Genomic DNA, 144,179 nt, shown 5'->3' with positions numbered 1-144,179 from the left:
TCCCTTTAAGCCTTGCATAAAAATTCATTTACCAAAATACCCTTTTATCGGCAAAACCGGCTCTTTAATTTATTAAAACCACTCCACTGGCCTTTTGGTTACGGGACTAATTTTATAAATTAGTACAACCTTTCAACCATTTAACCTCATTTTTGTATACATTTTTGAGGTCTCTTGCTATTTTAAATAATTACCTCAAATGGTATACTTTTTACCGGTAATAACCTCATAAATTCTATTGAAGCTACCTCAGGGGTACTTTCGTCTTTTCTCTTCACAAAAGAGCCTTAGAATATTATTTCTCATTTTTTAGGATTTTCTTGGAATTCTTTGTATACTCTTCCATTTTTATCCCTGTTGGTCATAACTTTCTGAATTTATGATTTAGTTCCTACTTGGACTTAGCTTCATATAATCCTCTCTTTGAGGTTTCTAACTTAACCCTTAGCCTGTATCTAGCCTCTTTTCTTTCTCTGGGCCTTCGAGACTTTATTGGAGCCTCTAACTTTGATTACACTTTAGCCCTTTAAAACTTTTGCTTTGCAGTTTAGTCCCTGAAACTGATTTGCCTTCCTTTCTCATCTTTGGGACTTCTGCTCAAAAGGGGTCTAGTAGCCTATTCAATCCAGGCTATTTCTGGTACTTCTAGGCTCAAAAGTTTAGATGTTACAATTCTCCCCCTCTCAAAAGAATTCGTCCTCGAAATTCCGAGCCAACCCTCTATTCTCACCTTTAATGAGAGTTAACTGAGGAGAATATCCTCACTTATACTTAACTTTGACCTCTTCAACTTTTTATTATACCTTATTTTCGGGTTTCAATCCTGGACTTCATACTTACATAACTTGTCATTCTATACTTTTCTGTCATTTATATGAGCATGGCCTTTGTTTTTAAGCATTTTGTCACCACTGCTCATATTCTTCCTATACTTTAGGCTCATTCTTTCATTATAATACCACGACAGTATACCTGTCTTCTTGGTATTTTACTATACCATGGCATTTTGGGTTCTCTTATTACAGCCTTTATCTATTCTTTGCTATATACCCTGCCATTCTTCTTTACTTTAAGGGCATATCTCCTTTCTTTTCTTCATTGACTAGAACAGAATTGAGCCTAGTCTAATCGACAATAGAGGTGTTTGGAACAAGTCAAGGGTACTCTCTCTATATTAGTACACCGCTGAAGGAGATTTCAATATCTTAAACTCATCTCTGGTCGTCGTCTTCCCAAAGAGGTACTGTACTCTTACCCTTATGGCTCAGCTATTTTCTCTTAGGCTTGGTCTACTATGACCTCGGGAGCTACTACGCTCTACCGTAAGCCTCTTCAGGATCTACTATGACCCTGGAATACTATCATCAATCTGAGCCATCTTAGGATCTCTAGAAGACTCTAGACCATAGAGTTGAGTAATAAAATAAGTCACCTCCACTCAGCTAGTAACTTGACTAATTATTCCCCAAGACTGATCACAGATATCAGTATTATCTTCTTAGGCCTTACTCAATCCTTTCTGTCAACTCCTGGAATTCTTAGCCTTTCCATATTTCTTTAGCCCTTAGTTTTAGCTTCCTTAAGTCACTTTCCTTTCTTTGTGCCTTTCGAATCCCTAGGCACTGGCTCATCTCTAGAGCCCACTAACTTGCTGTTGCATCAATGCCGGCCTGCCTTGTCTTAAGACTCTGTAGTCCTTACTGTCTCTTAATAATTCAAACAGCATCGGGAGAGGACTTATATCATCACATTCTCATTATACTTCAGTATTTCGTAGTACCCTGTTAAGCTCAAGGAGCATCTGTTTGCATATCACACTTCTGTTGTCTTAACCAGTTTCTCTCTCTCTCTCTGGAGTAAGATCCGTCCTGTGCCTTGTCTCGGCTACTTCTACTTTTCCTGTGGGAGGACAGATTGCTTTGACTGGAGCATCGTCAACTTAACCACTTGCTTTCTGTTTCATTCCTTCAGAGGATAGCTTACTCTTACTAGAGCAGCGTCACTCTGATCCGGAGAACCATTTCCCAATCTTAGAGAAGTACTTTATGGTCAAGACTTTCCTCATATTCAATCTCGGCCAGTGTACATTCCTCGAATACCATATCCCTATCAAAGGGAGCCTCTCTACTGGATTACTCAATCTTATAGGCAATGGCATCTATCTATAGGAATCTCATCCCTTAGATTCCTTAATGGCCTGGGTCATATGGTTGCACGCTCTTAGGTGGCTTAGGGACATAAAAGAGCACTATTTAGTCCCTACATTATCATGTATCTAAGCATTATCAAGCTCTAGGTATCACTAGGAACTTGCTTATCTCTCTCTGTGTATTAGTTCCCAATGCAACCATCCACTATCATGTTCTTATTCATTTCCTTTCATCTCTATCCTCAAGAGGATCTTACTTCACTTTACTCTCTCTAAATTTCTTTACCTCTTGACCAATTATTCGTATGATCAGGTATTGATCACCATACCCTCATCACATCACACAGCGAACATTTAATCGCCTTGTTGTGCGGTATCTAGGTCTGGCACCAATGTCATCATTGACCCTTCATTCATTGTCATCTAATCTCTGCCCCTCTTGGTTCACTATCCCTTAGGGATTTCTACCTTTATTCAGGGTTGCATCTTTTCAAAAAGTGGGTGAGATAGAATTTGCAGTTGTTTAACAAAACTACTAAAATTTTTGCCACTATCATCGCAAAGCATCTTAATAAACCATATAGTAGAGATAGAACTTGCAACCAATTGTGAAAAGGCAACAAATAGAAACCCCTGATGAGCAACATTTCCAAGCACAACACATGTATAACTTTTAAAAGGCCGGAGCACCACATTAAGGTAGTCATAATTAGCACCAATAGTTTTAAAACTTGTTGGAGAATTCCAATAGTGATCTAGTAGCTTACTAGTGAGAAGGAGTTGCTTGTTACACCCCAAATCACAAGCTCTAACACAATCAATGAGAATGAAGGAACCATGAAGACGATGCACATATAACAGGCTCACCCTTAAGTTATCATGAAAAATATAAAGCATGCCACCATAAGTATATGTGGAACCAAGAACCAAGTCATATTCTCCATCATAAAATGTTATCAAAGCACTGAGAAAGTCAACAAATGAGACAGAATCATGCAGACTCTTGATGCTAGGATCAAACACAAGAAGTTCTCCAATATCATGGTCGACCCCCACCTTTTGGAACAGGTTAATGGGCAAAATCCGATACTCCAGACTAATATGAAGATGAAATGGTCTGATGGACAAAGAAATTTGGGCTTCCTTACTCTTAATGGTGGTAAAAACCTCTTTATCCACTAACCTGCACACTGGTTTGAGGAGTTTTGCAGTCTTGACAACGGAGAGGTTATTGAGTTTTTGATTGAGTCCGACTTCGATGGCTGTACGTAGACTATCGACACCATCGGTCCCGTCCAATCCACTATTCAAAGAAGCTGACATGATGAAGGCAGTGTTGGGGAGAACAGAGCCTACAGTGGATATGGCGGTGAGAGTGTCTATCACCGTGGTGATCATCGGTGTGGATTCTGCCTCAAAAATAGGAGGTGATTCCTCTTTGATCCATTTGCCTGAACTCTCTGCACTTCTATTGAGGTTGTTTGCAGACTCAATCAATGTCTTCAATAATCCTTTGATACGATCAAAACAACTATCAACATTTTCAAAGAACTTGTTCATGTCTTTAAAGAACTCATTCACCCGCTTCATGTCTGATTACAATTCTTTGAGCTTGGTATCCTCTGCCACATCTTCTCTCAATGAGAGCACCATTTGTAACAGTCAAAACTCAGAAATTATGTATATATAATGACAGAACAAGTATCAAGCAAATGTTATACTGTTATTATCATAACATGGATACAATCATACTCAGAATTAGAAATACGCAGGAAGGGAAATGTCAGGAGGAGAGAAGAAGAATTCCAGAGGGAGGGAGGGAGCCACAGAGAGAGGAGAAATTCCAAAATCATTCCACACTCCTTCTGGTCTTCTTTGTGTCTATATGTATCTTCACTTTTTCCTACCCTAAGCCCAAAGTCATCAGTTGAATATTATTCCCCTGACAACCCACTTCTCTTAGCTTCTAGCCCTGCCCGTCTCCTTGATTCTTGGTTTGGGCTGTCTTTTAGATCACAAACTAGGCCCAGCTCCTCTAGGATTGTTACAACTGACTGTTTATTTAGTGCTAGAAGAACTAATAAATTACTTGTTCTTACCCATTGAATCTTCTTTATAGGATCACCAATCACAAAGGTTGGGTTGTCATTGCTGTTAATTTCTAATTGGCTTCAGTCCCATTCCGTTTGATGTTTCATAAATTTGTTTCCTACCCAAAGGTTTTGTTAACAGATTTGCTAGGTTCACTTCTGACCTCACATAATCGATTGAGATTACTCTATCTTTTAGCAGCTGCCTTATAATATTATGTCTCAATCAAATATGTCTACTTTTACCATTAAAGGTTTTATTTTTAGCCATAGCCATTGTCGATTGGCTATCACAGTGTAAACACTGATAGTATTGGTTTTTCACCCAGTGGAATGTTCGCTAAGAAGTTTTTCAACCACTCAGTCTCAGAACCAGCCAACTCCATTGTAATAAACTCAGAATCCCTCGAGGATTTTGTTAGTATGGTTTGTTTGGCTGACTTCCATGTTACTATACCACTACCAAGATTGAAAATATAGCCACTAGTAGATTTTATCTCATCTGAGTCTGAAACCCAACTAGCATCACTGTATCCTTCTAATATAGTGGAAAATTCATTATATAGTATACCATAGTTCATGGTACACCTCAAGTAACTCAATATCCTCAACAGAGCCTCCCAATGATCACTGCTTGGGCAATGAGTATATTTGCTGAACCTACACACAGCATAAGCTGTGTCTGGCCTAGTATAGTTCATTAAATGCAACAGACTTCCAATAATCTGTGCATACTTAGATTGAGCAACTGGATCTCCTTCATATTAGAATCATAAGGACTACTAACAGGAAAAACATTAGTGTTCAAGCTTTCTTAAGATTTTCTCAACGTAGTGTTCTTAAGAAAGTAAGATACCATGTTCATTCCTTATGATTTTAATACCCAATATAACCTTTGCTTCACCTAGATATTTCATGTCAAAATTTAAACCAAGAAAAAAGTTTGTCTCACGCACAACATTCATGCTAATATCAAAAATAAGCATCTCATCTACATATAAGCAAATAATCACACAATCACTATTTACAAGTTTTGTATAAACGCAACATTCTACCTTAACAGTAGAGAAGCCACCGCTCAACAAAACTTGGTCTAGCTTTTCACGCCATTGTTTAGGCGCTTGTTTTAAACCATACAAAGACTTACCAAGTTTGTAAACTTTATTTTCTTGCCCAGGAACTATACACCCCTCAGGCTGGGTCATATAAATTTCTTCTTCTAAATCACCATTTAAAAAGGCTGTTTTAACATCCATTTGGTGAATAAAAAGCTTGTAGATCGAAGCTAAAACAATCAGGATTCTAATAGAAGAAATTCTAGTCACAAGAGAAAATGTATCAATTAACCTATCTGGAAAATATTTTTTCTTAAAAACCCATTTGCACCCAATAGGTTTTGCTTCTAGAGGCAAGTCAACCAAAACCCATGTTTTTATTTTGATTTAAAGAATCTATTTCAACTTTAATAGCTTCTTTTCAAAATTGAGAATCTAAAGAAAAAAGGCTTCATGAAAAATTTTCAATTCATCTTGTACCATATAAGTATAAAAATCATCTTCGAAAAAAGTTTCTTTTCTCTACCTTTTACTTCTCCTTAAATATTGATTCAAACCATCATTTGAAGTTTTTTTTAAAAGAAGAGTTTTCAATTCTTTTAGGAACACGCTCAACTTTCAAAGGAAATATATTCTTAAAAAATTCTGCATTTTTTGTTTCAACAATTGTATTGTGATCTAAAAAGTCACTTTTCAAAACCAAAAAATGATAGGCAACACTTTGTTAAGCATAACCAATAAACATGCAATCAGAAGTTTTGGAACCTATTTTCCTCTTTTTAGAATCAGGTAATAAAACTTTTACAAGACACTCCCACACTTTTAAGTATTTGAGATTAGGCACAAATCCTTTCCACAACTCATAGGGTGTCTTTTTAGTTTTTTCATGAGGTGCTCTGTTTTGTAAAAAATAAGCAGACAACAAAGCCTCTCCCCACAAGTTATTAGGGGTAGCAGAACTCACAAGCATAACATTCATTATTTCTTTTAAAGTTCTATTTTTCTTTTTCTGCAACACTATTAGACTCAAGTGAATGAGGAAGAGTTACTTCATGGGTTATTCCCTTTTTTTCACAAAACTCATTTAAAGCTAAATATTTCCCTTCTCTATCTGACCTAACCCTTTTAATTCTTTTATTAAGTTGATTTTCTACTTCTACTTTATACAAAAGAAACTTTTCAAACACTTCATCTTTATTCCTCAACAAATATACGTTAGCATATCTCAAAAAATCATTTATAAAGGTAATATAGTATCTTTTACCTCCTTTGGTTTTAACTTGTTTTAAATCTCCTAAATCAGCGAGAATTAAGGACAATAGTTCAGTCTCTCTTTGTGTAGTAAAATGTGCCCTCTTGGTTAATTTAGTCTCTCCAAATACTTCACATTTGTTTTCAGTATCACTTTTCAGTTCAGAAATTAGACCAAGGTTCTTTTAATATGCGATTTATTAACATGTCCTAATCTAGCATGCCACATGTAACACCCTATCTAGAAACTTGCCATACTTAATACAATATAGGAATGTCAACACCATTACCATGGTAATTAAAGAAAACATGTTACAAACTTTATTTCAAAATTTTCATACTTATTATGACATAACCATGATATAAAAGAATAAGACATACAGTTAGCAATATAACATATCATGGCTATAAAAGGATTATACTTATCCATTATGCATAACCATGTTAAGAAATGATTATACCCCTAACATGGTTATAAAAAGCCTTTCATATACCCGATTAACACAATTTGTCACAATTAATCTAACAAAATTAAGTTTAACTCATTTCGAAGACATCCTCATAAACGTATAACCATAAATGTTTCAACATTGATAATATAAAAAGAGATGTATAATGATATCCTAGGTGGCAAATGACTACTGACTAAACATAACCAGAGTTCAGGGTGTGATCACTAATGAAGGTGACCTCACACCTCTGTTTCCTTCCTCACCACGGCTCTTCTGTTACGCTTACCTGAAAATTGTAGATGCAACAGAATGAGACTACCGTTTTAATAACAAAAACTCCTACCCACCTCACCTACCAGCACCCCTAAGAGGCACCAAGTAGGACTAACAATTAAGATAATCATTAAATATATTACTATCACATAACAGATACCGGATATCATAAAAATATAAGCTAAAGGAAAATATCAACATATGTGCTTGCTTTACTCATCATTCATTATTCATCATTCGATTCCTACCTTATATCCTCCTTATACCTACCGACTTGAACCTATGGGCTAAGTCTTAATTATGTGACTGATAACTCTCATGAGCTTCCCACGTGTGTGATGCGGACCGGCCAAAGTCGGCAGAGCACACACGGGCCATGGGTTCCTCTAGAAAAGAGGATTCTGCCCCAATGGGTTTACTGCCTAATATCTTGACTGGGATGCTGCCCTTAGGGTATACTATCCCAGGATACTCCTGGAGTGTCGCAAATGAGGGGATACTACCCTCTCTAATAGGCCAACCATATTGCGCACTATGGTGGCAAACCACGTGGTCATATGTGTATATCAAGCTCCATCACCACACCTTTCCTCGAATATTAAACGAATTAATCACAATCATGACAGTTCTAAATTCTCATCAGGTATCTCAAGAACATGTATCTTAAGAGATTCAAAAAATACATTAACCATATAAGATACTTAATATCATACCATACAATAGCATTCTTAGATAATCAAAGGCATAAACATATTATTCCAGAAGCTCATGCTAACATATAAAACACAATCAAATCAAATAGTAGCTTGGATAAATCGCCCTGGTAAACAAATAACCTTTCGCCACAACAAACTACATAGTACATCCCAAGTCCATAATTTCATCCAAAAATCACTTATCAGGCTCCTATCCAGTCCTAAAAGTGTAGCAGTTCATTCATTTTTCACAAATCACTCCCATCAAGCAACTTCCAAATATCTATAAAGTTTTCTGATAGTTTCAAAACAACTTTCCTATTCCATATTATTCAAGCCTATCCTAAATGGTTCAATTTAATTAAAAACTCCTCTTAGAGGAACCGATAGGAGAAAACAAGTAAAAATTCACGTTACCTGGTGTCCAGCAAGTGCTTACAAGTTAAAGATTAAGACCCTGAACTTGGGATCGTCAAACCAATTATCATATCTACAAATAGAAAATATACATTACTACAGTATCTTATGGGTAAGCTACGTATTAAATTTTAACCCATAACTCCCTCTTTAAGGTTTCTAAATTGTTACTCAGAATTCTAACTCGTACAATTTTTCTAAGATTTAGAGTAAAAACATGGATATTATGCTTTAGATTCAATTCTTAAGTTTCTTTAGCTTATATTATCTTTAAATTTCTAAGTCATGTCATTATAATTTATTCATAACCCAAGTACAAAACCTTCAACTTATAGCCTATGTTCTATTTTTGAAAACTTAGAAAAACATACTTAATACAAGTTAAATTATTTTCACTACAGAGGTTTAATTATTAATCTAACCGTTGAAATTAAAATACTATATGTCTTGAGTCTATTCGCTATAAGAATGGTTGATCACCCAAGAGGGGGTAAATTGGGTGTTAATTAAAAACAAAAATCTTTTTCGCAATATAAGAAAATTCATAAGAAATTCTGAGCATAAAAACAATGAATCATCATAAGCGTAATCACAGTGGTAAAATGGCTTAGCTGGAAATATAAAAAGGTAAAGGAAGAAAAGATGCAAACTACGATTTATCCTGGTTCGGTCCTCACTGACCTACGTCCAGTCCCTAGGCTCCCGCTGAGATTTTCGATCGACTATCTCCCTCAAGTTTAACACGGGTACTTGAGAACCACTACAACCACAAGTTTGATCCGGGCACTTGTGACACCACTTACAATCGTTAGACTAATCAGTCTATTCAACAGCAACCTCACACCGAGGTAAATACTCCTCCTTACTCACCGTAAGGATACAATCTGATAATGATAATGAAGATTGAATATTTCTTCTTTCAAAGAAGTGATAGATGAATCTTAAGCATGTTTGGAAAACTCTCCTCTCTATCTTACGAATACATATGTTTTAGTCTAATAGTCTATGAAGTACAGAGACAGGGAGTTTTCTTTCGGAGCTTCAAATGAGAATATGTTGATTCGGCATTTTAGCATTTGATGTTGTAAGCTCAGACTCTTCTCTTTTTCTTGTTTTGAATGCTCTTCTATTTATAGATGATGTTGGGTACTTGACCGTTGAGCATTTTCTTCCCGTTTGGCTTGAAGAATATGACCGTTGAAACTAGCCATTGGAAGCTTCTGACAAAAGTCGATTCTTCACATCATAAATTCATTGTGGCTCTTTACCTGAAATAATCTTCCTCAGATCAAGTGATAAGTATCTGATAATCTTAGAAATAATAAGTTGGAAAACATGGAATCAATCATCAGATACTCAGATATTCAGATATTCAGAAAGTAAGATGAACTTGCTTAATCGATGCCTTGATCGATAATCCTTTGATCGATCATATTATCGATTAATTATATGAAGAAAAGATATAGCAGATATATGCAATTATCGAATAGATTATGGATCATATGATGATCGAAAAAGTGATCGATAATTGATGAAACATGAATGCTGTGAGCTTTAAATGATTTATGCAAGAATAAACTTTTTCAAGTTACATTTGCCTTCGTATCCTTTTAATAGAGTGTTATGTGTAAAAGGAAGGCTGAGAAAAGTTTAAAGATAAAAAGATAAAATATTTCGAAATCATCATGAAATGCTGTTATGAAATGAACTTGTACAATGATCGAACAAGTGATCAAACACTTGTTGATTGATCAGGTTATCGATAAACAAAGTGTTATAGAACATAATTTAAAGCAATAATTTTCAAACACATTATCGATAAATAGATGATGGATAACCTTATTGATAAACAATAAGCAAAAGTATATTCAGTGAAAACACAGGTTAATCGAATAGGTGATCGATTAAGTATGATCGATCATGTTTTCGATAAAGAGGTTTATTCTTGTAAAATCAAAGAACTGATTTATCGATCACGTTATGTGAAAACAAGGTAAACATAAAGTGCGATGATCGATCATATTATCAATAATGAGATTATCGATCCCGTGATCGAAGAATCATGGTTTAAAAGTGATGTGCTAATTATCGATCATGTGATCGATAATTTGCTGATCGATAAGTTATTGAAATAATTACCTGCACGCAGAGTTATGAAGCAATGTTCGATCATATTATCGATAAATGACTGATCGATAAGGTGATCGATAAATGGAGACTAAAGCAAAACATAGAATGAGTAGAACGCATTACCATTTATCTGTTTTCTCATCGATAATCTATTTATCGATTATGTTATCGATAAATGCCTATTTATCCATAACGTTAACCTTGTTTATCGATCAAGTGATCGATAAATACATTTATCCATAACGTTATCCGAAAACTATTTATCCAACAGGTTATAAAACCTCAATAATGCATATGAAGATAAAAGAAAAGAATTGAAGAGATAGTACCAGGAACTCGATAAAGTGATCAAGTATGTAGTTGCTTGATCAGGCTCGAGTAACATCTGATAATAGCTTTTCATTTTCTCATTTCTTCTAGTGCTTTTACTCAATAACATGTTTGAGTAGCATGTTGCTCGAGAGCTTAATCAATCAATATAGAACTTCTAGTCTTTGCCTTAATAAATTCGAATTCTGATTCAAGCAGAATGAAGGTCAATTTTGAGTGATCATAACTCTTCCAATTCAACTCCAAATTTTACAAATGACCTATGCCTAGAAATCTCTTTGAGTCTACTTTCTAATGCTACAAGAATTACCCCAAAATTCATTGTAGTTACAAAGTTATCTTCATCAGAGTGACTGAAGGTTGGAATCAAGGTGTTAATCCTTACTTCAATGTTTCGAACAACATATCTCCCTCATATGAAACTCTTTAAAGTTGGTTTTGGTGTCCATGAACCGTGTTCTGAGTCTAGTTTCATATGAATCAAGTTTCACCTCAAACGGATTTGTGGTTTAAGAGATATTAGAGAAATACCGAACCTATATCAGAGCTGAACGAAGAACAGAGCATAACAGAGTATGTGTTTTATCGATAACTTGATTGATAAGTGGATGATTGATCAAGTGATCGATAAATGCCCATGAAAATCACCTCTGTAGCTTATTTTCCATGTTTATATGAAGGGTGACTCAATATATGATTATATAACTTTTGGTTTGTGCATTTTATCTTCTGATTGAGCCATTCAAACTTCTGATTGAGCATCGCAACCTTTAACATCAAATCTATAAACTTGAATCTTGATATTTCCATTTGGTCTTGCAAGTTCTTCTTTTCTCAATCTCTCTTCTTCTTCTTCCTCTTGATCATTCTCCACAACTTAAAGTTCAACATAATAACTCCTTTCTTTTTTTGAGGAAACTACACAGAATATTAAGTATGATAGTTAGTCAAAATATGAGGTAAATAATTTATACAAACTTTTTGCTCTATTATTTGACATCATCAAAACTAATCATATCTAACATTCTCTACATTTCGGTTTGATCTACCGGTGAACAAATTTAAAAATGATACTTTACTACTTAGTGTTCTATCCATAAAATCTGAAAATAAAGAGTTTAATGCATATCTAATAACTCACACCTCAGATATTGAACCACTAATCCAACCGTTGAAATTGACGAAATAGATGTCTCGGACTGAACCACTAATCCAACGGTTTACGGACTTACACATGGCACTTTACTGAGACAGTCTCAGTTTTGTGTGAAAATATTTAACTTATTCTTAATTCTTCCCTACTACCACCTATTTATAGGCTCATAGAGTCTCATCTTCATATCATTTAGTCGATATGGGACTTCTTAATCTTTTTGTTTTATTTATCGGTTCATATATAAATAATTATATATATACACACATATGATCATAAATATTTTAATTGTTTATATATATAATTAACCACTATTAAAGTGATGTCAATAAATATTTACTGACAAATTTACTTAAGTCTTAGAGATTAAAATTAGGACGTTACACCACAAATCAAGAGAGTCAACCAAGTAAGTAGAAGAAGATGCATTTTCATTAATTTCAGTAACACTTAAAACAAAAAGACCATGATTACAGTATTCCTTCCCAATGAGAATATTATTCTTAGTCATGACAACCTTGTCAAACTTAAAGGACACTTTAGCCCCAGCTTTTCCAAGCAGCGCCACAGAGACTAAGTTTACCCTAACGTCAAAGACATACAACACATTGTTCAGTGCCACGGTTTTTCCTGATTTGTGTTTCAGCACCACTTTCCCTTTTCCCTGAACTTTGGTAGTTTGGGAGTTAACAAGGTAGATGTGGTCTTCCCCTTCTTCAAAAGAGGTAAACATCTCTTTATTTGCATAGATGTGCTTAGTGGCTCTTGAATCCACTACCCATTTCTTCACATCAGTCATAATGAGGGCTTGAGAGACTACTGCAGCTATGACTTCATCATCACTGCCATTATCTCCTTTAACCAAATTCACATTTGGCTTAGGAGGATTATCACCCTTTTGAGTGGCCCTTTTTCTGCATTGCGCCACATAGTGCCCTAGCTTTCCACAGACAAAACAACTGCCTTTCTTTTTGAACTTAGAGTTAGAATCCTTAGATTTGTAATCAGATTTCTTATTTTTATTGTTTTTGTTTTTGGGATCATACCTCTTAGAGCGCGGTTTTGGTTCTACCAGGTTTGCTTTGGCAGCTATTTCATTTCCCTTTGCAGCTTGTATAACTTTTTTGTTTGTATCTTCAATTATTATGTGGGTAATAAGGTCTGACAGGGACAACTACTTCTGTTTGTGCTTTAATTGTTGTTTGTAGTCACTCCATGCTTCTGACAGCTTTTCGATCAATATGCCAGCCACGAATTCATGCATCTAGCAAGTTAATCTTCTCAGCACAAAGCTCCTCCAACAACTTGTGGTACTCGTTGATTTGAAGCTTAGTGTCTTTCTCTTCGATCATCTCTCATTTGTAGAAATTCCCTACCATAAATTGCTGCTTGCCAACATCCTCAGCAGTGTACTTGAGGATAAGAGATTCCCATATATTGTGTGCTTCCTTATAGATACAGTACACATCGAACAGATCGTTAGATAAAATGCTGATAAGAGTGTATATGCAAACCTTATTAACATGCATCCAAATATCTTTCTAGGGTTGGTTCGGACTAAGTAAGAGCAACAGCTACTCCATCCATGTCAGGGATGGAGTAGACTCGCTCCTGCCACTGCCTAAAGTTCCTTCCATCAAATGTCTCTATTTTTGAAGTGTCAGGGAATGGCCTAGGAATAAGAACTACTGTTGGAACAACAGTGACTGAGGCAACATCATTGTCATTATGACCAATAACATTACAAGGTTGTTCCATGATATGAATAGCGCTTAAGATTGTTGGCAGTAGCACCTGCGGAAAATGATTAGTCCAAGTCACGTCCTATGAACGCTGTCCTTAAGAGCTATTCCACGGCCCCTGGCAAACGAGGAAGCAACACTTCCCAGGATTAAATGGACTCCTCCTGCAAGAACAGGGTGAACAGAACAACAGAAGGTAAAAGATAGACTCAGCCAAGTAGCAAAAATTTCAGAAAAGGAAAGAGGTGCACAAAAGCTTAAGTGTGTGATGCCTAAGCCTCTGCCTCAAAGCATCTTATATAGGCTTCAACCCACTGCACTGTTGAACATAGATTAATCACGTTTAAATGTGATTAATATCACTATTTTAGACATTACAGGTGCTTAATGCAGTGGTTTCTGAACGTTGGGTGATTAAGGCACTTTAATATCAGTTTAAAAGAAAACCGTTACTGCAATTAAAGGATAATCTATTTAGGTAGCATTGAAGTCTTTATGTTTTTGAGGATTTCAAAAAATAAAGGCAATAAATCATGTTTTTAGGTAAGCTTTGAAATTATTACAAATGGCTAATGTTAGTGGCAGTCTCACCCAAGAGGGGGGTGAACGAGGTGAGTTATAAAAATTTTAACTAAATTGAAACAATGAAATTAATAAAACAGATAGCTTTAGAGTTAGAAGGATTTCACCATAGATCAAAGATATCAGATTTATACTAGTTCGGTCTTAACCACTTGACTTACATCCAATTCTCAGAACACCTCTGAGATTTCCACTATGATCCAAGATTAACCGGGCTCTTGGTGTCTCAGTATAGGAATTGATCTTCTCAATCACTCTCCCTTACTACCCGTAAGGTTACAAACCCACTCGAGAGTCCACACCCTTGAGTTACACTCAGAAAGTGATTAAAGATGGTATATTAGTATCTCTCACAGAGTAAATGAATGAGAAACACTTAAGCTCGTTAAAGACAAAAAAAGAGTATTGAATGCAACAGTAAAATATTTATAGAAGGTAGCTCGTGTATTCAATATCCACATTTAATGCTTCTTCGCGCCTTTTATAGTTGCAGAAGTTTAATAAATGTTAGACAGAAGAGCTTCTAGCCGTTGAGAGTTCGGTTGTGTGTTTTCCCAGTTGTAACGGTATTGGCCATTTAATGTCTGACATGGTAGGTTACAGGCTACTGAATAACCATTGAACTTTCTTCATAATCTATAACAATACTTCAATCTAATAAGTTTTTCCTTCAAAATGAAATTCAAGAAGATAAATGATAAAATCATAGTAATATTCATATGGTAGAAGTGAAGGAAATCAATCAAATATCAAATCCAATAACTATGAACTGATCATCCTTGATCGAAGACATGATCGATAACTGGTTTATCGATTATGTTATCGATTAATGAAGATGAAAGATTTTGAAACAAATAACTATATTTATAGATCAAGTTATGGATTAACTCATGATCGATCAAGTGATCGATAAATGAAAAGAATGACTTCAGAAAGAATATGTAGAGAAAAGGCTCAAGGTCACCTATGATTTTGAAACTCTTAAAATAGAGTATTAAGATAATCAGCAAGGCTGAGAAAAACTCAAAGAGAAATATTCAAAAGATTCTTAAATCTCACTGTAGCTTCTGGTATTAAAAGAGCTGGATCATTGATCGAATAAGTGATCAAAAAATGTTTGATCGATTAATTTATCAATAAAGAAAAGCAAGAGAGAATTTGATTTTCAAGGTATATTGATCGAATACTTTATCGATAAATGGATGACAGAAAATTTGATCAATAAAATGAAGTTGAACAAAGATTTTCATATAGAGCACAAATCTTAAAATGATCGAGTAAGTAGTCAGTCAAAGATTGATCGATCAAGTGATTGATAACAAAGTAGTCGAGAAGCTCAATTTTGAAATGCCAAGATCATGTTTGATCAATCACGTTATGTAAAAATAGAATATTCAGAAGGCTAGATGATTGATCATTTCATCGATAAATCAATGTTCGATCAAGCGATTGGAAAAAAAAGGCTTAACACAGTTTAGTGATCGATCATTTGATTGATAAATAGTTGATCGATCAAGTGATTGATAAAGTATTTTTCAAAACACTTAAACATAAGGAAAATATCGATAAACAAATAAGTTATTATGCAATGACAGAATAAGTTATCGATAAAGCTGTGATCGATAAATGGTGATTAAAACAAAATACAACGAGAGTAGGAAGCTTTACCATTTATCTGTCTTCTCATCGATAACTTATTTATCGATTAAGTGATTGATAAACACTTACCAAAAATTGTGTCTTATTATCTGTTAGTTGTTCGATCACTAGATTATCGATTAATTGATCGATAATTTTCTGCAAACTTCTATATAAAACAATGTTAACAATGAGCGATCAATTGATCGATCAACACATACAAATTGATTTATCTATCAAGTTATCGATTAACATGTCTGCTAAGTTATTTGTTTACACAGAAACTTTATCTATCATGTGATCGATAAATCCCTGATTGATCAGGTGATCGATCAACTAACTAAAACACAGATTCCTTAATTTGTTATCATCAAAATCTTAAATTTAACAACTAAAGTATTTACTTGGTCCTTTAATTTTATGCAAGTTTTCATTTTAGTCTTTTAACTTAAAAAAAATTTTAGTCTGAAACGATGATTTTTTGTAACAACCATGATTGTTTTGAAAATTAAACTTAATATGTTAGCATTTAGTAATATTTTATCAATATTTAAGAGCTTAATATCACATTTTTTTTGTTAACAGTTTTAGGGTTAAGGGACTAAAAATTTACTTTTTAAAGTTAAGGGACCAAATAGAACACTGTGTAAAGTTAAAGGATTAAAAATATACTTTAGCCTATTACAAATTAATTTCATATCTTTGTAAAAACGTCTAATTAAAAAGGTGCCTTGTCCTCCTTTAATTCACGTGCAGGGGGGAAATCGTCGAATTTCCACTGTGTTTGCCTTGTAACATCCTAAGTTTTATCGGGTTTTAATAGCCTCTTTTGGGTTGATTTTGAGGATAGATTAGTGATTTAATCTTGATCTTGGTGTTTGGGTTGGATTTGAGGTTGGTTGGAGGCATAGGTGAACGTACCCCTCTCAGGGTATGTTCGCCGCGGCGAAGTCTACTTCGCCGCGGCGCACCAGGAGTTTCAGAGGGGAGTGTCTTTTCGGGAAGGTTTGGCCGCGGCGAAGTCTAGGGGACGCCGCGGCGAAGTTGTTCAGGTGAGCGAGGCTTCCCTTTCGGGAAGGTTTCGCTGCGGCGAAGGTAAGGGCACGCCGCGGCGAAGTTCTTCTGGGCGAGCGAGAGTTTCCTCTCGGGAAGCTTTCGCCGCGGCGAAGTCAGGTTTTCAGGCGAGTAATCCCTCTCGGGATTAGTTCGCCGCGGCGAAGATGGAGTTCGCCACGGCGAAAGGTCGCGATTCTATATAGTCGCGGGAGGGTTCAGCGTGCGAAAATAAGAAAAATCTGAAGGAGGAGAGAGGAGCTCTGCTAGGGTTTCGAACTTTTGGCTTGGAGGAGACATTTCTAAGGATCCATTACCTCAAGTAAGTGATTTTAACCTCTAATCTATCTTCTTGATTGGAATTTATAAGGATTTATGGAGAAACCCTAGGATTTTCTAGGTTGTGTTGGAATTGAGGTTTTTGACCGATTGTTTTGAGTTTAATTGATTGCATTGGGTTAGTTTAAGTATTTAATCGGTGTAGTTTTCTTAGATTTAAAGAATCTTGATTTTTGGAGCTAGGGTTTATGGAATTGGATGATTTGGGATTGAGGATGATAATGTAGAGATTGATTTTGAGTTTTGTGAATTGGGTTATGTTAAGGAGGGTTAAATTGGAGGTTTAATCGGTTTAGAATTGTTGTTGGAACCTTAATTGCTCAAATGAGATGTTGGAGGTTGAATTCCTATAGTGGGTCCTTGAGGTTTGAACTCTAATTGATGCTTGGAAGGAGACTTGATGTTTTAATAGACTTTGAGGACTTTGGAGTGTTGTTTTGATAGTTATACCCTTTGAGTTGGGTAGAGTTTTGATGGAAGATAGGAATTTTGTGTCCCCAAGTGTTGTTTTGGCCACATTATTAGTTTGAGAGCTAATATATGTTGGTTGTGCGTTTGTGTGCTTGTGTAGACCGGTTGTGAGTCTTGGTGGTGCGCGGGGCCACTTTGTTGGTTGTTATTCCTTGCTCAGGCGAGAGGTAACCACTTTCCAATCCTTAGTACTTGCTTCTGTGGTATTGTGAGTAGATTTGTGTTTTATGCTCCAAGTAGTAATTGTGTTCAAACTATATGTTGTATATAGAAAGGGAAAACCGTCTTGTGGGGTTTTCGACTAATGATGAATGAATTTTGGAATTGTGAAATGAATTTTGGAATTGTGAAAGATATGCCACTGAATGAGGTTAATTGTGAAATGATTATTACTCTTGATTATGATTTGAGCATGATGCATAATTTGGGATTTGGTGAGAGTTTGATAGTTACTACCACGTGGTAAGGCCTCCATTAATGCATGATGGTTGGCTTAGTACGTCCCCCATAGTGAGGGATAGGCCTTTTGGCTCCCTACGTCCCCCAGAGTGAGGGATAGGCCTTTTATGGCTCCTTACGTCCCCCATAGTGAGGGATAGGCCGGGTTCGGCTCCTGAAAAATCCCCCAAAGCGAGGGATTTGATTGATGGGATTGCATCATTGCACTTGCATGAATTGTTGTGGCTATCAAATATATATATGATTTGTGAACTGCCCCACTTGACACCTCACGAGCACCTATTTAGTAGTACCTAGTATTGGAAAGGTTGGTTACTGGGACTTTGTCTCACCCCGTGGTTTACAATATTTTCAGGTGAAGGTTCTAGGCGTGCGCCTTCGGGAAGAGACGCAGAGGCTTGAGCTTGGTTAGCTTTAGGCCTCTAGCTTTATTTATGTATGGATAGTTGTATATTGCCACGTTTAGGGTCCTTTTAAACTATTTTGATTGCCCGGTTTATTCGTAAACTGGAGGAAGTGTATCTTCTTCTTATTTCAATTGGGCCGGAGGCCCCTTTTTATTGATTTTGTAAACTGGAGAATATATTATCTACTCATTTTGTTGGCCGGAGGCCATTCCTATTATTTTATGAAACTTTGTTATTCGTGGTTGAGATCTATTGGGATGGGCTGATTTTGATGTATGTCGTTACCCGGGCCGGAGGCTCGGAGGCCCAGTGATTGTGATTGAATGATGATAGTTGCACGCAACTGCATTTGAGATGGAACCAAGTTTTAAATGTTAATTTTCTAAAATTACGCAATTTCTTCTACTATGGTAGTTGTTGTAACATCTTTCTTTTTCTACCATAGTAGTGGTCTTATGACGAGTTATAATGTTTTTGAGGTTAAGGGTCTTACATGCCTCCCGTGGCCCATGATCATGCGCACGAGATCCTCCTTCTCCTCTAGGTCCATTCACTAGCCTAAGAACACAAGCTAGTATTTATGGACTTGTGCTTTTACTCTCTTGAGTAATGTGGGACTTGTTCTTTTTGACACACGCACACAATTTCCAACATGTTGGGCTATACAATGGAAGAGAATGAGATGTAAATTTAATGATAGAAGATGTTAGTTAGAGGAGGTTATAGTTAGTTTGAGGTGCACTTGTCAATAAATTTTGCAAAAATTGGTTGCTGTCAAAACACCTCTGGTTTTTTTGTTATATGGCTTACCAATGTTGTAATTTCACTCGATACTGTTATAATTGCAGACTTATTACTATGATAGCAACAACACGACATAACGATTTGGAAATGTTGGTTTTTTTGTTTATGGACAAAACAATGTTAACATTTTGTATTTATCAGTTCCAATAGTAACAATATAGATCTATTTAATGTTTTGAAGTTAATGAGGAACCTAGTCACAAACTTATAATTTTGTTTACCGAAATTGTTATTTAGCTTACAACTTTTGTCATTTGGCCTACTACTCTTGTTATTTGGCAGTGAAATGTGAAAATAATAGCAACTTTTCATAAAATTTGATTTCATGATAAATCTGATTATAGAATTATTATTTTACTTATTACTCTTATCATTTGATATCCCATTCTTTTCATTTGATAGTGAAATGTGAAAATCATAGCAAATTTTCATAAAATTTAATTTTATCAGAAACCCAATCACAAGCTTGTAATTTTGCTTACCAAACTTGTCATTTGACTTACCACTTTTGTCATTTGACAGTAAATGTAAAAATAATGACAACTTTTCATAAAACATAATCTCATGAGAAACCCAATCAAAGAATTGTTATTCCATTTACCACTTTTGTCATTTGGCTAATTGCTCTTGTCATTTGGTAATGAGATGTAAAAATAATGACAACTTTTCATGAAACTTAATTTCATCAAAGAAACCCAGTTACAAGCTTATAATTTCACTTGCCAAACTTATTATATCACTTACTAATCTTGTCATTTAACTTACCATTCTTGTCATTTAACAATGAAATGTAGTGATAATGGCAACTTTTAATGAAAATTAATTTCATCAAAAATCCAATCATATACTTGTAATTGTGTTTACCAAACTTGTTATTTAACTTACCATTCTTGTCAATCAACAATGAAATATAAAAATAATTATAATTCATAAAACTTAATCCCATGAGAAACCTAATCATAAAATTTTTATTTCATTTACTACTCTTGTCATTTGGCTTACTGTCATCGTCATTCGATAGTAAAATATTTTCATTACTGATCTTGTTAAATATCAACTTTCATCTTCTCATTTACAACCACACAAACACTTGCTTTTTCAACAACTTACTACTTTTCATGGCATCAAAAAGGGGATTGGACCAGACCAGACCAGACTGACCGGTTCAAACCGAAAATTGGTGAATCAACCACTTGTCTGGTTTGGTTCTCTTATTAAACCATGAAAAATCAGGCCCAGGATAAACCATTCTGGATCGATATGATTGAGACAAGACCGAGATAACCGACTAGGTTGGATGGGTTACTGGTTTAGAAGATAGAGAGGGAGGGAGAGAAGCATGATAATGAAGTGCAAACCAAGAAAAAAGAAGAAAGAAGTTACCTAGCATAGTATACTTGTCACTAGAGAGGAGAATGCAAAGTTATTGATGAGAGGAAAATAAAATGCTTGGTAGAGTTGCAAAATAGAAGAAAATGAAGTGAAACAGAAAGAGGAAGAAAAAGATGTGAAGGAATGAGGATGAAGGGTTGCGTGGAAAGATAGAGAAATGTCATTATTAACTCAGTGTGCATTGGGAGAAAACAAAGTTTTGAAAAGTTATATGAAAAAACACGCAAGTCTTATATTCCCGTGCACTTATTAGTTTAGCCATTTAGGTTAATGCATATGGCGAGGTTCAAGTCTAGAAAAAAACACAGAAAAAGACCGTTAAAATAGAAAAATTACACACAGAAACTTACTTATAAAAATTGTTGTCAAAACCCATATTATTATTGCCAAAATCCATACTAATATTGTTATAGGTCCCAATTTATAATTTTTTTATTTCACTGGTTTTTTTTACTATTTTCCCTTAGGTCTATTAGAAAAAAAATTATATATATTCTGATATTTTTTTCATCTAGTTCTTGACATTTTCATTTATTAAATATTATAATTTCCAATAGTTTCATAAGTAAACTAAAATCTACATATATTATAAATTATTTGAAATTAAAAGATTTTAATGATATTATTTTTTAAATGAAAAAGTTTAAAAATATGATTATATTAACATATCTTGTCACCAATTATTATTATTGTTTTTGCATTATGATTTTATTCTTATTATTTTATTAAGATATTTATCATGTAATTAAAGCTTATATTATTTTAGTTATAACTGGTCTAACTCCGAGTTAACTCCTATGTGATCTACTGACTCTTAACCCACAGTCTTGACTGGTTTTGTACCTTGCCATTTTCAAATAACAACTCCTTATTATCAAACAACAATTTTTTAATTTCAATTAACAACTTTTTAATTTAATTTACATTTTACCAGATTGTTATTCTGTAAACTAATCTTGTCATCTCCCAGATTAATCTTGTTATTCCCTTCCCACTCAAATATTATTCACCCAGGTTAACAGAAAAACATATATATTTCACTGCAAAACATTCTTAACTAGTCAATCACAATTGGATAAAACCCAAAAAAAAAAAGAAAATAAGAAGGAAAAAAAACCAGACTTGGAAGATAATGTTTTGATATACCCTCACATTTTCCTCTCTATCTCATCTCTTTTGTTAGCATAATAAGCTTTTATTCAAAGTAAATAAATTTTAATTTATATTCATGTTTGTCCATTATATATATTTAATTAATTATCTACAATGTGTTTTTAAATTTTTCTCCGTAACAAATATTTTTATTTTATAATTTCACAAATAAATTATTTATATTTTATCATAATAATTTTATGTATTTTTTTAAACTATTGTCACATTAAAAACATAAAATTTCAAACACTACTATTCAATAAAGTCCATACCCTTTTCAGTCATTTTACAACTAAACTAACTTTTTTATTAATCATCCAAATAACTTTTAATTTTTTTAACTGACTTTTTAAAAACACCTATCGAAAAAACATACCCTAACTAATTTTTATTCTAACTTCAGTTACAAAAGTTAGTTGGGTTAGAAGTTAGTTTTGCCCAACGCCAATCCAAACATACTTTTTAGCATCGCCAACGTTATCAAGTTGTTGGAACTTGTAGATATGCATTCATGGAAACTTCTTTATGGCATCGACAAGTTGGGGAGAAGCGTAAATATCTTGATTATTATTTGGGGTTGTAATGATAAGGAAGAAGCGTTGTAAGAAGAAAAAAAGAAGTGAGAATAAATAAATAGAGCACCATGTTTATAGATAGGAAGAGGAAGAGGAAGAGGAAGAGAAGCACAAAGAGAGGGAAAGGAAGAGGATAAAAAGAAGGAAAGAGAAAGACATAGGATGACAAAAGAAAGAGGAGAAGAATGGGGCATTTTGGTATTTTCTCAAATATTTCATAATTGTAATTTAATACCTGGTTTCTCTAAACAATTTAATTTATTTACGTGTGTTTCACTATTTTACTAATTTCCGTGTCTTTTATTGCTATTTTTCCAATTAAATCATTAATTTACAGAAATTGAGAAAATGAGTTAAGTTTTATCCTTAATAAAAAAAATTAACATATTAATATGAATAATTTAATAAAAAATTAAAATTTGAAGTATAAAATGAATTGAAATTTTATATTTAGGATTAAAATAAACTTCTTTATTAGTTGCTACTTATAGAATGTGGGGAAGTATAAACCAACACTATTTACTTTGTTTTATTGGTTAAACCGACACAGAAACCATGAAGCAAGAGAAGGATTATTGAATAGATGGGTGTGATTAGGCTTTGTACAAAGAATATATAGCGAAGGCTTGAACATGCAAAAGAGCTTGACTAAGTCCTTCCAGAAAGCTGCTTAAATTTGCAAAGCATCTTGCAAAATTTCCACTTCCAACTTCAACTCTCCAAAACAACCTGCTAATCTATTTTCCATCATACCAAAACTCTCTCCTAAAGGAATTTTTCACAACTTCAATGGTTAATGGTTTCATTGGCGAAGTTCTCCATGAGACAGGTTAAATCTGAGAATGAAAAAGAGCTGCTAAAATCAGAAATAGAAATAGTAAATGAAGAAAAAGGCCTGAGAATGTTAGCAACAACTATTACATTTGCACCCACAAAACATAGATTAGTGATTGAAATGAGTGGGCGAATTATGGCAGACCAGTTTCAGAGAGCCTAAGTTCAAAGAGTGATAATTTGCAAAGCTGGATATATTTAAAGAGCAGCATGTATGCATGGAAAAATCTTGGTAAAAGAGAGATATATTCTTGGTTTTCATTACCCATTCCAATTTCCAAGGTTTTTGTATATCGGTGAAGATTCCTACTGAATAATAGTAAAGCAGAACGAGGAGTTCTTTCTCTTGATTCTTTTGATTCTTCTGATTATGTCAATCTTGTTATTTAGCATCAGAATTGAAAAGGTTTCTTTCAGCCATTTAATGAAGCCTCCTTGACTAAAGACGATGTTATGCAGATTCCCAGAGATCCGAACTATTTAGCTAGCTCTAGTGAACTAGCATTCTGCAAAAATATGATTAAATGTCTCATTTTGTTAGACAACCCAAAAGACACAGAATGAAAGTCAATAGATGGTGATTTTGCAGAACAATTTCCAAGTGAAAATCAGATGTTTGCTGCGAAGCAATTGAAGCCTCCTTGGTGAAAGTTGGTAATGGGGGAGGAAACTTACCAGACAAAAGAAAATCCATCCCTGACCATATAGGCGCCTTTTGGTGTTTCCAATCCAGATTAGCTGATCCCTCTTTATTTGTATAGTCTGTATGAAATGACTTACAAGCATCTTTTTAACCATAATTTACAGAATACAAAGTGAATATGTGAAAAGAGTTTTATCTTAATTATTTATAATTTACTTCAAACATGATTGTAAATCTTTTTTTTCCTCGTAAATCTTATCAATATCAGGAATTCATGTTATTTGCTTGAATTGAAATGGATCATTGAGCATTGCTCAAGGTTTTAGAAATATACCTGTGGATCTGACTGAATGATTGAACTGTCCACAAGAAACCAAAATGCAATTCTGAACTCCGATTAAGCCACGCAACAAATAAGAAATATGTATGTGGTAGAGAAGAGAATTGCTTAAAAAGGGGAGGGAAAGAAACTGTCAGTGTGGTTGTTCCCCATATCCCCTCCTCCTTGAACCCACATAACAAAATGTGCGTAACCATTACCCACCAATTATTTTAAACAAGACAGGTATATCACCTAGGGATGTTTAATTTGTCCCGTCCCGATCCCGATGAGTTCAGGACGGGACAGGACGGGATGAAAAAATTTCGGACGGGACACAGGATGGGGTTGTCCCGTCCGTCCCGTCCCGGGGTATTTTTTTCAAAAAAATTATTTATTAATAATTATTATTAGATTATTTAATTTACTTATTAATAATTATTATTATTTTTATAGTAATTTTTAGCTCTTAAGTTGTAGTATTATCTTAACAAAATCTCATTTCTCAATAAAATAATTCATAAAGACATTATATAGTGTTTTTTTTCCTATATTTTTTTCAGTGTTATTTTTACATCTTTTTTATACTATATAATTGAGCTTTCTACATAATATTTTCTAATGTTTTATCTTTAGAAGCCCAATAAAAATTAGCATTATAACATAAAAAAATTCATATAAAAAATCATAGTATCTTTTTTTAAAAAAAAAAAAGAAGAAGAAGCGAGACATCCATGTCCCATCCCGGTCCTGTCAAGACCGGGACGGGACGGGACACAAGACAAAATCCCTGTCCCGTCCTTATTCACCAGGACGGGACTGGGACGGGCCTATCCTGATCCCGTCCCGTCCTGTGAATACCCCTAATATCACCAGACACCAGTCTTTTATCCATACTTTCTCTTATTTTCATTCATGCCCAATTGAGATGGGCTTAGGCCCTAATCCACTAAGGGTAAACTTGTTATAGCCCAAGGATTCATTTCGGAGTCACGTGAATTCAACAATTTTTTTTAAAAAAATTGGTCTGATAAAAAAAAACTAGTTCTTCACAACGAACCATTATTTAAATTTTTACTAAAAAAATGTGCTTACATTTATTCTCTAATAGTTTTTCAAATAAAATTACTTTCAATAAAAAAATACATATACCTAGCCAAAAACAATGTTGAAAATAAGAGGATTTATTTTGAGTGCTAGATGCACCTAGAAAAAATATTTTGAAATGCTAGATGTACCAACAAATGTTTCACAATGGTAGACACATCTAAAATAACATTTTAAGATGCTAGATGCACCACAAAATATTTTAGGATACTGAATGTAAATTAACCTTAAAAGTTATACACTACTTTTGATTTGGTTAACAGAAAACTTTAACTATGAAGATGCAAAAGAAAATACATCATTTTTTGTGAGAGAAAAATACATCATTTTTATTTGCTCTAAATGTTATTTTTTTTAAGAAAATAATTCTATAAAATGATTAAGATAATTAATATGAATCAATTGTGAGGGATTCTTTTTTAATTAGAGAGGCAACTAGCAATGGTATGAGGTAACAAATAAAACTGAACTCATAACCTTCTGCTATAAGAAAGTTTCCGTGCTTTTAAACTGTAAAGTCATTAGCCAACAAATGTTAATCGTACAACTTTTTGAATTCAAATTTTTCTATTAATATGAAAATTTTATTAGTAGAGGATCTGTAAATTCATTTATAAACATTCCCTGGGCCTTGAACGGGACACTAAAGAAGCAGCAAGTAATCAAAGACTTTTTTGGGGGGCGTGAGGTGTAATAATTTGATGCTAAAGTTTGAATTAGACAAAAAGCCAAAATATCAAAAGAAAGCGGATAAAAAGCAAAGATTTATGGGCCCCACGTAATTTATCTCCTGATTGGCTGATTGCTTTTGAATTGTCATGGTGCCTTAGGATCTTCCATGCCCTTCTACGCTCGTCCAACCCAGTAATGGTACCTTTGTTCCTAATTATTTTGCTGGTCCTATTTATAAAGTGTTTTTAAACATATTTTATATAGACTAAGAAAAAATTTTAAACTGTATTAACTCTTCATTAAAATATATCAACTTTTTAATTTTATTCCCATTTAATATATATATCTTTAAAAAAAATAACTATCTACACTGTAATAAATGAAGGATAAAATAGTACATTTATACTAAAAATTTAATGAATTGACTTATAAAAAAGACCAAAAAAAAAAACTTTTTCTCTTTCTCTTATGAATAGAACAGAAGAGTAATTACTAAGATTTTTGTGTAAATGAGTTCTTATAATTATAATTAGGACCAAACGTAACACTAATTATTTTTGGTTTTTGGGGTAGGGCTCATCAGTGTAATTAATGGTAATAAATTATTGGAGGCTGGTTACACGTGTCGGCCTGTGGTGGTGACACCAAAAAGACGGGTCCTTTTCCCGCGACAGAACATCATTCAGCCTTGTTCGTTGAGGTGTCATCGATTGAGTACAACTTCTGACCTACGCGCGCCCTTCTTCTCCCCTGCCCTACGTTTGGTATCGGGAAAATAGGGAGAGGAGAAGAGAGAAATTTTAATTAATTTAATTTAAAAAATTAAAAAAATTGAGATTTTAAAATTTTAATTAAAAAATTTATAAGATATAAGAGTAATAAAATTAAAAATTTTTAATCTCATCTTTTTAATTTTTTAACTAAGCTTATTAATTTTTTTTTAAATATTCTCCATTTCATTTCTCTCATGTGAGACGAAGCCTTAGATACGTCATGTGGTCCCCCCAACCCCAAGGGCCACGGGCACCCCACCCCCACCCCCACCCCACCCCGGCAAAAAAAAATCTTGGTTCTTTTGTTCATTCAGGCCCATTTCTTAAATTTCAGGGCTGGTTCACGAGCTTTCAGCTTGTTTTTTAAAAAATTATTTTTTATATTTCTTATATATTTTATCAAAAAATAAAAATAAAGCAATAAAATTACTAGTAAAAAAATATGAATAAAATTAACTCACAAATACAAAATATCATTATATCTAAATGTCCATCAACATACAAAAAATCTAAAATATCCATTAGACATAACAAGTTAATAATATTAACATCTAGAAATTTCATTAAAAGTAGACAAACGTTTTCACTAAAAAAAAAAGTGGACAAACACTATCATCACTATCATCAATTGTAAGAATATTTAATTATGCTTCACTAATAATAGGCTCTTTTTAACTTCTAAAAATATCACTGATTTTTTCTCAATACTATTTAGCTATTCTGGAGTTGAATATGTCTCCTTCCGTCTTTTTTAATTGAATTTTTTGCCCACCAGAAAGTTTATTTAAAAGTATCAATGTTAAGTTTGTTTTAGAAGTTTCAACTTAGCAGCTACTAGGGATTGATCCTACGTTGCCTACTTAGTAGTATTTTTTTTCCTCAAGCTTTAATTGTGAAAATCATTTTGTTGCACAGTCTCTTTACTTACTCTGAAATATCTTAGCAGTTAGCACTTTGGATTGATTCATAGTATGCTTTTAATGAGCTAACTATGTCATCACCTTTTTGCTTTTGTTCAAGATTGTCTTCTTTGGTTTTGTCTAGCTGGCTTGTCTAACTCTATTTAAATATAGAGTAAAAATTTTGATATAGTCATTCTAGAAAAAGTGTTAACTTATTTATTAAAATTTTATAACATATATACAAATTGATATGTATCTATTGGTTCAATTATTAAAATTTTTTTTTAATACAGGGAATATATTTTGTTTATTTTAATATATAACTGTTGGTTCAAATAAATACAAATTTGAAATTTGATTTAGGATATGGAGAATATATTTTTATTTAATTTAATATCATTAAAGACTGAGGTATGAGCTGAGAGTGAGTGAAAGACTGAAAGTGAAACTTAAGGAGGAAGAGTATATAAAATGTTAGGGATTTAGGTTAGGGTCAAGAAAAGAAATATAAATTAAGAAAAAAATTACTATTGACAAGCTTAAACGGGTTGGTCTGCAACTCTACAGGGCCGACTCATATATTTTTTAGCCCTACAGGGATGGTCTTTTTAAGTCTAAGTTCCCTTTGAAAACCCCAAATTACAAACCCGACTCTTAACTTAAACGAGTTTAAACGGGTTGGCCTGATAAGCTCGGCCTGTTTTACCGGCTCAACTGCAAGTTGAATATCTTGAGCAATTTTGTTAAAAAAATAGTTAATGTGCAAATATTTAATGTTTTATCTTATTTTTAATTATTGTTTATTATATTCTTAAAATTTTTAATTATAAATATTAGTCTCTAAACTCATCATTTAATCTATAAGAAAAATAATATTAGTAACTGGTAATGTAACTTTTCATCCGCAAGCATAATTAGATTAATTTTTTCACATGGATTAAAATAAAACTAAAATCAACTAAATTACATATTATGTATAAATACAATACAAGGAAACGTGCATGAGCATAGTAACTATTTATTTTGTGTTTTGTGGCAACTTACATATAACTTAATTAGTACTTGTACCGATCATAATCAATAGATCACGTGTATGAGCATTTCAACGAAAGAAAAGGAGCATGTGTATGAGTACTTATCCCCGTCGTTGAGAAAAAAATAATTTAAGTCAACTTCTTTATTTTTAAAATAGATGATTATATGTGATTGGAAAACTTGATATAATTGATATAAAAAACTTGATATAAGTATTTTCTTTCTTTTTATTACTACCTCCTGTCTTTAATATAAAAACTAACTGACTAATTTGAATATATTAACAAATTAGTTAAATTAATTATTTTTAATAAATAAATATTGTTTTTCTTAAAATATTCTTGCTAATCATGTGTATTACTACTTCTGGTCCTTAATAGAAGAGCTAGTTTGACTTTCAATTTGATCATAAATATAAGACTCCAGTCCACTCTGTCTCTCATATTTATCTATTTTTTTAAGATAGTTTTTATAGTAGTTGCACATGTCAAATTTCATCAAATAACACTTGATTAGTAATGGTATTTTAAAAAAAATAACATCATATTTATTACAAATAAATAACTTAACTAATTTTTTTAATTTGCTCAAATTAATCATCTAACTCTTATATTAAGAACTGAAGGTAGTAGCTATAAAACCTTCAATATGTGAAACTACTACAAGAACTATGTTAAAAAAATAGATAAATATGAAAGAGAAAGCAAATTAAGATCTCATATTTAAAATAAATTTAAATATCAAATTAATTTTTATATTAAAGACAACTGTAGTATTATAAATTGTTGTGAGGGCATGCAAAAACATAAGAAAAAGGTGGAATACGGATTCAAAATCTGTGCTTTAAGATGAATGACGTTTGAAACTAAAAGTCAATTTAGCAAAATATCTCCATTTAGGGAGTCACACGTGTTGTAATTTTGCCATAACTTATAAATATCAAATATCATAATTTGATACTATCTCGGATGGATTCTTAATATAATAACTAGTTTAATTTTTAATTTGATTTTAATTATAAGACCTATTTCATTTTATTTCTTATATTTATTTTTTCAAAATAGTTCCTATAATAGTTGTATGTATTAAATGTCTCATCAAATGATAATTTTAGTCGATACGCATTATAAGTAAGAATATTTTAGAAAAAAATAAAATATATTTATTATAAATAATTAACTTAATTAATTTTTTTTAATTTTCTTAAATTATTCAGTTAGATCCTATAATGAGTGTAAAACAAGTCAGGTAATCGCGAGAATTTGAACTACATTGTGTACGTAATGGGGTTAATTAAACGCCTGAGATGCTTCTTGAAGTGTTTGTCTACTTTAAATACTACGTTTCCTTCTAAATATAATAATTAAATAAAAGATTCATTTTAGTCTTAAACAAGAGACTTTAATCTTCTTCACTTCCAGAATTTATAATTTTTATTCAAGATATTTTTATTGATTGTGTATATTAAGGAGCATTAACTATTAACTATTCGAATAAAATCATAGGATTGAAAGCAGACTGCTAAATTTTCCTTAGGAGTTAGGACATTGCATTCTGAATAATATAATAAAAAATCAAGGGGTAGTCAGGATACCAAAACATATTTATTATAAATAATTAATTTAACTAATTTTTTAATATCTGTATATGAGTTATCTATTTTTAATATTAAGGATCGAAAATAATACATGCTTGTTATTGATGCAACTAATTACAAGAAAAATTTGTTTTTTTTTTTTGCAGAAGTTATATCCTTTGGTTGATTGATTGTATGATTAAAAAAATTATATGGGTGTGGTGATGACCTACTGCCTAGGATAAATACGAAGAAGCGCGGGTCGAATACTTGGAGTGGTATTAAACAGGTATGGAATAAAGTCAAGGAGGGTATACACGTCATAAATGACCATCACGGTGTGGAAAGAGCTCGATGGAAATGGGAAAAAAGTGGCGAGTTCTCCATTCGCTCCGCATATCGAAGCCTCAATGCCAATGATAACATTCCTGCTGGTAACTGGAAGGATTTGTGGAAACTCAACATCCCACAACGGTGCAAAACATTTGCCTGGCTGATGCTGCATGAACAGCTCCTCACGAATGAAGTAAAACACAAACGAGGTCTTCATGATAATGGAGCTTGTATCCGATGCAAGAACCACTTGAGAGATGCGCTCCACGCCCTCAGAGATTGCCCAAGGATTAGAACATTGTAGGAATCAGTGATTGAACAGAAATTTCAGCAACGCTTCTTCACTTCATCCATGCAAGACTAGGTCCAACTCAACTTGAAGTGCAACTTGAACGGAGGTAAGGGTTACTGGAAAGGTTTGTTCATTATTATCTGCTGGTTGATCTGGCGAAACCGAAATGAACTCCTGCACGCAAATAGCACAGCCGAAACAGATAAAATCTTAAACCATGCATGTGTGATCTTAGACTGTATCAACAAGACTTCTCACAAGCCTAACAACGTCAACTTGGACAAGAACCAGTGACCTCTTACCGCAGCCTCTGCTTCGGGCACGGAAAGTAGTACTGTCATAGAAGTGGATGGCGCTTTCTCCTACGCGAGCAACGCTGCAGCTTGCGGAGGAGTTCTAATGGACTATAATAGAAACATCTATGAAGGATTCATGTCTCGCTTACAAGCAGGCGACAATCTCACCGCGGAACTCTGGGGCTGCCTCCTTGGTATGAAACAGGCATGGGACTGCGGCTTCAGAGACGTGATACTCAAGACAGACTAGTATGATGTTTTCTAACTGCTGAACAACGCTACGCCGGAGCTGCATGAGGACTGGTCTCTCATTGAGGAGATAAAAGGGATGATCGCACGAAGTTGGAGGTGATTCAAGTTATCAAAGAAACCTCTACCGTTATGTGCTTTGCCAATCCGGTCATGAAGGTGTCACTGGTTCTTTTTATTTCTCGATGATCCCCTTTTGTATACATGGGTTTTCTTTTATAGCTGGAAAATGATAATTGGCAATAAAATAAATAAACTAAATAAATAAAAGCTTCAGTTGCGAGACTTGCGGCTGACTCTAAGAAATATCCACCAGAATCCTTATGACTCGTTCCCCACCAACGTTCAGCAACCTCCTGTTCTTTCAAATAGTATACCCACGTTGCCTAGTTACTGTTCACGTGCATGCGAGTTACTGTTCACGTGACTTGGTGTAGTAAAGATCCTCCTGGATAAGGAGGTTTGACTGCCAGCTTATTGCTAGAGATGATAACCTCATGACAGACACTCTAGCAAAGAGAGCCCTGAATGATAACCTAGGTTTCCTTATCCTGGGCCCCAACAGTGTTCGCAACTTCCTGGACCTCGAAGGAATAGGATAGTTCTGTTGCTTTTCTTTGTTGCTTTTGATTTCCCTCGTATAAAAAAAAAATTAAGTGGTTACCAAGCTCGCATAATTTGATGAATCAACTCATTGGTAACATCCTCACAAACGTAAGCACATGTATTTTTATGGATAATATAGACTAGACTATTGTCCGGTAGACTAAGATTTAAATGTCAACTCAACATATATTATCTCGAATCCTTAATATAAGGGTTAGTTTTACATTCAATTTAATCTTAAATATAAAAATTCAATTCATTTTGTCTCTCATATTTATCTTTTTTCCCCAAAAAAGTCACTGTAGTCACTGTAGCTACGCATGTTAAAAGTTTCATTAAATAATAGTTTTAGTTAGTAAATATCATTAGTAAGAGTATTCTAAAAAAAACAATATATATTTATTATAAATAACTAATTTAATTAATTTTTTTAATATTCTCAAACTAGTTATGTGACAGGTAGTATTATTTAAAAGTCTAATCCTGCAATGTTATTTTAGTCCAGATAATAATTACATGGTTAATATAAAGGCCAGGTTTGGGCCCAAAAAAAGGGGGCCGGATTAAAACTCTTGTGAACTACTTTTGATTAAAAAAACCACTTACAAAGTATTTCCAAAAAAAATGTAAAGCCAGACAAAAAAATTGTCATGTCTAAATCGCAATGACAAGAAATAACCACAAATAATTATAGCGAGACTTTTAAATTTATAAATCATTGTCAAGATTAGCTTATCTAACTCAATTAACCGCCCTGGCTTTTGAAAGATTTTCTTACTCTTGCATATTTAGAACTTAGAAAATAAAGTAAATATCTTAAAGTAGCGATATACTTATCATTAAAATTAGGATTAATACAATTTTTTAGTCATCAGGTTTGCTCATATTTTAGTTTTCGTCCATCAAGTTTCATATCATAAGTTTTAATTTCTCAATTTTTTTAATTTAAAATATTAATCCTTATAATTTGATAAAAAAATATAAATAATTTTATCTTTTACAGAATTAAAACTTATAATTTAAAATTTGATAGATTAAAATTATATAGACACTTAAAATTAAAATGTTTTGTTTCCAAAAGACGTCATCGTCGCAAATAAAAGTGCCAATCTGATTATGATATATCAGAATTCAAAAGCAGCAAAAGGATTGTGAGATGGTGTCCCTAGATAGCAGCACAGTGGGTTCCACTCTCTCAGCAAAGCCTCCCCATTTGATCACTGAAATTCCAGAACCTTCTGACAACTCATTTCCATAATCGGAATCACCAAGTCCCCTTCAAGCAAGGAAGCCTGTCAAAAATGGCAATGACATTGTTTTACATATTTTGTATGATATTAATACAATTTAAATATGATAATAAAAATAATTAAACACTATATAATAAGGTCAACTTCCCTAAACAATGCCAATATTTTAGTGAAAATTGCTGAAAATCTTCCATTACAAAATTTCTTGGAAAAAACACCTAAAGACTTGTACTTTTTAGTGTGTACAATTCATTTTAAACCGATGTAATTTTTATTTAATTATATGCAACATATATTTTATTATATTCAAATTTTTTCTATTTGACACGTAATTAATAATAAGTTGCACATAACTAAAAAGATTACACATGTTGAGGTGCTTAAAACAGATTGCATTCGAATCCTTAAACAAATTTAGATATTAGATGATAAATTTTAGAACAAAATTTTTATAGCAAGTTACTTTGGATTTCATTGCAAATTAATTGCCACACATTAAAAGATTAAGGAAGTGTTTGGATAAAAATCAAATCATAATTTTAAAAGTACTTTTACAGTATATAAAGTAAATATGAAGAGGAGTTTATCTTGTTTTATAAAGAAATGCTTTTTAAAAAGTATTTTTATACAATTCCAAACACCCTCTAAATAAGTAAACCACTGGATTTAAAAAAAAAAAAGTGGAAAAAAAAAAAAAAGTGGGAGCGTGGGTGTGGCCGTGTGGGACAATACACTTTCCCAAAGGAGAAAAAACATTGGAGTGAGAAAAATATCTGATTGTCCTATTGAAGTTGTATTGATTTTGTTGCCTTTTATAACCTTCCCCATTAAATAAAAATAAAATTGAGAACAAATAAATAAATGTTCTACATCACCTCTTTTTATTTATATATTGCACAAAACCCCATCCCCCACCTCCTCCTCTTTCACTCTCATCACCAAACCCTGGTAAAACTATCCTTCAATTCTCCATACTCCATTCACTAAGCTCAGTCTCTCTCTCTCTCTCTCTTCCCTCTCCCTCTCTCTCTCTCTGATATCTTCTTGTTTCTTACATTTATCACTCGGACCTTTTTCTTCTTTTTTTTCAGTTACAACTCAGACTTTTTATCAGTAATCTAATGTGAGTACTTTAAAATCATCTCATTCATGAATTGTAGGTTGGTGAACCGCCATAGCTCTTGACTTGTCTGCTCTTAGCTTCAATTAAGATCAAATCTGAGCCGAACCCATTTGTTGTTACTCAAAAAGAACCCGACCCAGATCTGAGTTACTGTGATTACGATGAATCAGGTGAAGGAGGAGATTATTATGGAGGCGACCACCACCATGGCTGCTCCACTGCCAATGGAGGGGCTTCACGAAGCTGGTCCACCGCCGTTTCTGACAAAAACATACGACATCGTCGACGATGTTTCCACCAACCACATAATTTCGTGGAGCCGAGGTAACAATAGTTTCGTTGTCTGGGATCCACAGTCTTTCTCCATGAGCCTCCTTCCCAGATTCTTCAAACACAACAATTTCTCCAGCTTCGTCAGACAGCTTAACACCTATGTGAGTTTTGCTTCTTCTTCTTCTTCATCTCCCCCCCCCTTCTGGGATTATTTCTTTTCTTAGATGCGATAATCAAATTGAAACCCTCCTGATCTCTTGTAATTTTCCTTGCACCTTCTGATCTGTTTTAATGGGTTTTGTTTGATTTTCTTTCTTCTGTAATATGTTTTTGATCTTTGGATCTCTTTTAGATACAATCAAAGTTTGTGAAACTGCAAAAAAAACCTTATCTTCAGTCACGTTCTTGAAGAAGCAGCTGGATGCATTGTATTTGTATTATTCCTTTTTATCTTTTTTTTTGCTGCCTGAAACTACTATTATTCTTTTATTATCTCTTATCTTCTACTTTTTTAAAATTAGGGATAGATATCGGTCCCATTATTAATATTTGTTTATTCAACCTTTTCTCCATACTGTTTACTTATTGCGTGTTTAATGTGTTTGAACAGAAGAAAAAGTGCACAATTTACAATTTAAAATGCTTTAATGCACTCTCATTACAATCATTTCTGCGATCTTAAGTCTTGATTAGATGTGTTTGTAAATTTCCCCAGGACGATTTTACTGGATGCGTCTGCAGGAATAGTGAGATTTTATGTGAATACTGAATACATCTTTGGTTCTAATACCCTTCATATATGACCTTTACACCTAAAGGTCTCAAATTGATCATATCAATGAAATTTAAAGAGAAGGAATAATTTTTTAACATTTTCTCTGATACAGATTTAACTTTTATTTTTCTACTACTCACCCATTTTTATTGCTTCTCTATGTTTAAAAGTCTTACATATCAAATTCAAATCAATTCAAATACCTAAGAAATTTCATCTTCGTTCATTTTGTTCAATCCAAATGCATCTCCTCACATGGGGTTCCATTAGGGAGTCCATGGTTCCCTCTTATATCATTGCCACTTAGATTCAGATGTACTTTCATCCGTGTAACTTGTACTTATGTATGTATGAGAGAATTCAGATACTCTCTACCGACGATCTGATCCATTAGTTTTAATTCAAATTCAACTATGAAATCATATATCACAGATAGGAATTGACTTCATGACTTTTTGAAATTATATAATAACAACGACAATAAGAATCTTTATCTTACTAAGTGAGGGTCACTTATATGATGATACGATGTTATTATGCTTTATTAACAATTAAAATGTATCTGAATCCATATATCGTATATATCGTTTACTCTATACGAGTACATCAAACACACATTGCTTAATTTATTTATTAGGATTTTATGGACTTGACACGGAAGAAGAGATTTCATACCTTGATATCTTGTTATAGGGATTCAGAAAGGTTGATCCAGATAGATGGGAATTTGCCAATGAAGGGTTTTTGAGAGGACAAAAGCATCTTCTGAAGAACATAAGGAGAAAGAAAACACCTCAACAACAACAACAGCAACATCATAATCATCATCATCAAGCTCTAGATCCATGCGTGGAAGTAGGGAGGTTCGGGCTCGACGGAGAGATCAACCGGCTCCGGCGAGACAAGCAGGTTCTCATGCTGGAACTGGTAAAACTCAGACAACAACAACAAAATGCTAGAACCCGCCTTCAACAAATGGAATGTAGGCTCAAGAAAACCGAACAGAAGCAGCAGCAAATGATGAATTTCTTAGCTAGAGCTATGCAAAACCCTAACTTTGTTCAGCAGTTAGTTCAGAAGAAAGAATGGAAGAAGGAACTTGAAGAAGCAATTTCACACAAAAGAAGAAGAACTATCGATCAAGGACCTAGTAATCGTGGTAATGTTGAGTTCATGGGCCAATTAGAATGCCCAGATTTCGTTGAACTTGAAGATAATATTATTGCTGCTGATGATCATGCTGCTCAGGATTTGGATTTGATTGGAAAGTTAGAGGAAGAACATCATAATGAGGTTGTCCAAGTTGGAAGTGAAAATATTAATAATAGAGAGAAAGAGATTGATGATCAAGTGTTTTGGCAAGACTTGTTGGACGAGGATATTGAAGAAGTTGTACGAGGCTTCGAGGAAGACGAAGAAGATGTTGATGTGTTGGCCGAACAACTTGGTTATTTAGCCTCTAATAATCGTCCTCCTCCGTAAATAATTGATTAATATTCTCATGATTTAATTTCTTCTTCCATATCAATCCATGGGCCAACTCTTCTTAATTACTGATGTGACTATTGACTTCTCCAGGCTTCTCTGTGTTTTGAAGATGCTATACAATCCCTTTTTTTTCAAAGCGATTTTTTCCCTTCTTGGGATGAGTTTTTTTTTTTTTTAAAAGTTTAAGCACAGTTTATTGAGAGACTAATAATAGATTTTAGTTTTAATTTTGATTACTGGATTCAACTTTGGTGCAGATCTCTGAGGAGGATTGTGCGTTTGGTACATTTCTCATCTCTCAACTCTTCAAATTTGATTTGATTGGAATGATTCAGGTTTTATTTTATGTTGAATTTAAATCAATATTTTTTTTTTGATAAATTATTGACTATTGAAAAATATTAGTATTTCATTATTTTGCATTTTTATTTTAAAATAATCATATTGAAAGTTATGTCATAAGGATATTTAAATTTTCAATTGAACCACTATTAAGATTTGTTCTCAGGGTTTCTTATGCTTCCTTTTCTTTTCCTAATTAGTTAATTTCATGATTTTAGATGGACGAAAATTAATAGTTCGTGTCTATTACTAAATTTTTTGAGTCAGAGATAGGATTATGAAAGATTATCTAATTAAGTATACAGTTATCGCACTTTAATTAAAAGTTTTGACACTAAAAGTATAACAAATTAAAATGAACTTAGTTTACTGTCTTCCATACGTTACTGGATAATACTTTCTCCCAGTAGTACTTGCTGCACATTTAATTTCAGTTTGCATAATGACATGCAAAACTCTTTTTAGATGGCTAGTTTCCTCTACAGCAAAATTTATTTTTTAAATTTCTAGCTGAATTATAATTTGAATTTTTAGAAGTTAATAAGTGCTTGTATCAAAATCTTTAGAAATGGGCTAATTAAGTTAGCAGTCCCTTTGACACAATAAACCTAATTGCATGGTTAATTGACTCCTTTAAACCTTAATATAGGACTATACTCTTTTGAACCTTATGGGGGTGTTTCAAAAACACAAAGTTTTTAAGAAAGACTTTCATATAAATCGAGATAAAATTTACTTCACATACTTATTTTATATACTATAAAATCATTTTTAAAACTATTGTCAGATTACCACTCAAACATCCCTTGCTATCGAACTATATTCATTCCTTTGACTTTCAGTAATAACGGGTATTTGTTTCAGCTTCTTCTGATAAACACTTTCAGGCAAATTAATACAAAATTCTTTTCATATACTCCCTTGCTTTGATCCTTATTATGAGTTTCAACTAAGTGATTTGTGTATAATGAACGATCAGCTAAAATTAGTTAAAAAAACAAAAACAAATCAGAAATATACTTTTATTTTAAATATATCCTTATGACAGATGAGAAAAATGATAAAAAAAATATATGAAGAAAAGTGATAAGAGAGAGTGGCAAATATGAGAGAATAAATAATCAAGGATAAAATTAGAAAAATGTATTAAAAGTTGAACTAAACTCAAATTAAAACTCATAAAATAGACTCTCTCTTTTTTTTCAAATTTAAAGTTATAAATACATTATATACCATAAAATCACGATAAAAGAGTTAGCCTCTAATTATCTTTCAAAAACATCTCTATGACAATTCGCCCTATTCTTGTCTATCATAAATTGTTGATGTATTAATTTAAAAACTAACGTCATTTCTTTTCTTAATTATTTCAAATTAGGTAAATAAATTCTATATTTAGGATGAACTAAAGGAATTTAAAAAATAAATTTTGTACGCAATTTTACTGGATCTATACATTCTCGAGTAAGATCCCACTAATCAATCGCTTTGTCCCTAATTGGCTGATTAATTCATTCTGTCTTTTAGTCTTGCAGGCACATCTGAGAAGCTGCTAGCATCTCATCATCAACGGACAGACTTTTACACCCATATCATTATCGTATCACATTCCTCCTATATTATATTACTATATATAATATGATATGATATATCATAGGTGGTGAAAATATTAATTATATTACAGAAAGCCAATTAATTATCCTTGAAATGTGTGATGTGAAAGAAATTAAATCATCTTTTGGCATGCACGATGATTCCCTCTTATCCGTTCTAGCACTTTTCTTCCTCTTTTGATTTAAATAATCAAATAATCCAGGAGTTTCCAGATATGAGACGTTTCGTTGATATTCTAGCCACGTCTGTTAATTTTCAATTAGTTAATCAGTTAAATATCGTAATAAATAAATAAATTATATGTGTTCTCTCGTAACAATCACTGTCGAGTGCTGTCAACTGTGGATGATCATTTACTTCTTTCATTGAAAAAATACTAACAAATAAGAGCTAAATAACTGGTTTAGCCATATATATTAAAAAAATTAATAAAATCAGTTATTTTATAACAAATATGAATTGATTTTTTTAGATTATTTTTTTAGTCGTGTGTATTGAAACTATTATTTAATGAGAAAACCTTAATATGTACAATTAATAAGGATATTTTGTAAAAAATTATAACTTTGAGGAACAAAATGGATTAATATCTTGTATTGCAAACTTTATCCAACTTCTAATTAACTTTTATTTTAAAAATAAAAGGCAGTATTAGATAACAAATTCAATTTATTATAATCGAAGTTTTATAATTAGTACAGGAGTTAGTATGAAAAAATAAAGGAAAAAAAAGCATATCACCCCATTGTCCCAACGTGGCAGAACAAGTATTTTTTATTTTTTATTTTTTGGGTCAGAGTCGTTTGGCTTAACTAATACTTGAGTTTCATTCGTCGAGTGGAAAAGTAGTTTTATCATTCAGAAACTTGTTAAAAACAAATTTTTTGCGGTTTCTAAGATAGGACCGCTCTCCCAATACTTTGTTCAAAATCATGTTTTGATTAACACCGCAAAATTTAAATATTTTCTTATGCATCTATTTATAAGTAATTTTTAATATTTTTCATGAGACCTAATAAAAACTATGTAACTCGTTAATTTTGTCTAAAACTAAGGAGGTTTTTCATTTTGCCCATATAAAATATAACCCTAAAATTTTTTTTTCTGAATTAATGCAGAAGGCAGAGAAAAACAAGAAAACAAAAAGGAATTGCTGAAGCAAAAAATCTACGGGCAGCTTGATGCATATGACTGCATTTAGAAGACCTCTAGTGCAAGAAATTCATAAATTTAAAACAAAATCGAAATTTAAACTCGTTGAGGGTTAAAACAAATAATTTTAGCTCACATTCAAACTTATATAAAGTAATAGAAATCATTAAAATGAAAGCAATATTGAAATATGACGATAGAGTCAGTGCAATTCATGTAGAAGAGGTAAAGAGGCAAATATTTTTTATAATGATTTGAGTAAAAGAAGGTCAAAATGGGATGGATTTGCAAATGCCTTTTTCGTTCTAAACTAATGCAGAAGGTAGAGAAAAACAAAGAAGACAGAAAAAGCTGAAATGTAATGCTCTTGCCTCTTGGTTTGAACGTAATGGGGGACAATGATGTCATATGAATTGAAATTGGATCAAATAATAATAATAATAATTACAAGTTTCTGCAAATTAAAATCGTCTGAGTAAAGTGATAAGATTGCACGTGCCGCCCATGGTCCCTACTCCCTACTGAAAAAGGCTGTAAGAGAGAGAGGGAGAGAGAGACCAAAGCCTTGTAAAAGACAATTTTATTTTAGGTATGATGGGATCTGGATGGTGGACAGTCTCCCAGCTTCTTGTTCTAGAGCGGTCCGTTGCTTCCTCTCCTAAACAAAAATTAATTTTTCCATATACAGTAAAAAGTTCTTGGAACTTGAAAGTGACATTTTTAGTTTATATACTGGGGTTAATTTTTGACTTCCCTAGTCAACCATTTGATTTTATGATAAAATTTGCACATTTTCCAATGATTCTTGTTCGTTTTATCTTTCTTTTTCGTCAGAACAAAAATTTTTTGGTGAAAAAAAGTTTAAATAAATTGAATTTTAAGGATTCATAAAGATTAAAGGCCAGATTATGCTCAGACATAAAAAAACACTTATAAGAATATTTACAAATTTCTCATCAATAAGATATTCATATCAGCAGTAAGATTCAAACTTACGTTTTTATGTTTGGTGAAGAAGTTTTGTTTACTTTTAGCGCAAATTACAAGATGTCCTTGGCTGTTTTCAGTGTTTTCTTTTCCCCTCTAGGGGAAGGCCTTATAGCAATTGAAACTTTGAAGTTTGAACTTTTGGCCCAGAAAAGAATCTACAAAAATCTCATTGGGCCTACTTTGGGTTTTAATTATAAAGATGGACACAAAGAAATGACCCAAACTAGTATATTGGGCAACCTCAGGTAAACTACACATTAACTATGCCTCAGTCATAATGTTAATAATATGTAAATTTTTCGTAAAATGTAACTTTACAAGCGCTCATAGTCATATGAGGATTGTAACATCGTAAGATTTTTAAAAAAAAAATAGATTTTACATTTAAGACTAAGATCAACTCAATAATTTTGTTGTACATTAAGGATTGGAAGAGTAATATATTTTACTTAAAAGCATTGATTTTTTTAGCTAAGAATAATACAAAACTTCCTAACTAATTAACTTGGAGTAAATGTAGAGTTTTACTTCTAATTTTATTTCTGATGCACACCCAATATTCCCATTTTTTTAATGGTACAATTTTATCTATGAGCTTTTTTTGCCCAATTTTACCCATGACCATTTTTTTAAATCTTAGCCATGATTTTAAGATTTTATTTGAAATTAACTTTTTAGGTAATGGTGCCCGGATTCGGTTTTGGGAAGACGCTTGGCTACCGAACCATGATCATCTTCGTTCTTATGCGATCAGAGACATTGTAGAACCAATGCGTGATGAAAAGGTTGCTGATTATGTTACTGCTTCAGGCTCATGGGATTGGGCTTGTTTTCCTCTGTTCCTTCCCCCAGTAGTGCTCACAGCTATAGAGCTTGTCCCACCTTCAGCTATTTGCGGCTCATCTGATAGTCCAAGATGGAAACTCACTAATGATGGAAGCTTTACGTTGAAGTCTGCATATAACATGCTTTGCAGCTAGAATGCGAACATTAATAGGAACTTATGGAGGATGATTTGGAAACTGCCAGTTTCTTAGAGGTGCAAAACCTTCCTCTAGATTTGTAAGAGGGGCAGGTTACATACAAATAATCTACAAACTGCACGAGGGATAGACAATCATTCGGGTTGCGATCTTTGTGGGGCTACATGTGAACATGCACTTCATGCGCTGCGTGATTATCAGATAGCACATGCTTGCTGGGAAGCACTTGCACCTAACCAACTTAAGCTCAAGTTTTTTGATAGAGGGGATTTCATAGAGTGGATTAGCTGGAATATTGGTCTAAAATGTAGAGTTTTGGAAGTTCCTTGGTGCACTTGGTTTGCTGTCTTAGCTCGGCAGATTTGGTTGAATAGGAATGATCGTGTCTTTAACCGGAAATCAAAGGGGTCTCTCTGTTATTGCCCAGTCAAAGGACATTATTGCATGTTCGTATGCGGGTGCTAATGGCTCTAGTACTCAAGCACAGTTGACTTGTAGTTGGCAACCATCTTTGGTGGGATGTGTCAAATACAATGTTGATGGAGCAGCTGGAGATGGAGTAGCTGGACATGAGGACTTGGTGGCAGCATGTGGTGGTGTGGCTAGGGATAATGAAGGGCATTGGCTTGATGGTTCTATGTTTCATATCGGCAAAAGGTAATAGTTTTCATGCGGAAGCTTGGGCTATGCTTTGGGGCCTTATAAGAGCCTTGGATATGAATTGGAAATGGGTTGTCATCGAAATTGATTGCCGAGAGCTTGTGGATATTCTAAACGTTGGTTGGCATGATGAACACTTGGAGAAGGATCTTCTTGTTGAGATTCAGGGATGGCTTGGAAAGGATTGGGATGCAAGCCTAGCTTGGTGTGGTCGGGATGCAAATGCGGTGGCCAACATGCTAGCTAAGAACTTGCTGAGTGTTGCTGAGGGAATAAGCTTTCTTTACTCTCCTCCTAATTTTATTGTTAATCTTGTGATATTTGATATAGCTTAGTACTTTTTTTGCTGATGGTCATTAAAAAAAAAATCTATATTATTTATATATCATAAATAATAATATGAATTTTTCTCAAATTTTATACGATACATTAAAAATTATAGCTATTAGTATATTATAACATGTTGAACAATACTTATATCGAGTTGTTCAATCACACATGTGATTGAAGAACTTGATATAAGTATTTTTCTAAGATTTTATAGCATCAATTCAACCTATTTCTTTTTATAAAAATAATAAAATCACAACAGTATATGAATTAAAAGTTGTAAATAAATGACATGATTTATTTAAAAGAAAAAAGAAAATATCTATAATTTAATTTCTATTGCAGGGAAGGGACAATGCGAGGGGCCCAACATTGCATCATCTCGGCTAAAACATTATCCATTGCCACCGACAGCACACCTTCTCTTTCCAGTTCTTCAATCTTCATGTCAATTTCAAATGTTTCATATTTATCGTTTCAATAAAAAGCAGGAAAAAACATGATGGCCACAGACAAATACTACCTCCGGTCCTTAATATAAAATCTTATTTGATTTTTATTTTGGTTCTAAATATAACACCCCAATTCACTTTGTCTCTTATATTTATACATTTTTTTTAAAATAATCATTCTAACAGTAACAGTTCTAGTCAAATACACTTGATTAGTAAGGATATTTTAGGAAAGATAATATATATTTGTTACAAATAATTAACTTAACTTTTTTTAATCTCTTCAAATTAATCAACTAGCTCTTATAATCAGGACCGGAGGTAATATTATTTTTAAAAAACAAAATCAATCATTAGAAAAGATATTATTGGGTTTTTGTCTTTAATGACATAATTTTAATCAGTGACAATAAAGTGTTGATTAATTAAACAATAAAATTAAACAAAAAAAATACTGAAAAATAATTATAAAATAATTTTACCAGTTCCACCCCACACACCTCAAATGAGCCAAATTTTATTTTGTTGCCTAAAACATTATTCGCAGTTTATCATCCATATATAAATTTAGAACTTTAATTATCAACATATACTATTTTTAAACTATAAAAAAAGTATGGATGATGAACTACAAAATTAACATCAACATCAACACTAATATTTTTAATTAATACTACATTAATAATATTTTATATAATAAAAGTTACAACAAGTTGAGCTTTGTAATAAGCTTTTTTAATTCAAAATAGTATGATTTGTTTGTTTTAAAAAAATTGTATAATGCACAGAAAAATTACATTTAATATCTAACAAATATATAAAAAATTATTGTATTATATAATAATCCATTTGATAAGAATTAAATAACTAATTTACAAAAATTAAAGTGATTACTTAGTTATTTATAAAAAAATGCATGTTATTTTTTTAAAAATACTTTTTAAATTATTTTATTGAAAATTGCTCTTATTACTCGGTAAAAAAATTACTCTTATTGATAAAATCTCATTTTAATGTGCACAATCGGTCTTCGGTCAAAAAAATATATACAATCGGTAAAAATAATTTAATAAATAAAATTATAAATTTGAAGGAGAAAGTAAATTAAAGTTTTATATTTAGAATTAAAATATTCTTTTTAATTAACTCTTAAATTTAAAATTACCCTTTGGTGTTGCAGCAAAACCTTTCATCTAAAGAGTCAAGTGCCAGCCAATTTAGGTCAATAAAACCATTTAATTTAATTAATCTATAAAAATTAATTGACTGAAGCACATAATCATAATTTAAAATTTTCTTAGATGTACTATAGTAGATTTAATCTAATATTCTAAAAAATCTTCAAAAATTTAAATATCCCCTAAATAATATCAATTTGATTTCTAATAGACTGCATTCTTATCTCGTCGTTTACTTTTTAAATAACACGTTAATTTCACTTTTCTTCGTTCTCATTATAATTTTTCTTAAAAAAATTAAATCATTCAATTATTAAAATTTTTCTTTTATGAAAAGAATGCTGAAAAAAATTCTAATTAATTATGTTTGCAATTTGAAATTCAATGACTAAAAAAGTAGCATTTAATTATTACTTTTTTCTCAATATAGAAACTACATTACTAATTTACATATATTAAAAAATTAGTTGAATTTGTTTTCTCTTTAACAGCACACCACAAATATATATTTGGTAAATAAATGGATGGAGACCTTATATGTAGAATCAAAACAAAAACACTAATTTTTTTTATAACCAGTTTCTATATTTAAGACAGAGAAGAATAATTTGTATCATTGGTGATTTGAAACTACTACTCCTCTGGTCTTTAATATAGGACCCAATTCTTGAGTTGGTTTTGGTCCTAAATATAAGACCCATTTATCATATTTATCAATTTTTTCTAAATTACCCCTATGAATACTCCCTCAATCATAATCAAGTAAAAGAGGGAGATGGGGTATTAAGAAAGATGATTATGGTGTTTTAGGAAACATTTGTCATTTTTCTTATAATTAACTAACTTACCTAACTTCTTTAATCTAATTAAATTAGTTAAATGGGTCTTATATTAAGGATCGGAAGAGTATAATGCAAACATTTCGTATTTTAAGTTGCATGTGTGCATGAGTTGGTAGCCATTGGTTCAATATTAATTTTTAATTTTTTTTGGATGCTATAACAGTTTAACTTTAGACTTTATATCATTATGTGTAGAGTTTTGGAAGCCAAACACGAGATGCTAGCTTTGCTTGACACACGCCTAGTTGAAGAATTTGCTCCCACATTTGTAAGAGCACATTGTTTCATCAAAGAATCTCAAATTTGTTTCATTAATCTTATGGAGAAACCTATTCAATGGCTTGGTATTAATCCATAACGAGATTTTTCTTGTCTCAATAATCTCATGAACTAGTGTAATTTCTTCTAATGATGGATGATAATATGGTCAGGTTAAGAACAATCCTTCTAGTAACCTCAAGAGTATGTATCACCTTTCTAAAGGGTCATAGACCTTCTCTGATCAAGACCAAGGAATTTCAGTTTCAGATTGCACAGCAGGAGCTTTGAAGGTAATTTAACTTGGTACTAGGATAGGCATTTGCATTGATGTGAAGTCGTGAACTACCAAAATTGAAGGACATAGACTGTTTGGGAAAGACATTGCAATCTAGAGTTCCTATCTATCTACTCATCTCATTGCTCTCCAAATGACAGAACTATTACTATTGTTTTTATAGTTGCTAATTGAACAAAACACTTTAGGTAGCATTTTTAAGGCTCTAATATCAACCTTCTTAAAGATAATCAACTTTTCTAAAGCATTTGATCTTATGGTTTGGCCAACATAGCACCTCTACATAAGTTTTCCCTCATTCATGAAGAGCTAAACCTCCAACAAAAATAGATAAATTCATATAATCAAGATCAGGCATAAATACAATAAAATAAAAACATGAGAAGAAATGCTCAAAAACTTTAGAATCAAACCATTGAACAGCTTAAATTTTGTTTCACTTGCTATAAAATCACATAATCTGAAAATTTTATTGTTTAAATCTGAATCAGAAACTTCACTTATGGCAAGCACATAACAGGAGAACCCCAACAAATTTCAGAAATAGAAAACTAGTAGCAATACTCATGGACTACTTTTTAACATCCCAAACCAAAAAGGAGAAAAAGCACAAAGCAAAAGAAAGAAACACACTTGAGCAAAGAAAACTCAATGACAAGACAAGATTTGGGTGCATATACTAGAGATGCAGCAAGAGAGAAACTCTGTTTTGATGAATGGAAGAACGATTTTGAGTGGAGTTGAGGAAGAGATGGAAGGCGCAGCTAGATTTGAGAGCTTACGCGTGCAAATATTCAGAACAAAAAAAGAAAAAAGAATGTGTGAAGGAGACAAGGACAAGTACGAAAAAATGAGTTTTCTTCTCATTTTCTCTCTACGTGTAGAAAGAAAAGTTGGGGAAAAAATAGGATAAGTCTCACACCTTATTTTCTTTCTAACTTTTATTTCCTTTCATTTTTCCTTTCCATCCAAGCAGGGGGGAAAACACACTTCTCTCCTTATTTTCTTTCTTTTTTTTTTTTTCTCCTCTCCATCCAAATGAGGGTTAGCACCAGAACTAGTAATGGTTTTGTGATGGCAATAAAAATATGAAATGATGAAGAGTCAAAGTTTACCGACTCATAAGTCTTCCAGGTCAACAACGATGGAGATCTAACAACCGCTGATCCATTAGGCGCGTGTCGGACAAGCAAGGCTCCCGGTGGTGTATTTGCCCCCGCCCCCATCTTTCCTTAGCTACTTCGAAGACAGTTTGCCTTTTGCCACGTACCCTCTTGTCTATTAATATGTGGATAAAATTACTATGTTACCCAAAAAAAAAATACTATAAAATTTCAGAAAATGACAAATCAAGACTATAGAAATTACAAAATTTCAAATCATTTTTAAGAGAATTTTTAATATGATAATTTGTAATTTTCATAGTCTTTTTTTGTCATTTTCCTTGAAATTTTCTCCCACAATGACAACAAACTCATTTATTATGGGGATTTTTTTGGGGTCCACATATTTGTTGCAAAAAGAGGTAACAAGACACACATGTATATAAAAGAGAAGAGTTGTATAACATTTCAAGAAGAGCATAATTTTTTTTTGGATTCAATTTGTGATTATTCTCCATTTTTATTCATTTATAATTATAACTTGAGGTAAGCCGTCCACAATCACAATATAAAATGTCCAAAAAATATATAATTAAAAAAACTAGAAATTTCAACGTTGCTCTCGCCACTTGTTTTGGATGAGAAGACTAAATCAGAAAATGGAGACAAACCTTACCGACTCAGAGAGGCAAAACCTTGTCTTTTCTGGAGACCTCAGATATTATAGAAATACTAGTAATATTTTATTTGTTGAAATTAATGTCAAATATTCATGATTTAAATTGTTAATAGCATTGGACCAAAGGCAAAAAGAAAAAAGAAATAAAATAGCTAGTCTTAACTAATTACCAAATGTTGTCTCAAAAGAAAAAACTTTAAGTTTTTGCCACAAATTTTTTTTTTATATTGTACTAATTCGAAAACTAATAATGCATCCCATGTTTAACATAAAATATACACAAAATTATATTATTCATAAAATATTGAAGAGGAATATCTGAGACTTCATGAACGGCATGAAACGCTAATTAAGTCGTTTCAAAAAAAATATTTTTATAATTAAATTAATTGATTTGTCACTAACATGAAATAATAAAATTATTATATTTTTATTAACTATTTATAATCAATATATCAGAAGAATTTTTTTTTCATGATCTAGTTGAAATTTATTAAGTTAATTGAAAATTTTGAAAATATAAATACATTTGACCAAAAAAATATAAATACAAGTAAATATGTTTTAGCATTTATAATAGCCTTTAAACATAAGTAATAGGTATGATAATCTTGAGTATAATTAACAATTGAAAATCATTATATATTAGAAAGATTTCAAAATAAAGTTCACAAATTTTCTTGCATTTTGCCAAAATCTTAAAGGTAACTTTTGCTTTTTATTTGTGGAAAATCAATAAAAATATATTTCTAAATTTTGTAAGAAATTACACATATCTTTCTTCATTTCTAAAATCCACGCCAACCTCTCTAAAGATTATACAGGATTCCTGTCCAGTTTCAAAATAAAAGCAACCCTCCCCTAAAAATAAAAGGGAGGTCTAAATAATTTTAAAAATAATTAGAGGATATTTATGTAGTTTAATTGTATTTTTAAGCGGGCTTCTTTATTTTCAAGAGAAGATTGTGTAAGTCTTAAAAAGATAAGAAAAATATGTGTAATTTGACAAAGGTTAAGGGACTTCTGTGCAATTTACTTTTTAGTTAGAAGTGTTAATTTTTCCGTTTAACCGCAAATTACTTGCCTTGACTTGATTTTTGATAAATGTCATCTTTGGTTGTAAAGTTGTCAATAATTGGGTTGAGAGTTATTTTTGTCTTAAAAATATTCGCGAAGGTGTTACGAATATTTGAAATTTTTTTTGAGCTCAATACCATACTTTTTATTAAAAATATTGATATTTAATATTTATTTTTAATGGTTAACATTAATTTTTTAATAGAAATGACAACGTCACTTTAATTTTAATATTTTCAAAGTGAAATTGAGAATACAAATTATCATCATTAATATTTTATATTATTTTGAAAATTACAGATATCCCATACCACATCATATTTTATATTTTACATTAACGTTTTTGTTTTGAAAAAATATTTTTTGCCAACTTTTTTTTAAAATATAAGCTTAGAACAATTGCCCTTGAGGACAATAAATGGTGCAAGAGTGTGAACAATGTGAGATTTCAGACTTAGCCAAAAAAAAAAAATCGTTTGCACTTTTTTTTTTAATGTGTGTATGATGATATCAATTTTGATCACGTCCATTAATCATATTTATTTTGTTAAATGGTTTTTTTATTATTTTGTATGCCCTCGGAAACAAAGAAAAGGGACTAAATTTTCAGTGGCAAAATATCCAGATTTTATAATTTTATTAATATTTGAAACATTTCTTTCTTTTAGTTTGAATATGGGGCTACCTATTTTTTCCCAAACACTTTAAAAAGAGTACTCAAACTGATGCCATGTTTATATTTGTATTCTCGTAAGCTTTTTAGAACACTTAAAACATCATAAAATAAAGGGAAAAATCCCAAAAAAGGTCCTTAGAATATGGGAAATGCCAGATTGGGTCTTTAAATTTCGAAAATGACAGAATGGGTCATTGACCCAATCTGTCATTTGTGAAATTCAGGCAAATTGACAATTTTGCCCTCATTTATTCATTTACTACAATGATTCAAAGAATCACTATAAGAGTTTAGGTGTTACCTAGATTCGTGTAGCGAATAACTACTCACTTTTTCATAGTTAGGTGTCTTGTTATTAACTACAACTAATTCTGTAATCACTACAACAATGTAAGCATTACCTAGATTTGTGTAGAGAATAATTATTCATTTTTTCATAGTCAGGTATCTTATTATTGTCAGGTACCTTATTATTAACTACAACGAATTTTATAATCACTAAAACAGTGTAAGCGTTACCTAGATTTGTTTAGAGAATAACTACTCACTTTTGCTCAGGAGCAAAAATATCAATTCGCCTGAATTTCACAAATGACAAATTGGGTCAATGACCCATTCTGTCATTTTCGAAATTTAAAGACCCAATCTGGGATTTGGTATATTCCAAAAGCTTTTTCTGGGATTTTCCCTAAAATAAATATATAAACATAAAAAATCAGGCTGTTTACAAGTTATAAATAATATAATTTATCTCAAGCTTTATGCAAACATAAATCGCTCACTTAGAGAGAGCATATTTTAAAGATACAAATCCAACTAGTTTACTCATCCGTAAGCAAAGAACTGGGGAGGTTCAACGAATTATCATCATCATCATCTTCTCCCCAACCCAGTTATAAAATCTGTCTTAATTAAGTATTTTTTTTATAATTTTTATTTAAATTTACTTCTCTAATAATTAATCTTTATAATTACAGAATCAATATTAGTCAGTTGTGAAATTAAAACAAGCATTCCTTTAAAAGTGAAACGATCGCAACATTATTATTCCCTGACCAAAAACTACTATAATATTTTTTTTGGACAAATAATAATATTTTTTACATTACTTCTTTGGCTCTAAATATAGAAAGCTAGATAACTAATTTATAAAAATTAAAATAATTAGTTATTTATAAAAAAATATATGTGATTTTGTTAAATAAACTTTTGTATTGAAAATTATATGATGAAAACTCTTTTAATAATTTTAATTAATAGAGAAAATTTAGACAACAAATAGTAAATTTAAACGGTAAAATGGAGTGGTGTTTCCCTTCAGCACGAACAGAAACTCCTTTTTACATTTATCACCGCAGCAGTGCTTATTCATAATAGGGGCCTCCCTTGAATTTCAGTCCATTAGAAGGGCAATATGGTCTATTGGGCAAGAGAATGACGTATTTCATCCAAACAGAAAACGCCCAAGCAAACGAGTCTTTCGTTTCTCTCTCTCAAAAGTCCTCCAAAAACCTTCGTTCTGAAGCTCCTCTTCCTTTTATCTCTCTCTCTCTCTGTTCCTCCTCGTGTGCTTCACGAACTTCTCAGATTTTCAATTCCTATCTCTCATTTCTTCTCGGGATCGAGTCCTCTTGATCTCTGTGTCAGTTTGTACAATGTCGTTTACGTGAATCTGCCAGCAGCACAAGGAGGATCGCTCACTGTATAGCTTAGATCAGAGTCGACGACCCAACAAACTACTGAGGAACCGAGTCAAGCACGTCAAACCCATTCAACATATGGGGTCGGTGCCTTCAACTCCGCGGAAGAGCGGTGCATTCTCACAGGACACGGCGGAGTATCTCATCGGAACCTTCGTCGGTGGCGAGTCTTTCCCGCTTTCCTCCGAGTTCTGGCAGAAATTGCTCGAGCTTCCTTTCGATCTTCGATGGCCCACCGACCGTGTTCACCAAGCGTGCGAGCTGCTGGGTGAGTGATATTACAATTACTACTCATAATCATTAACTAGGAAAATAATGGTTTTAAGGGGAAGCTTCAATTGCGTGCTATAGTTCTCAATTCGTGGCTAATTCCGTTATTTAAGAATCATGGTCTAATAGAATTAGTAGGAGTGTATACATCAGAGAATGCATTTTTATCTAAAAATGATTATATCATGGAGTTTAGCATACTTTTGTGATTTCTCCATTGAATTTTTGAGTTCAAAAATTGACTACACTAACGAATCAATCCATTGGATTAGAACTTTCAGCTTTTCTGTCCCTAACGTGCTGGATCGAAGTGCTCATTCAATTTTAGACCCCAAAAATTTTGGGTGAAATGCTTATTATGGTCTTAAAGAGAGCACCTTTTTTCTCATATAATAAACATTATTTCAGATCACTTGTAGCCAAATAGACTTGTTCCTGTTCACTCCATTGTTGTAATATTTGACTATCGCTTGTTTCCTTGCATCTTTCTTGCAGCAAAAAACAATCATCGCACCAAGCATCTTTCAAAAATTTTGTTCCATCTAGCATGCTACTTGCAGGAATCCATGTCATCATCTGGTGTACCACCAGTGGTTTATGAAAAGGCTGTTAATGCCGTGTACATTACTTCAATATTTTTGAAGCATTTGATTGAAAATGTCCAAGGTGATGATCTGGAGTTACATCTATTGCTAGATGAAAATGAATCAATACCAAAGGGTATTTTGGGAGGTATGTATCGTTCAGTGTTGTGTCAGTGCAACTTTATATTATGCTAATACTTTAGAATGCTTGATTTTCTCTGCTCTTACTGTTTTGGGTTAAATAATATATTGGGACACAGTTAACTTCAGTGATCTGGCTGTGGGCCTTCCACTTTGAGTTATATTCTTTAATCAAATTAAGATTTGGAAAATGAAAATCAATTTTAACATGGAACTTGGTATGAGATTTATTGCTTGTATGAATGTCAGATTACTGTCAAGATTGAAATTTTCTGACACCTAATTTGCCCCAAAAAAAAAAGAGGGTTTAGATTATAAATTCCTTTCCTCAAGTCTATTGTGATATGTTTAGGATTTTTGGCAGGTAATTTAAAATGGATCTTTATTCTTTGTCTTTGCTCTTTCTTTTTTGGAATGGCTTTTTTATGAAAATTTTCTGTCTCTCCAATGTATATGTTTCTGGCATTCTTTTTATATATATATATATATATATATATGTATATGTATGTATGTATGTATGTATGCATGCATACCCACGCGCACACATATAACTTTCATCTTAATGCAGATCAAACCATTGAAAATCTTGTCATGCGGAACGTGCTTACCTTTATAACATCAGTAGACGTGAGGTAATTAATAGTTGGAGCTGTTAAATGTTTTTGGGTCTCTGAACGTATTACGTTTCCTAATGTGACCTTTTTCTACTCTAGTCCCAACACATATCTCTTGCACCTGGAGCTGCTTAATTTCATGCTTATTGCAATGTCAACTCAGCTTCTGTGTGGGCCATCTCCCAGACCAAATGATGTGAACCCGTTTCTTGATGCAGCAATGGCTCAGGTGAGTGGATGAAATTGCAGCATGAAACTTGGTTTGATGAATTACTTCATGTTTGCAGATAGCAAATTTGCTCTTGACGTACTGTTATTTTTGCAGGACACCTCTCTAGTTAGTTCTTTTGTTCACAGACTGCTTCTGAATTATATAACCCGCCCCAATATCCCTTTTAATAGAGCATCTTATTCCATCTTTAATGAAGGAAGTGAGAGGGGCGTTTTACAGAGAGTTGGTTCTGCAGCTGGTATGATGACTAAATAACATTAATTATCTTACTTCTGCAAGATTCTAATTTAAAATATGGAGAGTAATTTAGTCTTTTGTCATTTCATTTTTTCTTTCCCCTGCAGCAAATTTTGTTTTATTGCCATTCAGTTATTTGATCAGTTCAAGCAGTGGGGAACCGAGAAGTCCTTTAGCAGATAGCAGTCTCCATGTGCTTCTTGTTCTCATTCATTATCACAAATGTGTTGCGAGCAAGGACTATGGTGCCAATGAGAATGACAAAACTGCTGTGTCAGATACGTTACAGAAAGAAGTAACTTATTTTTCTGACAACCCTTACTGCAAGGCCTTAGAACATGCAACTGATTTTGAATGTAATATATCTTCTATTTCTATTTATATTCTTTTGGTTGATTGTGAATACTAGCAATTTTGATCAATGCTCTGTCTGCAGTGGATCGTGTAGATGTTGAGGGTAATGCTAGCAGTGGTCCACATGTAAAGTTGCCTTTTGCGTCATTATTTGATACCCTTGGCACGTAAGTAGTTGACTACTAGTGTGCATCTTGAACCAATTGACTACTACATCTGGATCTTGCTTTCCTATTGTTTTTACTGAATTATACTCCAAAATATGTATTGAAATTCTTCTGCTGACTTCTACGCCCTTCTTACAGTATTTTTATAACTGGTTACTTCTGCGCAGGTGCTTGGCTGATGAGACTGCGGTACTTTTGCTTTATTCATTGTTGCAGGGGAATTCTGCATTCCTAGAATATGTCCTGGTGCGGACTGATCTAGATACATTGGTATGATGTCGTAACTTAACTCTATACGAAGAAAAAATTTGGAATCAATATAATTCGTGTGGAAGTCAGTGGAAGAATTTTCAGAGGAAGTTTGGTTTATGCTCTTTAACTTCAGAAACATGGATCTCTTTACTATCATATCAGTAACTGCCTGTTTCTGAAACCAACAGTTGATGCCCATTCTTGAAGCGTTATACAATGCGTCACATAAGACAGCCAATCAAATTTACATGTTGCTGATCATACTTCTCATACTCAGTCAGGATTCTTCTTTCAATGCAAGCATTCATAAACTGGTAAGAAAATTCTGTGTTGTGTTATTGGGCTTAATCCTAAAATTTCAAGGCTTATGCTAATGTGGCTTATGCCCGAACAGATATTGCCTGGTGTTCCCTGGTATAAAGAACGTCTCCTCCATCAGACATCTCTTGGTTCTCTCATGGTTATAATTCTTATCAGAACTGTACAATATAATTTGTCTAAATTACGGGTATGAGTCATAAACCTAGTCAAGCTTTTAATTTACTCGCTCTTGTTTATTCAAAATGACTCTTCTTGCTGATTGTTTATATAATTCAAACCATATGGGTTGTGTATACTGATCTTATGATTATTTAGCATTTTTTGACTATACAATTTTGGAGTTTCTCCTAGCCAGATATAATTTTGAAGTTTTAATGCCATTGATTGTGATAGATTTTAGCGTTGTGAAACTTTTTTGTTCTGAACCGACTCAATTTTCAACTAGAGGTATTCTTCAAAAAGCTCATAATTGCATTGGCTTCTAATGCTAAACTGCACCTCACGTTGTTTTTGACCTTCACTTATCTTCATAAACTTAACACTTCACATGTCATATGTTAGCAATATTGATAAAGAACAACAGCATCTCGAGTTAGAGGTATCCAAATACGGTTTCCAATGACGATCCTGTTTGATTTGTAAAGGATGGGGAAAAGGTAGATGCATTATATTTATATCAGATCTTGGGCTGGGAAAGATGAAAAACCGACAAAAAGGGGGATGGGAAGAATGAGTGCTGGAGAATTATAATGGAAATTTCTGCATAGCATTTCAATTTTATTTCTTCCGCTGACCTGAATCATGTTGCTAATTGTATAGTCATTACATTCATGCTCAAGAAAAAACAGTTTCCTATTTTGTGTGTATTTGACTGTAAAAATATTTTTTGCCCTGCTTTCTCCTCTTACCCCAGTGGTACAGGCAAAACAATAAAATCTCTATGAAATATATGGTTTAGTTTTGAATATGCATTCCCCTGCCAATTAATTTCATTAGTGGATGGCAATTAGATGGTCATATTGTAGAAAATAGTAATTATTTGCATAATATACCAATCGGTGTGTATTGATGCTTTTAGTCCTGGAAAAGTTGTTGGTACTTTTTTAAAATTATCTTTTTTATTATGATTAGGATGTGTATCTACATACAACGTGTTTAGCAACTTTGGCAAACATGGCGCCTCATGTTCACCGTCTGAGTGCATATGCATCACAGAGACTAGTTGGACTTTTTGATATGCTATCACGCAAGTACGTCACTTCTATTTCTTGTCCTTTACTATCTCCATGTTTATATCTATATATTTGTGAGTACCTTCTATTTTTTTCCGGCATAACTGTGATCATATCATTGCCTTCTCATTAGGTACAACAAATTAGCAGATCTCAGACATAATAAACTTCATATTGGAAATGGCAACTCGGTTGAAGGAAATGGCCTCAGAGAGGATGTGGTATAAGCTTTGGTCTTTGTGCTTTTTGTGGTTCTAATTATTATAAACTTAATATCCCTTTTGCTAAATCGTATTTCTTTCAATGCAGTCAACTGAATTGCAAATTTATACTGACTTCTTGAGGCTTGTACTTGAAATTATAAATGCTATCCTGAGTTATGCCCTGCCTCGGAACCCTGAGGTATGATTTGATTGATTGTTGATTTTATCCCATCTATTTTGATTTGGTTCCTTTATATTTACATGTAGATGCTTTTTTCATATTTGAATGGGGCAGGTAGTATATGCAATAATGCACAGGCAGGAAGTTTTTCAGCCATTTAAGAATCATCCACGCTTCAATGAGCTGCTTGATAACATTTATACTGTATGTTTCATATATTTTATTGAATCTTCATCGTACCTACCTCCTTTTTTAAAGCTTGGAACTCTTGCTGGAGAAAGATTCACTTCTCTTCTGTTGCGTTCGTGGTACTTCTCTTTGCATAATACACCACGGTTTCAGTGTTTGAATAATGTAATCAACATGAAAATTACAGGTGTTAGATTTTTTCAATAGTCGTATGGATGCTCAAAGAGGGGATGGTGACTGGTCAGTCAACGAAGTGCTTCAGGTGATAATTGTCAATTGTCGATCTTGGCGTGGCGAGGGGATGAAGGTACAATGAAAAAGATTTGTCTAATTTGTGCTTACATGTAATGAGAATTATCACAAGGAGCATTGCTTCCTCGGTTTACATGAAGCATGTCGTATGTGTTTGACAGATGTTTACTCAGCTGCGCTTCACATATGAACAAGAGAGTCATCCGGAGGAATTTTTTATGCCATACGTTTGGCAGCTAGTCTTATCCCGATGGTATGATTTGTTCCACTTCTTATCTGCATATTCTTGAGATATTTTGAATTTATTTACTTCTCCTGTAGTTTGAAAGTTGGTGTAATTGGATTTATACGCTTGCATGGGAACCTAACTTCTTTCTGCTTCTATGATCAATCTTCGTGAGGGGTTCACTGATCCTCCGATGAGGGATATAGATACTCACAAAGAGACTATGTTCCTGATTATAAGTTTTTCCATTTCCTTCCTACCCATCTGTTTAATTTTTATTATTATTTTTTTACCTTTTATGTACGTGTAACTGATTTGAGCAATTAATTGTGTCTTCAGTGGATTCACATTCAACGCAGCAGCCATCAATTTGTTTCCAGTTGATCTTCCTGCAGAAGTACGTATCCAAATTTCTATTAGATACACATGTCTAGTGAAAGAATGGCTTCTCTCTTTAGAATGTTCACATGGCTTCAGCATTTGATCTGGTTATTGATATATTATCTCTCAAAGCATTCTTTTTGTAACTATACCTGTGTGGCGTATAAAAGGGAAATTAGTAAGAGTTCCGTGCTTTTAGAGGGAAATCGAGAAAAAATTAGGATGGATGAAAAAGAGAATAAGCAGACTCTATACGCACCTCCTCTCTTCTATATTATCTTGTCTTTTGCATGCATATCACATTACTGTAGAGGATCATGATTCCTAAATATGGCATATGGTGGGGATGGGGAGTAGATGAGACCCACTTGATTGGTTTTCACTCCTCACTCTTTCTTCCCATGCACTGGGTTCAATATTTCCGAGGGTCGTGGTCCACGTTGCTCTCAGTTTATCTAGGAACCTGAATGTCTAATGCAACCTATCCAACGGTGTGATAATCAATTAGATTTTATGAATAGAGTAGAGATTTGATAATCAAATGGACAGTTAGGATGGATTATTTGAACGCTTTGACAAGTCATTTGTTTTTTGTTTTTGGTTGAAATCATATATGTTTTTATTTTACAAAATGCAACATCTAGACTTATAGATGCAACGTCTAGACTTGATCTAGAGATATAGCAAAAACATGCTAGACATTAAAATCGCGATCATCTCATGAACGACGCGACTGATCAGAGTTGAGTTCATAGCCAGATGTGATCATTGAGCTGAAATGGCAAAATTGACTTGTTTCAGGAACATGAGAATGGAGTGGAGGTAAGCACACTTCCAAACGGGGATGTTGAGAGGCCAGCATACCAGCCTGATCCATAGCCAGCTCGCCATAATATCACGAGTTAGTTTTTCTTGTGGATTATCTATCTGTACATAACAAGTAGTTGGGAAATCGTGAGGGTGATGTTCTCATTCTTTTCTGTTCATAAATTTGTGAGTGTAGAGGTTCTTTCATTTTATTAGACACGATATATTCATGTGATCAATAAGTGATGGTGATGCTTACGTTGCAGTCGTATCCAACGTGGCACATTTTTCAAATTGCATAATTTCAGGAATGTGGTCGTCCTGCGCTTTAGAAAGACGTTAAATTTTTTTTTTTTTTTCCGGTTGGGGTTGGGGAGGCCAGAATAATTAAGAAGTAATGGTACAAAAATCCCCACCCTCGGAGGAATAAGAAATAAAATTGCCACAAAGGCCCCTTCCCTCTCCAGGAAAAAAAAATGTATTCACAAAGAGGCCATGGAAGTAGAATAGCGTTTCCTCCCCTTCTGGGTGGTAAAAGGAGAAATATCATAAAATGCAAAATCGGGCCATCATGGATCCTTATGCGTGCACGAGTGTTTTGTTGGAAAGGGTTCTGCAATTTTTTTAAATTCTTTTTTAGGTAATAAATTTTTTTTTTATAGAAAAAACGTATGTTAAGTTCTTTAAGCACAATTTGTTATGTGCCTTATTTTTATATGTTTTAATCCTAAATTTATGTGAAAAATATAATGTGATTTGGAAACTTGATATAATAATTATAAAGAATTTGATCAATGTATTGTCTTCTATTTTGCTTTTGGTCAAATTTTTAATTTTGTAATTTTCTTCAATAAAAACAGATTTAAAGCATCAAAATGAACTATTTATCTTTTTCAGTGGTTTTACTTCTTCGGTAATGATTTGCTCACTTTCCTTTAATTTTTTTTTTGGTACAACAGCTATCTTTAATTTCTGACTAGTAACATATTTCGGACCTGCTTCTCTCTGCTGACAACGTCCCTCCTCTACCCAAAACACTGCCGTTTTGGGTGCAAAATGATGGGAGCTGATTGCCTTTTTTTTTTTTTTTTTTTTTGTATTTTGAAGTTTTTTTTAGCAGCATCTAAAATATTTTTTGGTAGCACCTAATGTTTCATAATAATTTGTGGTACACTTAATACTCTAAAATATTTTTTGATACATTTAGCATCTTAAAATATTTTTTTCATAAGCATCAAATATCCTAAAATAATTTTTTTGTTGCATTCAGTATTATAAAATATTCTTTTAGTGACCTGGCTTTAAAAAAACAAAAATACAAAAAAAAGGGAGCTACTAAAAAAAAACTTCAAAATACAAAAAAAAAAAAAAAAAAAGCAATCAGCTCCCCTCATTTTGCGTCCAAAACGGTAGTGTTTTGGGTAGAGGGCAGCGGAGGGACCTCGTCAGTGGAGAGAAGCCAGGTCCATTTCGTACCAGCAAATTTTGTGCAATAAAACAACTAGGCAGGCTCATACACCAAAAGAATATGACATCATGTTATAATATTTTTTTTTTATCATTATTTATCTGTCATAAATATTGATTTCATAGTTATTAAATAACCTTTAATTGCATATTGATGCTTTGAAAAAAGTCGACTGCTCACCGTCGCCATTTCGATCATGGTTGGTAAACTGAAAACTATTAAAATTTTTCTTTAGTGGGTAATTTCTGGAACGCGCTCTGGTATTTACAAAGATTATTGCTCTGAACAAATTGTTTTTCTGCTCCTCTTCCTTCATCCTCTCTCATCTTGCCTCCCTTCCCTACCTCTACGTCTTCGCCCTCCAACTCCTCCCACCGTCATTTCCCCCAGCCCTACCTCCTCCGATCCCCGCCGTCATTGACTCCCTGGAGTATGCTTCTCTTCACTTGGCAGATTCCGACCCTTCCTTCATTCGCTCATTCTTGTACATCAATGTCTTCCTCTTTCAACTTTTAACATCTTTTCCTCTCTTTCATGTTCTTAAATCTCGTTGGTTCCCATTTCAGAGCTAAACATGAGGGAAGAATTGATCTTCTTCAACCTAAATCTATAGCCTGAAGTTTATGCGTTGTTTGGTATTTTTATTTCTGTTGGGCAAAAGGAGGAAAGGACGCCACTCTGCATTTGGTCAGTAGGGATGCAGTTTGAGGAGGGAAAGAGATTAACAAGGAGAGAGGATTTCTAAAAAAATGAAGAGAAAAAAGTGGCGGAGGAGAGAGAGGTTGAAAAAATAACAGATAAGCTTCCACGTCAGATTAAATTTATTGATGTGGTAAATTCTGATTTGTCGCAGCATAAATGATGTGGTGCTCTTGAAGCATGTAAGAATTTCTCGGAGACGTAGACGTAGGGAAGGGAGGCAAGATGAGTGAAAATGAAAGAAGAGGAGCAGAAAAACACAGTAAAGAAGAAAAAGTGAGAGAGAGAGAGTTCGAGAAAAGAGACGAAGAGAAAGCTTACGGTCGAAAAGAGAGAAACAGGGAAGGATGGGCATTTGATTTTTTTTAAAAAAATAACAAATAAAAAAACATATCAGATTAAACTTCTTGAGGTGACATGTTTCGCCAGATTATTGATCTGAACAAATAGTTTCATTAAAGAAAACATTGTTCAACTGAAATTCTTACATTTTCCCCCCACGTATATTAATTGAGTAAAAATTGTACATATTTAATTTAACCAGTTCAAAAGCATGACTAATTATACTTTACAAACAGCAATTTTTTCCTTCATTTTTGTCGAGCAAATATGCAAAGGGTATGGTCAAAGAAGATTCTCACATCTTCAACATTTCATTTAATAGATACTTGGCGGGAAAAAAAAAAACATTAATTGTAATAATTGTTATAGTTACAAAGCAAGTAAACTAAAATCACACTAGGGTTCCTCCTTTGACAAATTCAGTGAGAGCTAGTGCGACTAATCCCAGCATCGCGAATCTGCCGTTCCAGAGCTCTGCATCAGAGACATGAATGATTGAGACTTTGATTCTACGCTCACTCCTTTGAACAATGGAATCAGCGATGCAAGCGATAAGATGATGCTTGTCCCCAAGAACCACGGGATTCCTCCGTCGGCGATCTGCGCGAACACGTCTTGCCCTTTCGCTACCTCCACCGCCATTGCCGCCACAAACCCTATCATCGCCAATCTCCCGTTGATCCTCTCCGGTGCTGGTCCGCTGAATGCCAAAACGTCCGAGAATTTTGTGCTCACCTGCTTCCGTTCACGGTGATAAGTTAACATCAATCTTCTTATATCAGAACTTAGTTATAAAGTACCAGTGACAGTCATTAAGGAAAAAATAAATTTCATATGCATCCGCCAGTTTCATCTTCTGTCTCTTCCGTTAATATCTATATGATGATTCACTCGGAAAAAAAATATCTATATGACTATATCCAAGTTTGTCGTTTTACGCATTTGTACTTCGTAATACAGAAAATTCATGAGCGATTTCAATGAATTTCTAGAACGAAATGCATATGGTTTGCTGAACCCTAAGGAAGATTTGGGGTTAAAATATATTTTCCCGCATATTTAATATTTAAGTTTATTCCTTTCGCCCTTCTCCGACAAGGATAGTAAAGTAACCGGGACAGAAAAAGTTTCTCAAGGATTAAAGAGTAAACTTATTTACACAGGGCTTGGTGGCTTACTTTCTTGGGTGAGGGAGAAGAAAATGGCTGAGGCTCTGACCTCGCTGATGTAGCAGGGCTTGTTTTCTCCCCTTTCGTCTCTTCCTGCAATTAACAGAAACAGTCAAAATGATATTACCCATTTTCACCAGCGTCTGCTTGGTTAATCACTTCAGCTAGAATATTATCCCATTAGATTCTCCTTGTTAATGCTAGGTCTTGCATCACACAAGTGTGTGTTCATGTTCATAAGGATATAAGAATTGATGCAAAGCAATTACCTCAGCCATAGATCTAACTCTGAGACTGACATTCCTGCGCAGGGTTGGCATGTATGCTGCTGGAACGCCAAGCTGGTTCACCCTGGACCTGTTTGAAAGGCGAGTCACAGGGCTCGCCAAGAGAGATTGAATAGCATATGAGGCAGCCATTCTAACTGGAATGTGATGAAAATTTTGCAGTTGAATATTTTTGCACTAACTGTATGGCTAGTTTCTTGCGTTATCAACCTATTGTAATTGAAGGAGGAAGTGAGCGTGCTTATATAGAAAAGAAGATGCAAGTATTGTGGTGGATATTTTGGTTCCACGTCATGAGGAATTGGGGTCCTAAAGTTAATTGGTTCACGTGGGTGCGCTTGTCCACACATGGCAAAAGCAAGAGACGTGGCTCTCTTATGGACCAGAAGGTGCCGCTCTGTGAATCTGAGGCTTATAATGGTTGCAGACCAAGTTGGCGCTTTGAGGACTTTTGAGTTACCTGAGTTTGGTGGAGACTAGGATGTTCCATAAGCTTCTAGATAATTGGAGGTATGATCCTTAATTGAAAGATTCATATTTTCTTAATTCATTTATGATTTATAATGCATTAATTATTAATATTCTCTCCTTGGAGTAAGTGGTACTACAGTTTTTTCCCCTTCGGTTTTAAATGTTTCTCACTTACATTTGGTACTCTTCATGAGACGCTATGGTTCTGACCCGTGAATTGATTGCACATAAAATTAGACAGGGTTCAAATTGAGAGCTGAACGAAATTATAAGGAGCGAAAATATGATATATTCTTTTTCATTTTAAAAATATTATCCAACTCTTAAAATCTCCTCTTTTCTTCAATTTAAATTTTGTAGGCGAAGCTAATTTGACACTATAAATTTCTCATGCCATGTTTTTTCTGCCTTGTTGGACGGTGCTGTTGCCCCGGAAAGTTGGAATCCGCATGCCCTCACATGGCCAAAACTGGCAACGTGGCTCTCCTATGGCTGCAGACTTTGGAGCGTCCTCAGGCGGTCCAATAGCCTCTAGATAAGTGGAGGCATTTTATTTACATTTACCACGATAATTGGAGTACGAGTGTCCGACGATGTTTTTAGGTGCTGGAAAAAAAAAAAGACGATGTTTTGATTATTTATATAATTGTATAATTTATAGCTTATATATATTCTTTTTGTTTTGAAAATGGATAATCTAATTTGCCTGAAAATCGATTATATTTGGTGAAAGGTTTCCCTCCGTACTATTTAACATCGAGGCCAACTCGCAGTTCAATGTGTGTGTGTGTTTTACTAGGAATAAATTGATGCAGCTGTATGTACTGCTACGTTAAGTCGTTAACCAAATCCTACTTTAAAGGGTGAAGATGTATTTAGCATCCTAAAATATATTTTTTTGAGTATATTAAGCATCTTAAATTATTTTGTAGTGTATCTAGTATTTTAAAATATTTTTCAGGTGCGTTTAGCATTATAAAATATTTTTTATCTTGGTGTTGCAAGTACCAAAAAAAATTTTAAAATGTTGGACAAACTTCAAAAAAAAATATTTTAAAGTGTTGGAAGCACTAAAAAACATTTTAAGGTGTTGGTTGCATTTGAAAAATTATTTTACAGTGTTGACTGTATTATAAAATATTTTAAGATATTGAATGTATCTGTAAAAATATTTGAGGATGCTAGTTGTACTTTAATTTTACTTTAAAACGAAACTGCTTTAATTGTTCAACGCAAAAAATGCATTCGGCCTAAACCATCTTTTACGGAAAGGAATGTCCAAGAATTGGATACATTGAACCTCTACAATTGAATTTTATTCAAATGGACTTCTCTTTTTGTCAAATGTCAATAAAAAAATGAGTGGCATAGTTTTTATTAATGGTCTATTAGCGCAATTAATCCAAATAAGTTGGGGCCTAATGGGAGTTTTGGAAACCGGTTGGTATTTAAAAGAAGGGCAAGAGATTTTAATTTTAAAGTTTAAAATGAATGCTCACATCACATGGAATGCCTAACAGTACAAGTAGAAGGAGTCCCAATTGAGTTTGATAAAATAGTCTTCATGTGTGATTGAGTATATCATGGTTATGGGCAAACAATCCCTGAACTCCATCTTTTTATCCTTTTCCTTTCTGAGTTCTTCTTCCCCACCAAAGTAACTCTTTAAAGTTTCAATCTTTCACGATTGACACACCCAAGCTATTTTATTGCTTCCTATAATAAAACGTGGCTTGAACACTAAAATCGAGAACAAACAATATCGTCCTTGTATCTTGTTGGATCAAGATTTCTAAATTCTTAATTCAATTGGCATATCCTCTACAGTCTAGCCCAAAATTTTTTTAAAATGTAGATTCGTGAGTTTATACGTCTAAATTGAAACATGAGAAATTGCAAAGAACAAAGGTCCCGTTTGGTATGAAGTATTGAAAATGAGAGATTGGGTTTGGGATTGCAATTAAAAAAAAATCATTAAAATAATACTTAGCATGAGTAATTGTTTGTTATATGGAATTAGGCAAATTCATAAAGGTGGGATTAGGGAATACCATTTCCTCCTATGGTATTATCCAATCCCACATACATGGCTTTGACTAATCCCATATATCAAATAATCTCTTATACTAAACACTCTTTTAATAAATTTTTTTAATTGTAATCCTAATCCCAATCCCTTATTTTTAATGCTTCCTACCAAACGTAACCAAAGTTCACGGCCTGCTTGACGCTTCTTTCTTCTGACTGTGCACCTGTCACCATTCTTACGCATTTGAAGGGGCAAAAAAAAAAGGAAAAAAGGTAGGCATATTTGCCCGAAGGAAGAAAGTTAGGCATAGCTTGAAAGATACATTTCAGTATTTCACGAAGCGTGAGTTGACAAGAAAGAACGGTGGGAAACTTAGATTGATGCTTTCATCAACTGTGAAATCCTCACAACAATTCTTTTAGTGCCTGGTTAACCGTACTATCTTCCTGAAATTTGAATTCCCAATGGACTGCACTTCCCCCCCCCAAAAAAAAAAAGGTTTGTGCTTGGATTACGTGCTTTTTTTCTTAATTTTGAAGGTATATATTATAATCATATTTGGAATTTTGACTAAAATATCTGAAAAATAAGGTTAAATCCAGAGTGTAGTATTCAAAATATTTACGGCTAAAATAAGATATGATGTAATTTTTATTTTAAAGGAAATTCGTGACTATATATACACACACAACAGAATTTAAAAAGAATTTAATAATTTACTATTAAATTTATTTAACTGAAGGGATGTGATGAGATGAATTCTAGACGTTAAATTGTACAGACCTTGATATTTGATACCATGTTAAAGATTATTTCGATTCAAAGCTTCAAAATTTCAAATTATAATCAATGGAGATTTCAGGTCTTCAGAATTTGATTGTTACATCAACACATGATTAAAAATTCATGTTTGGAACTGCTTCATCTCTTTCTTGCTTTCTTCCTCATGGAGTTCCAAATTCATTGTTGGTGTGCCTTCAAGCAGTGTATATCTTCAAAATAGTCTTCGAAGCAAACCAATCTGCCCTTTTTTCTTCAAGGCACATGAGATTAGTCCTACATCTTAAACCTTAAGGGTCTTCAACTGACAACAAGAAAAAACAAAAAACCTGTCCTAATCAAATGAGAAAGATTGTCAAACACAAGGAACAAAAAATCAGATTGAACCGCTCAGTTCAATCGGAAAGCAAATGGATGGGTTTGGTTTAGGCATTGGACCAGTCAATAGTTGAATCGGTATCAAATTAATCAAACTAGTGTGAACCAGTAAAAAATGATAACGAACCAATTTAAATGATTATGTTGTTATTGGTTCTCTTTTTTCTCATTCAACTCCTAATATCTTAGTCACTATAAATTTGAATGAATTTTAATGATGATTTTGGTATCAATAATTATTAATTTTATTTATCGATGAATTGTAAAGATCAAAATTCTCAATTTTATTATACTTTGTTATTGTTACAACTTACAATCAAACTATTGTTATATTTCCTTATATTTTGTTATTAATGATTATTAATGTTCTTGTATTTTATTATTTTTAATTAAATTATATTATTTTACTATGACCACTTTGACTCTAAGTTAACTCCGGTCCGAACAACTAACCCTTAAACCACTACCTCAACCAATTTAGTGTCTAGTTCGTTTTTTTGTTCTTTGGTCAAATTTTAGGCTTTACCCTTTAAATAGCCTCATCTTCGATTTATAACCACTGTCCCCAAATGTTTAAACTTAAAGTGTTTGCTTTATTAGAATTTTATATTATAAATACATCGACACAACTATATTAAGATATTCACATGCATAGGAAATTGAAGAGGTTAAAACTTAAAAGTGATCATCAAGATGTAACACTATAATATAATTATTATTCTATAATTTTCTGAAACCTTTATTTGGAAAACTGATTATAAATTAGTTCCAGATTTTGAATTGAAAGTATAGGTGTTCACTTCAGTGCACAATTTCTGATTTTCCAAAACTGCCTACCTCCTTGCTTCCGCTCAAGCTCCACCATTCATGAGAGCCTCATTCTCAGACACAGCATCCTTATTCCTTTTTTCTCTTTCGTTTGAATTAGAGAGGTAGAGATATTACCGACCTAAAATTCCTGCGACCCCCCACTTCTAAGGAAACATTTGTCATTAGACTACAAAGCCATTGCCATAACATCCTAATTCTAATAATGGAGGCTCCATAAAGACCACTACTTATGAACGACAAGTTCTTTTCTCACTATTGCTAACGAACACTTCATCTCTCAGTTTAAATCTGATAAGTCATCAGCCAAACAACGAAAACTCCCAGTTAAAGAAGACAAGCATGAGGGGCAATACTCACTTAAAGTAAGAATGATATAAAATGCTTATACACGCAATATATATCATTCAGGCATAAGTTATATTACAACCAGTTTACATGCGCATGCGCATGAGTGTACACAAATAGACATGCAAGGTTTCTCTTTGAAGAAGTGAAAAACTTCACCAAATATCAACTAGAACAGCCACAATTCATTTTCTTAGGATTTTACAAGGAAAAGAAAGGTTCGGTTCATCTTCTTGCAGTTACTTTGGAGGGGTAGTTGCAAACTTCCACATATATTTTGAGAACATGCCATATTCTCGTTCGCCAGCAAATTCATGAGCAGGAATCACATCAGAAATTTCCCTCACATCTTCATCTGTAAGCTTAACTGCCAGAGCTCCGATGTTGTTCTCAAGGTTCTTGACTTTAGTTGTCCCTATTGTTGTACCAAAGCAATATTTCATCATGTACCACTTAATCAACAGAAATGATACATCTCGGATTTACAAAAAACTCTATCATAAGGATTATTATATGTACTATACGTCCTGAAATTCTCATTAGGCCGCGTCCAGATAAGCCGATGAACTGATGAAAAAGAGGTCAAAATATCTAGGAATATGTGGAAATCAAACACTCCCTCCTCAACTAAATAATAACTGTAAAGATCATTGTCCCCCAAATGTATAGATTGAAGAGCATCATTGGTTCTATTGATGTGTTTAATATGCCCCACCAAGTGGATGCCTTTTCAGAAGGAAACATGGGCATAACACGAGCTCACTATATTTTGCATACAGAGTGGTGGTGGAAACTGGAAAGGATTAAATTGACTGCTTGGTTAGATACTCTGACACTGTATAAAATTCAAATACTACTTTACTCTTTAGGTGAAAACTCAGGTTGACCACCTAATCATAGAAATTCAGATACAGAGTACTTCATGATTAAGTGAGGTTTAGATCTAACCAATAATTAACCTCTTTTCTTTATTGGAAACAGTGATGTATTCTACTAAGTGTGCATGTGATACTACCTGGGATGGGAATTATATCATTCCCCTGATGAAGAAGCCATGCGAGAGCTAACTGAGCAGGAGTGCATGCATGTTTAGAAGCCAAGTCAGAAAGTCGCTTGTAATAGAGCTTGTTCTTTTCCAAATTTTCTCCACTGAACCTTGGATGAATTGCCTATTACAAAGAAGAAAAAAATGCCACATCTCAAAAGCCAACCCCCTGGAGGAATCCACGTATATAACTATAGTTATTCTTATAGGCATTTCCCACTTGTGGTATTGTCTTACAAGTGAAAATTCATGCAAATTTAAAACTGGGAGTGTACCAGTAAACTTTGACTAGGTAAACTTTCCTCCACTGCTTTCCCTGCAAAAAAGCCTCTACCAAGAGGGCTATATGCCACTATTCCAATTCCTAGTTCTCTGCAAGTTAAAAAAATTCAAGATAACTAAAGATTTGACTAGATGATATAATATTTCTGTAGCCTCTCTTATTTTAACTTTTCATAAGTATTAACTTGGCCTTTTGATGATTGGTGCTGGAATAGCCTAAGATTCCTCAATTTCTAGATCCATTTAGTCTTAGCCTAAAATAACAGAAGAGTGAAAGAGTTAGTCTCTGAAAAAAACAACTCATTCCATGTTAGTCCTTCTGGGATCCCTAGAATTAATAACTCGTGTTAGTCATTTCATGTTGAAAAAAGGCTCACAGAATTATGAATTTGTGATCTTAAATGACTGAGTTGTGCAATTATTAAGATAAAGGACCTAAAACTAAATAGCCATAACAGTCAACAGATCAGTTTATTAGTTTAACCATTTATGCCACACTGAATAAGGCTATTGGGAGGAGCATTCAAGGAGTTAAAGTGCATATAGAGTTAGCTCGACTAATGATTATCTTAATAGAAGGGAGGTCCCATATAAGCGAAAGTCGAATCTGGTATTCGTTACTGCCAAATCAATTTGAGCATTGTCATGTCCAAATAGGGGGCAACTCTTCCAATGTGATTTTTTCAATCCACAAGATTAGAACCCTGAACCTTGCTCAAGAGGTGTTGAGTTCCTTACCAGTTACCAGTCAGCCTATCCATTAGTACGATGTATGTTTATAAAACTTCGAAGGAGGTTAATGCAATTTACCGTAACTAGTTTCATTCAGATATTTGTAACTTCAAACAGTACCTATGAGAGTCAGATAAGAAACCAAGTAAGATAAAAGTAATAAATCTAAATTCTAAAAACCTGCAAAGTGGAATTATCTCGTCTTCAATGTCACGGGACCACAAAGAATACTCCATTTGTAAAGCAGTGATAGGATGAACAGCATGTGCTCTCCTTATAGTATCAGCATTAGCCTCTGACAACCCAATATATCTAATCTTTCCTTCATTTACCAGCTTTTTAAGCTCCCCTACCTTCCTTGTTCAGATCAGTGTACCACACAAACACCCACAGCTTAGAAATAGTGAAAAGGTTATGTATTACGCATAACAGAAGAAATGCATCTAAGACTCACAGTGTCCTCAATTGGCACAGAAGTGTCAATTCGATGCTGATAGTATAAATCAATATAACTGACATCAAGTCGCTTAAGACTAGCTTCACAGCACTCCCTTACATACTCAGGGGTACCTTTTACACTGAATTGCATCCCATCAGACATAATAATACCAAATTTAGTGGCCAATTGGACTTTTTCTCGAGGGAGTTCTTTTAAAGCCTGTTATATGATGAAAAAGCATCAGTAGTAGGACAAGAGAAATTTGCATTGACATCAGTGTAAATCATTCTCAGATATAACTGAAATTACATTCAAAGCTAGTTTTCGATTTCTATGCCACTTCTAAAATTATATTATGCACTGTAATCTTCCTTCCTATGTTGTTCTTGTGGTCATCAATGTTCCCAAGCTGTTCGCAAAATTAAATATTTTCTTTGGAGAGTCATATGGGCACATTCTCTCGTATCAATTCAGTGCATTTAAGATTGAAAACATGTAAAGAATAGTTAGGCAGAATGTGCAATACCTTGCCAACCATGATTTCGTTATCATGTCGATCTCCATAAAGATCAGATGTATCAAAAAAGGTTATACCCCTGTTGAATACTTCCTTGATAACAGAACATCCAGCTTCATGTGAGAGAGGGGCATTGTAAATTCCTGATAGTCCCCCACACCCAAAACCCAGCCTGGAGACCTGCATTTCATTACATGATACAAAAAAGAAGCACTTGATTTGTTATTGACTTTTTACAAGAGGTCATATAGCAGAAGACTAAGCCCCTTTTGGTTCCCATGTTTGGAACTGTTGGAGACGGACTTTTGCAACTTTCGAGCAAAATTACTCTCACATTACTTTGGTCAACCAAGACCAACGCAAACTTAAAGGGAGAGAGATTCCCTTTCTATTTAGACGAAGCAATGTGATAATATTGCCTTTGAATTTTACCATATAGTGGAGTTAACCAGTTAGCGATTTTTTTTTTTTTTTTTCCGGTGATCAAAAGGGTGGTTGATTAATGAACTTACTGGTCAGGTAACTTTATGATTATAGGTGTATTATCTTGCACTGTCATAGCTGTAATGCCATATGGTGTTCTGAGTGTTCTGAGAGGATTATATGACAAGAGAAACTTCACTAAAATTACAAAAACTCTGACAGAACTTACGGTTAGTCTATCTACTTGCGCAAGTGTTTTTGGATTTATATTTGTTTCCTCTACATAAACCTCTTTTGAGTTGAGATTACTTGTGGCAAGATCATATTCAGAATCTTTGGATAAGATAGAATTCTCTGTAATTGCTTGACATTATCAGACTCTGATGACCTCAATGCTACTGAAACAGAACTATTTCCTCTTATTAAACTGAAGCGAATAAGAAAAGAAAAGATGTGCGAAGCAATAAACCGATTCGACCAAAACAACAACACAATATGGACGATCGTGGATAAAGATAACAGAAGGGAACTTACCTCTAAGCCTTGACTACCTAGTTTCACTCGTGGGACTTGCACTCGAGTCTCGTCCATTTCCTATGCTTCAAAGCTGAGAAGAAGAAGAAGAAGAAGCTCCAACGAGTCAATGAGGCATGGAAAGGAAAAGGGTCATAGAATATGCCCAAAACTGAGACGCTGAGCTCTCATTTTCGTCCACCAACTTCCAACAGCATTTCCATTCGAGCATTCACATGAACTGTAACAAAATAGCCTCTCTTTTTTTAAACCAGCGCAAGAAAATAATTTGAGCCGGACATGTGGCGCTGCGCTGTCTCGATGATAAAATAATTCGATCCTAAAGTCAATTGTATTATTCAATCCAAATTTCACCTTAAATAATTTAAATTCCAATCATTCCATGGGATCCACACCCCACCAACTTTAGTGGCACGTGGGTTCAGGAATGGGTAAGCTACTTAAGACATGATATTAAAACCCAATTGGATTTAGCCGGTTTCACTAGTCCAATTAAAATTTTTGGACAAGTCAACCGAATTGAATTTTATTTTATTTTTTTATTATAATTTTTTCAATTAATAATATTTTGTCAAATTTGTGCTTGAATGATGATGTTTTAATAGGTTATGTGTGATTTATGCATAAATATTTTATTTGCTTATGAATTAATGGATTTTAATTTAAAAATTATTTAAGGGGATGGAATAAAAATATAGAAAAAAAATTAAAAAAAGAGTTATCCAAAATAAAATAAAAATGATGCAAATAAAGTCTAAATAAAATAAGTATACGGTTTTGACTAAAAGTGAAAAAAATTTACCAAGGAATTGCCAAAAAAAGAAGAATTCTTTTCAAGGTTATATTTCAATATTTCATATATATTAAATAAATTATTTTATTTAATTAAGACCAGTTTGACTGCAAGTTAACTCTGATTGAACTACTCATCCTTAAACTACTATCTCAAATTCATTGGAGGATTTAGACTTTGTCTATTTGAGGAAAAAGAATAACAGTTAAGTTCTAAAACTTTAATTTAATTGTAACAATCAAGTTCTTGAATAAATTATAAATATGGAAATTTTAGTTGTAAATTATGAGGCTCAATTAACATTAATTTATAATATGTAGCTAAAACTCTCATATTTGCAAAGTGTTTGAATCGATGTTTTTAACTTATTTCATAATAAAATTTTTAAAAATATAATTGTCATATTGATTAAAAGTCGAGACCTAGCTAATCGTTGTTGGTTCTTATTACAAGGGCAGTAGTTGATATCTTTAAATTAGTAGAAAAACGTGTCCTTTTAATTTTATCCTTTGGTAAAATTAATTATTACAATAAAATATTTTTTAGGAATTAAAAGCATGCCAACAATTTGTTCCAAATTAATAAGTGCAACATAAGAAAAATTTGTTAACTATCACATCTTTGCCCCATAGTTAGGATTAAGTAACACTTTAAAACTTTTTCTCTATAACTAAGACGGTGGGAAGTATAATTTAAAATTTATTAGCTTTTCTTTTGTTTTAAGCTAGATTTTATTTTTAAAATATAATAGATAAAATGAATTAAAATTTTATATTTATGATCAAAATCAACCCTCAAACAAGTTCTTATATTTGCAGTAATAGCTATACTCACATTAGTCTCGTCATTAGTTGGAACAACTTGGATAACAAATGCCAAATGAAACAATAGTGGAGAACAATGCCCAATGTGCTATGAGATTTAATTCGTTAGAACAAAAGCTTTTAATTTATAATTTTTAAATGATAAATTGACGATTAGAACATTATTTTATATTTCACATCTATTAAAATAACATGCTATTAAACAAAAGTGAAGTATAATAGCATATCATTCCAATTTTAACGTGATTTGTCTAGCTAACTTGGGCATTCTAGATTTATGGAATGTATTCCTTGTGCTGCCTTTATTTTTATTTTATTTTTTGGTGAAAAAGCAGGGGCCCAGCCCATTACATTACACGACCATTACAAACAGAAAGCACTCTTCTGGGAAACTTAGTTCCAGCTAACTCTTCCTCGAGTATACTCCGTACTTCAGGCGGTGGAGTGTCCCAGATGATTCTTGGTGATTCAATCTGTAGACTAAGGTGAGCAAGCTTGTCCGCTACTCGATTTCCTTCTCTAAAGACATGATTGATTTTGATTTGCCAATCCCCTTGCATCATCTCATGAATTTCCTGGAAAATATGAATATATCGGCATCGCTCTTTGTTCTGCACTAACAGGTCCACCACTTGCTTCGCATCACTTTCCACTTCAATTTTCTCGAATCCCATGTCTCTGCATAGTTTCAGTCCTACCAAGACACCCCACGCCTCGGCCTCCATCACCCCACATCTTTCTAGTTGCACCGAGAAGCCCTTTAGCCATTCTCCACCATCTCCCCTTATTGCTCCACCGCATCCTACTTTTCCTTCCTCCGTGCACATTCCGTCCGTGTTCAGTTTACACCATCCTAGCTAAGGGGGTTTCCAAGAAATTCGTTCCTTTCTCATAACAATTTCCTCCATGGTTTCCTTTTCCCATCTGTGGTGATAATTAGCCAAATAGTTATAGATCTCCTTTTCCAGCTCACGCGGTAAGTTGAAGTCTTATTCGTGTAATTGTAGGTTTCGCCATCTCCATATAATACAGCAGCATGTTGCAAATTTCTCCGCCCAGCTGATGCCCTCTTCTTTTATGCTTTTGCCGCTAAGATTCCTTTGTATCCAATCATGCCATTCATCTCCCAGGAACTCCACCCTTTTGCCGAAAGGCAATAATCTTCTCCATGTGACTGTGGCATACGGACAGTCCCTCAATGCATGGAGCAGAGTTTCCATTTTCTGTTGACATAAGTCACAGAGCTGATTTCCTCCATTCCACTTACTTGTGATCTCCTTAGTGGCTAGCCTCCTATGAATCATCCTCCATATAAATATTCTAATTCTTTCGGGCACTCTGAGTTTCCAAATCTGTTTCCAGTTCCTTTGATCCGTAATATCAATGTCACTCCTTATTACCCCATAAGCACTGAGTGCTGCCTTTATTTTTGGCCAAGACTTGTGCACCTTTTTTATTATATATTTTTTCAATAGATATTATAGGTAAGAGCATCCATTTGATTTTTTAATTTTGTATAAAATATTAATTTGTTCTCTCAACTTTAAAAAACATATTTTTAGTTCTTTAATCTTAAAGTCATTAATCTTAAATAATATCTTTTGTGGCAATTATGATTATTTTAAAAATTAAAATTAATAGATTAGTATTTAAAAATATCTTATTGATATTCAAAATCTTAATATCATCAGGTTTTTTTTAACAATTTTAAAATTAAAAAATTAAAACATATAATCGAAACTTTATATAAATTTAAAGAACCACAATTATATTTTAACCAATATTTTATATCCAATAATACCAAGTCAGGTTTAAGCAATTGTTACATTACAAAGAGAAACAACTCTTCCAGGAGCACCTTTTATTTCTTTTATTAATATTTCTAAAAGATAGAGTTTATATTTTATATTTACTCCGACCGTTGGTGAGATATACTTTATTGCATGAAAACATATCTCTTAATGAAGATTGCAACATATTCAAACAAATGCAAATGAACTCTGTAAATAGAAAATTTCCACACAAAAAAAAAAGGGAATCTAAGCACCTTTTTTCCCTGAGTTGTAAATATAAATTACGTCGCAGTTAGAAGGAGGAAAATAATAATAATACTCACCAACGGTCATATTGTTACACAAAGGGGGAACAAGAGTAAACCTAAGCCTTGAGCTAAAAGAAGAGAGGAGATTCAAACACGGTTATAGGCCACTGACTTGCTGAAAAGCCGCCGGATGTATACAACTTGCAGTGCACTAACGAGAGCTAGAAGAAGGTACTCTCCTACAGTGTAGAATATGACGCGCTTCCTGGTGCTTTCATTCGCTGCATCATAGGTAAAATAGGAAGTTCAGTCATACAGTGTTCTTAAATATTTAACATTTTTTAATGACAATCAATGTAAGCACCACAAACACAAACGTTTCAATATCGGACTTGAGTCCATGACCTCAACTAAACACGGCAGCACACGCTGCCACTAGAGCAGCTTGCCATTGAATATTTAACATTTAAAAACCATCAAAACCAAAATTTTGGTAACCAAAGAATTCAGTGAGTTTTGACAGTATTATCCAAGCTGTCAAAGCTAGTTATCTAAAGCAGCAATATCAGGCAACTGATAAATCAATGCAGTAACTGGAACCCACACAGTACTCAACAGCTATCAATTGGAGAGATCTTACAAGATTTAAAAGGAACAAATTGCTTAAATAAACTCTAAAATGACGACATGAATTAGAGGCTTCTTTTGCTGCATATGGGTAGAGAATTTGAAGATTACTTCTGTTGGTTTTGTCTACAAGCCTCAACCCAGGTTGTGTGACGTTTGATATCACCAAAGCTACCTTTGACTTTGAGAGCATGTTACTAATTACTTAGGAGCCCACGCGCCTCTAGCCTTACCATATAGCACTATAGAACTTAAAAGGACTACCTATATAAACTTCTAATGCTACCACTTACCACCATTGTCAAGATGGGTCAAGCAACAAGGCTGATGTCTAGGAGCCATCACTATCATGAGATTGATGGATTGTATCAATGCATTTCAGATGGCAAGAAAAATGCTACAACTGCTGGGCAATAGCCAAACTTCTACATGAGCCAGTCACAGTTCATGAAAAAGAAAACCAACTTACTATGACGATGTCGTGCATCACGTGCTTTAAGGTATTTTTGCTCAGCTGTAACAGATTCTAGTGCCTCTCTGAGCTCAGCAATTTTAACATTTATTGGGTCCAAGTGCTCTGCAAATTTACCAACCAGAGTCAATAGGAAGCCCAAAAAAAAAAAAGGGAGGAAGAAACTCAACTAACATCAACCTTCACTAGGTCCAAAAAATAAATACATAAACATCAATCTTCACATACTTCAAGCAGTACCCCATATTAGTAGGAAAAATTCATTATATAGTTCATGCCATATGCACCTAAAGATGTCAATAAGATAGACTACAGTAATAAACGCTGCTTATGCAGAGAACATACCATTTTTAGCAAGATCATGCTCAGTGGGAATATGACCAACATGGATGTAGAAAGAAACAGTCTCAGGTGTGGAGTGAGGGTTATGAAAGCAGAATTTATACATTCCACTTCGTGGGGCTTTAAAATCAAACTTTTCGCCAGAGGTTCCTTTGATCGTGTGGACAATGTTACCTCCAGGAGATGTCACCTGCAGATCACTACAACATCAGGATAACTGAAAAGCACACCATATGTAGCAATAATAGGTTGTCATTCTAAATCCAACAATTTCTCCTGATCTACTATATAGCATTGTGAGCACACATCATTTTCTGAAAAACTTCTGTGCCGTGATTACCAAAAGGCATTAGCATGGTCTCAAAACCATACTCTACAGTGGATTGACGCTTAAAATGCACAGCACAGGAAAATAAATGTGAAGAAAACCCAAAGCCATCCATTCAAATATGAGCAATTCACATGAGATGTTAACAGCATATCCCTCCCTCGCCCCCCATCTATCATTACTTTCTACATTTTATTTTGCAGCTTGACGTTGCTCCAAGTCCTTCAGCATTTCTCATTTTTAAAAAATTTGGAGAACAAATAGTCCCAATTTAAAGTCAACAATAATACATTGAGAGAAAACCAATTTACAAATTTATTTCTCTTTTCTAAAGAATTGCTGAATAAAATTCATAATTATGCAAACATTAACAGAATTCTAATATATCTAAAAAATGAAATCTAGGAGAACATCAGCATATCAATATAATAAAAAGATATCCACAGTGAGACGTATTATTTACAAAGCATAAACAGTACAACTCATTCCCTATGCTCAGCAGTCAGTGCAATACACGGAAAAACATGTCTACTATCTAGTCAATGCTCCAAAACAACAGCGCATGATGAGGAAAAATTTAGCAAAAACAAATAATTAGAATTGGATATTGTTTAGAAATGAGTTGACAATAATTATAAACTCTTTAAAGCAAGCTCATATGAGCTCAATTTATTACTCGATTTATCAATCGGTAAACATCAACACTTTAAACCAGTGATCATAACATGATAAAATCTATTTAAAACAACCAATGATGACTTGGTCTGGGAAGTTTTTTCTTGCACTGGATGAGCTCACGATAAATTTCCCTCTTAAAAACATCCTGGTCTGGTGATCCTTTAGCGATTCAACAAGCATAAGTGATTTAACCCAGGAAAATCTGCCAAGTTCTTCTCTTGATTGTTTTTCATGCATCAAAATGAATTCACAATCACATTTTCTACTTCCAACCTAGCTCTGCCCATGTTTCATTACCAGTTCCAACTTCCAAGCCCAGATAAAAGAAGGGTTGTGTTAGACCTTCAATAACCCAAATGAAACTCTGTTGAATCCCCTGTGCCATGGATCAAAGATGTTATTGTGTTGTTTCTTTTCTACTTACAACCTCATTCTAAAAGTAGGAGGAACAGCCATAGATTCACTGATCACCATCTTAATTGAGACTGAAATATACGAACTTCATTTCATTAGAGATTTCCAATATCATCTGCAAATTTCCACTCATGACTTATGATGCAACCCAAACCATATTACCACGGCACATATGGGTTTCTACAGCTTAACAAACTCCCTACTGTTATTTTTGGCTGTTCTTTGCTCTTCAATTAACTAACTGCCACATATAAATAAAAAGATATCCACAGTGAGACGTATTATTTACAAAGCATCAACAGTACAACTCATTCCCTATGCTCAGCAGTCAGTGCAATACACGGAAAAACATGTCTACTATCTAGTCAATGCTCCAAAACAACAGCGCATGATGAGGAAAAATTTAGCAAAAACAAATATTAGAATTGGATATTGTTTAGAAATGAGTTGACAATAATTATAAACTCTTTAAAGCAAGCTCATATGAGCTCAATTTATTACTCGATTTATCAATCGGTAAACATCAACACTTTAAAACCAGTGATCATAACATGATAAAATCTATTTAAAACAACCAATGATGACTTGGTCTGGGAAGTTTTTTCTTGCACTGGATGAGCTCACGATAAATTTCCCTCTTAAAAACATCCTGGTCTGGTGATCCTTTAGCGATTCAACAAGCATAAGTGATTTAACCCAGGAAAATCTGCCAAGTTCTTCTCTTGATTGTTTTTCATGCATCAAAATGAATTCACAATCACATTTTCTACTTCCAACCTAGCTCTGCCCATGTTTCATTACCAGTTCCAACTTCCAAGCCCAGATAAAAGAGAAGGGTTGTGTTAGACCTTCAATAACCCAAATGAAACTCTGTTGAATCCCCTATGCCATGGATCAAAGATGTTATTGTGTTGTTTCTTTTCTACTTACAACCTCATTCTAAAAGTAGGAGGAACAGCCATAGATTCACTGATCACCATCTTAATTGAGACTGAAATATACGAACTTCATTTCATTAGAGATTTCCAATATCATCTGCAAATTTCCACTCATGACTCATGATGCAACCCAAACCATATTACCACGGCACATATGGGTTTCTACAGCTTAACAAACTCCCTACTGTTTTTTTGGCTGTTCTTTGCTCTTCAATTAACTAACTGCCACAGAGAAATCCTTTGCCTGATTTCAAACTTTTTCTTACCCAGAACGTAAGGACTTAAACTTTTTCTCATGCTTTCACAAAATGATTCATGTTACATCTAACAGAATAATAAAACATCCATACAATCAAACATTTATCTAAAAATAATCACGTTTATGATCCTCTCTTCTCTCTTTTCCGTTTTTTTTTTTTTTTTTTTTGGGTGGAATACCCCTTCTTTTAAATCTGTGATACGAATGATGGTAGAATTGACCACGATAAAATTTGCTGAAAGCAAGGTACTAGAAACACAACTGCAATCCGTTACGGCTAAAGCAAAGAAGGAGATAATTGAAAAATCTAAACAGAATGCCGAGGCAATTGCAAGGAAATTAGGAGTTTGGAGCAAATATTGGATTTGATGATCAATTAAGGAATCCATGGCTTTTTATTTTTTTAAAAAAAAAAAATTTACGTAGCTCGCCCTGCCCTTCTCAGACTTCTCTTCCTTCTCATCCGCTTGGGGTTCATTAGCAACTAAAAAGCCGTCTAGGCAACTGACGCAGAAAAGTGTAATTAGAGTCTCAGTAGGGTAAGTAGGATTTTCAAATGGGGGGATTTTTGATGGATCAAATGGTAATCTATTTGGATTCTATTTCAAGTTAGGTCTAAGTCCTTCAAATAAACATGACAACCCATCTGACAAAATTAAAAACCCTAATTCCCGGACTAAAACCATGATTTAACATGCCTTCATTATGCATCAGCAGCATACCCTAGTAATTAGAACCTTTGAACTGCTATTCTCAACAGCAATGTCAATTATTCCACGTAAGGTATCAAAACAAAAGCGTATGACTCGTGGCCCTGTGCGCAAATCATCTTCATAATTTTCAGTCGAGCAAAAATGAGGCCAAAACGTTTTGTTTCCAATTAAAATAGTATAAACCAACAACTTATTCAAAGATCAACAAATAATTCCATAAAAAAAGTACGGAAAACAAGCAAAAAAGCGAAGCGAACACCCAAAAAGTAAAACTTAACATCGAACTTACCGTCAAGTCGATGCCAGGGTGATCGGAGCTCCAGAAAATGTCGTGATCGACGACAACAAAGTTCCCAGTAACCGTATCACCCTCGTAGAGCACATACTCATAGACGCACTCAACGTCGTTTACGGTCACGGACAACGATTCAATCCGACCAAAAAAGCTCAGCAACAAACAGATCAAAAGCATACACACCCTCGCGCTTTTCTCTTCGTTCCTCCATCAATTCTTCTACCTATTGAAGATTATAGCACCCAAATTTTGGCGGCGGCGACCAGTTCAGCAGCTCTACTCTGCCTCCCAGATCTTAAAACTGCGGCTTCAAGTGTGTTGCTTCTTTCTTCGGCTCCGCAACGACGCCTCTGAGAACGATTTACGTGCCTTGGTGATGTCGTTTAGAAGACTTGCGTGTGAAACGCAAACAGCTCCACCTTGCATCAGCCAATCAGACCACGCGCTGTTCTGACCTGGACGTGAAGACAAATTTAAACATAATCTCAAAACTAATTTTCTTTGTTGGCCAGAAAATTAGGTATTGGTATTAATCGAGTAAAGGTATCAAGGTGAATTTTTTTTTTTTTGGTGATAAAATTCTTCTCTTTTTGTCTACTCCTTGTTGTTTTTTTTTAACACATTTCCTTTATTACAAGATACTACACAGGTTTATTAATATAAGAACTAAATAATTAATTAAAGAATAGTTAAGTTAGTTTTTTTTAATAAATAAATATTGTCTTTCTTAAAATATTCATATTAATCATGTGTATTATGAAGACAAATTTAACATAATCTCAAAACTAATTTTCTTTGTTGGCCAGAAAATTAGGTATTGGTTATTAATCGAGTAAAGGTATCAATGTGAATTTTTTTTTTTTTGGTGATAAAATTCTTCTCTTTTTGTCTACTCCTTGTTGTTTTTTTTTTAACACATTTCCTTTATTACAAGATACTACACAGGTTTATTAATATAAGAACTAAATAATTAATTAAAGAATAGTTAAGTTAGTTTTTTTTTAATAAATAAATATTGTCTTTCTTAAAATATTCATATTAATCATGGTATTAAACTACTTTTAATGAAAACTACTTAACATATACAATCATTATAGAAATTATTTGAGGATAAAATGGATAAATATTGAAGACAAAATAAATTATAATTTCATATTTAAAATCAAATTGAATTTTTAACTAACTCTTGGGAAGAGCATCTGGGTAATTTCATAACATTTTGAAAATACTAGTTCAAGCCTCACTTCCTTTAACCGTCTAAAATTGGAATTTCATATATTTCATATATTCAGACAATTTTGTTTTGGGGATTTTTTCTTTTCTTTTTTTCCAATGACTCTATGCTGCTGTTATGACTGTTACATTGCTGCAGCTCTCGAATATGGTGCTAAGAATTTAATAGACATGATTCTCTCAAATAGAGCTAAAACAGGAGGCGGTCTGGCATATTCAAAGCATGATGAAGTTGAGTGACCAATTGCAAGTGCATTGTATTTTCAGAGAGCAAAACAGAGCAGCGAAGATGGGATTAATAATTAATTTGTTCTCCCTTTTAGATAGTTTGTCCTTCTCAAGTTAGGACTCTTGTAGATGAAGGTCGCATGGGACTGCTGAATCCCCCTCTATTAGTTAGTTTTGTGCGGTGCTCTCTCAAGCTTTCATAGAGCCATCCTGGATCAAGTTTTTATATCCATCCAAATTGGAGGGGTCAGTGATGAAATAATTCATTAACCATCAATATCACACATACAACCAACAGGGGTTGGTTCAAGTGGTAAGCTGCTGATACCGTTTAAGCGAGGTCTCGAGTTCGAGCCTCAGCTTATAGAAATTCCCATTGAAGACTTACCCACCATGGCCTGGTACGCGATGCGACGGATTCAAATGTAGTCGGAACAAAACTCCGGTGAATTGTGGGTAGGCAACCAAAAAAAAAATATACATCCATAAAAAAACCTCTAATTAACCCATACAAACACATTTTTTCCTATCATATAGTGCCAAACTCTTCTTTCATTTTCTTTCACTATGTTAAACTTCCCTCATACTCTCCACTAAGCTGTCATTATTTAAAAAAATTATCCATAAATCTCAAATAAAAAATTAAATACAAAGGATCCTCAAAATTCATATTATCTGGACAACTCCATATTACTGGACAAATTATGTTATTTAACTCAAACTTGTAAAAAAAAAAATTGAATTCCTTCATATATCTTCGAATTCGAGTTTTCTTGTGGATTATTTTTCCCTTTATCATGTGGATTATTATTGTTATTGTTATTTTGGTTTTTTTTCTTTTTGGGTAGAGAAAGAGGACACGAAGAATGGGTGTGTGTTTGGTGCAGCGGTCCAACAAGCAAAGTTTAATTGTAAGTGGAAAAGTCAGTTTGTATATTGAAGGAGAAGTTTGATTGACTTTTTAGAAGGTTTGGATAAAACCAAATTATGGTTTTGAGAATAGCTTCTGGAGAATAGATTCCAGAGAGAATAGGTTTTGTGAAGAATAGATTCTGAGAAGTAAGGAGTGTTGGATAGTTATTATCAGAAGCACTTTTTATATGTATAAATTACTAAAAAGGGCATAAGTTAATATGATAATACATAAAATATAGATTTTTATAATTTATAATACTCCTCCGGTCCTTAATATAAGACCCATTTAACTAATTTGATTAGATTAAGGAAATAGGGGGTAAGTTAGTTAATTATAAGAAATGTGACATGTTTTTCCTAAAATACCATAATCATCTTTCTTAATACCCCATCTCTCTTTTTTACTTGATCATGGTTGAGGAGTATCCACAGGGGTAATTTAGAGAAAATTGATAAATATGAGAAAGGGGTCTTATATTTAGGACCAAAACCAACTCAAGAATTGGGTCCTATATTAAGGACCGGAGGAGATATTTAATTTGAAGGACAAAATTGTAAATAATATATTTTTTAACCAAAATAATTAATAGTATATAAGAAAATATAATTAATAAATAATTAACATATGTATATATATTTATAAAATATAAGATTAAAAATTTTCTGGAAAAAATAAATATTTTTTACCAACATACAAATATTATTTTATTTAAAGATTATAAATATGAAAAATACCATAATATTTTTTGACAAAAATTAAATAAACACACACTAAAAAACATTTATTACTTATTATAGTAATTATCTTTTCCTCTTTATGATTCTTTCAGGCTCACTCTCTTGCTGTGTCTGGAACAAGTAACTGGAGACCATCCCTCCACACCAGCAACACGAGCAAGTCAAGGGGATTTTTTGTCCAGATAATTTTTGACAACCCAACATCAAAACTTCAACATCAAGCGAGAAAATTTTGCTTTCCCACGGAACCATGGTTTTAGAGGTTAAAACCATGATTTGCCCCTGAACCATGGTTTCAAAATATTGGAGGCTGTTTAGATAGCATTTTATCCAAACTATGGTTTTGTCTTTCAAATCATGGCTTTAGATGTCATCCAACAGACCCTTAGTCATTTTTCTTTTAGGCCAAAAGCCAGATTAAAAATACTTTTATAGTATATAAATAAACATAATAAAAGAATTTATCTTGTTTTATGAAAAAATATTTTTTAAAAGTATTATTAATGGTGTCAAACCACCGCCTGAGCATGTGAAAAGCAAAAGGTGGTAAAAAATGCTTATAGCTTATATATTCGGAGGAATTCTTGGGTACTCTGAGAGTACCAGCTAATCTAACTCTGTCCAGTGGGAATGAGCCAACTCATATAAGTTTAATCTACGTGTCATCCTATTCATTTCCATTATTTCTTGTTTTAAAAAAATAAAACTGCCTTAGTTATATTGGTTTCCATTACTGCCCCCTTCTCTCTAATCCCTCCCCCTTCCCCTTCGTTCCTTCTCAAACTCTCTTTCTTCCTCCTCTCATTTTCTCGTCAGACTACGCCGCCGCCGCCGATTCTCCACCAGGACTACGGCAAGTTACATATCTGAACCCATCGATAGATTTTTTTCCTGCTTCCATGTTCATTCTTCAATATTACAAGCAAGATATGGCGTCGAGCAAAACCCATCTCCTTCCATTCTTTACGAAACAGAACAAGTTCTCAGGCATGGTAGGAAGAAACAGTATATGAGTAGGATAGTAATAATACAAGAGGAATCACAGTCTCGGTTTCCCAAATTAAAACCATTTCAGCTATACAACTCCATCTTCGAGAAGTTCGTCGGCGGCGGCAACGGCACCGTCGACAAGGACAAGATCAAGTCGGAGATGAGGAAGATTTTGCTCGCCATCGCTAATGGTATATGCTCTTGTCCCATCCAGATGGATGATAGCCAAAGTTTCCCAGCTGCAGATCTCAAATCTTCCTAGACAAATCAAGCTCGAACTTGATGATTTTCTTCCTTGCTCTCCTCAGTTTCGAAATCTCCAACGGCAATATCTGCAAAAGAGAAAAAGTGGGGAAGCAGATGGGAGAAGGGACGGTTGAGGATGAACAAAGACAAGGAGAGGGATTGAGGAAGAGGGAGGAAGAGGGCAGTAGAGGAAATCACCATACCCAAGGCAGTTTATTTTTTTAAAACAATAAATTAATGAAAATGAGAAGATTGACACGTAGATTAAACTTTTATGAGCTGGAGCGTTTCTACTGGACAGTGTTAGATTAGGTGGTACTCTCAGAGTATCCAAGAATTCCTCTATATATCGTGCGTTTGTCTAATGTCAGGTCCACTAAACTGAATACCGAATTTGCCCTCTTCCTCTTCAGTCTTCTCCCTCACATTGGTTTTTTTCATTTTCAAAATTTTTAATGATACAATGTCTTTAAAACAATTATCATATTATAAAGGGAAAATTCCAGAAAAAGGTCCCTGAATATATGAAATCCCAGATTGGGTCCTGAAATTTTCAAAATGACAGAAAGGGTCAGTGACCCAATCTGTCATTTGGCAAATCAAGAGGAACTGATAATTTTACCCTCATTTGTATTCATTCACTACAATGATTTAAGGAATCATTAGAAGGGTTTAGACATTACCTAGATTCATATAGCAAATAACTACTCACTTTTTATATTCAGGTGTCTTGTTATTAACTACAACTAATTTTGTAATCACTAGAATAATGTAAGTATTACCTAGATTCGTGTAGAGAATAACTACTCACTTTTTCATAGTCAGGTACCTTATTATTAACTACAACTAATCTTGTAATCACTAGAACAATGTAAGCGTTACCTAGATTTGTGTAGAGAATAAGTACTCACTTTTACTTAACCAAGAGTAAAATTGTCAATTGGTTTTAATTTCACAAATGACAGATTGGGTCACTGACCTTTTCTGTCATTTTGGAAATTCCAGGACCCAATCTGGGATTTCATATATTCGAGAGACTTTTTTTGAAATTTTTCCTATTATAAATAACTTTATGTTCTCTTAAATGAAAAAAATTTTAACAACTTTTTATGATATTTTTAATTTTAAATATTATTTTTTTATTTTTTATTTACATAAATTGTGTAGAATATATCTCATTATATAATATTATTTGGTTTAAAAATGTTCACATAACTATAATTTCTTTTTTAAATATATTTGATTCATTAAATTTAACTTCCTATTAAAATAATTTAAAATTACTATATTCTGTAAATTCGTATTTTTCATTAGTTAATTAAAAACATACCCATTTTGAATATTTTATAAACTAAAATTACTTATTCAATCATAATCCACACAACTTTCATCTCTAAAAACTAACTTTTATAAAAATTAATCCGAATACAAACCACATTACCGAACTAATTTTTGTCTAATCCAACTTTTCTAAACGTTAAATTGAACATAAACTACCTTTTTTTTTTTTTTAAACCACCAATCCAAAGCGGCCCTAGGTCATGAACGCTGACGATCAAGATGAAGATAACAGGAACAGAACAACGACAGGGACCTTCCCAAATTATCCAGTAACCGGCAAAATATAACCAGCATCAATCAGGTATGTACATAATATCACATCCCAAGTGTCGCTCAAACACAGACAATAGGCATCTTTATTTAATGAGCTCACATTTTTTTCAGTCCTTATTTTTAACAGCAAAACCTCAGGTTTTTTCACACCCAATATTAATTATAATGATTATACTAACAGCAGACGTAGACCTTTAGGCCGTAGCATCAACAGCATGGTTGGCCACGTCCCTTTCCACGAAAGACTTCATATATTCCTTCCTGCAAATTTTGAAATCACATATAAGTCTCCTATGTGATTGTACTTCCCATCATTTGACTGGCATACGCAATCATACCTTGCAGGAAGATGATCATGTGGACGATTAAATGGAGTCCATACCGGCTCACCAACAAAGAATCGAAGAGCCTGCAAATTTACAATCACGTGAGAAAAACTTAACATAAACAAGAACATGTAAAGTGAAATATGTGTGTTTGTCATCTAAAACTTCAGTGTGATGCCTAAACAAATTACCAGAGAGAACTAATGAAGCTTTATGCAAGAACAAAATTGGCGTATTTTCGGACGATAAGAATAGTTTTACCATGTATAAGGTAGACAAGTTGTACCACAGTGATCTCTAAACACAAAAACAACCTCAAGCTAGGACTTTCTCTCCAAAAAATATCTACAAGAACCCAACTCATAAAAAGTTCAGCAACCGGATATTTGTTTCTTGAAAATTATTAATATACAAGACCCCATACCACACCAATAGAAATGTTTTCCAGAAGGCACAGGGTATATAAGTAAGCTACTCTGAACATTATTCTCAAACGCACATGATAGGATGGATAAACTAAAAGGGTTAAGGGGTACACATTATCATATTGATGACAAGCAAATTTGGTAAAACTATGTCCATATGAAACCGATACCTTGATATAGTTGCTTTCATCCAGAGTAAATCGATGATAAATCCCAGCAGGCAAGATAATCATCCCTCCTTTCTTTACCCATACACGAATCCAAGCATCATTACGATCCCTGACATCAAAATAACCTAAGGAATAGAGTAAATAATTAGCAACTGAATGAGATAGGTCCTTGGGAACTAAAAGGTCAGAATCAAGCATCAATATGGACATACCACTTCCAGCAACGCAATAGCGAATCTCCTCGTCAGTGTGGAGATGCTCCTCAAAAAAGCTTTTGATCTTCTCTTCATAATTAGGCAATTTTTCGGGGCAAACCTCACAGACATCCTGCAGGAAGTGAAAATAAAGAGAAAGATGATCATCAAACAGAAGATATTTGGCATCAGCAGCAGCAGATCATTTTCACGGTCAAAATAAACCAAAGAATAAAATGCTACGGCCTCCCAAACACAGTGTCATAATGGAATTAAGGTGTGCTCAGAGAATTTGCCGAAAAGGACGCTGAGGATTTTATATTCGTAGGAAAACCATCCACACCTCTATTTATGGCATAAATAGGGGTATCCAGATGCAAGGGTGTCAACTGAAATGAAATGTTTGTTTTCTTAGGGATTTTTTTTTTTTTGACATTTTCCACGTATCATGTAGTGCATACGGTTAGTAATACAGGGAAAAGGAATTCTCTGCTTTTGGTGCTTTAACCACAGCAATATTTTGTGGCTTTACTGCTATAATTCAAGCATTAATTAATGAAATACGCATAGCAAACCTGGTAGCTGTAACCACGAATAAAATGCTACGGCCTCCCAAACACAGTGTCATAATGGAATTAAGGTGTGCTCAGAGAATTTGCCGAAAAGGACGCTGAGGATTTTATATTCGTAGGAAAACCATCCACACCTCTATTTATGGCATAAATAGGGGTATCCAGATGCAAGGGTGTCAACTGAAATGAAATGTTGTTTTCTTAGGGATTTTTTTTTTTGACATTTTCCACGTATCATGTAGTGCATACGGTTAGTAATACAGGGAAAAGGAATTCTCTGCTTTTGGTGCTTTAACCACAGCAATATTTTGTGGCTTTACTGCTATAATTCAAGCATTAATTAATGAAATACGCATAGCAAACCTGGTAGCTGTAACCACGAATAAAATGCTACGGCCTCCCAAACACAGTGTCATAATGGAATTAAGGTGTGCTCAGAGAATTTGCCGAAAAGGACGCTGAGGATTTTATATTCGTAGGAAAACCATCCACACCTCTATTTATGGCATAAATAGGGGTATCCAGATGCAAGGGTGTCAACTGAAATGAAATGTTTGTTTTCTTAGGGATTTTTTTTTTTTGACATTTTCCACGTATCATGTAGTGCATACGGTTAGTAATACAGGGAAAAGGAATTCTCTGCTTTTGGTGCTTTAACCACAGCAATATTTTGTGGCTTTACTGCTATAATTCAAGCATTAATTAATGAAATACGCATAGCAAACCTGGTAGCTGTAACCACGATCTTCACGAATCTTTTTCAGCTCTGGGTCTGTCTCATGATTATCAGCATCTAACCGCCAGCTGAGAACTCCAAGTTCTGAAACATTAACGTGATTTAGGGGGAGTGTAAAACTCTCAATCAGCAGATAAATAAAACAAACACGTGCTCCAGAGATGCTTACCGGCAAGCTGGTCCAAGGATACAAACTCCTTGGGTTCTTTGTGATGTGGCAATCTCTGATCTGCATCATTATCATCCATATACCATGCTTGAATAACTTCCTCTCGAGGATCCTGTGAGAAATGAAATTTCAAAAATGGTTCCTCTTGTGTTTAGCAACCATGAAAGATGAAAACCCATACCAACCAGAAAATTGAACCCAAGCAGGAAGTGAAGAAGTTTCAACTCCTTTTTTGGGGGAAAAAAATGATTAACTAATCGCTGAATTAATAGAAATTCTGTTAACTGGCTTTGATGATATTAAGTTTCATACTCCCCACCCCCCAAAAAAAATGATTATGGACAATGCTACTATATTTCATTCTCATCCTTTCTGTGAACAAAATGGGCACAAGTATAAAATTGTATTTTCGGACGAAGTAAATATGTTTAAGATGTTGTTGGATAAGGATATAGTTCATTTCATGTCCTAGATTTGCATCAACTAAGAGAATAGGTGAAAGTTTCTTATAAATGAACTTTAGGCATAAGTTTTCTTATCCAACCAAACTAGTCAAGAGATTACCATTAAAATGTAATCAGAATATTGAGTAGTTGTAAATAGCTGTAAGAGACGAATAGCAAATTTTCTTCTAAAAATCCCATCACAGTAAGATGGCCTAGAATTATAAACAACGGTAACGAGGATAGGTTTTAGCATTTTTTTCCATCCAAAATAAGCTTGTTACCATTTCACCATTAAAAAATGCAGGCGGAGAATGTTTTATAACTTTTTCCCTTGAAAACTGCATGAGGAGGGACTTGTAATTTTTCATACAGAAATGACTAAAATTATACAGATATAGAATGTTGTACGGTAGTGAATGTTGGGCAATAAAAGTAAAACAAGAGCACAAAGTTGGGGTAGCAGAAATGAGGATGTTGAGATGGATGTGTAGCCATACAAGAAAAGACAGGATTCGAAATAAAAATATCAGAGCAAGAGTCAGTGTGACACCTATCCAAGAGAAAATGATTGAAAATCACTTAAGATGGTTTGGACATGTGCAGAGAAGGCCATTGGAAGCCCCGGTGAGGAGGATAAATTAGACAATACAGAGTCCCATAAAAGAAGGCAGAGAAAGACCGAGAAGAAAACTTAATGAGGTCATTGAACAAGACCTCCTGGTCAATAACATATCTAAAGACTGAGTTGTTGACAGAGCATGATGACGTCGTGTGATTCATGTAGCCGACCCCACCTAATAGGATAAGGCTTGTTGTTGTTGTATACAGATATAGAATGGTTGTAGCTGTAATTTTATTTGGGGAACGAAACGACAAATTTGTGTTTTTTAGCTAATGAATGTGCAAAAATTTCAGTTAGGTAGTCTCATGACCTGACTCTAGATCTTTGTACTTTTCAACAAAAACCCCGATTCTGCACTAGGGTGTTGGAAGATGATAGGTTGGGGGTAATCAAGCTTGGACATTTGTAACTCAACAGTTAATAGACTTATTAGACTTTATTTCCTACGAGAGAAAGGGTTGTCTTTCTCAACTCAATTTTGTGTCTGTTGTTCTACTTTTGAGTTCCCAAAATTCATTGATGCCCTTTTAATATTCCAAATATCCAACCGCGGCCAGAAATAAAAGAAAAGGCTATGGTCTATTTCTAGACAGGGATCTTCAATAGGATCAGAGGATGAAATCTGAGATGGAAAAATTGATCTTGAAGAACTCATTTCAAATACAGATATTAAGAGTACCCAAGCACAGATAGTCCTCTCGAGTTTTCACAGTTTTTTCTATCCAAAACCAAATATGCAGTATGAGCCAGAAAACACAGGAAACATATCAGTTAATCGCCAGGAACGCACGGTAAGCGTTTCTCAGTATGCTTCTCGTAATCAAACCTCACATATCCCTACTTAATCAAAGTTTAAAACAGCTAGAATAGGGCTCTCCCTAACCTAAGGTCAGCAAGCTATCACCGATATCGACAATACCTATCAAAAATCGAAGAGAAAACATTCGATTGCACGCTCAACAGAGAAAAATATTTCTCAATAAAAAGAATTAACTTTCCCAAGAAACAAACAAGCAAAAGCAAGAATACCTTATCAGTGACAACCATTCTGGTTTGGGTAATCCTATTGAGTCTCTCTCCAATCTTTCGCGATCAAAATCCCACGCAATGCTTCACAGTGCCGCGATATATACAGATATATATAAGACGGAAATGCCGAATTGACCAAAATACCATTAAGTGGGAACGTGATGACGTTCGGTTTGTGACTGACAGAGGGTCCAGGCTAGCAGAATCAGGCCGGTGATGGGGCAATTTGAAGGAGGGTACAATCGTAATTCTAAAAGAACACAAACGAGATCGAGACGACGATTTTTGTTAGAAGAGAACTGCCTGGGTTGGAGGACTCGTATCAGATACGGCTTCTTCGGCACCGTTTGGGTGTGACTAGAGGGGGAAAATAGTCAAGTTTCATCATCCAATGAGAATTCTACACGTGTCACTGAGAAGGTTGAAATTTGACAGTTCACGTCTTGAACCTCGTTTATTTCTTCTGGGAATTAAAGTCAACCATTGTCTCGGAGTCGAAGTTCGTATTTTCATTTGACTTTCTTGATTGGAATATTGATGTTATAAGAAAAATTATCACTTACATCGTTTTACATCATTCTCTCGCTAAATGCACGGATGCATAAATGTTCAAAAAAGTTAATCCAATAAAAACATGACGCACAACAGCAACAGTTTAAAAGCGATCTTTGCCTTCCAAAAACAAATATCTTCACTCAAAAGAAAACCACTTGCCCGACCATTGGAATGTCAATGTTTATCAATAATAAATTCCATTGAAGAGTTCATTTAAACATAAAAAACAGGATATGATGCTTAAATACCTCAAAAGCATTCACAAAAGAACACACAGCACTAGAATTTTTTTTTTTTTTTGGTTTTATATGCCCTGTAAGTTTATTTTTGCAGTAAAAATACTCTAGTTGTTATCTGCTACTTTGCTGCGAAATAAAACTTCTAGGAGATATAAGAATTAAAAAAAATTTTCAAGTACTAAATGCTCCTTTGCAGATACTTTCAGGCTATTTAAACACTTTCATCAAATTTTTCAAAAAGTACTTCATATCACAACTTATTTTGTGTGCGCGTCTCCCCCCGGGGGGGTGTCCCATAAAGACTACACCAAACAAACCTTAAAAGCTTAAACAATTTCCAGCATATTTTCATGTTATTAATTATTCAGCAAATTTCTATTACATGGGTGCAAGTTTAACAGGGTTCCGAAGGGATGGGAAGATAACATCGATGGATAAGATAAATGAACCTTGCATACATTTTGTAATCTATGTGAAATTAAGGGTAAGATATATTTGCCAGATAAATTGGTCATATTTGTGGTTGAGCCTTATCTATTGCTGAACGAAGAATAATGCTTCACTGTAAACAAGGTATGGATCTGAACTCTGAACTGAATGGATTTCCACCACCGCTATACATCTTCCAAACATTTTGTTTCTAATGCTATTGATATTTCCTGCAGCAAGATCAGAAAGAAAATGGTTAGAAAGAACATGCAAGTTGATGTGTTTATGTGTGTATTTAAATGAGCATAATGAATACAAAAATGGCAGCCCAATGCACGATACTCCCACCAGGTAGGACCTAGGGAGGGCCAGATACATGCAGCCCTGCCCCCGAATCAAAAAAGGCTGTTTCCAAGATTTGAAGCTTTACTTGAGAGAAATAGGTATTGGGCCACCTAAACCACTTTGGTATGCTTAAATTATTTAAAATCCTTTATATTGAAACTTGCCTTGGCTTTTGCAGTGCTTGAAAACAGGCAGGCTGATGTGATTGCCTGTCCATGATCTAGAAGCCATCCCACTTCACTAAGAGCTTCACCATCCTTGCTTCGCTTAAATGAACACCACAATTGTTTAGGAAGTAATATCTCGTTGCTTCCATCTCTGACACAGTTCAGAATGTTGTCACCCGAAAGCTCATGAAAGATCCCCTAAAATTATAAGAAAAGTGAAAGAGATCACAATAAAGCTGGGAACGAGCCTTAACAGCTAAAGCTTGGGTCAAATTGTCTCTGACATGACAGTAAAAGTGATAGACATTATCATAAAGCTAGTCAAGAGGTCTTCGACTGCACATTACATCCTCTACGTTCAAATAGTCTAGAGTTGCTTTGCTTGCCCAAATTCCTTAATTGAAATTAAGTTTCAACAGGAGTCAGATAAGCATGCCAGAGATTTCACCTGACAACTTTTTAGCCTGATTCACTTGACAACTTGGCCAGTTGAATGAAACGGCCTTTTTTTTTGGGGGGGGGGCCTTTTAGATGCAAATGGAGATTTTCCAGAAATAAAAGCGGAAAATCCGGGCACGGAAAAATAAAAGCAGAAGCGAAGACCCTTGCACTCACAGTATTTGAGGTGCCAATGGTAGCAACAGCTTTGGACCCATGCCAATTACCAGCAACTTGTGAGGCAGTCATGGGAGCGGTAGAAGCGAATGCAGAATCACGGATGGCGCAACCTCCTAGTTGTTCACCATTCCTAAATGGTCCATACCATTGCTCACAAAATACTTTGATGCTCTGTAGCACCATGTTTGTGTTATCCAACACACGGACAAACTGAATGATCCTCACTCGCGACTCAGGGTCTTGAGGATTGATCAAGCAGTATTCCAGCTCCAATAGTTTATCCTCCTTCTGCCAGACAGCAACATAACATCCACTTGATTGATAAGCAAAGGCACTAACCCCACCGTTTACTCCTCCCACTTGCCTTTCATCCACCTTGAATCTTGTGGCCGCATCAGCCTCACAACCAACAGTAGGAAGCAACAGGATGTTCTTGTATATAAGAATGTTCTCCTCTGATTCAGCAAGAGTGGGACACTGAGTTTGCCAGTCAAATAACTTAACCTCCCACTCGCGGAATGCTTCAGGGACTACCAATTCTGGTAATTCAATAGCCTTCCCTTCATTAGAGAAGTCAGCTCCAAATCCGTCCCATTCACCAGAGACTCTCTTCGCAAATTGAGACCATGCTACAATTTATCAGCCATATAACAATTTTGAGATTAATGACATAACTTGTAACCAAGAGAAATTCAAATCAAGGTACAGAAATGCCCTTCAACCTCTAATATATTTCCCAGGCCTAAAAAACCTCTAATGTATTTCATATAACCTGTAGGATATATATTAACTCGGATCAAAAGGAAAAAGCACTCACCTTCTTTTATACAACTACCGTTTTGCAGCAGAGATTCAAGCTCTGCCTTATCTTCAACTTCCTTAGCCTGCGCATTATACGCAAGATAGATTAATATTATTTAGTATTAAACGCACATTTTGCAATGTAGATGAAGCATCCAAAGGGAAAAGTTTATGCTTCATACAAAAAAGAATCAGGAAACCACACATAGCAGCATCTAAAAAGCATTGCTAGAGATATTATACTTGAACTGGAAATTCGTTAGAGTAAAAGCTCTACTTAGGAAAACAATAACCATAGAAGAAAAGAAAAAGATGCCAAAGAAGCTCCCCCTTCACTCTTTAAAAAATCTCCCTTGATGAAATCTAATCTGTTGAATGCCCAAATGAAGCCAGTTTGGAATTTCAAAATGTCTAATATTTCATGAAGCCGTGTCTTTATGTCATACAGTAATAATTTCCACAACACTACTCAACAGCGTAAGGTAATATGCATATTATACAATATATTCAGTGACTAATGGCATATAGTGAATTGAAATAAGCTGCGGATCACATGAAAATCAGTAAAACAGATTCAGTTGTCGCATTTGTGCATTGACTTCTTGAAGCAAATATTCACATACAGCTGCCCTATCTTTGACTATCTCCTAATAAAGAGAGTAAGAGTTTAGTAATTTGATAGGACTTAAGTAACAGCATATACATTCAAATACAATTTAATCAACCCATTGACGAGTGATATGTAGTGATTGAAATGAATGCTCCAAGTTCATTTATAAGAAAATAAAGCTTCAATACTATAAAAAAAACAATTCAATACTAGAAATAACCCACTGGTGCACTTTTTCCTTCATGGACGTTTATATGACACCAGATTCAATCAAATATACATATCAGGAAACTGCATATAGATTAAATCATGCAATCTTTAAAGTACTGAACAATTCTTCCCGCCAGATTTAATCATGCAATCTCTTTCCTCATTCCTTTTCCACAAAACCTGAACGTAGATCATAGACCCTCTAGACCATGCCATGCAAATTGCATGTCATAGTGAAGAGAAATTACAAGTCTAAAACTTATGACTCCTGCGCTGAGAAGATCCAAAATGGAACTGCTAAACAAACCATCGAGTCTACAACCAAATCTAATCTAAGGCCAAGAACAACATGAAAGTAAGGGTGAATAAAATTGAAATAACCACCATTCTTACCTTGTAATCTGCAGTGCTAAGAATATCAGTCAGACCATCTTGATCCAATGCAGAGACCAAATTTCTCCTGTATTGTGATCCAAAGTTAATATTGATATGAGAATCATACACGAAAACCCACTAAAATTCAAATCAGCCACACAAAAACAAATGAACGCATCCAAAAGTTGGCCCGAGTTAGCTAACTTAGCCTGCAAACTGCAATATTACCTCTCACTTCCATTGAAGGAAAATGCTCCAACCTTCCAATTTCGCATCACTGAAGCCTAAATTTCATTAAAAAAAACACATCAAGCAGAATCAGGAAAAAGCTACCAGTAAAAATTGCTAAGCATAAAACAGAAAATTACAAGATTAACCCATTGATTCCTTATAGAAGCTCTGCTCATATTTAAGGCCTCAACTCAACATTTGACACCAAATGACGGATGAAATTAGGGTTTAACATGCAGAAATACAAGAATTGATGAGAAATTACAGGATGGAAATGAAGCACCTGCAAATGGATGGGACTGAATGGAACAGAAGAACGAGAACGAAGAAGAAGACATAGAGATGGTGAAGTGAAGGAAGTGAGCAGGAAGGTAGTCATTGAAGTAGTTTGTGAGAGTAAGCGAAGGAAGAAGCTGGGAGAGAATCAGAGAAGCACGAGCCTCGATGGCGGGACACAGAGTCTTAGGACCGTTCAGCCTTCATGGAACCAAATCCCGACGATCACACATTTATAGGCTGAATTCTCCCATGTCTTGTCTGTTTATTAAAAAAATCAATGCGTGCTCAAAAAAATAATAATTAGCCTCTGATCTTTAATATAAAACTCATTTAATTGATTTAATTAAATTAAAAAAGTTAGGTAAGTTAGTTAATTATAAAAAATGTGACACGTTTTTTCTAAAATGCTATAATCATCTTTCTTAATACCCCTTCTCCCTCTTCTATTTGATTATTGTTGAAGGAGTATTTATAATAGTAATTTAGAGAAAATTGATAAATATGAAAAATAAGTCTTATATTTAAAATCAAAACCAATTCAATAATTAGGTCTTATATTAAGGACCGGAGAAGTATTAAACAATTTTATAACTAGTCAATGACTCAATAAAAAATTAGTAATAAGCTCATGTTGTCACTTGTTTGTTTTCAGCATGCAAATAAGACATAAGCATTTATCTCTCATTAAAGAAAATATATTTAATACTGCTCCTTTGATACTAATAACATCTAGAGTTATTGGTGGAGAAATGTCTCACAATCTCTCATTCATATTAAACAGGGTAAACTATAAACAGTCTCATTAATTAGATTTCATAACACTTTTTTAATGTAATTCCTTTGTAACATTTAGAATCCTTACTAGATAGGTGTCTACATTTACCCTATGTTTAAATGGAAGGAAATTAAGAGGAAAGGAATATTAGGAAAAAAAATTTCATCCAAACATAGTCTTAGCGCCTCACAATGTTCAAAATTATGTGTGAAATTTATGTCTAGTTATTATGGAGTATTTGCAATTATTTTTTTTTGTCTTGGATAATGTGATGCGTACATTAATTTTCTTAGATACAAAACAACCTAACAAGAAAGGGATTCTTCAAGCTAGATTCATGTACCCATTTATGGAGTGATGACAAATTATAAAAGAAGTTAAAGAGGTGGTAAGAGTGGTGCATGAAACAATTATAAAAATTAAAGGTTCAAATCTCATACCATATTAAGAAAAAGAGTTTAAATTCTTTTTCTCTAAAATTTTCTGCAACATTAATTTTATTAAGTAGTTAATTTCTGTTGAGTTTTAATGTTGTGTTCAAATAATATATCAATTTAAGCGTTGCTTTTCTGTTTTTTGCCCAAAAAAAAAAAGGTTGTGTTCATTTATGTGGAACCGGATTAGATTTTTATTTGATTCATTTTACCTTAAATTATATATTGACCAGATTTATTTTACATTAATCCATTTATCAAAGTTGGTGAAAAGAAGAATAGAACGCATTTCACTGGTCAACATTCAACATCATGTACTACCGCATCCGATCCTTAGTACTATCTCATGTTCTTAATATAAGATCCTGTTAGATTTTTATTTTGGTCTTAAATATAAGACTCTAATCCACTTTGTCTCTCATATTTATAAATTTTTTTCAAAGTGGCCTTTCTAATAATGATAGTTTAGTCAATACATTTGATTAGTAAGGATATTTTAGGAAAGGCAACACCTATTTAGGACAAATAACTAACTCAATTTACTTCGTTAATCTTCTCAAATTAGTCAACTGGCTCTTATAATTAGGACCGAAGGTAGTATATGATTTGATTGGCTAATTTGAGAAGACTGAGAAAGTTATTAAATTACTATATTTATTGTTTTTTTAAAACTAATTTGTGCCATGTATAAGTTGACATAATTTGATGATACGTACAAATATTTTAGAAATATCATGTAACATATGTTATAATTAAGTAATTTAGTAACTTCTTGAAATTTTTTAAATTAATCAATTAAATTTTCTATTAAACATCAAAAATGGTGCCAAAGAATTAGCCGAAGAAGATAATAGGCATATCCAGTCAAATTGGTCAACTATCAGAAATAGGAAGAGACAAATTTCTCAGCTAGTAATAGTCAACCTAATTACCTAGCTAATCAAAACAGAACGTTGGCCCAAAAAAGAAAAGCTAATCAAAATATTCCCTGCACAATATAAATTGCTTTTGCTCTAAAATATTTGGAGAGTAATTAATATTTATTTAGTAATTTTATTCATGCAATCAATTAATATTTAGGGGTATTTGGTTAGTCCTAAAAGTATTTTTAAAAATACTTTCACGTAAATTAAGATAAAACTCATCTTATATATTAATTTCATAAACCTTTTAAAATTATGGTTTGACTTCCATCCAAACACTTCCTTAAGCTAAATGTAACCCCTTTTATTTTTCTTTTAAAAAAAATCTAATTTGAGATAGATTTAATGAATTAAATATCATTTTTTGATTTTAATGAATTGGTTTAAGTAAGTTATATTGTGAAACAAAGAAAGTATTTATGGTTATCTTTAGCCAATTTTAATTAATTTTTTGACATGCATAATTTGATTATTTGAATAGTATAAAATCAACCATGAGAATAGTGATTAAGCTAATAAATATTCTAAACACAAGGCAAGTACACAAAAAAATCAAAATTACTAAGCAAACAAGGCATTCAATCAAATACAAGAACTATGACTAAGGGTGTGTTTTGAGTAGTAGTAAAAGTTTTTAAAAACAGTTTTTCAGTCATAATTTATGTAATATGAGGTAAGTATGTAAAGAGAGTTTTATCTCAACTTACATAAAAATGATTATAAGCACTTGAAAAAAGAAAATCCAAACAAACCCTAAAGTTTTTTCCCCCCACTTTAGCAATGGTTCTATAACCATGAGTCTATGAATAAACCAGACGTGGTTCAATGAATTGTTTGTGGTTGGGATTACACTAGTAACTCCCAAACTAACTTTTTCACTAGAAAGTTGAAAAAAAGTAATTTCATACTAGAAAGTTGGAAAAAAAAATAATCTCATACTTTTTTTTTGGCCAAAAAAAGATCTCATACTTGAAATATATGTTTGGATAGGCTGTGGCAGAAAATCGGCTTATACTCTAAGAGTAGCTTTTTTCTCCCAAGGCTCTATCTTGTTGCTTCTAGCTTCTACATAGTCTAGAAAGGTGAGGTCCATGCTTTATCCCTTCAGTTCGTTTTTTTTTTCCCTTGGCTCCTTGAGTTCGTCTTTAAGATTAGTGAAATCATTCTTTTTTTTCAGTTGAATAATGAAATTTTTTTAAGAAAAATAAATCTATTATTCCTTATTATTTAATATCATATTTATATTAAAAATTTAATTGGTAAGAAGTAATTGATAAATTTTTATATACTAAATGCAAATTTTATATATATACATATATGTAATACTTATACTATGATTTAGATCCTTCTCACTCATTATATTTTCAATAGGAGGACTTTTCCCCCATGGTTCGTAAAATTTAAATATATTATTTTCATTTTAATCATTCTCAATAATAACCATTTTTACTTTTATAATTTTAATTTTAAGTATTCTCTAACAATTATCACATTATAAATAGGAAAAATTCCAAAAAAATGATTGTTGAGTTTTAAAATTCCAAATCACTATTAGTTACTATACTCATAAAGAAAATGACTACATTGAAAAAGCAAATGACAATAAAGAGATTTTTTAAAAAGCCCAAAAATATTAAGAGTGAGATATATAACGAAACAATGGCTCTCTCTCTCTGGCGGATTTCCCTAAGCTCAGGGATGTAGGGAAGAAGACGATGGAGGAGACAGATCTACTCCAACGAAGTAGTAAGAAGATCAAAGCGAGTTCTCCAGATGATGGCAATGAAGAGATGAGGCAGAGATCTTTCGGCGAAATGATAAGGGGATTGGTTCGAGAGCCTCTGGTAATGATTGTGGAAGGGGAGATGAGGAGGATTTGGATTTTGGACCGATGAAGTCGCATATCAAGGTCCTGAAGCACTCGAGAGGTAGATTTCTAGTTCCTGAGTTTATCTTCTCCGATGCTGCTCTGTACAAAATCAAAAAACCATACAAGCTTACCCGCATTGTTATATTGTTGGGCAAGAGCTTGGGTCTTAGTAGAATGGAACAGAGAATTCAAAAGATGTGGACTAAATCCGAGGTGGTGACTATTGTGGACCTATCTTATGGTTTTTTTGTGGTTAATTTTACTGCAATTAAGGATTATGAACTAGCATTGTTAGGGGGCCCTTGGATGATTTTTGATTGCTATCTTACTGTGAGAGAATGGAGGCCTAATTTCGATCCTAAGATGGAGGCAGTTGAGGAAGTGTTAATATGGGTTAGATTTCCTAATCTACCTTTGGGATATTATGATGAAGATATCCTTGAAGCCATGGTTAATGAGATTGGCAGGGCTATTAAGGTAGATATGTCTGCTTCTACTTTGTCCAAAGGGGGACATGCGAGAGTTAGGGTCCAGATTGATTTAAGGAAGGCTTTATTACCTTTGTATATCATTGATGGGAAGGAGAGACCAATTGTTTATGAAGGTTTACACCTATTGTGTTTTTGCTATGGCATGTATGGACACACGAAGAAGGAGTGTAAAGAAAAGGCTGCAGATATGAATAAGGAAAAGGAAGCACAAGGGGCGGATAGAATAAAAGAGGATTATGTGTTTAGGGAATGGTCTAAGGTGCAGTATACCAGAGGTTTCTGTAGATCCTTCCAGGGTGGGTTTAAGGGTGATCAAAGGTCTTATGGGGGAAAGGAAAGACAAGGTCTCACTTTGCTAACTTACCAAATATGGTAGATGCTGAGAATAATGGGAAGCCTGTTGATGTTGAAAGGAAGGAGTCTATACAGGAGTATCATGAGAAAATATGGTATAAGAAAAAGAATGTGCCTAGATGTGAAGATAAAAACAATGTACTTTCTACCGCTCAAGCTTCTAGTGCACAAAATGGAGACTTGGTGCTTCTTAATAAAGATAGGAGAAGACTAAAGGAGGTCAAGGAAAGAAGTATGGAGGTTCACAATGTGGGAACATTAGTAGTGAACAATGAGGGAGAATGTTTAAGGGAATTGGATGTGAATATGGTGTATGAAACACCTAAAATAACAAAAGAGCTGCTTCATGTCAGAAAAGGCTCTGCCGGAAAGCCTCCTGATCAAGGGGGAGGTAGTATGGGGGAGTTTGAGGAGGATAATAAGAATTGGACAGAGGCCATTATGAGCATTGACTAGCTTTCATTTCTGGTTGGGATCTAATTATTCCTTTTCCTTTGTATGGATAGTGACCACAAATTTCTTGTCTGGAATTACAGAGGAGCGGGCAGTAAGAGATTTGAGAAATGTCTTATATTCCTGATTCAAGAAAGAAGACTTGTTCTGTTGGGGTTGCTAGAAACAAGAATTGACTATAGCAAAGCAAGTAAAATCTTTCGTAAAGTGGGCTATGTGAACTGGTGTGCCGTTCTGGGTGTGGGATTTTCTAGAGGTGTGTGGGTTGCTTGGAAGGATGATGTCTACGATTTTTCTATATTAAAAGAAAACTCTCAGTATATCCATTTGAAGGTCAAGAATAGTAATGAGGTGAAATGGGTTCTGGCTATTGCTTATGTCAGCCCGTGAGAGAGATAAGAAGGTGTTTTGGGAAGAAATGAAGCAATTTGCTTTTCGGTTAATATTTTACCTTAGATGGTTATTGGTGATTTAAATGATATTCGAGACATGGGAGAGAAAAAGGGGGGGTGCTCCTATTAACCACTACAAATGTAAGATTTTCAAAGAAAGAATAAATAGTTGCAATTTGATTGATATGGGGGCTTAGGGGAATAGGTTTACTTGGAAAGGGCGACTCATAACCGGCTATGAGAGGGTGTTTGAGAGGTTGGATATGGGACTATGTAATACTGGATGGAGGGTGTTGTTTCATAATGCAGTTGTCAAAAACCTCACTAGGCTGGGTTGTTCTTATCATAGCCCTCTTTTGCTTTGCCTAAATGAAGATGGGGGTAACAAAGGGAGAAGACCTTTTAGATTTGAAGCGGCTTGGATGCTTCATAGTGATTTTGAAGATTTTGTGAAGGGTATTTGGATGGATGAAAGGAATTTAACGCGTAGACTTGTGTCTCTTAAAGAGAATCTACTACTATGGAATCAGAATGTATTTCTAAATATTTAAAAGAAAAAGAAGGAGCTTCTGAGAAGAATTGACGGTATCTAGAAAACGATAAGCAACTTTAACAAGCCGTGTAGACATCTATGTAACCTAGAATGCGAGTTGCAGAAGGAGCTTGATAAGGTCTTATTGCAAGAGAAGGTCTAGTGGTACCAAAAGTCGAGGGGTGAGTGGATAAATGATGGTGATAGAAATACTAAATTCTATCATGTTTGTACTCTCTCTAGAAGGAGGAGGAATAAAGTAGCAATGCTAAAAAATGAGGAGGGGGATTGGGTGGAAGACCAAGGGAAGCTCCGGGACATGGCTAGAGATTTCTATATTTCCTTATTCTGTGAAGATAGATTGGGTGGTTTGATTCCTATTGATAATGATGATGTTCAGATCTCTTTCCCAGCTTTATCTAAAGAAGAGCTGGAGGGTTTGGATAGGAAGATTTCATATAATGTTAGAAAAGCTCTTTTCTCCATTGGAGCTTTCAAAGCTCCTGGAGCAGACAGGTTTCCCTACCATTTTCTTTCAGAAAGAGTGGAAGATTGTTGGAGGGGAGTTATGTTCATATGTTCAGAAGTTGGGGAAGGAAGATATGAAGGAGGTGAATGGAACTTTATTGGTTCTGATTCCCAAAGTGGATAGACCTGAATCTTTAAAGCAAATGAGACCAATTGGTCTATGTAATGTGGCCTATAAATATGTTACTAAGATTATTGTGAGGAGGTTTAAGTATATATTGGGGAAAGTAGTTGCTCCTAATCAGGTCAGCTTTGTTTCGAGTAGGCACATCCAAGAGAATATCATAGTAGCCTAGGAAGTGATAGACTCGATAAAGAATATGAAGGGGAAGGAGGGCTTTTTTGCCATTAAGATCAATTTAGAAAAAGCCTATGACAAATTGTATTGGAAGTTTATTAATGATATCCTCTTGGAAGCGGGGTTGGAAGAGGAATTTCGAGGGCTGATTATGAAATGCATTTCCTCTATTTTGATGCAGATCATTTGGAATGGTGAAAAATTAGAGGAATTTTGGCCGACCAAGGGAATAAGACAAGGGGACCTTGTGTCTCCTTATATCTTTGTGTTGGCAATGGAGAAACTGACCCACATCATCCAGGAAGCCAGGTAGAAGGGGGAATGGAAATCAACTAAGTTTGGTAAATATGGCCTAGAGGTGTCTCATCTCATGTTTGCGGACGATCAACTCTTATTTGGGATCACAACAAAGAAGCAAATGGATGTCACTATGAACTGTTTGAACCGTTTTTGTGCTCTTTCTGGGCAAAAGGTAAATGCTAACAAATCAGCTATTCTTTTTTTCTAAGAATGTCTTTGCTTAGACTAGGAAAAAGTTGAGTGATTGATCTAGGTTTCCGGCCACTGAGAATTTGGACACTTATTTAGGTATTCCTTTAACATATAATGGGGGAAGAAGCAAGAATTTCATATTTATGTAGATAAGGTAAAGAGAAGGTTGTCAGGGTGGAAAGCGAATGGTCTAAGTTTGGCAAGAAGAGTCACTTTGGCTAAATTTGTAATAGGAGCCATTCCTATTTACCCATGATGATAACTTTGTTGCCTAAAAATATCTCTAAGGAAGTAGAGAAAATTCAGAGGAATTTTATATGGGGCCATGAAGGGGATCAACATAAAGTTTATTTGGTAGGATGGGAGAAGGTACAAAGGCTAAGGAGTAGTAGGGGTTTGGGGTTATTGAAGTTAGAAGCTATGAACCAAGCTTGTTTGCTAAAACTTGCTTGGACCTTAAGGAATGGGGGAAGTGGATTGTGGGAAGAAGTGCTAAAAGCTAAGTAAAATAATGGAAAAGAGCTCTCTTCAATCCTTCCAGTTCCAAAAAATGCCTCGCCTTTATGGCTGGACTTGGGGGTGGTTTGAGAGATTCTAAATGATTTTTCTTGAAAAGGAATCGTTGGAGGAAAAGAGACTTCTTTCTGGCTTGAAGCATGGCTTGATAAGGATACCCTGCTTATCAATCATTGTGTGACAAGCATAGAAGAGAAGTGTTTGGCATGGTCTGTTTCTGATGTTGTCAGTGATGAAGGTGAATGGGAATGGGAAAAGTTTCAAAATTTGATTAATATAGAGGCTACGGACAAGCTGTGGTCTTTCCTCCCTCCTTTTGACAATGGACGTGATGTGATACTATGGAAAGGTGGAAATAGGGTTTATTCGGTCAAAGAGGGGTATAGGAGCATAACAAGAGATCGTTTGGGTGTGAAAGATAAGTTATGGGAAGCTATTTGGAAATAGAAGGGACTAGAGAGGATTCGTTATCCTCTCTGGCTTGTGGCTCAGGACAGTCTCCATACAAAGGCTCTACGACATTAGAGATAGGGAGCAACAGGTGGTTGTGATATGTGTGGCTGTTTAGAAACTACTTTTCATGTTGTGAGAGACTGTAGCTTTGCGATAAAGGTCTAGAAGAATCTTGAATTTGACATTTGTTTTCAAACTTTAGTTTCCTTTAAGACTATGTATGACTGGTTGCTTTTGAACTTGAAAGAAGAAAGGAAGGTTAGAAATATACCTTGGAGTATCGATTTTGGAGTTTCTTGCTGGTATTTGTGGAAGAACCGAAACCCTTGACTCTTCTCTGGGATATCTGGATCTTGTCATAACTTAGCTCGAAAAATCTAGTATTTTGCTTCTAAAATTGTGGAAGCTAAAAGATTGATAGACAGATTAAAGGCTTGCACTGGGGAGAAGCTAAAATGGTGGATGCCCCTGAATCCGGATGGGTCAAGCTGAATGTTGATGGAGCCTGTAATGGCAATTTGGATTCTATAGGTTGCGGTGGAGTTTTGCAAGGGGAAGAGGGAGAGTGGATATCTGGTTTTGCTCAAAATCTAGGTATTTGTAGAGTAGTTGAAACTGAAAGTTGGGGCCTTTTGTAAGGGTTGGATTTGGCTTGGCAAAAAGGCTATTGGAAGATTATTGTTGAATCTGATTCTGAGTTTTTAATCAGGAAATTAAAGGGGAAGGAGGTAGGAGATTTTGCTAATGGCATATAAAAGCACATCATGTCTCTACTTGATAAGAACTGGACTATTAAATTGTGCAAGTTTAATTGAACTCTGAACGGTTGTGCTGATATTTTGGCCAAGACGAGGTTGAAGTTGGAAGTTGGAGTTCATGTGTGGGACAAAGTCCCAAAAGCAGTGAAACACCAACTTGAGAAAGACAAGATTGAGATCCGAAGCAAGGATAGTTGGGGGGTTATGTGTGTTGAGGATATTGATCTTGGTGTGATCTCCTCAGATAGAGTTAGTATGGGTTAATTGTACCTTTTCTTGCTTTGGCCAAAGGCCTCTTTTTTTTTTTACAAAAAAAAAAACAAATGACAACACATTTTTAAAGTAATTCTTGATATAAAATTTTAAAATTCAACAGTCATTTTTTTAAAATTTTCCCTCATAAATATATGATGTAAATATGTACTATTCTTTTTTTTTATCAAAGTAAATATGTATTATTTAATAAAGTTCGTTTTTTTTTTAGTAATTTTATATTTAAACTTACTTTTCTATTAATCATCTAAATAAATTTCAACTTGGTAAAGTAACTTCTCTTTATAAGCATCAATGTAAATATAAATCACAGTATACTAATTGACTTTTATTCTAATTCATGTTTGCAAAAGTCAAATTAAAAAAGTTACTTAATCTAGACACACCATTCCTTACGTAATACTCCCTCCGTTCCTTATTATAAGAGACATTTGATGCTTATGGCATGTTCCTATATATAAGAGACACTTACAAGTTGTCTCTACTTTTTTGTGTTGATTTACTATTTTACCCATATTTATTATCTCCAACTCACACTCTCTCTCCCTCCCACTTCTCTTTCTTTGAATAATTTAATTGTTCTCTCTCATACTCTCTCTCCTTATTAATGAGGGCATTTTTGGAAAAAAATTATACTTTTTACACATTAATTGTTCTTAACTAATTTTAACTGTTTTTTTTATTAACGTATTTCAGTTATTTGTCTCTTATAATAAGGAACGGAGGGAGTAACATATAACAGCAATTATCAAAACATGTATTAAGGTTTTAGTTCATGTATTTATTGAATATAGATGCTACTCGGTCCAAAAAAAGAAAACATAACAATATAGATGCTACAATCAACCTAATTTTCAATATTTAGCATAACATCAAAACTTAAAAAATTAAACTAAAAATTAAGTAAAATTTGTTAAAATTTAATTCATTGAGCATTCCTTGAATGAAGGATCTTAATTTAATTATTATAAGCATTTATTATTTATTTAAATTTGAGGTGTGATAGGTTGAGCATAAAAATGAAGTGATATATCAATCAAGGGATTGAAATAAACGTGTTTCATTTGTATTTTGAGTTCAAGCCTACATAACCCAACCCGCGAGATCAACCTCTTTACGCGAGCATAAAAAAACACTAGTCTAAACGAGAGAACCTGTACTTTTCTGCACAGGACTTAGACCCCCAAAAAAATAAAAAACAAAAAACTCCTTTGAACTTTTATGCCCCTCTACTAGCCTTCATTATAATTTCAAATAACTAATTCATAAATAATAAATAATTAGTTAAAATTAATTTAAAACAATAAATAAATTAAAAATATTTTTTTGTTTTTAAATATGCCTTTATAATAAATAAGAAAAATAATGGAAAAGATGTGTGAATGAATGTAATAAGAGAAAGATAATGAAAAACAACATTGAAAAAATATATATATTAAATATTAAGACAAATTCAAATTGAATATTATAAAATATACACTTTCTAAAATTTGAAACCCGGAGGAAATATTTTATATTGATTGATGATAGATGGTGTATCAAATTTTATCAGTCAAGGCAGAAGGAAGCTCAATCTGTAAAAAGACTAAAAAAGGAATCAAGGATCAATCTCACTATAAATTATATAACATATTCTTTCTTTCTTTTCTTGGGAGGGTTGTAATAACACTCATCTAATAGTGGCTAGCATTGGCTCACTCACTCACTCCCCCCCCCCTTCCCCCTCACACTCTCACACACACACTTTTCCCGCATTCTATTCTGGTGACAAATGAAACAATTAAACCAAAGCTCATGCAATATTCCTACAGAATATGTAAATACTAATTTATCGAATTAGAGTTTCTGACTTCCACACAAGCACGTGGCAAACATAATTACTACAACCTAATAAAACAGAAACATAATATATGAGAGAAGAAAAGTTACTGGTTCTGCTTGTACAGAAGGCGTTACCACAAGGAGGAAGAAGAAGAATCATAATGATGCCTTTACATAATCATAATGGGGAAGGATGAAATTAGATGCCTCATGTTACAAAATTGATTAGGTGTGAGAGTGGCAGTACTTAACCATCCTAAAACAAACACAAATTCACCCTGCAGTTAAAAGCATATCCTAACATTCACTGACTCTAACTGAGCAAGCAGCTCAAAATTCTTGCATTAGGCCTCTAACGGCTATAAGGTGAGAGAGAGTTAAACTGCCCTGTTAAGTCATCTCAAACTCCCAGTTCTTCATTTATCTCAACAGTCCCTACGTTTTAGCACTCTTGAAAATCTGCAAATCCACTGAGAAATCACATATTCGTGCACAGACAAGTTTTGTAATCATAGATTTCCAAGCTTTTTATAAATGCATGTCATAACAAACACAATAGGCCTAAATACCATTTTGTCAGATTCTTGGGCCTTATATATATCATGGTTTCCAAGAATAAGAGACCAAGAAATGAGCGATAACAGTGCAACATACAGCTCCTTAGCTTTGGGTTCAATTATCAAGAAAATCACTAAATGCATCATCCGTAAAAGCTATCATTAACTATTACTTTCAAATGGTTAGTACCTACTTACGAGTCAAACGTGTTATAACCACTGTAAAGATACCGTCACCTCACAGCTTGCAAGTCGTTTTACATTTCAAGTATATGCTTTTCCCCACAACCATTACATTGCAAGCAGCACGCAGCATGATCTCATTAATTTCATTTATGATTACCATATTCATAGTACTCTAACTGACATGTCCCAGAAGAAGTAAGTATGATTCAACAGTGTTGTTGAGAAGAAATAATAATTTTTGTCCCCTAATCTTTGAAGAAAAGATTCGTAGCTTACCTTTGTGATTGAGATCAACAGGAAGGGCAATCTTTGGCTGGTTGTCAGCTGAGCCACCAGAAGCTTGAGGCAGCCTTGGCTGTGGCGGAGAGCTTGTGCTACTGCGGCTTGAATTCCCATTTGAGGCATGGGCCTTCACTTGATGACTGAAATACATTTCCATGTTAGAAGAAGTTACTCCCGTAAATTTCTTGCTCTTTAATCTTCCCCTAGAGAAAAATGGGCAAAAAGAGAGAATAATCATGCAGGTCATCAATAATAGTAAAATATGGGAGCTCAGGATAAAATTAAGGTCAATTAAAAAATAATAGCTAAGTTGTGGTAAAAAACCTGTCCTTTCGCTTTTCTAAATATCGCTGCAATGACACTTTCCTGCTTGCTTGACCATCTACATCTTTCAACAGCCAACAAACACTAGCAGTAATCAGTTTCTAGAATTTGAGATATAACTGCTTCAGATTGTTTGAATATCTAGAGGCCTTTACTTTCTCAGAATGCTTTAACAAACTCTGATTTGCATGGTTAAGAGATACTTGCAATCTCAATATAGAGATGAGTTTTAAAACATAGAACAAAAAAAAAGTCACTTCACATGGGTTGTAGATAAAAGAACTTCTATCGTGCCCTGATGCTTGTAGAAGTAAGAAGAATGAATCACTTTAAGCATGGCTTAAGACCTAGAACAGGATATTGCCCTGATATTTAAAGGACTAAAGATGGCAAAGTAGGCCTCCATTTCAACAATAGCAATTTTATAAACAGATATGGCAATGCTTAAAACTACAAGAGGTTGCTGCACTCCAAAGTGGAACTGACATCTAGAACCTACTGAGGTAGCAGAATAGCATTAAACACTACAGCTCATACATACACCAGATTTGAAAAATAGACTCAAGTTACCACTGACTCCTTATGTTAATACACTGATTTCACCACTCTTTAATATTTTAAAAGCAGACGCACATGTTTCCCCATCATATTATAGTAATTATCCCTTCAACTCACCAAGTAGTCAAGTAGAAGGACAAGGGAGGACAAATCCAAGGAAACAGCCTATGCTCTGATTTGAAACAAACCCCTCAGGTGGGTGTGCACATTTTAAAAAAAAAAAAAAGAAAAGAAAAACCAGGAAACGATGTGGAAGGCTGCATCCAGGGATTTAGTAGTCCTTACCAGAATCACGAGCTGTGCTCCCCTTCTCCCGGTAATGCAAAGGATACTCCACCGTCTTCTCTGTAAATTTAAAATTTGAAACAGTAATTATGAGGAACCCAGCGCAAAGTAGCTTGAGTGCAAGTTATCATGATTTTAAATTTGAAGAAGTGGAAGATGTTGATTCTGACCCGCAACAAGCCAGAAGAACTCATCAACTACAGCTATGAACTTGGCATTCAGGGTAAATTTTGCAATGCATGCAGTTCAGACAAAAAAGGAAAAAAGAAAAACAACAATAACAAGAAACTATATCCTAGATAACAATGTCTAGAGGTCCAATGTGTTCACAGGAGCTGTATAATGCATTGGTATGAAAGAGTTCAAATTCTTTCGGCATGAAAGGCAAACTACGATGGGAAATTGATTGTTCGTTTGAACCCCTTTTAATTAATGATTTTCTATTATTAACATAAAGCAGTTCTCTATCAAGGCCTTTTAGGGTTAGATTGAGGACGATGTCAAAAACAACGAAAATATTTACTGCATCTCCTTTTCTGATCATAAATGCGTTCATTGAAGAGATGTTAGAAGAGCACGCAACACACCATGAAGAAAATGTATGCCCTCAGGCTTTAGAGTACTTTTTTTCTTCTTTTTGGTGAACAGAGGATGGGAAAGCCCAACTTCAGAGTACTTTAAAGTAAAATATGACAGTTCTACCAAACAGTTACCCGCTTGAGAAAACTGAGAGATTGTGCCATCAATTGGGACAAGTATATCTTTGTCCATCTGTAAATGACAAGGCCAGACTGATGTACTTCTTTTGAATGGTTCATCTTGAGGTATATAGATGGGACTTGCTGCAAGCTGCATGATTGCCCGTGCCTGCAAATCCACATATGGCTGCATTGGAAGGTGAAATAGTATTGCATTTACCACCATGCATCCATGCAAGAGGAAGCGCCATTACCTACCTTATCAGGCGGCACCCCATCATACACATTCACCTTACCGCAATAGAAAATTGTCATTTGCCCAATAGGCCCACTAGTTGCACACTCTCTGTAACCACAATAAGTAACTCTGCTAAGAACAGGCATAAGAAATAGATGGAAGGAATATTACTCAGCCTTTGGTCATCCATGTCAAATGTAAATTTTAATGACTAAACTAGCAACATTTTTAAGGTGCCAAATCACTCTTTATTTGGAAAGCAACTGCTTCTTCTTGTTTGTTTATTTATTTATTTTTGGGGGGGGTGTTGTTGGAAAATAGCATATTTATATCAACAGGATATGATCTCAAGGATAAAACTCTTAAACACTATGACAGCATACTCGAGCTCAAGTTTTAAATAGAAACATAAATAAGCCAGGACGCTGCAGTAAGTTTGGAACACCTAAAAGCAACATTTGTGTAAGCTTTCTTTTCTTCTAGATGTAAATTGCTACTTACAAGCTTTTTCAATCTTTCTACGGAATTGTTATGAGAATTTGACTAATTTGCAGCCAGGGAATGGATACAGATGAAGAATGTCAAAGCATTGAGGTGAAACAGATGCACTAGTGTACATGCTATAGATGGACCGCACAAGCCTTTCCACGGATACCAACACATACTTATATCCCTCTCAATTGTCCTTGAATCTTGAAAATGTAAACTCTCACTTAAAGAATGTTTTCATCACTCCAGGGTATCGTCTTCTTGCAAACAATTCGTCCCAATGTAATATCCATGAACCCTCAAACATGATATCAAAGTAAAATCTAAATAAAAGACTATTTTACAAAAGCAGTGATGGGATTGTCCGAATTTTCATGGCAATGTCTTCTCCTAACTACAGATGAAATTCCACCATAAATACAAAGGGCTGATGAAGCATAATATAATAATATGCAAGCAAAAATATAGCATATTATCATTGACGGAGTTATCCTGATATCTTTATTCGGCTATAGCACATATTATGTTTAATATCTGCTTTAGATATCAGCACTCTCCAGAATATAACTTCACATATTTAACGTAGCTCTGAAAAAACCTGACAATTTAAATGACCTAGAGCCTGTCCTGACCTAGTAGACGGCAGGATCATTCATTTTTACTGGCTCTGACAAATATATAATAGGCTAAAGGACCATAGATAAGGATTGATTTTCAGATCTACATCACTGAGTCCTTTGCCTCCACTTTTCCCCACACACATCCAACATTGGATGCCAAAATCCACTTTCTGTATCCTCTCCATCTGCCAATTTATAACGGATCTGTTTTAACTCAATGCCTAAAGAAAACCCACACTCTTCATATCATTCTCCTCTTCGTTGAACATATACACCCCAGGAATAGTTTAATTTCAACCAAGCAAAATATTCAGAAGTAACCTCTACGATAATTCATAAACCGATTAACTTGGATAAGAACACATTTGTTCATTCAGAAGCTGCTTAAGGATCTCAGAAGCTAAGTAATGCCCCATTGAGCACAAGGGTTTTCAACACAATGAACAAAAACGAAAACGGACCTGGGACTGACGACCTTCTCATTTGTTTCAATGTTAGTTGGTTTCTCTCCAGATGACACAGATTTGGGAAGTTCTTCGGCAGGTTGGAAAGCCGGCTCCTCAGACGGCCCATTCGATGTCGCCTCAGCTCCGGCGACAATAGCGCCGCCGCCGCCGCCGCTGCCGCTACCAGTCACATCTAGATTATCCTACACAACCATTCCAGAATCCGTGAGACAGCCAAGCAAGGAGAGCTCACACCATTGAACGATTTATGCCATTCCCAGCATTTTCTTGCACTTTCTCAGCAACCAAACAAACTGTCAGTGCGAAGAAAAAGAACTCACAGGTGGGGTATTTTCTTGAGCGGGAACAAAAGGGAATCTCCGTATGGGTCCGGTGCCGGAATCGTCGTCAGCTGGGTCGAGCAAAGCTTTGAGGGAAATAACTTGCTGGATCGCCTGCGATTTGTTCCAAGAAGGCCGACGCATTCCTGTACGGACACGTGGTATCTTCCATCAATTTTCAGCATAATTTATTCCACAGCCCGTCACTATAATATTTGCTCAACCCAATGGTTAAAACAACCCATAAATCGTTATTTTTTCCCGAAGAAAAGGCCAATGGAGGAGGACCTCCGTTTTCAGGCGCCGGAAATTTTGGAAGGGAAGAAGGACAAAAGAGGAAATAAAAAAATGTAAGAGAGAGAGAGAGAAAGAAAGAGGGAGCGAGAGAAAAAAGGGAAAGAAAGAAAAAAAATAAAAGAGAAAGAACCTTTTTCTTTGAGGAACCTGCGACAATCTTCACGGGTGAGCTGGGAAATGTCATCCTCAGTGAGCTGACTGAGGGGTTTGTCGAGAATGGAGCGGAAGGTGGCGGTGCCGGCGTTCATGGCTTCCGATTCCGGCGAATGGTAGGACCATGTAATTTCGGGGGGATTGCGGGGTGAAATCAAACTTTGGAAAAAAAAAAAGAAAAAGCGAAGAAGAGAGGGAAGTGGGGGGAGAGAGAGAAAGGAAAAGAGAAAGCGAAGGAGGAAGCGGGGGTGTGTGAGAGTGTGGAGGGGACGAGGAAGTGAGTAGTGAGAGAGAGAGAGAGAGAAAGAGAGGGAGAGGGTTGTGTCTCCGACATCGGTGCACCCTAAGCTGCCACGTAGTACCTTGTCTGAATTACTGCGGGCTAATCCACGAAAATTATCACAATTCCCATTTTAGCCTTAGCTTACAACTGCCTAATCATTTTCTTATTCCCTCTCACGTGAATATGATTGCCGTAATAATAATATCAAAAACATAATATAATACCCTTCTAGTCTCAAAACATAATTTAAATGGTTTAAAAAATAAAATTGCAACTAAGAAAACAATACTTACATAATAATGTATTAAAAAATTTTTTATTAAATATTATATTTTAAAAAAACTAGAGTGGTTTTTTTTCACAAACAGTTTTAGTAAGTTAAATTCTAGGAGCTTATTAAGATTAAGGTTAAAGAATGCATCAAAGTTAAAAGAAAACTTAAAGATTTATTTACAAATTTATAGACAAGATTCAAACATCAATACTAGGATTCAAATCCACATTTTTAAGTGTAAATAACATTCTTACCATGTGAATTGATCTTTTTTGACAATTTTATTTTTTACATTTGATGTATTTGTGGATGAATGGCCTATTTATTATGAGGGATTATGATAGAAGTAAAAAAATCTAATAAGAATAGTCAAATTATTGTGTTGAGGTTTGATTAGAACTTGATTGAATCTAATAAGAATAGTAAAAAATCTCAAGTGAGGAGTTGGTGCGGCCAATACATGCTCGAGTGGTGAATGACATGCGGGAATATTTTTTAAGTTAGGAAAGGTGAAAGAAATTAATTTGGCAAGCAAGACTGGCAGTCTTTTCCGCCAACAACAAAAGATTCATTGCAATGGATTTAGAGATAAATTAAAAATTTTATCTTTTAAAATAAGTTTTGTTAAGGAGATCTATAATCGAGGTCAAAGTAGGCCTCTATAGGACTTTCGAGTATTGAGATACTTTTAGGTCACTCACAATATTTTTATTAGAATACCACAAACAATGAAGAAAACACTCAAATCTTAAGTGTTCATTAAAATACTACATTAAAATTTATTAAGGGCAAAAAAGATAGATTTTAAGTATTTTACTTTTATAAAAACTTGTTCAGACCAAAAATAATTTTACTTTAATGGTAATCTTTTCTTTGTCATATCTGAAAAAGAGATTTTTTTTTAAATCTTTATTGATATTTTTTAATTTTAGATTAATAATAAATTGACCATTGTTAAACTCAACTGTAAATAATTCTTTCCAACGTGGTTTTTATGCACTAACATTTCAAACTGTTTAAGTCAAATTTAAGCATTTGACAAAACCAATTGTGAATAACTTTTACAAACGTGATTTTTTCATCAACAATATTTCAACCTTGGGTCTTGTTTTCAAAATATTGAGTTCCTTCTATTCAACCCAACTGTCATTATATACTGTTATGTAGACTACAAATGAGATCTTATAATTAGGACCGAAGTAGTACTATATCTGTATTTAATATAAGTTCTAGTTGACTAATTTAGGAGATTAAGAAAGTCATATAAGTCAATTATTTGTAGTAAATAGATGTTGTTTTTCCTAGAAAACCCTTATTAATCATGTGTGCTTAAATTACCTTCTTAACATATACAATTACTATAGGGATTATTTAAGGACAAAATGAATAAATATTAGAAACAAAATGATTTGGGTGTTATATTGAAAAACCAAATTAAATGTCAAACTAGCTCTCTATATTAAAGAATAGAGTTAGTATAATTGGTAATACTATACTACCTATTATGCTTAATATAAGACACAATTGATTAATTTGTAAAGATTAAAAAAACTAACTAAATCACTTAATTATAGAATACATATGTTACATAATATCTCTAAAATATTTTATTAAGCTTATCATTAGATCTCGACAAATTAGTCTGGAGAAAAATGACAATATTAATACCTTAAAGTAATCTATTTATTTTTCTTAATCTCTCTAAATAGTCAATTAAATTTTATATTAAAAATTAAATTGTAGTATATAATTTAAAACTTCTTTTAGAGCAGTTTTGTGGGACACTAAACGTGAGAAACAAAAACATACTCATCCTTACTAATAGAGGTGGTAAAAGGGGCTGACCCACCAGTTACGGGTCAACCTGCTGTGGTTTGAAGACCATACGAACCGGTCCTAAAAAAACCATCTCCTGGTAGGCTCACATTGGACCAACCCGTCTCGCCAAAAAGTGAGTTAACAGGTTGGCAGTTTTTTTAAAAAAAAATTACACATATATTTAAAAATTTTAAATTAAATTATAAATTTTTATAGATCAAATTTTTCTTATTCGATTTTTTTACGCATATTCTTATATTTTCATATAATTATATAATAAAGTAATCTCAAAAGTTGAAATATAAAATATAATTCATTGTTAATAGTTTTTTTGGTATAAAAAATGGGTGAAACAATAAAGAAGAAGAATGAGAAATTAAATTTAAAATCAAGTTTCTAACAAAATAAAAAATTATTTGTAAATTAAGTGAAAATGATAAAACTTTTTCTCATTAAAATTAAAATAAAAATTGTAAAAAAAATTAGAAGAAAAAAGAGGCTAGTGGGCTAGCCCGTAGTAGCGGGTTGGTAAGTACGAGCTAAAAAGAACTGCATTAAAACAATTCATATTTTCTTCAAACTCAACTTTGCCGCCTTATAAGAGGTTGGCAAGTTGAACTCGCATGCTCAACCCATATTACCAATTCTAATTATTAAGTTAGCTCATATATAAAGCTAATAATCAATCTCCAGCCACTTGGTTCAGGACAAAGCTTCTACCACTCATGATAATAATAATAAAATGACACCATCAGAATTAGTTATATATATTTATATTAATATTCTTCTTAGTTTCAAATTGTTTATTGTCTTTTGTAATTTTTCAAATGACACTTTTTTTTTACAAACTTTTAGGTAATCAAGTATTTGACCAACCAACTGGTCTAAAGGGTTTTGGATGGAATCAAAATCATGATTTTAAAAGTGCTTTTACGGTATACAAAATAAATATGTAGACTAGTTTATCTTGATTTGTAAAAAAAACAAAATGCTTTTCAGAAACACTTCTGATGCTTTCCAAACACCTCCTAAATAGAGGTTTTGCGACCAATATAGCTTGTTCCAAGAATTTGTTTTAAGCAAGGGGATATTTGAATAAAGTTCACCCACTTTGTGATCTAGCTGGTCTATAGCTAAACTAAGCACTCTTGGATTCTAAAATATCAATCTAAATATTAAAAAAAAAAGAGAGCCAATTTAAATAAATTCGAATTACTTTATATCATCATTTTTATCAAGTCCAGCCCTAAAAACTTTTGAACTTATTTGAATTGGTCCATTAGGTCAATGCCAAATTTTCCAGCTCTAAAATAAATGGTATAATCCATCCCTCTAACTTTATGGCATAACACTTTGCATTTCTTTTTCTGCATGATAAAGTGGTTTCCAAAAATTGCCAAAGGTTATCCCCAGCTAACATTCTTGTGTTCGAATTAAAGAAGTATAACAGTTTGGAGGGACCAGCAAGGGGCCTGCAATCCACTTGTGAAATGATAATTCAATGCTTCAATTTATAGAATTCATTTCGCAAGTACTCTCTTAAGGCTTTTTAAATACAAAGTACGAGTTTAATCTTTCGTAAATATGATGAGCGGGCGAGTTCCTTCTTTTAAGTCTAAGACTATATAATAAAGATCAAATTTCTTAAACTGAGTAATATGACTAATTAAACTACTTACTAAAATTTAACACTATTAAATAATTTTAAACACATACATATATATTTTATAGTTAAATTAATGGAAAGTTTCAATGCATTGATAATGTGCTTAACGAGGAGAAAATTGGAGAGATTATCTTTCAAGTATAAATTACTCCCTCCAATCGCAAAAGCAAGAATTAGATAACTAATTTATAAAAATTAAAAAAATTAGTTAACTAGGTTATTTATTAAAAAAAACATTGTTATAGGTTATCTAATTTATTTACTTGCATTGAAAGCTATTCACATTCATGTGTAAATCCGACTGATATATACAATCAATAGTGGGAAAAAAATATAAGTTCAAAAAATAAAATAAAATAAAGTTCGTATAAACCTGTCAACTAATCCTTATATTTATAACTAGATGGAACAATTATAAGCATATCTTCAATTCAACATTGTTTTTCAAGAGGAAGACTTATGAAAATACTTGCAACTTAGTGGCCTGCAATAAAATTTATCCAAGACCAGCCCTTATAAATTCAACCAAGAAACTTGTTTATTATTATTTTATTGTTAATCATAACACATCAAACCTTTTTTTTTTTTTAAGTATTAAAGATTTCGAGTAATGAAAATGATGTTTGAGAGGACAATTAATTTTTTCCCCCAAAACCATTTATAATTTGAAATAATTTTTTCTGACTTCTAATATTTAAATTTAAATTTTGTAAAATTAACTTTCAATGAATAATTCAAACAAATTTGTGTTAAATTAACTTTTTTATGAAATTTTAGTCAAATATAAATTATATTATATTAATTAACTATGGTTTCAACTTTAGTTTACGAAAATTGATTGAGATAAAAGTCATTTTTGTCAATATTAATCTAAATAAGCCCGAAATTAGGCACCCCACGCCTTGACCTTTACCAGCTATGTTAACTTGATGTAGTTTTCAAACTTTTTTTTTTCATTTAGTTGAATGACAACAGCTCGTCTTTTATTTATGGTTTATGTTAGCTCAGAATAAATATTATATTGGATAAGACTGCATTATAGAGTTAGGCCCTAAAAAAAGTTTCAATTTCAGAAATAATAATTGACAATTGAGGCGATATTTTGGATGATTTCTAAAGTTGAGAAAGCTGCATAAATAATTCAACAAGCATACGTGTTTCCATATCATGCATTGCATATGCATCTATTGTTATGAGATCTGAATAGCCAAAACTTTATTTGGATGGTCTAAATAAGTTTTCAATAAGTAATTTTAAAATCATAATTCTATTTTTTATTGAAAATGGGAATTAAAAATATTTTTTATTTTTATTATGCATATATTAAAATTAAAAGTTAATAAAAATATAATAATAGAATGAAATTAAATTTCTATAGTTTAAATTTAATATGAACAATCAGATACATGATGGGTATCCATTCTAAAATTTAGATTGTTTAAATCTAATTTTGACGGTATATATTTTTTTATTTTCAGTTAAAATCACTACTTTTGGAATTTATTAATAAAAATATATGCATTGTTTTATGTGATATTCCCAAATAATTAAAGATAATAAGTAAATAAATAAAAAATATCTAAAATATCGACAGATCAATTTACCCATACACACAACATTTATATAAGAGTTTGAGAATTACAAATTATGAATATAGTTTGAAGTATTATTTATATTCCATGCAAATATAAAATACCTACAAGCCATATAAAAGAATTCAAATTAGATTATATAAAGTTTGAAAAAAAATGGAACGTATTGCTTATAACTGATGAATAATATAATACTAGTATCTTATAAAACTCATGTTTTAGATTATCTATCAATGCACTAATTTGTTTTTTGACCTGGTATCAATGTACTAATTAAAACATAGTACAACACTACAACTACAATGTTATTATCACATCATCAAAGCACCAATCTGAAGGGTCCCTTTCTCATAATTATACGTGTTGCATTTGGTAATGGCTACTTTCTCCCATGGTCGTCCTATTTTTGGTAGGTACAGTGGTAACATCAGTCCTTTGATCACATGATACTATAAGGCTTATTGGGCCCAAATGGTTTATTGTGGGCTGCCCGGCTTGGTTTATTGTGGGCCTTACATTTCTGTTTTACACTCCGGGGGTGGCTTTTCCGGAAAATTAACAAGAGAGCTATCAGTAGAAATTGAGTCTAGCAGAAAGGGCTAGTTCCTCACAACATGGTAAATTGAGATTTGAATCTCTGCTGAGAGATGTGATCACATTTAGTGCCTGACAATACCTCTAATAGAATTGTCTCCAATAGGAATATATCCATGCTTTAGCCAAAAAAAAAAAAGGGAGCTAAACAAGGCATATCATAATCAATCATCATAATAATAAGAGTTGATCTAGTTGGAAAGGAATCAGCTCATAACCTATAAGATCATGAGCTTGAATGACACTGCCGATATGAGGACCTTGTTGGTGGGCAATCTGTAAGTATCTTTGCAAGCACTCTTTGAGTCTAGAGGCATGTCCTGACCCTAGTGAGCCCCCGGGGCCCAACTAACCTGAATTTTTCTGTAAAAAAAAATCAATCATCGTCAATATATCTCACAACATGGTCAATTAAGATTCAAATCCCCATTAAAATAGGTATTTACATTTAGTACTTAAAAATATCTCGAATAAAATTATTTCTAATAGAATAATATACGTGCTTAGCAAAAAAACAAAAAATCATTATCAATATATACACATAAATAGTGAATTCAAATTTTGATACCGATATAAGGTTTTTGTTGATAGCTAATGGGTAAACATATTCGAAAATACTTTTTAATTTGAAAGCATGTTTTGGCCTTGATAAAATTTTGAAACCTCATTCATTTAAACTTTTTGCTATCAAAATACACACGCACATTACACAAGAGTGAGTCTCAGTGCATTTAAAAGAAGTTCTTTTATGACTTATGAATAACGTGAGTCTGTGCCATTTTTGCTAATGTATTAATATTGATTAGAGGAATCAATCTAGTACATGAACCCCAAAACAAACTATACTATTTATAATTCAAGAACAGTAAAAGTTCCTACACATTTAATTTGATAACAAAGCCATTTACTACCTACTATACTTGATGTAAGATTTACGTAAATAATTTGAGTACACCAAAAAAGATAAATAAATCAATCAATCATAACAAATGTAAAATGATTTCTTTTAGAATACCTATGTATAATTAAAATAATATATCAATTTGTAACTTGAATAAATTAATCTGAGAAAAATAATAAACATGAGAGGCAAAAGAGACTAAATTCTTATATTTAAGATCAATCAAACTCCTCCTATTAACTCTTATATTGAGTAATTAGAGCGCATATATTATAGCCAATTACCTTGTATCCCAATGGCATGTAAACTTTCCTTAGAAGCAGGAAGTTGCGAGTTTGATTCCGCTTGTAACCTCAAGTTGTTAATACCTATCTGTTAGTTAAAGTCAAGAGAGAATATATTATATGAAAAAAGAAAAGTATACAAGTATGATAAGTACACATAAGACCATAACACACGCTTGATATCAGATAGAAAAGTTAACAAGACAGAATACAACAACTCTATGTAACATCATGGTAACCACCCATGTTGATCTACAACCATTTTGCATTTTTCATAAATTACAAAGAGCCAGACTTGCTCATCAGGTTCAATGCAGTGTCATGGACCTAACTAAATTTTGGCTTGCATGTTAGTTACATCTTGACTTGTGCATTCTAAGAAAACTGGCTGCATTATTCTTGTTGTTTGCAACAGATACTTTATTTTCATAAATACTCTTTTCAGATGCCAGAGATCCGTGCAGGTTATTTTCTTAGATTTTCCTGCACTCTCTCAGTGACCAAACAGGCTATGTTATTATTATTATTGGATCTGAAATCTCATATAAACCTTTTATTGCAAAAGAAGAGCAGTAATTACTGAAACAGCCAAACCTAACACTGCCACTGACTCATCAGAATTTATGAAGAAGTCTTCAGTTATGATCAGTATGGTATGTGCTTTTAATAATTCTCAAAAAAATATAGACATTATTCGCATATCTTCTTTAGATAAATATCTGAATGATTTTTTTTCTATAAGAAATAAGGAATCCCACATTAAATACGAAATCATAGAATAACACAGAAAAATTGGAAAAGAGTCTTCCATTAAGGGCAGGAAGGATCTAAAATGGAGTATCTGTACTCTCTGTGTACAAAATTTGTACAAACTCTATTGTTAAAAAGTCAGTTTACAACACACTTTTCCGGATTTTGTGTTGCACATTATTTAATTCAGGCTACATATATGGTCCTGCTTAATAGTAGTATCAACAGAGCATGTTAATAAATTGTGTTATCAATAATTGATAGATGATAAGAAATACTAGCTGGTAATACAAGCCAACATGTAGGTTGTAAGTTGGTCTATGACGGGTTCAACCTATACAATGCAGGGCAAAAATGCTCATTTTTAATGAATTGACTTGTAGCCAACCTTAACCTATCTTAGCCATGTTTATTTACTCTTTTACTTTTTTTTTAATTTTTTTTCATATTTTTCTCTCATATAATATGCAAAAAGAAGATGTAATTAATGAATTTTTTAATATTTCAAATGCGGTATAACACTCAATAAAATGTAAGAATTTTGAAAAATACAAATGCAAGTTAACCCACAAATTACGAGCTTGTTGGTGTGGGTCAAAAAGTTTTGTTTCCAAAATTAACTTTTAATTAATTCTAACCCGTTATTTTTTACTGGTTGGACCCATGGATTCGACCTGTATCACTGGCTCTAGAAACACTTCACTATGAAATGTATCTGCACCCATATACAGTGACAGAAGAAGCATTTGAAAGTTGAGAGAAGGGAAGGGGGGAGTTTTGGGTCAGAGAGAGATGGCAAAGGCTTGTGGTGCATAAGTAGTTAGGGAAGAGGCGAGACACAAAGGATAGGGTTAACCCTAGGCCCTCACTTATACTAGTATATATACATTTATACATATGTGTGTGTGTGCCTTCATTATTAAGTGGCATTTATTTGTAATACTATTACATTATATTGCTGCCTTTCCTTCCTGGTTTTCGCCTTCAATAATAATGAATCGATACATATTCTTTACAAAAGAATATGAGTGATATAAGTAGGTGGTGGGTCCTGGTAGAATTTATGGTGTTTGTGAGGGACTTGGTGTTTGTACTCCCCCCCCCCCTCTCTCTGTTTCTCTGCGTTGTTTGAGATAAGAGGAAGAGCTAGGAGGCAATAATGGAGGGAGGGGTTTTAAAGATCCCACAATGGCCATTGGCACCTTGTGGCAGAAACCCTCATGCATGCCTGTCTCCTACGCCACACACACACACACCCTCTTCTAACCCCCCCCCCCCCCCAAAAAAAGAAAGAAAAAAAAAGCCATCCCATTCCCTTTTCTTTCCCAAAATCCCATCCTCATGTAATCATCGTCCTATATAAACTTGATGAGTAATGTAATTTCAAGTTGTTGAATTTATGATTATACATATAATATTTTCTTTAACCTAACTATAGCTTATGTATCTTTTTGTCACTTTACATGAAACATCTTTTTGACCTTTTGAGCAAGAGTTAAAAAAATCGTGTATCAACAAAATGTTCTCTGATTGGAGAAGCGACATGTTAAAAAAATTTTCAGGAATCATTCAATGACTTTGATTTTTTGACATATTAATTAACTTAGTTGTTGATTGTTGACCAGCTGATTACTCTCATGGAGGTCGAGTCGGGTTCTGTGCCCGCCACCCCAAAAAGCTGCTAAATTGTGATGTTGATGAAAGATTAGTTGGCAAAAAAAAAAAACGTAAATAAATAAATATCTCAATATTTATTTATTCACTGCTTAAATCCTATATCTTGATATTAAAAATTGATCAATATTTCATAAATAAATAGATGTTATAAATAGTATAGTTTGTATGTAGTGTGCCAGATTTGAATGTAATTCAATTATCAGTATATTGGGAGAATAAATTAACAAATTTATAAAATTTTCGGCTCAAAACAATATGGCTCGTGATTGTCAGAGAAATTATGCAGCCTCTTTTTCATAGTTGATGTAACCACCATGTTAGTACGAAGGAGACAAGGTTTTTCAGTGGGATTGTACACAGAAAGAAATTTTATTTTGTGTTCTATATTTACTTGTATAGAAGAATTTCATTGGGTGTTTTCCTCTCCAGTTTCTATATAGAATTTGACCCATTTGCATATTCTCTATAAGGATTCTAATTCAAATGTTATGATTTATTAAAAAAAAATTGCTCATAAATATCTGTGTGAAATTCGAATTTTCTAACAATCCCTGAAATTTGAAAAGCAGTGTATGAAGCCTTTAAGGATAGAATACTGATACTTTTTTTAATGGATAAAAACATAAAATACTAAATTAAAAAATTATTGGGTAATACATTTTCTAAATAGGTATTTGTTGGATAATTTTTTTATAATATATTAATAATGCCATTTACTGTAAATCTTATAAATGTACCTTTTTGTGCAAAAATGCACCTGGTTTCATCAGCCTCTCGCTTCATGCGTTGATGTCTAATAATAATAATAAAAAAATGCATCCTGCTCCAAAAGGACATGTTTCTTTTAACGTTAAGGGAAAAGTAATCTGCAGGTCGGTCCCTATAGTTTTGCTTAATTTTGAATTAGGTTCTTGAACTTTTTTTTTCAGTTTTTTTAATTGAATCCTTAAATTTTTCAAGGTTAGATCCGTTAATCCCCACAGGTAAATATCAATTAACAGTGTTGCAACTTTCCTGCCTCCTGCAAAGCCATTGAATTCCCTCTAAGCAAAGCTAAGTTTTATCCTCTTGCTCACACCAAAGCCCACCATTGCCATCCCCATCCATCCACACCCCTCTTGAAGATAGAATCTTGATGAGCTCCTGAGAAGTAGAACTTGAGATTTGATCATGTGTGTTCAAGTATATTGAGTGCTGCTGAATGCTGGTGGCAGCTCATGATCGATCCACCTAGAAGATTTATTCTGTACATTAGGATTGATCACTTGGAGTTTTAATATTGATGGGTTTTCTTTCTTTCGTTAATTTTAGATTTTAAACTTTTAGTTGTTGTCACTTTGATTAGACCATGTTTCTGGGCTTTCATCATATGCAAAAGAGAAAATAATTATTAATGGCGAAAAAAGAAATCAGAGTCAGAGGAAGGAAATGAATTCAATGGTGAGGAATGATTGAAGGAGAGAGAAGAGTTGGGTCGACTTGAGTTTATGGCAGAAGGAGAGAGAAGGAAATGTTTCAAGGTCAGTGACAGAAAATTATAACGGTGTTACTTCATATTTAACAGTAGGAAGACAGAAGAAAATTAAAAGATCTAATAGAAAGAAAAATAAGTTTAGAGACGTAGCTAATTCAAAATGGAGCAAAACACCAATGCCAATTGGATCTAACAAAAGAGACTAATCTCTCACAATGTAATGAAACAAAGTTTGAATTCCTGCTAGGAAAAATACTCACATTTAGTACTCGACAGTATCTCGAATATGATTGTCTTTAACCGGAGGATACCTATGTTTTAGCAAGAAAATGGAGCAAAACTATAAGAACTCTCAAATTAATTTTTCCTAATTTTAAATATAAGCATTAAATAATTGCTCATAGATATTAAGAAAACTAATTAAGTTAATTATTTATTAAAAATATGTGTTAATTTATTTAAAATACTCATTTGAAAATTATTCCATACGGAAATCCCTCTTTAATACACACACACATATATATACATATATAATCAATGGGGAATGGAGATAAGCCCCCAAAAAAAAAAATTACAAATCCCATATCTGAATGACAACAGTTGGTCAAATATCCAATTTTCAAATTCCTAGTCCGAGTTATGCATGGAACGGACATTGTAATGTAAACATTGGAGCCAACTCTTGGTCAAAGATCCTGAACTTGGTCAAAATTTATTCAAAACTAGTACAGTATGGAAGTCACCAATTCATTTTTATTTTATTGTATGTTATTTATTTGTTTTTGCTTGATCCGACGTAATTACGCAATTTGAAAACAGTGACCTAAGTCTTAATGCATAAAGTAACGGTTAATGGCCCTAACCCCTCAGCTCCTAACTGTAATTTCCTATAAATTAAAGGGTTTCGGTTTGGTTCTTATTTCTTAATGCAAAACTTTGTTTACCACGTTAATTTTTTTCCCCCGAACTAGCTATGCTTATTGTACCATTTCTTTTCAAATATAGATTAGGATGAAGATGTAAATTTGTCTCGAAAATTTTTGCTCATAAGAGGTGAGCATCCAAAAAATATTTTGGGTATAAAATTACCCCTAAAGGTTTAAAATTATAGTAATAGTACTTTTTACCGTTTAAAGTTTTAATAGTCAATGTTAAATATTTTAACGATTAATGTTAGTTTTTTATCATTACTATTTATCAAGATTTCAAAAAAAAAAGTCAAAGGGATAAATGGAACGCATAATCAGTTATTTGAGTTTAAAGGGATTTATTTGAACTTTCATCTCTTAACCAATTACCCAAATAGGCACTGAGTGTCGTCAATAAATAATATTCCTCCGGTCCTTATTATAAGATCCCATTTGACTTTTTATTTGGTCCTAATTATAAGACCCCAATCCATTTTGTCTCTTATATTTATGCATTTTTTCCCAAGATAATCCTTCTAATAATGATAGTTTTAGCCAATATACTTAATTAGCAAGGATATTTTAGGAATGACAACACTTATTTATTATAAATAACCAACTTAACTTACTTCCTTAATCTTCTCAAATAAGTCAATTGGGTCTTATAATTAGGACCGGAGGAGTATCTTCAATATTTAATATAAGAGCTATGTGGAAATTTAATTTGATTCTAAATATAAAATCTCAATTTATTTGTTTTTTATATTTATTCATTTTTTCAAATTAGTCTTTATTTTAATTTGCACATGTTAAAATTTTCTCATTCTAATATACATGATTAGTAAGACTATTTTAAGAAAGATAGCACCTATTTATTAACAAATAATTAATTTAACTATTTTTATTAATCTATTCAAATTAATTGTATGTAATTCTTATATCAATGAGTATAATGAGTATGAGTAAATACCAATCAGGGAGTATAATTAAATACCAAGCCGTTTAATCTTCAATCTTCACACTCATTGAACCTTGCTATGGATATTGATTAATTAAATTTTAATTAATTTCTTTTTCAGACGATTTTCTCATCATTTTGTCTTGTAGGTGAAGAATAGTCAATCTATTACACACCATGGCCCACAAAATTCAATCTCCTCCAAAATTAATATGCCCAGTGAGACCGATGATACATGTGCGAGATGAGAATAACAAGAAAAGCAAAATAAGGGACAAAAAACTAGGAAAAATAATTACGCATATTAAACAAATAATTTCAATAACACTGAAAAAAATTCAACGAATTTTTTTTTTGAAAAAAAAACACTACATGGGTTATCTCCTGTTGTTATTAATATCAGGGGAGGAAAAAAGGGCCAGCTAGGCGAACTAATGAGATACACTTATAATTATTGTAATATTTTTTATTTCATTAAAAAAAAACAAATGGGATTTTCAATTTTTAGACATGCGATGGATCAGTTTCAACACATGGATCCCCCTCAATAAAACCCTACCAATCAGTCACTGCATCGCAATCATTCAGGAATGTGGCCCCTTATAGTAGGGCCCACTCTCAATACCTTTTTAAGCCTTTTCAAAATTATTGTACATAATATATGTATATGTATATTTATGCATAAAGTATACATATAAATTAAATAATCACATTGATTATAACCTAAGGACAGCACAGTACAGACACACACACGCATGCAAATTCTTAGTAAAAGAGACTCTTACTATACATACTTGATTGGAGTGCAATATGGCCATATGGTTATGAAATTCTTCGAACAAAATATTCTTTTCGAACTTACAGAGTGTTTAGGTGAAAATAAAACTATGATTTTAAAAATGATTTTACAGCATATAAAATAAATATGTGAGAAGACTGAAAAGTTATACCTTAATTTAAGTGAAAACACTTTGCTCTTAGAAGATCCCAAACACTTCCTTAATATATGACTTAATTTAAGAGTTGATATTAATTCTATATGTAAGACTTATTTCATATATTTATTAATTTTTCTCAAATTAATTATATTGATATTCTCTCAATAAGAATTAAATAAGAAATAGAGGAAAGAAATTAAGAAAGATGATTAGAGTATTTCAAGAAAAACATATCATGCTAATTAATTTAATTAATATCATTAATTTACTCAAATTAATTAATTTGGTCTTACATTAAAAACTAAAAGGGTAACAATCATTTTTAAAAAAAAAAGAAAATGGAAAGGACAAATAATAAACTCACTCAAACAAATTTATTTTTTATGCAAATGTTAAGCGTCAGTTTATATATTTTAATTAATAAAAAATTTTATTCAACTTTAATTACTGTGATAATTATAGATATAGATAGATAAATATGAATCTTTAACTCGAAAAAGATTTATGAAAAATAATAGAAAAAACAAAACGCCCTCACTTTAAAAAAAAGTCTCATTAGCCAAGCATGCATTTTTTTAACCAAATTTTAGAACTCCACTTACATGTTTCAACACTTGAGTGAAATTATAAAACTTCAATACATCTTTTGGACATTAGCGGATTTATGATTCTTTTTCTGTTATTTTTTCAACTATTTATTTTTAGTGACTTGAGGGGATTTTTTTTCAATTTTGTATTCTTATTCTAACTAAATATGACCCAATTTACAATTTGGTGATCTTTTTCTCTTTCTCCCAAGTCTCAGCTAAACAAGCTCACTCGATTTCTCCTTTCTCTTTCTTCTGCTTCAAATATGTCTTTTGACTTGTGACCTTTTCTCCCACACGCAAATATCTGCCCTCTGTCTCCCCCACCCCCCCAAATTCTTCACCGTCCCTCCCCCACCGCTCGTCGCCTCGGTCCTCCGCCATGGGCCTACCGCCTCATCGCCGTCTTCTCTGCCGCAACGCCCACCACCACCACCAACACAGCCACCGCATACCAACTTTCACGGCCTTCACTTTTCTCTTATTCTCTTCTGCTTCAGCCGTAACCCTCCCTCCCCTACCAAGTAAGTATTCTATATTCTTCACTTGTTTAACTTCGATTTTGGAGTACTTAGTGAATATTTTATGAGTTCTAGCTTTTTTACTCTTTCACATCTCAGTCAACATCTCAAGGCACTGTTCATTTGAATTAATATAATAAACTTAATATCACAAAATAATGATTAATATGGAATTTACGTATATAATCATTTAAGTTCAATTGATAAACTTGTTGGTTTTATTTACTCTTAATTTTATTAATATAAACAAAACCATCTACTTATTCTCCGAAATCTAATAAAATATACAGGAACTACCTCATTATTACTTGTCAAAAGCACTAAAAAAGCTAATTTTTATATTATTATTTTAACTATACAATAAGGTGATGCTTTTTTCCCCCAAAATTTTTTACTGTTAGTTTGTGACCTAATTCTGAATATTTTCCATTTCTACGAAAAAGCAAGATTAGGAAGATCAACATTTCAGAAAAAAATTTTAAATTATTTTTCTCAGGTGGGGGAGGTTTCAAGTCGCAGTACTACTTTCAGAGTGAAGAGAAGGAGAATGGGTCGTCATGGACGGCGGCAACAGTGACGGTGGCAGATCAGAAACGAAACGGCGGACCAGGGTCGTTTCCGCCGTCGTGCAGATCCAAGTGCGGGTGGTGTTCACCGTGCGAACCGGTTCACGTGCCGGTCCAACCGGGTGTGAGCATGCCGCTGGAGTACTATCCAGAAGCTTGGCGCTGCAAATGCGGGAATAAGCTTTTCATGCCTTAATCTGAACAGTGCACGCCAAGAACACAAGAAGCACAGCTAAAATTCTTCTTCTGCTTCTTGTTATTATCGTCATATCGCAGAAAATTCAAAATTCTCCATTTTGGTATCTGATATATATATTTGATGATCTCGATCTTGACACAGCCACGACAAGACAGTTCAAGAACTTAGATATATATACACTATATATATACTCCTACCTTCTTCCTCTTATTATTATTATGAAATAGAGGAGTTAGACACTAACAGATTGAGATTATGAGTGGATTGAATCCACGGTATGTATATTAGATTACAGCTGTTATTATTATTATTTTACTATTGTGACAGTCTCGTATGTGAATCAGTGAAAGGTGATTTATTGTGTATTATTAGCTTATTACGAGGTTTATTTATTAGCATGTTGGGTTTTTTTAAAAAAAAATTAATTCTTTTTGCTGATCTCTGTGAGGAGGCGCGACAGAAGGAAACGTTGGGAATGTAAGATTCTGAGTGAGATTATCAAGAGGGACATCTTAAAACCACCCTTCTTCTTCACTCTATGCAAATTTCCACTTTTGTATCATAATACTCCTAAACTTCTTAATATAAAATTTGTTTTATAGTGCAAATTATATATATTAAAGACAGGAAAAGTATTAATCAATCACTACATATGTCAATACTATAACATATAAAAGGGGTGTTTAGGTGAAACAGCAAGTACTTTAAAAAAATACTTTCATGCTAATGGAGATAAAATTCTTTTTTTTATATATTTATTCTGTATACTATAAAAGTATTTTTAAAACTACTATTTGGCTTTCAAGCAGACACTCTCAAAATTTGTCTGTGCAATTTTTTAAGATTATTTTAATTAGTGTGAGTTTTGTATGTTGTATAGAGATTCATAAATAGTGTAGTTTGTTAAAGTTTTTGTGAATAGTGTATATGGTATAATTCATTCCACACGTATCATATTTTAGGCTTAAATGTTAAAAAATTATTATGCCTGCGCACTTTGATGTAAAATTATTTGTACATTGACTTGGTCAAAATGGTTTAGAAAATCTATTTTTAAATTATATATTCTTCCAATCCTAAATATAGAACCCATTTTATAGACCGGAGGAGTACAATAATACTTAGAGAACAAAAAAATATATTCAACAGCGATCCATTAAATGGGTCAACTATAAAGATCATATGATATTGTCGAGTTCTATTAACAATTAATTTTTTAAATAGACTATTAATCAGAAGATCTTGCTCAATAATTTCATTAAATGTTCTCTTTGACCTTCCATTATTTCTTTTTAGAAACTCTATATTATTTGATCAATTTTCCTCACCGACGTAAAAAAAAAATTATATGATTTGTTTTGAGAAAAAAGAATAATAAAAAGAGGAGTGACATGACTTGTCTTCCTTTGACTACAGCACTAAAATAAAAAATTAATAGGTTTTGATGTGCAGGTTTCTGTGTTATCATATATAGGTTTGAACTGTGAATGAATTGAAGAAGGTAGAGGGAATAGGTCAAATCCAAATGTTGCAAATTCTTGATATATATATATATATATATATAAATGTATATGTGTGTAATGATATTGATCGTTCATTGTACTGATTGAATTTACTATACACACAATGTGCCATAATATAGCGTCACTGTTTATTTTGGTGCATCAATCAAGTTTGTGGGGGTGTGGGTGTGTGTGTGAGATATGGGAAGTGTAAGTATTAAATAGTTGTTTGTTTGGTTCTGCCGGGAATTATAATTGCAGCCATATGATATGTCTCCTCCTCCTCAGTACTGTCTCCTTCACGAGGACCTCCCCAAAATCAAAAATAAGAAGAAGGAGAAGGAGAAGAAAAACATGCATATTGGGTATTGATCCAAAAATAAAAAAAAAAAAGAAAATGGTTACTTTATGTGTGATGATTCAACATCAGTCTACATTTTCTTTCTTTGATCCTTATTAATTACCATCTCCGATCCTAAGTATATAAGAATTAATTAGTGTTTTTTTATTTTAAATATAAGATTTTAATTCACTTTATCTCTCAAATTTATACTGTATTTGGTTGTTTTTCTAAGATCCCAAAATTTGAATTAATCTTGTTTTATTTATAGTATCCTATTTAGAGGTGTCTGAACATTAAATGCGTTTTTACCAATTTTGTCTTTAATTAGTTTTCTATTATCTCTTATCATATTTTTTTGATACCGTATTTTCTTTTGGGAGAATGACAGAAAAAAAGTTGAAAATTACAAATCCTAGATCAAATTTGGTAACACAACTTTATTTGGTATTGACAAGTTTGAATTTGCAAATGACAACAAATTTTTGTTGACATTCCTTATTTGATATTTAGAAAATTCCAACTTCTTTTTGTGTCATTATTCCTTCTCTTCTTTTATCATTTATCTCATTTATAATATTTCTCTATCTTATTTGCCCTTTTAGTAAATAAGGATATACTTGTAAAAAAAATGGGTCAATTTTGATATATTTCTTACTTTTGATTAATTTTAAGCATTTTCTTAAACAGTGTAATCTAGTTAAAATAATCTTGTAGAAAGGATTGGGGAGAGTATTTACCAAGCTATCTTTTGTAGGGGTAATAATTAATCAGAGTAATTTAGGAAAATCTACAAGCATTTGTTATAAATGATTAGTTTAACTATTTTTTAATATATATCAATTAATTATCTAACAAATACATTTGCGATTGGCTTGTACATTATATCAAATTCTGATAGATAGAATTTTACACAGAAAATAAGGACAGTAGCATTGAGCCCTGGCAGCAGGCTCCACAGTAATAATAAGCAGTATGAGAAAATCAAGAAAAATCCAGAAAGAGAAAGTACATTTGTTTTTTTCTTTGTTTTTTATTTCCTTTACAGCTTGTCACTTCTGTGATATATCTTTCTTGCCGGTCTGGATTACCCATTTATTCGTGAATTAATAATAACAACATAGTTTATAATAAATCACAATCAGACGGAAAAGTAATTTGATTTATTTCTGAGGAATCGTTTGGTTGAACTTTTCGAAAATCTAAATATTTTTAAATAGATATAATATTATTTTTACTACTAAAGATAAAAATATTGTTTCAATTTGTTTTTATTTTATAATTTTAAAATTAAATTTGAAAAATACGTAAGTGGTTGGTTAGTTCAGTTTATTGATCCAACTTCTAAAAATTAAAAATATTTAAATTTCTAAAAAAATTTAAATTTGAGTTTTTTTTTTTTTTTTATTTTTGGGATGTCTAACTAGTTTTTAAGAATCAGCATAGAATTTTTTAGCCAAAGACCCCTTGGCCTAGTGGCGTGATGAGAATGGGGTTCTAATTCGAAAAAAAAAAGGAGTATTTTTTATTTTAAAAATAAAAATATCCTTTGTACTTTAGTTTCAAGAGAAGAAATATGAGACTTAACTGTTAGAAACTGTTTTTTTAATGAATTGAGGAGGACGAATTTTATTATTTTCCAGCGGTTTTAATTTCTGCTGTCTGCTACTTCTAGCCAAACCACCTCTGAATATTGGGAAATAAAGGTTCTTCAAATGTAACTCTTTTTTCCTTTTCACTTATGTAATAAAGTGTGAAGTTTGACTTTCTAAAAAAATTAAGGTTTTTTACTGATAAAAAAATTCAGCAAATTTAAATGACAGTATTTATTTACCTCTATGATTAGATCGTACTTCCTCTGATCTTTAATATAAGAACTAATTTAATTTTTAATTTAGTTTTAAATATAAGATCATAATCCATTTTGTTTTTTATATTTATCTATTTTTTTCAAAATAATCCTTATAATAATTACACATGTTAAATATTTTATCAAATAGTAATATTAACTAATACACATAATTAGTAAGGGTATTCTAGAAAAGACAATACTTATTTATTACAAATAACTAACTTAACTAATTTTCTTAATCTTTTCAAATTAATCAATTAGATATTATATTTAGGATCCAGATAGTACTACCTCCAGTCCTTAATATAAGACCTTGTTTGACTTTTATTTTGGTCCTAAATATAAAACCCCAATCCCCTTTGTCTCTCATATTTATATATTTTTTTCTTAAGGTAGTCCTTCTAGGAATAGTAATTCTAACTAATACTTAATTAGGAAAGATATTTTAGAAAAAGACAACACATATTTATTACAAATAACTAACTTAACTTTTTTCTTTAATTTTTTTAAATTAGTCAATTGACTCTTATAATTAGAATAAGAAGTAATATATAAGATGTCAATAGCTGGTTGTCCCAATGCAATATCCTCCGTCACGCTTAGATAAGGTCTCATGTTCAAACTTATATCAGGAAAAAAAGATACATACAAAGTACTAGATGCGCATTTAGTTTTCCTTCTTCTTTTTTTTTCCCCTCAATACAGAAATCACATAGCACCCTTTTCCTTTTCAGATACAGCTTTTGTGCCTTGGGTGTCTCACAATGCACACAGCCTTCCGTGAAAAAGTGAACTTTCACAGCAAATCATCTAAGTTATAAATCTGGAAAACATAATTAAAAGAATTTAACTATTCTTATACACCATTTTAATTCTATATATATATATATATATATTGACACATACACATGACAATGAGCTAATGCAATGATTGTGCATCCTTGGCGTTAAAATGGCCCCCCATTTAGTGGCCTCATTTGCCATCCTTTTCTTCAAAAGGAGACGAAGAGGATGCTGACTCGTTGATAAATACTATCAAAGAATATGGATAAAAAGAAGGATAAAGGTGCGTGCAATGTTATGATCTTATTTTTTTAGATATATCTGATAACATCTTGATTTTTTATATGATACATTCAGCACTTTGATTTTATTTTTCTAGTGGATCTAATAACTATAGAAACTTGAGTGAAAACTATGTGATGACTTACTTTTAATAAGTACTTATAAACACTTTTTTATAAATTAAGACAAAACTTTCTTAACATACTTATTTTATACTCTGTATATCATAATTAAAAAAAATGTTTCTAAAGGCTCTAGTTGCGGTTCCAAACGAGCCCTAACGATTGTAACAAACCTTGGACGATTCACGATTGAGGAGCATGCATGATTGGAATTTGCCGCCGGTAAGAAGTGCAGAAGCAGAGAAGGGAGATACTATTGGAGGAGGTGGAGTCGGCGCCGGAGTCTGATTCGGCGGCTTTTTTTAACTTGAGGAGGGTGGGGAAATCCCAGCGACCAAGCCATATGCCTTTTTCTTTCTCTTTTTTTTTAATCACACGAGTTATGAAATGCAATGAACAAAAAAATCAGAATAAATACTAACTCAGTAGGTCATATCAAGATCAATTTGAAATCAAACAGGTCATAATATAATTTAATTAAAAGTTACAAAATAATAATATTAACAATCGCTAATAACAAAATATAAGTAAGTAAAATAATAGTTTGATTATAACAATAATAAAATAAAATAATATTGAGAATTTTGATTTTCATGATTTCTCAATAATTATTATAAGTTTTATTCAAGTACATAGTGACTGAAATATTAGAAACTGAATAATAAAAAAGTCCAATAAAAATATAATCATCCGAATTGGTTTATTACTTGCTCACACTAATTTTTATCAGATCATCCTAGTTTGATACCGGTTTAATTATTAGCCGGTTCAACACTCAAACCAAAATGAATCACTTGCCAGTTCATCAGTTTTTCGGTTAAATCAACTTATTTGGTTCCCTTTTTTTACTTGATGAAGTGAGTTGGAAGACACATTTGCAATTTTTATTGATATGAAGTGATATTGTTTGCTGTGTAGAATAATTATTTAATAATTCATTCTTATCACTATACTTTATTTTCAAATGAAAATTTAGATAAATTAATCTTAGGACTTTGTTAGGGTCAAAAACGTGTCTCAGAATTCAACAAAATACTTATGGAAATATTTACTGATCCGATCAATAAAATTGAACTTACTTTATTGTAGGATATATTTCGCATTCTCCCCAAGTGTCCCTATCTATCTTTGTTGGCTTCTCACAAGCAACGTAAATGCATATATAAAACAAATACAACTCGGTGGTGGCATGTCAGTCCTTTCACTTTCTGTTAAAAATAATAGGGATGGATATGTCTCTCACGAAATTAAAACCCCAAGAACAAAACACGGGACCATCAATCCGACAGCCTAGATAAATAATTCATCATTATTATTAGGAAAAATTGCCATAAAATTCTCTATTACAAAATTTATTATTTAAAAGTACTTCAAATTTGTTGAAGTGGCCATCTGTAATTTATTTTTAATAATAATTAATCTTATAAAAAGATAGATATTTACACAGAGTTTATGGCTGTGACAAATAAAGATGGCCAATATTTCTTCTTTATCTTCTTCTCCGTGTAAAATACTAGTTTTGATTCTTAATATTTATAATATATTATATGATCTTTCTGAAATAATTGTGTATTACTAGATTATATATCAGTTTATAAACTAGACAAATTAGTTTTTTTTAAAAAAAGGTTATTTTAAAGTAATTTAGTTAACTTTATTATTCTTCTTAAATTAGTTAATTAGATCTTACATTAATGATTAGAGATAGTACATAGAATATGTATATATTGTGTCTGTCTCTCTCTCTCTATATATATATATGTATAACATGTTATAAAAAATTGATTCTTTTACGCAGATTAAACAATCTCATATGATCCTCTTTAAATATTCAAATAAAATTTGAATCTTTTTATTTTTTATTTGTAGAACAATATTGTGTTTGATACCACTACTTCAGGTTTTGTTTAATCAGTCCCAAATAAAGAGAGCCTTTCCTAATACACATGACTATTAATTTATATTTTCTAAACCCAAACTTAAATTTTTTTTCTTCAATTAAATTAAATTATGTTATCATCCGAAGGTAACACCCGACGAGGAGAAATAATAATGTTATTTGATGGATTAAAAATATCTCATACTCAAGAAACTTTAGAGTTTCCTCACAATCAAGTAATAGAATATACAATTTCTTGTAAATACTTTAATGTTAATACAAATAAGAACATATGTATAATATGTATATCAATACAAATATGTATGTACTTATACCACTTTAGTATGTATGTTTTATGTATATAATTCAGGTTAAACATTTGGAATTATTGTTGATATTAGTACTTGTTTGGAGCTACTTAACATAAATACTTATAAATACGTTCATGTAAATTATAAAAAAAAACTCCTTGTATGTATATTTCATATTTGATAAATTATGATTAAAAAACTACTTTTCGTCATTTACAAACCATCATGTAAACGAGATTTCACTATTTAAACCTTGAAATATCTCAACAATTTGATATATCAAATACTGGTCATACTAATATAGGATCAAAGCAACTTCCATAATTACCTAATTATCTTTCACCATGTGTGTGGCTAGTTTTCCACTCTTAGGGAAATATTATATGTGGTTTGAATTTCTTTGCTTCAATGAGAGTAATCATAGTTTAATTTTTCACTTTCATATGTTATTTTAATTTTCTAGAGTTTATATTTTGAAATTTTTATATTTAAAACTTTGATTTCTATTTAATTTCACTGTGATCAAACATTTGTTGATCCCTTCCGTAATCTCAGGTTATTATGGATATTTTTGTACTTAAAAAAACCTAAACATATTCTTCTGCTCGCCACTAAACCCATTCTACAATCATCATCATCATCATCGTTCTTTTTGAAGAGCCTTGCAACAGCAGCGGCCTTTATTGGTTTTTCCAGCTCAATATTATAAAAAAAATTATATTATTTATAAAGGTCATATTTTTTTAATAAATTCAATTTTAAAATAAATAATTAATCAAATTTCTTAAAATTTCTCATTCTCTGTTTTATTTTCAATTTTTTACTAAAAATTTTCAACCATATATTTTCAATTTTTAAATTAAGGGTTAAGATGCATTTAGAAACCTGACTTATTTTTTCAGGTACATCCAGTGTCTTAAAATATTTTATGATACATTCAATACTTTGAAGCTTTTTTTTTTAGGTCTGTCCAGTATCGTGAAATATTTTTTTGTGCATCTAGCAATTTAAAGTATTTTTTTAGTCGCGTCCAACACCCAAAAATATTTTTTCGTACATACATCACTAAAGGACAATAATATTTCAAAGTGCTCATAAAATACTTTAAGATGTTGGATGTATCTTAACCTTTAAATTAAACTTGTTAAAATCTATCCTTTTTTTTTTACTTTCCCTTTATCTCTCTTCTAAGGATACAAGAGTGAAAATTAATAGGAGTTTTTTTAATAAAAAATTAGCAGAAGTTAAATAATAAGAAAATATGAGCTTGATAATTTTATATTAAATAATAGTGTTTAAAAGAGTAAAATGCAACTGCATTAGTAATTAGGGAAATTACACTCAGTCCTAAGGACGAGAATTTAGCACCGTAAGGTTTTGTGAAATCCTCAAATGAATCTGGAGTGTTAAGAAACTTAAACTATGATTAAATTTAAATAAACAATTACTATTACTAATTTGACTTGCATCATACATTTGTCATTAGCGATTAAAATAATTATTTTAATAAATGTCATGACATGTATTAATAATATATGTCAAAACAGTATTTATTAATATTTTTCATGTCACATCCTTATTTATTTCAATTACTCAAACCACCATTTATTAAGCTTTAAGGACACCAGCATTTATTAAGCTTTAAGGACAAAATTTGATAACATAAGTCAAATTTGTTATGTATTAAATAGATTTTTTAACCTAAATACAACTTCTATCTTAAAAGAACTACGTTTTAAAATATTGATAATAATTAATTACCGCATAATTGGAATTTTTGTGAGAAAAGAGGGGAAGTGGGTGTGGGGGCAATGAAAAGACAGAAAGGGCAATTACTGATTTTTTTTTAAAATTTAAGACAAAAATAAAAATTTAAGAAAAAGAGAAAAGAAGAGGGGGTGGGGTGTGTCAGTGTCTGTCACTGACACCACACTAACACTTTACCCTCCCCACCAAGTTTTTTGTGACCCCCCCCCCCCCAACTCTTTTGATTTGACGCTCTGTCCCTCTTGCATTTGCCCCCACCTCCCCCTCTTATTTATTTATTTTCTTTTTGAAATTTTCACAACCATAATATCCTAGTCTCTTTCTTTTTTTTTTCATTTTCATTTTTAAAAAGTTACAAGTTTTATTGCTTAAAGGTGCTTTAGAACTTATGTCCTTAAATAAATGTAATATTTTTTCAATTACATATGAGATACTTTTAGTTTTGTGCAAATATCTTTCGTTTTGCAAAGAATTAAAGAACCAAATAAAAGTTACAACTAGGTTCTTAAACAAATTTTAGGCAGGCAATGAATTCCGCAACTGCGGATTGTTCAGCAATTTTTTTTAATCCTTAAATATAAAGTCAGTAAATATAGTAACTTTTCTGGGGGATTACATAAGAAGGGAACCCAAAGAAAACAAAGTGAGTTTTATGGGGTGTTTGGATACTCTGAAAAGTGCTTCTCAGAAGTAATTTTTTACAAATTGAGATAAACTCCTCTACATATTCATATCGTAAACCGTAAAATTACTTCCGAAATCATGGTTTGGTTTCCATCTAAACACCTCCTTAAATCCCAAGCGATCGTTTTCCATCAGATTCCTCATCTCACTCGGACAAGTATCAAAACAGAGATCCCCTGTTTGGCTGGCGCATCAGCTACTTCATTAGCTTGCCTTCCGATAAAGCACAGCTTGATCTCCCAGTCATACTTTGGCAAATCATGCATCTGCATTGACAAAAGGCTACAGCAGTGGTTGGGATTATTCTGTTGGCATCAGATTCAAGTATAATCCCCTTGACAAGCCAGAATTCCACGCGAGTAAATAGTAATTAAACCAACAAAAAAATGAAGGAATCGAAGGCCCAAAAGTTGGAGTCCCTTTCAGAAATGGGCTCTTGGGGCCCAAGCCTATTTTGTGAAGCCCATTACAGTCCAACTCATTTGTTCTTTGTCACCGCTCACTCATTATGCTATTTATAGGAGGTTCAAACTCACAACTTCATACCTGAAAAAAGTGTTTGATGCAACCACGCTCTTGTTTAAGTCGCTTGTATATGTTTATCAATTTCATATATTTATATATTTTTTCAAATGATTATGAAAATGTACGATTATATGTAGATTTTATAATTTTTTTTTATTTTTACTCATAGTTTTCTTTCTTTTGTCTCTTTGAATACGATATATGTTTATTGTCCTGGAAAGAAAAGATATATGTTTATTTTTATAATAACAAATAATCAGGCTCATGTAAAAATATAATTTTATAAACGCTTACCAGTTACCATTCTCTCCATTTGTCACTCCTAACATATTTTGTGTGAATCCCTTATAATCTAATCATTTTGTTTGGTAAAAAAGGTATTCATTTTATTTTTGACAGACTTTTTAAAGGTTTATAATGGTGCAACTAAGAATAAGTCAAACTTGCCCTTATAATCTGGGCCTCTAGATTCTGACCCTAGGATGAAATTGGACCTTAGGCCCAGGCCCAAGCCTCAACTTGGACTTTGATTTACATTTTGATTCACTTAGCAATGAGAGATAGCCCAACCAACGGAATTTGGATCTAACAAGAGAGGCTCGTCCCTACAATACGGTAAACCAAGTTTTGAATTCTCACTGAAAAATATATTTATATTTAGTATCCGACAGTATCTCAAAAAGAATTATCTTTAATTAAAAAGAAAAAAGAAAAAAGACAGAGAGAGAGATGGCCTAAAGAGAAAGGATTAGGTTTTTCCATTATTACAAACGGGGCCAAAGCCTAAGCTCAAAACAAGAAACTGAACACTCGGCTCCTCAGGCCCGTCTTATCCTCACGCAGAAACCCGTACACCTTCAGGGGGTTCAGTCAAAAACTGCACGGCCTGGGGTTGAAGAAAGCTCTAGTGTGCTAGCTAGCCAGTCGGCCCCCTCATTCGTTTCTCTCATCACGGGTCTAAGCTCCAGAGAAAGGATTTTTTTTCTTTTTAATTATAAATACTTATCACTGTCATCTGATCCCTTAGCACTGTTCAAGAGTTGGTAAGCACGATCATCTAATTCCTTAGCACTGTTCAAGAGTTGGGAATACTTGAGTATTTTTTTTAAAAAATACTTTTTCATGAATCAGGACAAACTCTTATATACATATATATTTATTTTGTATATCGTAAAATAACTTTTAAAACCATAATTTGGTTTTTATTCAAATATCCTCTAGATGGATATTGAGGTAGACAACATAAATCAATCTAGTTTTTTTTTTTGTTTGTATTTTCATGTTTTTTAATATTTTATTTTATTTTTGTTTTATTTTTTAGTGTAAGCTTAAGTAGGTTAATAATAAAAATTATAATACATTTTTTACATTTAATATAATTTAATTAATTATGTTTGAATTCATGTAAAATAATTAACAGGTTTGTATAGAAGTTTTGTGCTGCTCATGAGAGGGTATTTTCTAATAACTTTTTTTTAGCATATTGGACATTATAATCTCTGCAAGAAAGTTCATTATCTTAGTTACTGATAGTTACAGTAAAATATGATTACTACTATGATATGTGAATTATTTTCAGATCTCATTGGTTATAGTTTTAGCCACGTATTCCTATATTTAATAATCTAGTGAAAACTCTACTTAGACAACTCTTAAAAAAATATAATTCTATCTGCATGTTTTCATGTGTCTTAAATTTACTTGACTCTTGTGCTACAATTACATGCTTCTTGCCTTGCAGGTTGAGGGTTATTGCAATGTCGATTCTCTTCACAGCAATGCCTATCTCCATGTTTTTAGGAATAATCCAGAATGTGTCGATGTCGTTGTCTTAAATAAGATTTTTACTACGTCGCGTTTCACACTTTGTCTCGTTGTGGCTCTTTAGGAGAAGTAATGCAAAGCTAGCTTTGATACCAAATGAATCAAGGATGTGTTAATGCATTTGAATTTAGAGCATTGCCTTAAATAAAGCCTTGTATTACATCACGTTTCACAGTTCATTCCACTGTTTGTAAGTGGAAGTTGTGCAAAGCTAGCTTTGATACCAAATTGATCTTCACTATCCACCTCAGAATCAAGTTGGCTCATAATCACACGTGCTTTTTTGATGTCAAGAATATGATTGGATACTGAGGCAATTTTTGAGGCGGCTTATAATCATGCATACATTTTGACTCAGAATCAAGCTTAGTAATATGTCATGTCTTTCGTTTAATAGGCTAAAAAAAAAAAAAGTTAAGGTGCGCCCAGCACCCCAAAATATTTATCCAGATGCGTCCAGTGGCCTAAAGTAATTTTGGGTGCATCCAGTGTCCTAAACTAACTAAAATAGTGCGTCCATATCCCAGGCTAACAGAAATGTTATGTTTAACCGTTACTTTCCTAACTCAGTTTAAAGTTGACCCCAGATATTCTAAATGGTAGACGTAACATTTGATGTGTATTATTCTTACTCAAAATTGAATTAATTTCCTTCCTCTTCTTCTAAATAAATTGACTTTTGAGTGAGAATAATACACATCGGGTGTCCATGTGTCTACCATGTAAAATATCTGGGGTCAACTTTAAGCTGAGTCAGGAAAGTAACGGTTAAACATAACATTTCTGTTAGCCTGGGATATGGACGCACCATTTTAATTAGTTTAGGACACTGAATACACCCAAAATTACTTTAGGCCACTGGACACACCTGAATAAATAGTTCGGAATGTTGGGTACACCTTAACCAAAAAAAAAAGAACAACAAATAAACTAATAAGCTTAGTTATTAGTAATATTCATCGAGCCCAATAACTAATAACTCCATAAAGCCTGTTTCACCAACTGGTCATGCATCTTGTTGGAAGAGCCATCAACCACTTGTAACTCGACTTGTCAACCTATCTTCATCATGCTTTTAACTTCACTAATAAGAGGCCACTCTTTATGCGTGTCAGGGTTTTATTATAAAAAAACTTAATTGAGTACGCTAGGGTTTTGGCTCGTCTAGGGCCTGGCGGACATGCATTGCTTAATATGAAAAAAAGAAATGATAAATCACTGTTGCAATTTTTTTTTAAAATAATGGCCATTTTTTGTTTGTCCTCTCACTTCATACTTGCAATAACAAAAACAAGTGTGAAATATAGTCCTTGGCAATGATGACAGTTTGAGCTTACATGCAAGCTTATAATGAGTTAATATAGGTTTATGTTTAACCTCATATAAATCATTTCATTTGTGTTCAGCTTTCTATTACTATTAGGGAAAAAAAAAGTCTTTTAGACCGATTAAAATAAATACTCCTCCTATCCTTAATATAGGACCCAATTGTTGAATTGATTTTGGTCCTAAATATAAGACCCATTTATCATATTTATCAATTTTTTCTAAACTACCCCTATGAATACTCTCTCAACCATAATTGAGTAGAAGAGGAAGAGGAGGTATAAAGAAAAATGATTATGGTATTTTAGGAAAAACACGTCACATTTCTTATAATTAACTAACGTACATAACTTTCTTAATCTAATCAAATTAGTTAAATGAGTCTTATATTAAAGACAGGAGGAATATCTTAGATTGAGCTTGAGACCGATCTAGAAATAACTGGTTTAGAAAGTCTGTCACTTTTTATAACAGTTGCACACCTGATCTAAAAAAATTAGCATTATAAAAAAAAAAGTCCACTTTTTAGATAAGCTATTTCCATAACTGATCTAAAGAGTGGACATATTTTTCTCATGTATATATGTACGCAATTTATTTTCTTTAAAATCCCTTTTTCATGAAACATAAATTCAGTAACCAACCCAAAACTTTCAAGTACAATTAATTTGCAATATAAATTTCTAACAACTAATTTTTTATTCTTTAATCTAGCTAAAGTTACAATGAAGTTTGAACTTGCCACAATTATGTTTTAATTAATAGGGTTAATACCAATTCTAATTCATAAAATTTGACTTTATTTCGATTTTAATCCTCAAAATTTGAAACCAATAATTTTAATACTTAAAATTTGATCTCATTTTGGTCTACGTAAAAATTTTTGGTTCATGTAATAATATTTCTACTCCTTGAAATAAGGTTTTAAGAGCTAAAATCACTGCCTTCAAATCTCAAGAATGAAAACTACAATGATATAAAATTCCAGAGTGTTAACTCTTTATATTAACACAACCTACTATTGTTGCACTTGAAAGAATATTTCAAAGTGCTCAATAAACCACAAAATGTAACACACTTGAAAAAATATTTCAGAATACAGTAGACAAAGTCAGAAAAATATTTCAAGGTACTGGTCAACCTTAACCCAACATTTTATTTAACAGCAAATCTCCAAATCTGATCCAATACTACAACAAAACAGGACTCGCCGTAGTTGAAGGACTAAATAAATCTCACAGTGGCAGATCCGAGGATAAGAAAGCTGAACACAGGTGAAATGATTTATATAAAAGCTAAGCCATAAACCTATATTAGCTATATATAAACCTATGTTGAGTTATTATAGGATAAGAGTCCCTATAATCTTGGAAACAAATATTCAACATTTGGAGGTACTTCATTGAATTATTTCTCTTCCTATATATTCAAGAGCAAAAAAGCATATGAATGCTATTTGAAATGCTCCCTCCACTCTTGCCTTCTGGTTTTTTTTTTCCCAGCCAAAAAGAGTAAAGCTTTCATTTCTTTAAATTCTCTTCAAGTCTCTCAATTGCTGCACTAATCCCGCTCTTTACTTCTTCCCTTCGATCTAATTCTGGATGTGAAGAAACAGGGTTCCCTTCATTAGCTTTTTCTACAAGCTTCAGATGTAACCAACCTGTCAGGCATTAATGGAACATAACTTCAGCAGGTAGCCAGATTCCCAAATCCATCAAATTACTTCTCCAAAATGTACTTTATTGTAATGTAATATAATTAATCATCCAAACACTAGAATAACTACAAAACGTTTCACCAAACAAATGAACAGTGAATAGCAATCATGTTACAAGTTTCCAAAATTAGTTTTAGCGTTTCACTAATACTTCATTTGAAAGGGAAGAAAGTGGAGAGGATTTTTTTTTTTTTACCTGGTGGGGAATGAAAATTTGGGAACTTACTTTTCATGACAATAAGAATGGAAACACATATGGTAAGAATATTACACAGCTGTTCTCCATTAAATACCAACTCAGCAAAAAGAATTAATTATGTTGAAAGATTTTTCATTCTCTTTCCTTGAGGCATAGAAATAGATGAGGTGGCACTATGGCATTTCAGACGTTTCGGCTTCTCTCTTTCTACAAAGTTCTGTTCTATTATTGGTGGGGCGGGGGGAAGAACAATCTGCAGATTTTAGTATGAGCAATACAGAGACTTTAAAAAAAAAATCCAGTTTCCATGAAAACTCTTCAAGGACTAATGTGTAAACAATGTACCGAGAGGAAAACAGAATGCTGCTCCCAGAACGGATCCTAATGCCACATTCCTTGCACGCCAAACAAGTGATCCTGGCACTGAAGTAAGAAATGAACTTATCATATTGAGCTCTTCAGTTTCAAGTATTTACACAAGAAAATAAAATGAACTTCTTTTACTATATTTATCATATCAGTACAGAATGTTCTAGCTTTCCAAAATAAAATTGACTAGATGTATAACTCCTTACTGATCAAACCAAATGTCGCTGCAGTGGCTGATCCAGCTCCAGCAACATTAAAAACATCATGAACACCCCGCTTTTCTGCTAACAGATTCTGTAGACCATAAAATGCAGCAGTGAACATCCCAAGGCGTACTCCACCAATTATTGATCCCTTAGTAACTCGAATAAATCGCTTCTCCATTGCATCTCTCATCAACCGATATTGCTCACGTTTATCTGGAGTGCTCCCAAGCTTCAACATCACTTCTGCATCCTTGCTCTAGCAAAACATAGAAAAGTATTAATCGATAATTGAGTGGAGATAAGGAAAAAAAGCATATTAGCTAATGACATGCGAACCACCACGAAAAGGATGTCTGATTAGTTAAAAAGTAAAAGGGCGTCTAAATTAGATTCTCTCTTTCAATGGTAAACAACTATTATACTTGTAGTTCACAGTTCTCACATGCCACAATTTGCAAGATTTTTCACAAATATTAACTTAGTAGTCATGTTTGTAAAACAGGAGATATGGATTCTTATTGAATT

General features: G+C 33.1%; 11 protein-coding genes across 18 annotated transcripts in view; 3 read left to right on the top strand and 8 right to left on the bottom strand.

Moving 5' to 3' along the window:
- The first annotated feature begins 34,428 nt into the window (after nucleotides 1–34,428).
- Nucleotides 34,429–37,220, top strand: LOC114733198 (heat stress transcription factor A-6b-like). Of its 2 annotated transcripts, XM_028920608.1 has the most exons (3): nucleotides 34,429–34,444; nucleotides 34,657–35,053; nucleotides 36,361–37,220. In XM_028920608.1, the coding sequence occupies exons 2-3, from the start codon at nucleotides 34,781–34,783 to the stop codon at nucleotides 37,147–37,149; spliced, it is 1,062 nt and encodes a 353-aa protein (XP_028776441.1). In that variant the 5' UTR covers nucleotides 34,429–34,444; nucleotides 34,657–34,780; the 3' UTR covers nucleotides 37,150–37,220. The 2 variants fall into 2 exon arrangements, with proteins under 2 accessions (XP_028776441.1, XP_028776440.1); XM_028920607.1 differs by lacking the exon at nucleotides 34,429–34,444 and having other exon boundaries at nucleotides 34,508–35,053.
- A 14,055-nt stretch (nucleotides 37,221–51,275) lies between these two features.
- On the top strand, nucleotides 51,276–58,431 carry LOC114733183 (dymeclin-like). Of its 2 annotated transcripts, XM_028920590.1 has the most exons (18): nucleotides 51,277–51,757; nucleotides 52,255–52,491; nucleotides 53,053–53,116; nucleotides 53,198–53,327; nucleotides 53,424–53,568; nucleotides 53,675–53,923; nucleotides 54,004–54,088; nucleotides 54,256–54,358; nucleotides 54,529–54,654; nucleotides 54,735–54,848; nucleotides 55,793–55,911; nucleotides 56,027–56,114; nucleotides 56,203–56,295; nucleotides 56,392–56,481; nucleotides 56,654–56,773; nucleotides 56,880–56,971; nucleotides 57,284–57,341; nucleotides 58,127–58,431. In XM_028920590.1, exons 1-18 carry the CDS (start codon nucleotides 51,568–51,570, stop codon nucleotides 58,202–58,204), a joined length of 2,181 nt encoding a protein of 726 aa, XP_028776423.1. In that variant the 5' UTR covers nucleotides 51,277–51,567; the 3' UTR covers nucleotides 58,205–58,431. The 2 variants fall into 2 exon arrangements, with proteins under 2 accessions (XP_028776424.1, XP_028776423.1); XM_028920591.1 differs by lacking the exon at nucleotides 54,735–54,848 and having other exon boundaries at nucleotides 51,276–51,757.
- Nucleotides 58,432–60,872: 2,441 nt separating this feature from the next.
- LOC114733185 (early light-induced protein, chloroplastic-like) lies at nucleotides 60,873–62,293 on the bottom strand. Its single transcript, XM_028920593.1, is given in 4 exon segments — nucleotides 60,873–61,127; nucleotides 61,130–61,376; nucleotides 61,820–61,903; nucleotides 62,080–62,293. Coding segments are annotated over 4 exon segments (576 nt in total). The 5' UTR covers nucleotides 62,230–62,293; the 3' UTR covers nucleotides 60,873–61,032.
- Nucleotides 62,294–66,926: 4,633 nt separating this feature from the next.
- On the bottom strand, nucleotides 66,927–71,088 carry LOC114733184 (perakine reductase). The gene is made up of 7 exons (XM_028920592.1): nucleotides 70,904–71,088; nucleotides 69,956–70,126; nucleotides 69,445–69,648; nucleotides 69,171–69,343; nucleotides 68,252–68,348; nucleotides 67,947–68,100; nucleotides 66,927–67,346 (listed from the first exon to the last, which is right to left on the bottom strand). The coding sequence occupies exons 1-7, from the start codon at nucleotides 70,958–70,960 to the stop codon at nucleotides 67,171–67,173; spliced, it is 1,032 nt and encodes a 343-aa protein (XP_028776425.1). The 5' UTR covers nucleotides 70,961–71,088; the 3' UTR covers nucleotides 66,927–67,170.
- Nucleotides 71,089–72,867: 1,779 nt separating this feature from the next.
- LOC114733180 (putative ribonuclease H protein At1g65750) lies at nucleotides 72,868–73,347 on the bottom strand. The gene has a single exon (XM_028920587.1). It carries the CDS (start codon nucleotides 73,345–73,347, stop codon nucleotides 72,868–72,870), a length of 480 nt encoding a protein of 159 aa, XP_028776420.1.
- A 1,131-nt stretch (nucleotides 73,348–74,478) lies between these two features.
- LOC114733178 (transmembrane emp24 domain-containing protein p24beta3-like) lies at nucleotides 74,479–79,837 on the bottom strand (the record flags this gene model as incomplete). Its single annotated transcript, XM_028920586.1, has 4 exons — nucleotides 74,479–74,842; nucleotides 75,658–75,765; nucleotides 76,006–76,192; nucleotides 79,622–79,837. Coding segments are annotated over 4 exons (645 nt in total), but the record flags the coding sequence as incomplete, so codon positions are not given.
- A 5,709-nt stretch (nucleotides 79,838–85,546) lies between these two features.
- LOC114733174 (1,2-dihydroxy-3-keto-5-methylthiopentene dioxygenase 2-like) lies at nucleotides 85,547–90,379 on the bottom strand. The gene is made up of 7 exons (XM_028920579.1): nucleotides 90,281–90,379; nucleotides 88,184–88,295; nucleotides 88,004–88,098; nucleotides 86,725–86,839; nucleotides 86,513–86,637; nucleotides 85,930–86,000; nucleotides 85,547–85,852 (listed from the first exon to the last, which is right to left on the bottom strand). Exons 1-7 carry the CDS (start codon nucleotides 90,296–90,298, stop codon nucleotides 85,786–85,788), a joined length of 603 nt encoding a protein of 200 aa, XP_028776412.1. The 5' UTR covers nucleotides 90,299–90,379; the 3' UTR covers nucleotides 85,547–85,785.
- Nucleotides 90,380–91,392: 1,013 nt separating this feature from the next.
- On the bottom strand, nucleotides 91,393–95,345 carry LOC114733187 (uncharacterized). Of its 2 annotated transcripts, none has more exons than XM_028920594.1 (7): nucleotides 95,126–95,345; nucleotides 94,858–94,913; nucleotides 94,648–94,714; nucleotides 93,451–93,517; nucleotides 92,631–93,262; nucleotides 92,013–92,213; nucleotides 91,393–91,733 (listed from the first exon to the last, which is right to left on the bottom strand). In XM_028920594.1, the coding sequence occupies exons 1-7, from the start codon at nucleotides 95,237–95,239 to the stop codon at nucleotides 91,689–91,691; spliced, it is 1,182 nt and encodes a 393-aa protein (XP_028776427.1). In that variant the 5' UTR covers nucleotides 95,240–95,345; the 3' UTR covers nucleotides 91,393–91,688. The 2 variants fall into 2 exon arrangements, with proteins under 2 accessions (XP_028776427.1, XP_028776428.1); XM_028920595.1 differs by having other exon boundaries at nucleotides 95,144–95,344.
- Nucleotides 95,346–106,483: 11,138 nt separating this feature from the next.
- Nucleotides 106,484–112,188, bottom strand: LOC114733189 (protein TIFY 4B-like). 5 transcript variants are annotated; one of them, XM_028920596.1, is made up of 9 exons: nucleotides 111,954–112,188; nucleotides 111,527–111,672; nucleotides 111,201–111,388; nucleotides 109,651–109,759; nucleotides 109,408–109,579; nucleotides 108,695–108,754; nucleotides 107,852–107,915; nucleotides 107,522–107,730; nucleotides 106,484–106,961 (listed from the first exon to the last, which is right to left on the bottom strand). In XM_028920596.1, the coding sequence occupies exons 1-9, from the start codon at nucleotides 112,069–112,071 to the stop codon at nucleotides 106,945–106,947; spliced, it is 1,083 nt and encodes a 360-aa protein (XP_028776429.1). In that variant the 5' UTR covers nucleotides 112,072–112,188; the 3' UTR covers nucleotides 106,484–106,944. The 5 variants fall into 5 exon arrangements, with proteins under 5 accessions (XP_028776429.1, XP_028776430.1, XP_028776431.1 ...); XM_028920597.1 differs by having other exon boundaries at nucleotides 107,852–107,909; XM_028920598.1 differs by having other exon boundaries at nucleotides 109,408–109,561.
- A 15,586-nt stretch (nucleotides 112,189–127,774) lies between these two features.
- On the top strand, nucleotides 127,775–128,009 carry LOC114733177 (EPIDERMAL PATTERNING FACTOR-like protein 4; the record flags this gene model as incomplete). Its single annotated transcript, XM_028920585.1, has 1 exon — nucleotides 127,775–128,009. A coding segment is annotated over one exon (189 nt), but the record flags the coding sequence as incomplete, so codon positions are not given.
- A 14,419-nt stretch (nucleotides 128,010–142,428) lies between these two features.
- Nucleotides 142,429–144,179, bottom strand: part of LOC114733192 (uncharacterized) — a gene marked incomplete at its 5' end in the record, with an annotated part of 2,550 nt that continues 799 nt past the window's right edge. The window contains 3 exons of the mRNA XM_028920603.1: nucleotides 142,429–142,823; nucleotides 143,425–143,502; nucleotides 143,655–143,910. Coding sequence (XP_028776436.1) covers nucleotides 142,684–142,823; nucleotides 143,425–143,502; nucleotides 143,655–143,910 — 474 coding nt within the window. The remainder of the gene's footprint in view (nucleotides 142,824–143,424; nucleotides 143,503–143,654; nucleotides 143,911–144,179) is intronic.

The sequence above is a fragment of the Neltuma alba genome, unplaced genomic scaffold (genome assembly GCF_004799145.2).
Source record: "Neltuma alba isolate B1F8T4 unplaced genomic scaffold, ASM479914v2 tig00012981_pilon, whole genome shotgun sequence".
Taxonomy (NCBI): Eukaryota; Viridiplantae; Streptophyta; class Magnoliopsida; order Fabales; family Fabaceae; genus Neltuma; species Neltuma alba.
Note: the sequence above shows the minus strand (reverse complement) of the source record. Positions and strands in the feature narration are given on the sequence as shown.

What these genes read in the sequence shown, in the direction of transcription:
- LOC114733198 (XM_028920608.1), top strand. Translation starts at nt 34,781, where the DNA reads ATGAATCAGGTGAAGGAGGAGATTATTATGGAGGCGACCACCACCATG. An exon ending in TCAGACAGCTTAACACCTAT is followed by an intron (nt 35,054 to 36,360) that starts GTGAGTTTTGCT and finishes ATCTTGTTATAG; the next exon opens with GGATTCAGAAAGGTTGATCC.
- LOC114733183 (XM_028920590.1), top strand. Translation starts at nt 51,568, where the DNA reads ATGGGGTCGGTGCCTTCAACTCCGCGGAAGAGCGGTGCATTCTCACAG. An exon ending in GGACTGATCTAGATACATTG is followed by an intron (nt 54,359 to 54,528) that starts GTATGATGTCGT and finishes TGAAACCAACAG; the next exon opens with TTGATGCCCATTCTTGAAGC. An exon ending in ATAATTTGTCTAAATTACGG is followed by an intron (nt 54,849 to 55,792) that starts GTATGAGTCATA and finishes TATTATGATTAG; the next exon opens with GATGTGTATCTACATACAAC.
- LOC114733184 (XM_028920592.1), bottom strand. Translation starts at nt 70,960, where the DNA reads ATGGACGAGACTCGAGTGCAAGTCCCACGAGTGAAACTAGGTAGTCAA. An exon ending in CTGTGCCAATTGAGGACACT is followed by an intron (nt 69,344 to 69,444) that starts GTGAGTCTTAGA and finishes TGAACAAGGAAG; the next exon opens with GTAGGGGAGCTTAAAAAGCT. An exon ending in TACCTAGTCAAAGTTTACTG is followed by an intron (nt 68,101 to 68,251) that starts GTACACTCCCAG and finishes TCTTTGTAATAG; the next exon opens with GCAATTCATCCAAGGTTCAG.
- LOC114733180 (XM_028920587.1), bottom strand. Translation starts at nt 73,347, where the DNA reads ATGTGCACGGAGGAAGGAAAAGTAGGATGCGGTGGAGCAATAAGGGGA.
- LOC114733174 (XM_028920579.1), bottom strand. An exon ending in ATCGTGGTTACAGCTACCAG is followed by an intron (nt 86,840 to 88,003) that starts GTTTGCTATGCG and finishes CACTTCCTGCAG; the next exon opens with GATGTCTGTGAGGTTTGCCC. An exon ending in ATGAAAGCAACTATATCAAG is followed by an intron (nt 86,001 to 86,512) that starts GTATCGGTTTCA and finishes GTAAATTTGCAG; the next exon opens with GCTCTTCGATTCTTTGTTGG.
- LOC114733187 (XM_028920594.1), bottom strand. Translation starts at nt 95,239, where the DNA reads ATGACTACCTTCCTGCTCACTTCCTTCACTTCACCATCTCTATGTCTT. An exon ending in AGGTGCTTCATTTCCATCCT is followed by an intron (nt 94,914 to 95,125) that starts GTAATTTCTCAT and finishes AATGAAATTTAG; the next exon opens with GCTTCAGTGATGCGAAATTG. An exon ending in CGGTAGTTGTATAAAAGAAG is followed by an intron (nt 93,263 to 93,450) that starts GTGAGTGCTTTT and finishes GATAAATTGTAG; the next exon opens with CATGGTCTCAATTTGCGAAG.
- LOC114733189 (XM_028920596.1), bottom strand. Translation starts at nt 112,071, where the DNA reads ATGAACGCCGGCACCGCCACCTTCCGCTCCATTCTCGACAAACCCCTC. An exon ending in CAGGTTCCTCAAAGAAAAAG is followed by an intron (nt 111,673 to 111,953) that starts GTTCTTTCTCTT and finishes GTGTCCGTACAG; the next exon opens with GAATGCGTCGGCCTTCTTGG. An exon ending in CTCTCAGTTTTCTCAAGCGG is followed by an intron (nt 108,755 to 109,407) that starts GTAACTGTTTGG and finishes TTAAATTTACAG; the next exon opens with AGAAGACGGTGGAGTATCCT.